This window comes from Dasypus novemcinctus, chromosome 3 (genome assembly GCF_030445035.2).
Source record: "Dasypus novemcinctus isolate mDasNov1 chromosome 3, mDasNov1.1.hap2, whole genome shotgun sequence".
NCBI classification, from domain to species: Eukaryota; Metazoa; Chordata; class Mammalia; order Cingulata; family Dasypodidae; genus Dasypus; species Dasypus novemcinctus.
In genome coordinates, this window is record NC_080675.1 from 15,462,285 (window position 1) to 15,606,463 (window position 144,179).

General features: G+C 43.3%; 2 protein-coding genes and 2 pseudogenes across 4 annotated transcripts in view; 2 read left to right on the forward strand and 2 right to left on the reverse strand.

The window, feature by feature from the left end:
- Positions 1–300: 300 nt before the first annotated feature.
- On the forward strand, positions 301–73,573 carry FBLN5 (fibulin 5). Of its 2 annotated transcripts, none has more exons than XM_004475401.5 (11): positions 301–781; positions 4,366–4,420; positions 6,578–6,629; positions 9,250–9,504; positions 49,329–49,451; positions 52,318–52,434; positions 56,044–56,163; positions 61,372–61,494; positions 62,344–62,470; positions 65,215–65,410; positions 72,601–73,573. In XM_004475401.5, exons 1-11 carry the CDS (start codon positions 756–758, stop codon positions 72,760–72,762), a joined length of 1,356 nt encoding a protein of 451 aa, XP_004475458.1. In that variant the 5' UTR covers positions 301–755; the 3' UTR covers positions 72,763–73,573. The 2 variants fall into 2 exon arrangements, with proteins under 2 accessions (XP_004475458.1, XP_058148392.1); XM_058292409.2 differs by having other exon boundaries at positions 776–1,311.
- On the reverse strand, positions 58,571–59,644 carry LOC139438079 (abasic site processing protein HMCES pseudogene; annotated as a pseudogene).
- Positions 73,574–101,160: 27,587 nt separating the features above from the next.
- TC2N (tandem C2 domains, nuclear) overlaps positions 101,161–144,179 on the forward strand; it is a 58,534-nt gene continuing 15,515 nt past the window's right edge. Inside the window, exons 1-10 of one of the 2 annotated variants that reach the window (XM_004475399.3) lie at positions 101,161–101,401; positions 124,345–124,466; positions 125,867–126,100; positions 130,546–130,713; positions 131,811–131,902; positions 133,109–133,184; positions 133,650–133,750; positions 134,101–134,217; positions 136,094–136,285; positions 141,571–141,685. In XM_004475399.3, coding sequence (XP_004475456.1) covers positions 124,400–124,466; positions 125,867–126,100; positions 130,546–130,713; positions 131,811–131,902; positions 133,109–133,184; positions 133,650–133,750; positions 134,101–134,217; positions 136,094–136,285; positions 141,571–141,685 — 1,162 coding nt within the window. In that variant the 5' untranslated portion in view covers positions 101,161–101,401; positions 124,345–124,399. The remainder of the gene's footprint in view (positions 101,402–124,344; positions 124,467–125,866; positions 126,101–130,545; positions 130,714–131,810; positions 131,903–133,108; positions 133,185–133,649; positions 133,751–134,100; positions 134,218–136,093; positions 136,286–141,570; positions 141,686–144,179) is intronic. The other variant, XM_004475400.5, reaches the window with a different exon arrangement.
- LOC101414495 (galectin-related protein pseudogene) lies at positions 110,427–110,936 on the reverse strand (annotated as a pseudogene).

Sequence of the window (144,179 nt, forward strand, 5' to 3'; positions counted from 1 at the left end):
AGCTGGGCCAGCCCCTCTCCCTCGGCCTCCCCACCCTTTCTTCTGGAAAAGCCCGAGTCCTCTTCCCGCGGGTCCCCAACCTCGGCTTAACCGGTTCTGGTTTCCCAATAAATCCCTCGTCCCTCGTCCCCGCGGCCGCGTTCGTCACGACCCGCAGCTCGTCCTCTCCCCGCGGCGAACGAGCGGGCGTCTCGGGGCGGGCGGGCCGGCTTGCCCCCTCCCCGCCCGCGCCGCGGCCGGGCCCGCAGCGGGGGCGGCCGCAGGGGCCGCAGGCCCGCCCGCCGCCCGCACTTGCCGGCCAATCGCCGCCAGCAGCGCCGCGCGGCGCCCGAGTGCGGCTGCTCCGCGCGGCGCGGCCCGGGCTCTCCTCCCCGCGCTGCGCCCTCGGCGCTGGCAGGCGCCCCAAGATTGTTGTGAGGCGTCTAGCCAGTGGGTGAGCGCTGTAATCTGAACCAGCTGTGTCCAGACTGAGGCCCCATTTGCATTGTTTAACATACTTAGAAAATGAAGTGTTCATTTTTAGCATTCCTCCTCCAATTGGTTTAATGCTGAATGACTGAAGAGGGCTAAGCAAAACCAGGTGCTTTCGCTGCAGGCGCTCCAGTGGCTCGGAGGACCCAGCCTCTCCCCGTGTCCTCGGCGCGACTCGCGCGTCCCCTCCGGAATCGAATCTCGGCGCGCCCCGAGGGCCCGGAGAGGTGAAGTTCAGGAAGTCCTCCCGCGTTCCGCTTCCCCGTCGCGTCTGCGCCTCGCACATGTTGGACATGTCAGGACTAAAAAGGTGGGTTCTCCGCTCCGGACTTCTTTCCCCTTCAGGGTCTGGAAACCTTACTTGAAACCGGGTGGGTGGAAAATGGCTATGGCTGGGATTCAGGCTGGGTCAGGATGTTGGAAAAGGCATTAGCTAGTGATGCAATGATACTGCTAATTATAAAAAGCTGGGCCTCTGTAATTTCCATCTTGAAGCCTTCTTTTGGGAGTGGGTATTTTGTGAAATAGTTTCAGGAGTCAGCATCTGAGCGCGATCTGCAGATATCCCAGTGCTTTATTCCTCTTTCTTTTGGGAAAGGGCAGCAACTCTGTGGGCTGTTTTCAAAGAAAATTATAGGTATTTTTAAATTTGGGAGACCAATTACTAGCTCACGAGCGATTACTAGCAATTGTTTTGAAGCATCGGCTGTTGGACGAGCTACCGGGCCAGCTGCACATCCCGGTGCTGGATTTGCCCTCTGCTTGTGTGGGATTCACGAAGGGCATTGGACTCAGAACTTTCAAGCCAATGACAAGTGGGGACTGCAGACAGAAATCCATGTAAGCAAACGTTTTGCTGTTCTCTAGGGAAATTACAAGTCCAGTCAAATAATCCTTAAGACCTGAAGAACTTTATCTAGATGACATCTTTATCCATGAACTCTCAAAAACGTAACGGCTTGAAACAAATAAACTGTCTGGGTGTGTTGAGTGTGTTTGTATGCATGCTGAAAGCTAAGCTGTTGTAATATTGTTCCCCTGGATTTTTGGGGGACAGACAGCACTGAGGTTCTGTTGGTCTCTCCCAGCTTTCCTCATTTTTAGGATGGTGTGTGAAAGAGATGGACCTATTTGCTTTTGAAAGTTCCTGAGACCAGTTATGAGCATCCCAAAACTCCCCATGTCCATAAAGTCGGTCCACTTTTTGGGGCTTTCTAGGCTTTTTCCTGACAAGGTGCAGCTCTTTGTGACCCTGTGACAGCAGCATTGCTTGGGTATTATTTCACTTTAGGCAAACCCTCTCTGTTTCCCTGGAACTCTTCTGGCCCCATCTGCCTCAGCCATCCCTGTACTTAGCAGAGTCTACTAGAAGGCTGGCCTTGAGGCGGCACCTCTCAGAGGAGACCCAGCCAGGGCTGCCCGCTGGGCTGGGGGGCTGGGGGCGCAGGGGGAAAATGGGGTTAGCATGACTTTTCCACTAGCTCTCGAAGTCCACTGCATTCAGTTAGCCTGTTCTGCCTCCAACATAAACGAGACAGGGTTTTATAACCAACTGAAAGGAAACTTCATGTGAAGAAACAGGAAAACATTGAAATTCATAATATACAGGCTGGAAAATAAATTTGTTATTGTTCTTTCATTCCTTCCAGATATAAATCTGGCCGTGGCAAATATCAAAAAGCCCTGGGATTTGGCTCTGCACTTTATAAGGTCAGAGCTGTCTCCAGTGTTCTAGAACCTGGCTCATGCCGGCACTTAGATTAAATGAAAGCTTGTGGGTGTTCAGGGTCTTTATTCTTCTTACCGGGGGCGAGGAGAAGGAAGTGGGCTTTGCATCTCCTTGCATCACATCATGGCTTCGTTCCCTCTGGATGTTGAGTGAATTACCTTAATTCTCGGGCTTGCCAAGTACCCAGGGTTGCTGACTCAGACGAGCCATGTGTCACAGATGTGAATGTGCTCTGGAATCTCTCGAACACTCTTTCAAGGGCAGGATTATAAAGTGGAGCTGCTTGTTGGCAGTGATAGGCCACTGAATCCAGTCACAGGCTTAGCTGACCTGAAAGGTTTATTCCCAGGTCCACTGCCCTGTTGAGGAATCTTTGAAGTCCACCGCCTCCAGGAAGCCTTCCCTGACTTTCTCATCTCTACCCCCAACCCCGCTGTCATGGTACCCACTGGGTATTTCTATCAGTGCCCTTAGGAAAGTGTGGGGGCATTATTGATTTATGTGGCTCCCAGTCAGCTCTTGGGGCAGTGATTGGGTCTTCCTTTTGTAGCTCTTATGCCTAGCCTCCAAGCCAGCAAGTTGTAGTTGCTCAGATAAGCAGCAATTGTACTGAATAATAGCACTAAATAATGCTCTGCGTATGTATAGCTTTTGCCTTTTGAAAGCCTTTCTGTGACCGTACTTCATTGGCTAAAAGCTTGAGAGAGATGAAGGGAAGAAATTGCAGGCTCAGAAGGCAGAGACGGCCTGACTAGAGATTTCTTGATTCCGTTCCCTGAGTTTTCCCGTGGGGTTTCTTCTAATCTGCACTGCCTGGGCTCCCAGCGTCCTTGCTGCCATCAGTGTCTGCTGGGCGCCAGCTCCCACGGGCCAGCCTGGCAGAGCCTGTGTGGGAGGACTGAGTGGTCCAAACCCATCCACTGAAGGGATTGTTACGTCTACAGGCCCTGGGTTTAATGTATGTGCTGATTAAATAATTTTGCTGCAACACCTTTCTTCAGTGAAACTCCAAGTGCCTCACATTTGGACTTTGATTTCTTTTCATCGTTTGAGGCCATGTGGGCTTGTTCACTCTGTAATCATTTCAAATGAGGACTTGCAAAACTCAGCATAAGCAATGAAGACCTGGCAGAAGGCAGCTGAGCCCTGAGCCTCAGTGGAGTTGCAGCAGCTACTCTCCAGGACAACCAACAAGGAGGTGAGGATGGATAACCACCACACCAAGGAACCGAGAGAGTCTACAACTACAAGCAAGAGAGTCCCATCCATCAGCCGTATGGGATCAAGGCCCCCCCTCAGTTAGAGGTGGAGTGGGCATCACCAACCCAGAATCCTCAGGATTGGGAAATAAAATATGAACTAGAGTGGACTTACTGGTAATTCTACTGTAGACTTACTATGATTCTAGTAATGAAAGAAATTGTATCATTGATGTGGAGACAGTGGCCCTGAAAGGTGCTGGGAGAGGGAAAAAGATGTAATATGGGGGCATTTTTAGTACTTGGAACTGACCTGAATGACATTGCAGTGACAGATACAGGCCATCATATATCCTGCCATGACCTACAGAACTGAGTGGGAGAGAATGTAAACTATAATCCATGCTTACTGGCAGTGCTCCAGAATGTGTTCATCAATTGCAATGAGTGTACCGCACTAATGTAGGAAGTTATTAATGTAGGGAAAAGTGGGAGGTGTGGGGCGTGGGGCATATGGGAATCCCTTATATTTTTTTACGTAACATTTTATGTAACCTAAGTATCTTTTAAAAATAAATAAAAAATATATTAAAAAAAAGAAAAGACCTGGCATAAGGAATAAAGACCAAGCAACTGGTAAATATATTGTTAATACCGTAGTGATAGGATATATATATATATATATATATATATATATATATATATATATATATATATTTAAGCAGCAAACCCTTGGTTAAAAAATGTCATCTAACACATTATCCCAATGTGGGAAACGAGCAGAGGAGTGGTTGGGGCAGATGGGGTATCTGGAGCCTTCCCCCACCCCGTGGCCTCCCCTGAGCCTCCCCTCCCACACATACCAGTTTGTGATGAACTTACACACTCATGGGTGACGTGGGGCCCACATTCCCCCAGACCTTGCTGGATCTTGGGCATTTATATGTGACTTCTCACCCCCCACAGGCTGCTCACCGTGACCATTCTGGCTCTCTGTCTTCCAAATCCTGGGAATGCACAGGTGAGATACCGGATTTTTTTTTTTAACGTCACCTAGAAATATGCTAAAAACCAGGGTGAGGGAGCCCAGCCATACATTTTAGAGTGCTGGGGCTGAGGAGGTGGGAGGAGCCTTTCAGCTCTTTGGGAGAGCTTGAGGGACTTGCCCCAGGGGAGGCACTTCGTAAGTGGCAGACCTAGGACCCAACTCCTGACTCCTGAGCGGGGCTCATTTCCAGAGATCATGCTGTCTCCCTGGCATCCCTGGCCTTGATTTGTAGTCTTTTTTTTTTTTTTTTAGGTTACAGTTTATTTTAAAAATTCTGGAAGACACTGCAAGGTCTAAACTTTTAGACCTTGCCAAGAACACAGCGAAAGAGCCACCTGTCAAGGAAGCTCTTTCAGTGTAGAGTAGTGCAGTATGGATGTTTCTTTACCTGGAATTTTATAAGTAAAACGTGCTCTCTGTTTCTGAGTTGCCTGCATGTTGCCCCCTTGGCGTGGGCCTGTCTCCACATCAGCAAGTCCTCGTCTAGAGGAGGTGGGACGTGCTTGAACCTGCCACCTGTGTGGGATCACCCCTGGGCTGGGACGCCTGGACGGAGTGTGAAGAGGGGCAGCTGAGGGGAGGCTCAGAGCAAGGGTCTGGGCAAAGCCTGCGGTGCCTGGACTTTGTAAAGAGACAGGAGAGAGACTCATGGTGTCAGCCCCTGAGAAATGGGGCAGGTCCTTCCAGGAGGCTCAGAGCAGCCTCTCTGTGTCTCTGGCCTAGGAAAGAAATAAGAGAAGCCCCTTGTCTGACATGGGCTGGGGGTACAGGAAGCTAGGGGAATGTGCTTTTCTTCACATTAAGCATTTGGAAACATAGGCCATTGGGGAGGGAAGGGATCCGTGGAGCCTTCTAATCCGGCCGTTCTGTTGTATAGATGGAAAAAATCTAGGCCCAGGGAGGGCAGTGGCTAGACAGACTGTGTTACTACATTTTAGGCACTTTACATTCATTAGCACATTTAATCCTTACAATCACCTAAGAAGTCAATACAGTTATACCCGTTTTACAGATGAGGAAACTGAGGTATAGAAAGGTGATGCCGCCAGTAGGTTCCAGAATGAGAATTGGAAGCCAGCCAGTCCAGCAGATTTGAACCCATGACAGCATGTAACTGAGAGCCAGCGCTGGAGTCCGGGTCTCTTGGCCTCCCCAGTTCTAGGCGCTGCCTCCAGGCTTATCTGTTCTTTGCCGCGAGGCCCTAGATGCCTGAGCCGGCTCCCAGTTAGTGCAGGCTGAATCCACCATCTCCAGGTCCACCCCAAACCCAAACTGAAACCAGCCCCACAGCCCAGGGGAGCAAGCCCTCTGCTGCTCTGGGGAGGGCAGGGGTCAGAATACGCCAAGTGACAAGACAGTCAGAAACACCTTCTGGCTTGTTCCTATAAAATGAGAGGGTTCAGGGTTTTCCCCAAAGGTTTCACTTATTGTCTACCCCTAAGACCTTTTTTTTAAAAGTGCAGAAAATTGTCAGTCAAGTTATATTAGAAACCTACAACCCTCTGGGGTTGTTGAGATCCTGTTTCTGGAAGCACCTTTGTGTAATTGCTGTGTTTGAAAATGAGGAATTTCTACTTTTTTGGTGAAAACTGACCACATGTGCCGTGCAGCTTTTATTCTGTGCACAAACTTCAGAGTCAGAGGATTTCACAGGGATCAAGAGCTCATGTTGGACTCAGAGAGGGTGAAATGAAATAGCATCCGAACAATGAGAGTCATTTCCCTTGAAAACAGTCTGGGATCCTTAGGTGGAAAAGAACCAGGGCATCCTGTACCAGGCAGGTCAGACATTAACTGTCTTTCCTTACTAGAGCGTGAGAAACCCTGCTAGCCTTCTGCTAAAAATGGGGGCCGGGGCAGGATGGGTGCTGTGTGGCAATGGCGGAGGGTGAGGGTGGGGGATATGGGATTTAGGAAGTAAAGCTAAGTGTCAAAAGATTGTCAGAAAATGCAGAAGAAAAAAAAAAGAGAACAAATTAGGTTATCAATAAGATGTTGGTATTATACATGCCTTTATTCTTTACTCCATTCCCCTACATTTTCTGTGATGCAGTTATACTTGTACCGTAAAAAATAAGCCGGCAAATAAATCACATGACCTTACCTCTTGCTTTTCCCCCTTTCCCACAGCAACAGTGCACTAACGGTTTTGACCTGGATCGCCCGTCAGGACAGTGCTTAGGTACGAGACCCCGGCAAACCCTTCCCTTTCTCAGCTGCTCTCCAGTACCGTCAGTCTTTGTTAGCCTTGTCATGTCTGCGTTTACACCACGCTGATTTACTGTCTCATGGTTCTGTGGGTCACAAGTCACTCACAGGTGTCGGCAGGGTGGTGTTCCTCCCTGGGCATCTAGGAAAATCTGTGTCCTTGCTCTTGTGAGGTGCCGGCAGAATTCACTTTCTCGCGATTGAAGGGCTGGCTGCTTGCGTTCCCTGGCTGGCTGCTCGCGTTCCCTGGCTGGCTGCTGGCGGAGGGCCCTTCCCAGATTCCGGAGACTGCCCTCTTTCCTCGGCTTGTGGCCCCTTCCTCCATCCTCACGGCCAGCAATGGCAGGCCAGGCCCCTCTCAGGCTTTCAATCTCCTCCTCCTCCTCCTGTTGTCACACGTCTTTGACTAACTCTTCGGTCCTCGTCTTCTACTTTCAAGGCTCATGTGACTGCATAGAGCCCACCCAGATAACCCAAGGTAGCTCCCTATCTCTCAAGGTCGTCTGGTTACCAACCTTAATTCCTATTTTCCATGTGATTTAACATAGTCACAGGTTCTAGGCATTAAAACATGGGCTTTTTTTGGGGAAGGGGTATGCATTCTTCTGCCTGTCACTCATGTAGTGGGAGAGCTCGATCTAGAAATAGAACTTTGTGACAGGGTTGGGATAAAGTAATCGCTAAGTGGAGGTGAAAGCAACGGACCTTGTCAAATAAGGAGAGAGAGTGATTCCTTATGTCTGGGATCAGTAAAGCCTTCATGCAGGTCACCTTTGAATTGGGTATCGAGGTGAGTGGGATCCTGAGAAATGGCGTTGCAGGTGGAAAGAACACGTAAGACCAGAGGTGGAAGGTAGGGAAGAGAGTAGTACGGTGTGGGTGGAGCATAGGGTGTATGGAGAGAACAAGGCAGCCCCACTTCCCTTCTCTCCACCCTGGCACTTGTTTGGCCTTTTAATTATATTTGATGTAGGCCAAATCATTTGTCTTCCTTGAGCTCACCTCACCTAAGAACCAGAGGGGAGAAAGATGGTTCTAAAGAATGAGGAATGGTAAGGACTAAAACCCTGCCCGGGAAAATGTGGGCTTGCACTTTGATTTAAAATAAAATGTGTGTGTGGGGGAGTTGTGAGGGATGCTGAGTAGGGCCACAGCATTCTCTCCTGGTCCACCGGCCTTAATGATGATTTCAGGCTACATGCCATAGAATGGAGCTGTTGCCTGTTGCCTTCTGAAAGTCGACAATTCCCACCGCCAAGGCGGGAGTTGGTGCAAGTTTCTCAGGCGAGATGGCTGGAGTGAGCTGTCAGGATTCAGGGATCCCCTGCTCACCTGCAGTCCCACAAGTTGCAGACCCCAAGGCTGGTGGAGATCCCAGTGTACAGGATCAGAGTTCAGTCTTCTGTCCGACTCCTAGCAAGGCTGATGTTCTAGAGAATTCCCCTTCTTCCCTCCAGGCATAACAAGTAAAGTACCTGTCTGGCTGGAAATGAATGGGCTTGTTTGCTGGCATGGTGTGAGCTGACTTTAAAGTAAGGCTCTGCTTTCTCCATAAGTAACTAGCTCTCAGCCAAGCCTTGTCTTTCTTTTTTCTTTTTTTTTAAAAAAGATTTATTTTATTTATTTCTTCCCCCCCCCACCCCGGTTGTCTGATCTCTGTGTCCATTCGCTGTGTGTTCTTCTGTGTCTGCTTGCATTCTTGGTGGCACTGGGAATCTGTGTCTCTCTTTGTTACGTCATCTTACTGCGTTGTCAACTCTCCATGTGTGTGGCGCCACTCCTGGATAGGCTGCACTTTTTTGCGCTGGGTGGCTCAGTGTGGGGTGCACCTCTTGCATGTGGGCCTCCCTTACGCGGGGGACACCCCTGCGTGGCATGGCATTCCTTGCATGAGGCAGTGCTGCCTGTGGGCCAGCTCACCACATGGGCCAGGAGGCCCTGGGTTTGAACCCTGAACCTCTTATATGGTAGGCGGATGCTCTTTCAGTTGAGCCATATCTACTTTCCAAGCCTTGTCTTTCTTGATGCAAGGAACTCTCTCTCCCTTGTCCAGCCATTATTTCAAGTAGAAGGGGGACCAATTCTTAGTTCCATCCCAGTGTTTCCAGAGTGTAGTACGTGCACACAAGGGCACCTGAGGTGTTTTTAGATGGTGCATCTACAGAGAAACACTCTTTATTTTAATATATTTGAATATATTTGCTTTTACTGTTACCTTTATGCTAATTGAAAGTGCTTTTCATTTGATGTAGTCGTATAAGATTAAAAAAATATGTTTACTTAGGTTTTGAGTTGATTTAAAGAAAAGTGCTAGAGTAAATAATAGGGCAGGTTCTTATGGATATGGCCAAAATCGTGATGGTGGCATTTGCTGATGTTTGGGTAACACTGGCCGATTTGATTCAGTTCAGCCAATGTCTGGGAGTATCTGCCTGCTGTGAGCCATGGGCTGCCCTGGGCGGCTGGGAGCAGTGCTGGTGAAGAGTGTTCCGGGCCCTTCCTGCCCCTCTTGGTATGGAGCTCTGCTTCAGTACACACCATGCACGCCGTGGCCGCCAGGACATTCACGCTTGCTCTTCCCGTGGCCCTTCCAGATATAGACGAATGCCGGACCATCCCCGAGGCCTGCCGAGGAGACATGATGTGTGTGAACCAAAACGGCGGGTACCTGTGCATCCCCCGAACAAACCCCGTGTATCGAGGGCCCTACTCGAACACCTATTCCACCGCCTACTCAGGTCCGTACCCTGCAGCTGCCCCACCGCTTGCAGCTGCAAACTACCCCACGATTTCGAGACCTCTCATTTGCCGCTTTGGATACCAGATGGATGAAGGCAACCAGTGTGTGGGTAAGTGGCCCAGCGTCTTCGGCTGCCTCTCCTTTGTGCTTTCTGAAGGCATTGCCTGAATCCAGCATGTCCACGCCAAATGGATGGTTAGCCGCCATTCGGTGCACCGGTGACATGATGCCTTACTTTCCACATGGTCTTTCACTTTCAGGAGCCTGGATCTCTGGGTCCCTTCCCACCTGGGGAGTTTAATTTGCTGCCTTATCATACTTCTCTAGAGAGCCAGCTTTTAAACAAATTTTATTTTCGTCTATCTGTGTATGTTTACATGCCCAGCTCATATTTTCTCAATTAAATAATACATGTACCTGATCAAACTTAGTAAGTGAACCTAGAGGGAGATCTAGAAAGGGCCAGAGCTCTCTCTTCTGCACTCTTTTCCCTTGAATGGAATAGATTCTCCTGCAATAGACGAGCTTGAAGAAGTCTTGCTGGCCTAGGCCAGCCGTTCTGGAAGGAACGTGGGTTCCTTGGGTTGGAACCAGATCTTCGTCTGGCCACAAGGAGCCTTGCTGATGGGGACTCACAGCAAGTGTAAGCCCCTGGGAGGAAGGAAACGCCGGATGCCATGAGGCCCCAAGGGAGCCAGCAAGTGGTGCTGGCCGCTGCCCAGTAAAGTTTGGTGTCCTGTTGGTCAGTGTGGCCTTGAAGGAGGGTTATCCGGGACTCTCCCTGGTCCTTTTGGCCATGTTCAAGCCAAAACCTGTAACTGTGTCTAGCTTTGGGAGGTGGTCTAGTGTAGGGGCCTTCAAACAGTTTTGGCCATGCACCCTATCTGCAAAATCTTTTTGAGCCTGGGCCCCATTATATATCTATATATTTATAAATTATATTCATGTACTATGATACTAGTATAGCTTGAGGTGTAGGCGTACACATAAGACATAGAAATTTTAAAAGGATGTGATCAAAATAAATATGAATTGAAGTTCTAATATTTCCTTCCTCTACCCCAAAGGTTTGGGAGACCATGGGCCTACCAAGATTCTTGTTGGTCTCATGTTAGGGCTCTGGTATGTTGTGTTGCAACCAGTTGTTAGAGAGGCTGTGCTGATTACTTTATAATGTCTTCTATATGTTCACGCAAATGAATGGGCATTTCCATTTGAATATATGCCATTAATATGTAAACAAGTGTCCTTCAGACCTGTAAGGGAAAACTGTACACAGCTGAACCCAAACATCCCCATTCCTACCAGTCTCAAGGGGTGGTATATGTGCATGGGAAAGAGACAGAGACAGAGAGATGGAGAGAGATACAGGGAGATGGAGAGATGCAGGGAGGGCGATGGGCACCCTGAATGCGGGGAAGAGTGTGGAGCCCAATCAGGCGTTGCACTGAAGCCTTGCTGGAGAAGATGGCAACAAGCTTCCTTCCAGCGAGCAGCAGAGCAATAGACCGTCAGAGCTGGAAGGGACTCTACAGTCTTTAACCCCAGCCTCTTTACTTTTGGGCTGGGTAATGCTGGAGGTAGGATGGAAGTCCAGCTCTCCTGACGGCCAGTCTGCACTTGCCTGACTTTACCCCATGACCTCTCCTGTGTGGGAGAAAAGAAAACGCAGAGAAAGAGCTGGGGTGGAGAGGCTGCTCCTCCAGGGACGCCAGCAGGGGCTGGCCAAGCCTGTGACCGGGCCGTACTTGTGCACATCTGGAAGCAAGGAGGGGCGTGTGGTGACACTTGAGAGGTGCTCCAGGTCTTTGGGAGGGAGGCTCGGGGGTCCCGGGCTAGGCTGCTCCACCTGATCAGTGGGCTGTCCTCCAGCTCCCTTTTGCAGTACAGCAGGAACTTGCGCGGGGCTCTCTGAAGTGTTGCCCTCCCTCCCGCATACCTCTTTCCAGGATCCCAGTGCCCTTGAGAATGAGGACGTGGCTGGGAAACCTATTCGTCCCCTGGTGCCAGTGACATCAGTTTATGGCTCTGAACCTGTTACATGGAGATGCAGGACCTTCATAATGGCCCCTTTGTAAGAAGAACACAATCTAGGAACCCTAGCGAGGACTGGCACGAGGCCCGTCCATTTCCAAAAAATGCAGCATTATGCATTCATAAACCTCGAGTTCCTTCTCACTTCCTTCACCCCACCCCACTGTTTCCTGATTTGTAGAGGCCTTTCAAACGGACCCTCACAGATCCTTCTGGGCATTGTGAGAAGTGGCGTCAAGGGGGTGGGAGCAGGAGAAGGCGTGAGGGAGGGAGACTCTGTCTACCCACTGTGCCTTCCAAGAGCAGGGAACGGAGAGAGGCAGCCTGGGTGCAAGGCCCAGAGCGGGCAGAAGAGGGAGCAGGAAATGGAAGGGGGAAGAGTTGAGCAAAGACGAGGAGGTGAGCCGGGCGTGTCTCTGCCTGGAGAAGAATGTCGATGCTTCCAAGGATGAGAAGGGCCGTGATCCATGGAAACATCGACCCGGCAGTGTGGAAGTCAGGGGCAGGTGGGAAACTTTTCTGCAACTTCGGTGTTGAAGGAGAGGAAGGCAACATCTCCAAGGAGTCTTCTCTTCCTCCACCAAATGAAAAAATAGTCAACAGTAACAAAGTGGCAGCACTAGCTTCCCAGCACTTCCCAACAACCCTGGGTGGCAGGACTGCTGCTATTCCTAGTGTACTGATGAGGCAACTGCGGCCCAGAGAGGTTAAGAAACCTAACAAGGGGCCCAGCCAGGGTTTGGACCCATTCAGGCTCTGGATGAGGAAACTGAGGCTCAGTGAAGTCAAGATTTGCTCATGTTCCCACAGGAAGTCAGAACTTGGAGCCAGAATTTAAAGCTAGGTCTTCCTCTTGCTCTTTTTGGAATTTCAGTGACAATTTTTGTTACGTGAAATTTTGAACAGTCTAAAGCAGGGGAACATAATGACGGCTCAGTACGCATCACCCGGCTTCCCTGGTGGATTCTTTCCCCTCCTTCCAGTGGATTAATTGAAAGCAAATCCCAGACATAATACCTTTTCATCCACAAATACTTCCAACTGTAACTCTGAGAAAGGACTCTTTTCTTTAAAGCCATAACCACAATACCATTATTAAACTTACGAAAATGAGCAATAACTCCTTTTCATCATAAAATATCCAGGCCATGTTAAATTTCCCCGATTGTCTCATACAGGTCTTTTTTGCAGTTGGTTTATTTGAATCAGACCCAAATTAGGTCTATAAATTCTATTTGGATGACAAGTCTCTTAAATATCTTTTGATCTTTTTTGTTTTCCTTGCCATTTGTTTGTTGAAGAAGCTGAGTTTGTTTTGTAGAATTTCCTACATTCCAGATTTTGCTCTTGTGTTCTTGTGGTGGTATTTAACATACTCCTTCACCCCCTTTATTTTTCCATAAATGGGTAGTAGTTAGATCTAGAAACTTGATCGACTCAGATTAATTTTTTTGTCAAATTACTTTTTAGGTAGTGTCCTTGATCTTTTGCCCTCTTAATGCCCTGGATTTTACACCTAATGAAGTATAAGAAAGTCTGAAGCCTTGAAGATGCAAATGGAAATCCCCTTTCATAGCGGTTTATTTTTCTTGGGTTTTTGACCCACTTTCAAGGAAGTGGTCTCCTTCCTCAGCGTCCCGGTCCCAGGGCCTCTGAGCTTCCTTCTTGCCTTCTCTGTCTTTGGTTCACTTGGGAAGTGATTAGACCCTGTCCTCCTGGAACAAAGTTTGGCCACAGGTTTGCATCCACAAGCCTCCAGATGTAAATTTGGGTCACTCAGGATGCTTTTGCAAATATAGTCAACAGTGACCCTGAATTACAGGCACAAAAGTTAGTGCCAGCTAAGTTTTGTGTCTTTAAAGAAAACTTGCACCTTGACTTGGGGGTGTTCCCCACCAGGGCAGCCTCCACAGGGGGGTGGAACCCATGGTTTGACTGTGTCACCTAGATCCTGGACCCTGGGGAGATCTGGTTACCTACCCGCTCTTGGGGGATGGAGAGCCAGACAGACATGGTCAACTGGCAAGGAGAATGGGGACACTGGAAGGGGAGTCTCGCCTATCTAGAACGCAACAAGACACAGAAAAAAGGCAGCATCAAACCCGTATTAGGGTTTCCAAGCTGGCCAAATAGACATCTGAGAAGTAGGAGGGTATGGAGGTAGCAGTGTTGGTGCTGGAGACTCAGAGTGGGGTGAGCTCCAGCTGAGGGGCTCAGCCCAGGAGCCTTCCCCTCAAGGCATGCTACCTCTGAGAACAGGGCCTTTGGCCATGGCAGGAGAGGTCCCTGAATGTGGCTGCCACTTGTTTCTGTGTGTCCCTCCCCCTGGGAATATTCTAACTTCTGGCTCTGCTACCCAGGCTGACTCAGTGGAGACTTTAGGGATTCCACCAGTAACTGATGTTCATGAAATGTTTTGTGGCTGAGAAAGCAGCCTTTTACTAGTGCTGTGCTACATCAAGGAAGGCGGGGGTTCTTCTGGTCATTTGTGGAATTATAAGCAATGCCTTTTTTCTCTCCTTCTGGCCCGAGATATTTTTATTGACCTGGGCACCTGAATAGGCAGAGAGCAGCACGTATGGATCTTTTGGGAAGATGGATGGTGTTGGCTTGAGGCTTTCTCTTGAGTTATTTTTCCTGAAAGCCAGCCAATATTTACCCAGCCAATGTTTATAGAGGGTCTCCTCAGTGCCAGGCTCTGGTGTAGGCACCAGGGGACTCTCTCCAGAGCTTGTGGTCAAGAAAGGGAGGTTAAAAATGAATACAAGCAGCTGGAACACAAGGTGGTGCCTTGACGTTCCTGAGACAGGCTGCCAAGAGAACGTAGAGATGGAAGGCTGTGTCCTGGAGAGGAGAGGGCTGGGGCTTGGGCATCAGACAGGCCCCGATTGTCACCTTGGTTTAGCCACTTCCTATTTTGAGACCTGAGACTCGGTTTCCTGCTGTGTAAAAATGGGCATAACAGTGCCTCCCTCACATGCAACCTGTGAAAAGACCTTTTCCAGTATCTGCTTGGAGAAGCACTCAAATGTTAGTTGGGAAGGAGTCGTGAAGGAGGCTGCTCAAGTTCGAGATGGTAACTTGTGGAAAGGTTAGAAAGTCTGAAAATGTGGAAGACCTAATCCTTTAAAACTGTTCACATGACCTTGCGCCCGGCTCAGAAGACCCCCGGCTTTGCCCAGCCTGGCCCTGGATGCGACTCCAGGCAGGAGCTGCCTTGTGCTGCCCGCGAAGGCTGGGCTCGTTTCAGGAGTGGAATGAAGCAGGGGGAGTCGTGTGTTCCCAGCGGACAGGACAAGGCCGAGCGCACACTGGACCCGCGGCCCCCAGGCCCTGGAGGAGCAGCGGCCTGTGCTCCCGCCGGCCCTCCTCCCAGCCCGGGCTGGCCCTTGAACCAAGTCCCCAGGAGGACACCAAGTGCGGAAAGCCCAGGCCTTGAGTCGGCTGCCACGGACCTGGACAGAGCAGGCCTGGGGGGAACGGGGCTCCGTGGCTGGGTGTGCTCCCAAGGCCTCGTGAACTGGTCCATAGTGCAAGCTTGTTGCACGCAGCCTTCAACCAGGGCTTCCCCTTCTTGGCGAGTCTTCGCCTGCAAGTGGCTTGACCTCTCTGAGCCTCCTTTTTTCCACCTGTAAAAAAGGGCTAACAGTACTTACCTCCATGGGACTTTCATGCGAGTTAAAGAACACATCTCCGTTATCTAGCGTGGGGCCTGGCTCATGCCAAGGGCTTGAGGACCGCTAGTTTCTGTAATTATTGCTTCCACGATTTCGAATCTCATCATTCCATTAGGAGTTCTCCTACGCCAGACCCTTAATTCTGTTATTCTGCCATTATTTTTTCTTTCCCTTGGGAGTCAGATTATGAGCACTTGCCCTTCAGAGCGGTGAAGGTTGAATTCCGGCCACTTTTCAGCAGTGGGGGCAGCGGCACCCAGGGCTGGGCTTCCAGAGAGATCTCAGCGGAGAAGGGATTCTAGAATCATCCAGAAGTAGCTCTTCTCAAACGTTAACGTGCGCACCAGTCACTCTGGAGGTCCGGGGCAGGGCCTGAGGTTTCTCTTGTTCACAAACTACCAGCTGAGGCGGCTGCCTCTGGCCCAGGGAACACGCTTCCACTGGCAAGGCTCTGGTCCTTCTGTCTGCTCTTAGATGGGACTTCGGTTTTTTTCATTATAATTCCCATATTGTCTGATTTGTTAGAAAAACATATTACTTTTGTTTAAAAACAAAAACAAGAACAATCCCCACTCCCTCCCACCCACACACAATTTTTTTAAGCCCAGATTGAGGCAACATGCTGGTGTGGTAAAGGCACCAGGGAGGATATCAGTACAACTGGACTTTGATCCCAGATTCCCTACTTATTAGCTGTGTGACATTAACAGAGTCCCTTGGCCTCTCTGGTCTAAGTTTTATTATTTGCAAAAGGAGGGGACTGCACTATATTAACGATCTTAATCTGGAGTTCATGGATAGAATTCTGGACACCCGTGAACTGAAATGGAGAAAGGTTCATGTTTTCGTCTTACCTGTTATTGAATTTTAGCATTATCTTCCATTAGGTAGGCCACAAGCCATAAGATTTACTAGGAATGCCTGTGACTGTACCAACAGTAGAAACACAACCATTTACATACTACATTACAGCTGTGGCAGTAATTTTGAAATATCAGTCAAGTTCTTCACTACCTCAGAATCAAAGAAGAAACTAGGTCTGCTGCCCTATCTCGTTATTGAATGCATTTGACAATGAAACACATACATTACTATGTCACAAATATTAAAAAATATTTTGATACCTGAATTTCAGTATAACTTGATTTCCTTCATCATCCCATGAATTTTATTTTGTGCAATTAAAAGCATTATTCTGAGAAAGGGTACAAGGCACACACATGAAAGGTTTAAATCCCCTGGACCTGATGATTTCTCAGGTCCCCAGCAACTCAAGAATGCTCCACTCTTCTAAACCCCCTGATCTTTAGAGCACAGGCTTATTTATTTATTTATTTATTTTTTTTTAAGATTTATTTTTATTTATTTAATTCCCCTCCCCTCCCCCGGTTGTCTGTTTTCTGTGTCTTTTTGCTGCGTCTTGTTTCTTTGTCCGCTTCTGTTGTCGTGAGCGGCACGGAAAGTGTGGGCGGCGCCATTCCTCGGCAGGCTGCTCCCTCCTTCACGCTGGGCGGCTCTCCTTATGGGTGCACTCCTTGCGCGAGGGGCTCCCCTACGCGGGGGACACCCCTGTGTGGCACAGCACTCCTTGCGCGCATCAGCACTGCGCATGGGCCAGCTCCACACGGGTCAAGGAGGCCCGGGGCTTGAACCGCGGACCTCCCATGTGGTAGACGGACGCCCTAACCACTGGGCCAAAGTCCGTTTCCCTATTTATTTATTTTTAATGTCTGTTAACTCTTTGTCACCTGGGTGCTCAGGCGATGTGGCCTTTCCAGCTCCTTGACACTTCCAGCCCGCTCACGTGCTCAGTAACGTCTTCTGTCTGGCCCTGGCCGATTCTCCGTTGATGAGAGGGTCCCTCCACCCACAGCCGCAGCTGGCGCTGGGCGCGGGCCCTGGCCTGTGTTGAGGCCCAGTGCACTAACCGCCCTCCAGTGCTGGGTGGGGCCACCTCCCCCAGTGCCTAGGATGGCGGTTTCCTCAATGACCTGCACGTTTTTCTTGGCTCTCACCATATATTCCTTGGTCTGGCTGTGCTTCTCTTAATTACGTTCTACTCTGAAATGAGCCAGTTGTGTGTGAAAAGTGAGTGGTCTTGCCAGAGGGTGGATGAAATATGGACTTTCTAACAGCAGGATCGTTCAGCCCTGCTGCTGATGGTCCTGGCAAAGGTGGATGCATTACCAGGTCTCCGGGGAGTCCCTGCTGGAGGGCAGGAGGTTGCAGTTACCTGCCAGCTTGCTGACCGCCTGAGGGCCAGGGCTGAGCAGACGTGCTCGCCATATGTTTTTTAAATTAGTGGGAGGTGCGTGCTGTGGAACTCCCTAAATAGGTGCCATGGTTGAAATGGAAGGAGGTGATTGCAGCTTCTCTTTTATTGTCCAGGACAACGGTAGATTCCTTTCAAACATCCTTTTGCTGTGCATGGATTAAATGCACCACTGGCTAGCTCTAGAATGGAATCACCCATGTAGTTTCCGCACATAAATTGGCCAACCTTTATACGTGTTCTCCATGCCCCTAGGTATGATGGTTTCAGCAGGGCATCTGTGGCTCCTGCCCCGACCCCGGCCATAATGCAAGAAACAGAGTGATATGGGAGCTGTTTGCGCTGTCAGGAATGGATTAAATGAGATAAAGAAGTAAAACTACAATATACCGTATGAAAGCAGGGCAGTAGGTTTCTGAGCATGTGCATGAGTATGATAACACTTTGATTAAAACAATAAGTTAGGAATCATATTCGATGTTGCCCCTAAGAACCTCATCTAAACTTCATCTGATAGGCCCAAGTTATAAAATCTGGCATTAGGGAAAGAAAAGAGGGGAGGGGTCTTTATTTTCTCAAGGACCTGAAGTGAGCAGGTCCTCATGCCGGGGGCAGTGTGTTGCCGTGGAATGAGCGGGGGCTTTCAGTTCAGATGTTGGGTTGTCACCCCATCCCTCAACCCTTGAGTGACTCAGAGCTGTAAATAAACCCTTTGGGGTGCCTGTCTGTAAGATGGAATAATAATTCTTGCCTGGAAGGATTGTTTTGAGGCTAAGTAAAGGATATGTTGAGTGGTCGTCCATCTGCACTCTCTAAAAAACTGCTATCACTCCTACTCCCCCTGCCCCAGTACCTGTAATCTCTTTTTTTTCCTCTTTATTTTATTTTTTAATGTTATATTAAAAAAATATAAGAGGTCCCCATATACCTCTCACCCCCCTCACCCCACTCCTCCCACATCAACAACCTCTTTCATTATCACGGGACATTCATTGCATTTGGTGAATACATTGTGGAACCCTGCTGCACCACATGGATAATGGTTTACATTGTAGTTTACACTCTCCCCCAGTCCACCCAGTGGGCCTTGGCAGACGTACAATGTCCAGCATCTGTCCCTGCAGTACCACCAGGGCAAACTCCAAGTCCTGAAAATGCCCCCACATCACATCTCTTCTTCCCTCTCCCTACCTGTAAACTCTTTATACTGTTGGGGCAGTAATTTTACTTGTTTCTTGTCTTACCAGTTCCTGCCCAGTCACAAGCTCAGACGTGAGACAGGGCCACTGTGGGCCGCTCGGGCCCCACTCAACAGCCAGGCTGCTGCGGAGCCTCTCCCTGGGGGCCCGCTTAGCCTGGGTGTGCGGAGGAAGCCCTTGGGCTCGTTTGTTCCCCTCTCCCTGTGGTTGCCAGTCTCACAGACAGAAAGGTTGACAATAGACACGTTTCAGACCTGCTCCCTGGCCCTGGAGGCTGTGGCTGCAGAAGCTGCTGGACTGGGCCAAGTCCTCATCAGAGAATTTGCCAGCCAGAGTCCCCACCCCCCCAACCCCCCCACTGCACCCCCGCTCCAGACCAGCCCTGGGTCTCGTCCTTGGAGGCAGAAAGGCCCCGCTTCCCTGCAGCCAGGCGCATGCACAGAGGGCGGCCAGGGGGCCACTTGCCTTTATAAGAAGACCGTGGGGGTTGGGGGTGGGTGGGGTGCCTGGGGGTGGCAGACGCTGCACTGCGTCCACCGTTTATCCACGGGGTTGGCAGAGTGAGCGCTCAATAAGTGATGGTGGGAAGCATGAAGAGTGAATGAACAAATGAGTGAAGAAGTGAATAGAGTGAGGAGAGTGCCGGCCGGTGAGAGGGGAGCTTCCTGGCTTGCTCTCACAAAGTGCACCCCCGGTGCCCAGGTATTGTGCTGGGTGCCCAGAGGGGACCCAGATGCCCGAGTATCTCCATGGACCTCGAGAGCCTTGGAGGCCGACTCTGGTTACTGCACGTGCGCTGCATCTAGCATGGTGCCTGCTGCCACTGGCGCTCGGTGAGCGTTGAACTGAATTGAATTTACCGCCTTCCAGAAGGGCTGATGGGAAGAGATGGCTGTATAGGAACATTCTGGATGGATTAACTTGCAAAGGGCACTACCTCCATGCCCTTGCCCCTGTAGGATGCACCGAAGGGGGAACTCAGTGGTAGACTGCCCCTCACGCCTTGAAGCCAGGGCTTCGTTTCCCTGCTGTGGGAGGGGCTGGCCCCAGGATCCGTTGTCAGCCAGGGCCAGCTCTTCGCACAACTCCGGGGGCACCTTTCACTTGAATTCCATGTCCCTGGAGTCCAACAACCATCCTGAGGCTCCTGGATGTCTTGGAGACAGAGGCTCGGGCTCGGGGAAGGGTCCCCAGGCCATCTCCTTGGGGACTGGCAGGGCAAGGACGCTCAGAGGGCCTTCCCTCCAGAGCGCCTCAGACATCGGGCTGGATGTCAGGGGCTGACCTCCCAGTCCCCTCTGGCTTGTGGAGCCGGGCCAGAGGGGAGATGGGGACAGCCAGGGCTGGGCCCCACACTGCGCAGCCAGCTTCCACAGACCCCAGGGGACGCCGCAGCGAGGAGGCTGGTGGGCCGGGGCTCGGGAAGCGAGCAGTAAAACTCTGGGTAATACTCAGTGCCGTCTGACTGTCCTTCAAAATACAGCATTTGCAGAAACTCAGCCAGAGTTGATTTATGAGCTGTGCATATTTCACGGGTCTTAACATTTCCCCCAGGAACCAACGAGGTTGGAGAGAATGGGCTTTACATCCGGAATCAGTATGAAATTGGCATCTTCGCAGTTCCCATGTGGGGGGGGGGGGAAGTAATTTGAGGGAGATTATATTAAACCAGCCCTGAGACACAAAAAATCCTGATTCTGCTTCATTCCTGTTGGAAAAAGAAGCAAATCATCTGTTGTCTGCGTCTGAGCTGAGCGAGGGGTGACTGCCTCGTGGGGGCCGTGGTGATCACAATGAAGCACGATGGGACAGGGCTGTCAGGGCACCCGATGAACTCCGAGAGTGACCACAGCATCCTGTACTTATCCTCTGGCGCACCCTTGAAAACCATGATGAACAGTCATTGGTGATTATTTATTTAACATCTCTCTACCCAGCAGGAACTTTCTGTTTTGCTCAACATTGTATTTCTGGGGCCCAATTAAATATTTGTCGAATGAGTGGGAAAGCTACACAAGGTGAATTGTCCAGGATTCAAATGAGCCAGAGAAACCGATCATGTCTCACGTACAATTGTCCAAATAGATTGATTTATTATCAATTAATGGATTTATTTATTTTATTAGTTGAACTTTTTAACCCCTCTGTCATTTATGTGCTGGATTCTCTGCTGGGCACACACAGATTAATCAGGCATCATCACCGCTACCCTGGGGAGTTCAGTGTCTTGTTGGATTGGGGATGATGGAAAATATGGAACCCAACACACAAATAATTATAACTCTGTGTAATGGGACTGTCACAGATGCGGGTAAGAGGCGCTTGAGCGGGGAGGGTGGATGTTCCACATCTCTGCACCCATAGGATTTGATTGATATTCAAGGAACATTTTTCTGAGTGTCGAGAGGGGATCTAAAGATGAGGAAGACTCGGTCCCTGCCACGAACCTCGCAGCCGAGTGGGTGGGAGTGGGGCTTGGGGGAGGGTGGGTGTGCCCAGGGGACTAGTATCTATCCATGTACGGAGTGTGCGATTGATAGCGCAGTCTCTGCTAGTGCTGTAGTCATGCCCATGAGGGATTTTAATTTGGCTCCAGGGAGTGGATATAATTGCCTCTCTGTGACTCTTTGGAGGATGCAGCAGATTGTTCACGTCCAAGATGGGGAAAGGGCATTCTGGGGTTTTAGAGCAGCATGGGCAATGACATGGAGGCCAGCAAGTCCCTGGCATGTTTGGGGAGTCATGGAGGGGGCCGGCCTTGGCCATGAGCACCCGCCTGCTCATCGTGACATGCAGCATGTGACTGTAGCTTGGGCCCAGGCATCACGTGAGATGTGAGGCCAAGAAGGTGGCAGGAGCTAGACCTGGGGGCCTCGAATGCCGTGACGTGGGCTTTATTCTGTGAATACTGGCTTTTGAGTAGGGCCATGTATGCAGACATCTCTTTGGAGAAGAGTCTTGGTTCTGGGGTCCAGTGGGCCAGGGTCTTAGTCTGATCTTAGCACTGCAGTATGCTCCTGGGTGTTACTGCTCCAGCCCCTTCTCCTGGGGCTCCACGTTCCCTTCTCTTGAGGAGAACTGGATCACGGTCTCTAAGACTTCCTCCAGCCCCGATCTCTATGGATGCAAAGATGCTTGTGATAACCAGGCGAAGGGTAGCTGCATGTATGGGAAACTGGAGAGGGAATCTTTTCACTTGAGGCGGTGATTTTACATTTAGTATAAGCGCTAACGACGGAACCATCCCCTGCTGATACCACTCCCATGTTCCCAGCATCCTGAGCTCTCCTGTAAACGCGAGGCAGAGACGAGACCTTTGCGAGTCCCTCCAGGAAGGGGATGACCAGTGGATGGCCATGAAATTGGCTCTAACTGTAATCATAGCATATGACCTAGTTCCGTGAGAAATCTGACACTGCCTTTGTGACACCTGGGGCTGAGTTTGCGAGCAGCGGGAGTAAAACACAAGCTCTTTATGAAGCTGAGAACCTATAAGATTGGCCAGCAGGGTAGAAACTTAAGGATTCCATCATCAGATTTTCTGGGAAATCCTCCAACTCAGACCTCTTAAACAGATCCTTTTCCCATGATCACCTTAACCTCATAGAGCTCCAAATCGTAGGTGGTGGCCAGGGACAGGCGGCGCTAGCCTGAAGTCTGTTGGCTTCTCACTTTGGGAGGCTGGAGGGTGGTTACATCCTTAATTGATTGTCTCACTTGTAATAATTACCACTTACCCACTGCCTCTCACTTTCCCAAATTCTTTCACATCCATTAACTCACTGACTGCTCCCAACAGCCCCGCGAGGAATGCAGGCTCATTATTGCTTCCCCCATTTCAGAGAATCCATGGAGGGTTTCTGTGACAATGGCAACATGCCACCGTTTGTCCATGATAAAGGTCAACCAGAACGAAGGCTTGCTGACTTTCAGCCCCTGCTCGTCCTGTAAATTGCCGAGATGCTCTCTCTGGACTCCCTTTTCCTCCTCAAATACCCCGTGCTCCTCCCCCACCTCAGGGCCTTTGCGCTTGCTGTCCCTTCTACGTGGACCTCCCTTCTGGCTCAGCACATGGCTGGCTTATTCTCATCTTCCAGGCTTTTGTTCAGTTCAGATGGCACCTCCTTACCACCCTTACGACTCCAGCTAAAATAATCCCTTCCCCATGAATTATTCTCAACCGCAGCCCTTATCCATTATCTACAACCATGGTTCTCCTTGAGCATGCCTCAGAGTCCAGACTCCTGGGCCCCTGCACCCAAAGCTTCTGATCCCATAGGTCCGGGGTGGTGATGTTGATCTCCTGCTCTGGGGACCACGTCTTGAGAACTGCTAATTGATAATTCTCTTCTCATGAATGTATTTGCTCATTACCTGTCTTGTCTCTTAGCTGTGTACTAAGGTGGGGGAGAGATGATGTTTTGTCCCCTGCTAGTGTCCACGTTCCTGGCACACCTGGTACTGGGTGAGTCCTTGCTAAATGACTGTTGACTGAAGACTCAGTTGGGACCCCTCACTTTATAATCACCTTATACCTTAGAAGAAAGAAGGTTAAGCCTTTGCAGAAACTCTGGGAGCTACTACTTGATCTTTCTCCTCTATTCTTTTTCCTTTCCCTTTTTCACACTCAAGGCTTTTCTAAGGGTCATAAAATTGTGTGTATACATTGCATGGCTGATTTTCATAAACTCCCAGGTGAAATGAATTGGACTTTCTGGTTTTAAGGGAGGTTGTCACAAATTCAACCCAGCAAGTGTGTACCTGGCCAAGTGTGTTATCTCTGAGTCTGTCACCTCCTAGTGCTGTGTCTAAACTCCCAAGCTCATCCCACCTGTCAGCAGGTGGGGACAAACCCACACATCCTTCCGTCTTCTCCTTGGGGCAAATGGCAGATGGCGACAGGAGAGCTAGCTAGTAGGGTCGTTGGGGAAGTATAGTCTGTGACTGTGGTCAAGGGTTTCCTCTGGGACCAGCCGATTGGCGCAAACACTAGAAACCTTGGTCTTAAGCTTGTTAGCACCATGTTCTAACAAACAAACGGTGCGACCCAGCCCGGGCGCCAATGCTGTAAACCTCATGGGAACTTTCTGGGTAAGTGAATTAAAATTTTATGACTGGCTTGCGCAAAACACTTCTCATAATTCCCAAAGTCGTACTTTCAGATCCCTCAAGTGTCTGAGGCCTCCTAGCCTTTGGTTTCAGAAGAGCCAAGTTGAGATTTTGCCAGACTGGAATTGGGTTTTAACTGTAAAATTTCCTCAGGGGAGTGAAAGAAGTGGTCCAAGGTAATTAAGGATGCCCTAAAGCAATCGCCATGGCCAGGGGGAGTCTGGGGGGGGGAAGGACACTCATCACCCTTGAGTTGGGGGCAGGCTCAAAGAGCCTCAGGAAATGGGAGTGGGGCAGAGTGGACCTCTGACATGGTGAGCGGGCAGCCGAGACCAAGACCAGGCCTCCGGCCACTCAGCATCGTGGCAGTCGCACATTCTGCCCAAGGGAGTCGGGGAAATCTTCACAGAGAAGGCACATGTGTAGTTTAGTTGAGGAATCTGGAGATCAGGGAGGGAGGTGATGTCATCCAGCCAAAGGTTGCCCAGCTGGTCATTTGCTGAGCTGAGACAAAGCCCAGAATCCCTGGATTCCTCGTACCAAAAACACAGTGTTGTGTGGTGGCAAGAGACTGGCTTAGAAACTGAATGACCTTGGGCAAGTCACTTCTCCGTGGGCTTCACTTTCCTCCTATTTAAAAGGAAGCTGAACTTTGACTGTAAGTCATTCATTGTCTGGTACTGGGGGTAATGAACAATTCAGGATCTCACGTGGACGATTTTAAGATAGCTAATTCTGTTGCCTGGTATTGACTTTTATCTTTGGCACAGTTTTGTCAGGGTAGTGTTTGTTAGGATAAGATGAGTCAGGGCATAAAACAATTATTATTATTATTTTTAAAGTGACCTTATGGCACGGGCATCAGTTCTTTTAACTAGAATCTGGTCCCACAGATTTAGAATACCTCACAAAAATTCTTCTCCAACCTGACTGCATGGACACGCTGAGCCCAGTACTCCCTATATGTCACCAAGCTCTGTTCTTTCCAAATTTGAGCTCAATAAATAGTTGTAAATTGAATACATTCAGCTGCTAGCATTATCTGCTTCCAGAGATGTGAAATACAAGTCAGGAGACTCCGGTACTTCTGCAGGTAGACAAGCCACAAATGGGTTAATAACATAGAAAGTCATTAACAGTGGGAGATAACGCAACTTGGCTTTTGGCTTTTTGGAGGAGGGAAGACTTGCCAGAATCATATTCCAGTCCAGCCTACTGACTGGGAACAAGGGTGTGGGGCTTCCAAAATCAAGCATGGCAAGCCACACGCACACTAATAGGGTCTCGTCAACAGGAACCCTGAAAGCAGACAGACGGCTCCTCCAGGGAGGGCGGAGGGTGAGGCAGGCCGCTTCCCTCTAGAAGGCTGCAAGCAGCCTCCAGTGTGGGAAAGACACAGACCTTTTCCTTCCGTGGTCACCCATCTGAGGTCAGAGACCCTGGGAATGCCATTCCTTTTCCTGATCCTTAATGCCCAGCCCATCTGCACTTTCTTCTAAGAAGCCTTCCTAGATTTTCGCCATCCCCATTCCAAGCCCATTGGAATTTTCTCCCCCTTCTCTCCCTTCAGGTCCTATAACACTTTGCTTGCTCTACTCTTGGGACATTTTTATCGCCATCTGCCTTCACGTTAATTAGAAATGTGTCTGGGCTCCTTACTCATTTTAAGTTTTGTGTCTCAGTTCTCTTTGTAGCCCTTTCAGATCCCTTACTTCCTGTCTTGTGTATAGAGTGGGTTTATAATGTTTGTTGGATTGTGATGGGCCAGCCATCCAAGAAAGTTGGGTAATACGTGCTAGAAAAACAGGAAGATAAGGCTGTTAGAAAACAACAGCAGCAACATGCCTTTCCTTAGATTCTTTGCACTCATTGACAAAGTCAAGCTACTGGATTTATAAAGAAAAGAAGCTCTTTCCGCCCTTCCAGCCTTGTTTGACGGGTCATCCGAAGAATCTGCACACTGGGTGCTCAGCATTCTTAAACCCCCAGAGTTCAAAGACGATGACTTCTTTGGCCCGTGTTGAAGGAACTCTTCAATAATTTCTCAAATAACGGCATTCTTTTGGCCCAGCTCTGTGGATACTCCTCTCTCCACCCCCAATCCAATGACCTTCTGCCTCCTTGTTTCTTGGCTGAAAGTCTGGGTCTGCTGTAAGAGAGCAAAAACAGTTTCAGCAGAGCTGGGGGTCCTTCCCACGAATGCTGAGCCACACACCCCAGGAAGCCTGACTATGCAGAAGCAGCTGGTTCTTGGCAGGCTGTGTTTGAAAAACAATGCTAATAATTTAAAAGCAGTTTGTTCCAGAATGGTGCATGGGGGATGAGGAATGCACTGTCAGATAAGGCAAGTCACCCATCGTGTCAAGAAGAGCCTTGTTTGAGGATTTACTCTGAACCGTGTTCCCTCACCTCCCACACTTAAACACATGTGCTGTAGCCCTGACCTCCCCAGCTGGGGTGAGTGGGACATGGTGACAGGGGTGCCTGAGATCACGGTGAGTGGGACATGGTGATAGGTTGGTAGGAACTTGGGATGCCTGAGTCCTTAGTTCACCCCATTGGGCTTTATGCACGTCTGCAATTTTCTCTGTGTGCCTTGACATGGAAAGATTGGGAAGCATTATTTTAGACTTATGTGTTCCGCAGAGTTTTCTAGGAATGCAGAGCAGGTTTCTCAATATTTCCATTATAAAATGAAGCACATTCAGTTATTTCTCTTGGTGCTCTGGCTTTTGACGAGGCAAATGCCATCATTAGGACCTGTGGTTTTAGTAAACTGTGGGGCAATTTGATTAAGCTTACTGTATTGGTCAGGACTTTTTGGTTACAAGTAAGAGAAACCTATCTCAAAGTGGCTTAAGCAGTTAACAAAATAAAACAACAAAAAAACATATAAAAAAAACTATACACACCTGCTTCATTTTTATAGTAATTGAAAAGCCCACGAGTAAACTAGCCTGAGATGTGGCTGGATCCGGGAGCTCAGGTGGTGTCATATGGCCCTGTTTTTTTCTTGCTCCATTTCCTGTCTCCAGTAAGTAGGCTTCTGCTTTCGCAGGGTAGGCTCCGTTAAGTGGTGGACCTGGCAGCACCAGGCATATATCCTCCCAGTTTAGTAACCTAGCAGAGAGGGCCTCAATCCCAAGAGCTCTGGTAAAGCTACCTGGAATCAGAATAAGGGAGATTGGATGCTGGGCAAGCAAAAGTTAAAGTGGCTTACTGTACCTGAGATCCTGGCTTCCTTCCCGAGACAAAAGAAACGGGGGGACCATAAATTTGTCCTGAGCCAACAGTTACAAATAACAGAATATACACTCATCAGCTGATTCATCCATACACACACCCTCCCATGACATTGGAGGATGATCACAATAAAGAAGGAAGGGGCCCAGAGCCGTCATCTGGCCCACCCACCTGCCCCCAGGTAGGAGGTACTCACAATGCTCCCCCAAAGCAACTACCTCTCCCTTTCATTAAAAATCACCAGGGAGATAATACTACCAATCCTGTTTGTAGCTCTGTCAGTGTGTTGCAATGCTTTGAATCAAGAAGAAATTCCTAGAGCCGAGCTTGAATCTTTTATACTGCTGTCTTTCTCACCCTGCCCTTAGGAAAAACAGAAAGCAAAGAATGGGTAGGTTATCACCATGGATGATGATGATGATGATCCTCATCATATTAATCCCACATCAAAGCACCCATGTGTGCCTGGTCTCATTTTATTCTAATGCAGTAATGCTCCTGGCCCTGCACTCTGATTGCCTCTACTTCCGTGTGTAAAGTTGTTGGCCCTTCTTTATCACCTGCTACCCTATTGTAGTCAATCTTGGAAAGGGCTTGTCTTGTCTGTAAAATGGGGATATCTAGTGTATCAGTCAGCCAAAGGGATGCTGATGCAAAGTACCAGAAATCTGTTGGCTTTATAAAGGGTATTCATTTGGGGGAAAAGCTTACAGTTACAAAGCCCTAAAGAGTCCAACTCAAGGTACCGTAAGAGGCACTTTCTCACCAGTCAGCTGCCACGTGTTAAAGCAAGATGGTGGGCGATCTCTGTCTGGTCTCTCCTTCCTCCTTCTTAAGGCTCCGTGGGCCCAGCTTCTTCTGATCTCAGCTGTAGGCTGGCATAGCGCGTATCTCTCAGGGTTCCTTTATCAGTCTGGCATAGGGCTCATTTCTTTCCAGGCTTTCTCAGCTGTTCAGTTACAAACTATCAGGTGAATGGCATACCTCTCCCTGGGGTTCCAGGATCAAAACTGACAAAGTTCTCTCTTCTTCTTGTGTCTCCTTGAGTGAGTGCCCCTCATATCAGTCCAAAAAGGAGGCGGGGACTTAACCTAAGGCCCTAAATTGATTTAATCCAGTACACTTAAAACCTTTGAATTTAATAAAATCAAAGGGTATCACACCCAGAGAAATAGACCCATTTACAAACATAATCCTTCCCTTTTTTGGGGGTTCATAAATAATCTGAAACAGCCACACCTTTCTCAAAAGTTTTTCTAAGGGGGTTAAAAGAGAATGTATATGAAACATGCAGAATTAGAGTGTTCGGTAAGGAAGAGTATAGCTTTATCTAGCTATATGTAGATAGCTAGATTCCTTAAGGCATGTTTCATGGGAGTAATTAACTTTGTCATTAAAAAATAGTTCCACTACTCACTTACAAAGGACAGGATAGCTTCTAAGAGCTTTTGAACTGGAACAGTGGCCCAGGGGTGCACCGTTGCTGCATGACTGAGAAGGAAAATCTTAAGCAATAGAATAATGCTTTTCTGAAAATGGACCAGAATTGTGCTAGCACCTGGGTGCTGAGGTATCAGAAGTAGACCTGCAAGTATTTAATGGAAAAGTAGTCACAGAGGACCTCAGAAGGAATGACCCTAGCACTGCTCCTCACTAACCCTGTGTCCTCGGACAAGTGCCTTGCCTTCTCTGAATCTCAGTTTTCTCCTCTATGACCTGTGGAAAGGACCATGTTTTATTTTATTTAAATGCCTTAGACAACATTTGATACATACACAAAATTATATATAACTTTGATGTAAACCATAAAGTGTATTAATTATATGAACAGGTGAGAATCCATCACTCAACCAAAGAACCTCTGCTGTTAGAGAAGCTACCTCTGTGCTTCTCCACCATCTTACCCTCTACCTACTCCCAAAGTTTTATGAGACTTGGTTATCTCATTCAACACTGTTTCTAAGATTCCCATTATGTTGTGTGTAGCTTATTTATTTTTTGCTTTTGTGTAATTTTCCATTGTGAGACTAGACTATACCACAATTTATTATTCTTTTGTCAAAGGACATTTGGAAAATAGTTTTTATACTATTACAGAGAATGATGCTAGGAACATTCTTTTGGGTACCCTGCAGCTAGGCAGTAAGGTATGAAAACTATCAACTTTACAAAATAATACTTAACTGTTTCCCAAAATGATTATACCAATTTATACAATAACCAACAATACATAAGAGTTTCTGTTGATACACAAACTCACCAACCCTTGATACTGAGAAATTTCTTAATATTCGCCAATCTAGTGTGGTTGTGAAATAGTATGTTCTCCTAGTTTTGATTGCATTCCTTGATTACTAGTGGGGTTAGTCATCTTTTAATATATATTTTGCCCATTTGTGTTTCTTTTTTTTGTGAAGTTTTCTGATCATCTCACTTGTCTGTTTTTCTTTTTTTTTTAAGATTTATTTTTTACTTATCCCGCCCCCCCCAGTTGTCTGCTCTCTGTGTCCATTCTCTGTGTGCTACTCTGTGACTGCTTCTATCCTTATCAGTGGCACTGGGAATCTGTGTTTCTTTTTGTTGTGTCATCTTGTTGTATCAGCTCCCTGTGTGTGTGGTGCCATTCCTGGGCAGGCTGCACTTTCTTTCGCGCTGGGCGGTTCTCCTTACGGGGAGCACTCCTTGCGCGTGGGGCTCCCCTGCGCGGGGGACACCCCTGCGTGGCACGACACTCCTTGCGTGCATCAGCACTGCTCATGGGCCAGCTCCACACGGGTCAAGGAGGCCCGGGGTTTGAACCGCGGACCTCCCATGTGGTAGGTGTACGCCCTATCCATTGGGCCAAGTCCATTTCCCTGTCCATTTTTCTATTGGGTATACTTTTTTTTTTAAAACTTGTATCTTGTATGAGTTCTTTATATATATGAATATTAATCTTTTTACAGTTATACGGGTTGCAAATATCTTCTTCCAGTTTTTTGTCTTCTTTTTGGTATCTTTGTAGTATTTTTTGAGCAACAGACAATCCCAATTTTAATATAATTGAATTAATTAGTCTTTTCTTTTGCAGTTAGTATTTTTGTGGGGGCTTGTTTGAGAAACACTGCCCTACCGTAAAATCATATATATGCTTTCTTATATTGTCTTTTAAAAGTTTTAAAGCTTTGCTTTTCACATACAAATCTTGAATCCATTTGGACTTACTCGTACAAATGGGGAGAGGCACAGATCCAGTTTCACTTTTCTCCTTATGGATAATATCCATTTACCCCCGTACCTTTTATTGAGTGACCCCTCCTTTCCTCCTCTGCTCTGTAATGTGCCCTCTGACACCTATCAAGTGTCCATGACTGTATTGTATCTCTCTGTTCTCTTCCAAGATCGATTCTTGCACCAATACCACCAGTGTTAATGACTATAGCTTTATGATAAGTCTTGATATCTGATAGGACAGGTTCCTCTACTTTCTTCTTTGGGAGTGTCTTGGCTACTTTAGGCCAACATCCTTTAAAAGGACTCTTTTGAGATTTTGGTTGTGATTACATTGAATCATTAGATATATTTGAGGAAAATGACATTTTATTGAATCTTTATGTCTTTGAACATTAAATCTTTTCACTTTTTTTTAGGTCTTCTTTCATGTCTCTCAATATGGTTTTATAATTTATCCTCAAACTATTCTTGCACATCTTTGTCTAGATTTATTCTTAGAAACCTTATTCCAATAGTAAATGTATCTTTTAAAAAATTCAGTGTTCTTTTGTTGCTAGTATATAGAAAGGCAATTCAATTTTGAATACTGATCTTATATCCAGCTGACTTATTAAATTATCTTATTATTTTCAATACTTTACCTGTAGAATATTTTGGATTTTCTGACTGTTGGGTAATCAATGTGCCCCACAAAAGATATGTTCATGTTTTAATAACTTGACAGAAGATATGTATGTTCATGTCTTAATGCACATTCCTGTGGGTGTGAACCCATTTGTAAATAGGACCTTTGCAGGACCTACTATTAGTTTAGGTGGGGCCTCAAGGGTCTCCTAAGATCCTGTTTAGATGAAACTAAATCGAATCAGTGTGTGGGCCTTAATCTGTACGACTAGAGGCCTCATAAAGAGAAGAATTTTGGACACAGTCATCGGAAGAAACCAAAAGTCAGAAGAACCTAGAGAGGAGAGAGAGATCTCCACGTGATGGAGGACGTCATCTCCGGAACACAGCAGGCCCTGAGAGAAACATGGCTTTCCAACAGCTCGGTCTTGGATTTGCAGGTTTCAAAACCAGGAGCCAATAAATCCTTACTGTTTAAGCCAGCCCATTTTGTTGTATTTGTTACAGAAGCTCTGGCAGTCACGTTATCTGTGAATAATGATGGCTTTGTTTCTTCTTTTCTAATCCTTATACTTTAAAATTTTGTTGTATCATACTGCACTGGCTGGGACCTTTCAAATAATGTTGAAATAGGTGGTGACAGTGGGCATCCTTATCTGTTTCCTGATGGTAGAAGGGACTGTGCCTAATGTTTCATCATTAAGAAAGAGGTTTGTGGTGTTTTTTTAATCATTAAAGGGTATTGAATTTTATCAAATCTTTTCCTACAACTATTGAGATAATTATATGCTTTAAAAATCTGTTTGTGTGGGAAATGGCAAAAATAGATTTTCTCATTAAAACAACTGTGTATTCATTCCTAGGATAACCTGCTTGGTCATGATATAGTATAATTTGTTTAAACTATTCTGCTGGATTTGGTTAGCTAATATTTTTGTTTAGGAATTTTTCATCAATGTCTATAAATTAAAATATCCTATCACATTCATTTTTAAATTACTCTTGCTGGTTTTGGTATCAAGAGATGAGCTTGAAAGAATGACATAGTCCTTCCTTTTCTATTCTTTGAAAGACTAGAATGCTTTATGGACATTTTATTAGAATTTGCTTATAAGATCAAGGTCTGTTTTGTTTTGTTTTTTTCCTTATGGGGAAATACTTAGCTACTGCTATAATTTCTTTAACAGTTATGGGACTATTCAGACTTTCTACTTCTTTTTTAAGTTATTTTTGCAAACTTACACTTTACTAAGATTGTCCATTTAATCTAAGTTTTCAGATCTATTTGCATGAATTTTTTCATACTATTCTTAGTAGCATCTTTTTGATCTCTGTTGAATCTGTACCTCTGTTGATATTTTCATTCCTAACGTTGTTCTCTTTTTAAAAAAATATTGTCATGGTCACATCAATTTTATTAGTCATTTCCAAAGACCCCATTTTTGGCTTTGTTGACCTCTGTTTTTTCTTTCTATTTCATTAATTTTTGCTCTTATCTTCATTTTATTTCTTCTGATTTCTTTGGATTTCTTTATTCCTTTCCTAATTAAGAAATTAGGAACAAAGAAATTAATGATACTTAGTTCATTAATTTTAAACCTTCCCTCTTTCCTAGTATCAGCATTTAAGACTATATATTTCTCTGTATGACCTACAAGTTCGGATATGTAGTCTTTTCATTGCCATTGAGGTCTAAGGATTTTCTCATTTCCGTTGTGATTTCTTCTTTTGGTTCATAATTTATTTAGTGGTGACTTTAAAAATTTGAATATTTATGGGAATTTTTAATTTATCTTTTTGTTACTAATTTCTAACTTAATTGCATTGTCATCAGGGAGTATGGTCTGTGTGATACTGATTCTGTGAAATTAGTTTGAAACATGAATTTTTCACTTTGGTATCCACAGCGTCTAGCACGGTACCAGAAATATAGCTGTTTGGTAAATGTTTGCCGATGTAATGAATGACAGATGAATGAATGCTGAGTGACCAGGCATTAGAGGAAGTATCTCTTCCTGCTCAGTCATATTGTCCAGTCCTACTAGCTACAGCATATTCCAAAATAACCTTGCAAGTGAGCACTGGAAATGCAAAAGTCGTCTTCTATCCTGCTTTCCCCTTTCCTCCTCTTGCCTGGGAAGCAGATTCTGATTGGGTGGGTGAGAGGCTGCTTGAAAATTGGTCCTGTAAGACCGTCGGATAAGTGTGGTAAGCATAGATGAATGCTTTCCCTCCTATTTCTTCTGTGACCCAGAGAAAATCATTTCTTCTTTAATGGTAATAGGTTTTAAAAATACGCGTCAGGTGGCATTTCCTCTAAAATTCCTCCGCATCTCTTACATCATTGAGTCCCCAGCTATTCAGGCATGATATCCCCGTGAGCAAATGGGAACGTGGACATAAATCTGGTTAATGGTGGGGCTGCCTGTGTTCCTGATCTCTGGCCTTTGCTCTGTGTACTTATTGCCTCTGCCTCATTTTCATTACTTAGTAGGGTGGGAATACCTTAGACCTGCCTAAGAGAATATAGGTAGGTTAAAAACTCTTGATTGACTTTTGCTTGTAAAGGACTTTAGAAGACAGAGTGGAAAATACAGATCCGTTTTACACTGCTCAATACAAATTGGTTAAGTGAATGACTGCCTGAATGGGCCTTAAAGGGATAACGTACATTCTCTCCTTTTCAAATCAGCAACTTGGGTGTATAGAAAGAAGAGTGAACCATTATTTTCTAAGCCCCTGAGAAGGAGATTTTGGAAGTCTCTAGTGGTCTTAAATGAGGTACGGAAGAAAATATTAGAACGGGCTTATTTCAGAGCAAATCTCAGGAAAGAGGGCAGTGTGTATATATTGTAATAGCACTTGGTGTGGGGCAGACCAGAAATTAGAAGATAACTTAGATACTTTAAAAAGCAGTCCTACCCACTCACCTGAAGTGTTCTCCCCACTTGGAAATAGTCACCTCAACAAGGTCGAGCCCTCAATTCTGTCCAGGTGGATTGGAGCATCTCCCAGCCGTGCTCGTCTTTTCCTCTCGCGTCCTCCAGGGGGCCTCCTCAGCCCTGAGTAGGTAAGAGGTGTAGGCAGGGAGTGGTGAGGGAAGGGAGCTCCCCTGGAGCACAGGCTCCGCTTTACCGGTTTTCAGAGGAGGGGACGGGCTGAGAAAGACTTGTCTAAAGGCCGCCTTTTGAGCCAGTGATAGCTTGTGGTTTCCTAGAAGCCTAATCCCTTCTTTCTTCTTCTTTTAGTAGGTGGTCACCTTCCAAAAGCTCCCCTCCCTCTACTTGCCCGCCTTTTCCTCCTTTTCCCACTTCTTCATATGAAGATACAGCAATCAACCCCGAGGGCCAGTTCTGTGCCAGGCACTCTGCTAAAGGCTGTTTTTACACCCGATCTACACAAAACCCTTTGCGTTATGTACTGTTGGTAACTCCTTATGCAAATGAGGAAACCACAGCTCTTAGGGGCTAAAGAAACTCATTTTAAATTACACAGTTTAAAAAACAGGGGCATCAGGATGTGACATCATAGCCCAAACTCCCACCTGCCACGCTGCATTGCTCTTTGGATAATGTTACTACAGGTGCCTGTACCCTGGGTCATTGTCCAGCCCTCGTTGTTCCCGCTTCTGCCTTCCCTCCCTGTTGCATCTCCCCCTCCATCCCCTTTCTTCCTGTTTCTCTTCTGTCATCCAGGATTACTGATTCTCAATTCCTTTTAGAGAAAAGGGCTAAAGAGGAGACATGGGCTTTTGGGTGGAGCTTTAAGCATCTAGGTAGCACTGGATGCCTGTTAAACTGTACTTCCCTGGGGTTTTATGATTAGATTACAGGTTGATTATTTCTTTGGGTAGGAATAGTTCACAAAATTTAGAATGGAATTCAATGAAGAAATATGATTTGATTTACAGATACTAACTTTTCAGCCAGCCTCTCCAGCATGCCTTAAGACAAGGGAGTTTATGTTCATTTATGTTCCACAGAGGTTTACTGTGTTGGAAGTATGTGAGTGCAGGCTTCAGAGACAAGTTCCTGCCTCCACCACTTATTAGCTATGCTATCTTGGGTATGTTATTTAATTTACCCAGGCCTCAGTTTCCTTATCTGTAAAATGGGGATGTAGTACAAACCTTCTAGAGTGGTTGGTGGATTCAGTTAGATAATGTCTGTAAAGCATTCAGCAGAGTGGTTGGCGTGTGGTAATCTCTTAATAAATGCAGCTACTCGCTGTTGCTGTTACTGTTATTAGCTGCATGGTATAGTCTCAAGAAGTGTTGCGATTATTCGCTATATGTGTCAGGCACTGTACTAGGGATAGAGGCGATTTCAGACCTGGTCCCTGCCCCTGTGGAGCGTACATGCTATGGGGGAGAAGAACTCACTGTGTGTGATCACAGGTGTGGAGAGGGCTTTCAAAGCCTGGCCCACGTGCTGCCCAGAGCCCCTACTCTCAGGGGCACTTTGTAATCTCTCCTTCTTCCTGCTTCCTCCAGCCTCATGGGTGAAAGTATGGAGCCGTGTCTTCCTTCTCCTAATGTCTAAGGCATCTTCACAAAGAATGATAGGCCAAGAGTAGCTTAGTTTTCATGCCTGGACTCAACCCCCTCTGAGATGAAATACAGATGTTCTTAGAGGAAAAAGAGCAAACCATTGGGTGCTCCCCAGATTAGTAATGACCCAGTACTCGTGACCCTGGCCAGGCACTGGGCCAGCTGTGCCTGCCACCGCTGGCAACCCGAGGGCTGTGGTGGACGATGCCCAGGGCACTTAAGGCAGGATGTGACTGGGCTGCGGTGACAGATTTGAATTTAATAGACATGGATTTCCAAGGGGGCTGATTGTGTTTGTAGAGAAAGCCTTTGTCTTCTTCTTTTTCATATGAAGTAGGGTGGAAAGACCTTTGGGGTCAGGAGTCTTCCGTTCAAACCCCAGATTTACCACTTGCGAACTAGGTGATCATAGTTAAGACACACGTTCTCAGAGTCTCAGTTACCCCACCAGTAAAAAGGGAAGTTGTTTTGAAGGTTAATTGAGGTCACATGTGGAAACAGCTGGCATGATGTTTTGCATATGATCAGTGCTCAATAATTGTATGTAGAATCCAGATCTGGGTGTTGGCTCAGTGGCCAGTTTTTAAATGAATACTCTGTGCCAGGCACTGGGCTTGGAGTGGAGGGCTACAAAGATAAATAAAATGTGAAACACTCAGAGTCTTGTGTTTGGACTGGACCAATGTTTCCACAAGTATAAATACTTTCACCAGAATCGTCTAGGATGCCTGTTAAAAGTGCTGAATTCTGGGACTGTCTCTAGACTGCCTTAACCAAGAGCTGCATTTCTTTTTTTTTTTTTAAAGAAGCCTCCCAGAAGATCTTATGCACACCAGTGGACTTGGTCAGTGGTTCTCACTTTGGTTGCATGTTAAAAATCTAAGTTTGGGCCCCACCCCAGGGATGTTGATTTGACTGGTCTGGTTGGGTGCCTATAATATATTTTAGGGTTTCCAGGTGTTCCAAATGTGCAGTCAAGGCAGAGAAACATTGGACTAGATGATTTATAAATCTTTCCAGCTGTAAAATTCTGTCATCAGCAGCTCTATCTAGTTCAGCAAATATTTATTGACTTGCCTTCCTGTGTAAGACTCTGGGTCAACCAGGGTGGGAGAGTCAAGAGCTGACTGGGCTCATTAAGGCTTGAGTTTTGTGTCCTTACCCATATGCACTGACTATCAGAATAACCTTAGTGAAGCCCCCCAAACCAAGAGAGGAGGGGATCATCAATGCCTAATGAAAAAAGCCCATAAAGAAGAAGGGGGAGGTTGCCAAGTGCTGCTGAGAAGTTGGAAGGGATGAAGCTTGAGAATGAGCCATTGGATTTGGCATTGTGGAGGTCATCGATCACCTTGAAGAGAGAGGCTTTAGTGCAGTCAAAGAGATTGACTGTAAAAGAGAAGGGGTGGTTCAGAGGTGGAGCAGTGACTGGAGACTAGGACTTCTAAGAGGTCCATCGCAGAGGGGTGCAGGGGAGTGTGGTGGTCGCTGGAGGAGTATATTGGATCAGTTTTTTAAAAATTTTTTACTGTTTTTATTGAAATTCCATTCACCATTGCTATCAACTCTGCTATCAAACAGAGAAGAAAAAAGAATTTATTAAGAGCCCTATTTAGTATGCTCTTAGGAGTAAACTCTTAACCCAGCCATTTACATCAGGGACTAAATTTACAGGGATTTGCCTTACCTTGTTTTTTTTTTTTAAATATGAAAGTCATATTTCTCTGATTAAAGTTGACCCTGAGAACTCATCAAAACACAAAACTTAATGCCAGTTTGGGGTCTCACTAGAGAAAGCAATTCCTAAAACTGACAAAACAGAGTCCTTCATGCAGGAGACAACAGCTACATTTTTATTCCTTTTTCTCTCTCCTCTTTTCCTTCCTCATTCTTCTCTTCTTTTATTTTCCCCTTTCAGTTCTTTTTCCCCCTATTTTCCTCCTGCCTCTCCTCCAGGCTCAGCCTGGCACATGACACTTTTACAAATGGGCTCCCATTTTCTCCCCCAGCGCACACTGCCCTCACTGACAGGTGTATGCTTGTTCATAGCAAAATACGCTCGGGTCTCTGGATGTTCTGTGCCTCTCATGCTTCTTTGTCTTTGCACATGCCCTTCCCTACCTTCTTCATTTAGCTAACTCCTACTCATCCATAGTAGGGTACAAGCTAGGCCACTCGAACAGAGACCATCAATACTCTGGTTTCAGTAAGAGAGAATTTTATTTCTCTCTCATGGTTCAGTCCACAGTTAGGAAGTTCAGGGCTGGGAGGGTGAGCTCAGTCAACCTCAAAGTGTGGTTTCTACCTCTGGATCCAAGGTGGCTGCTCCAGCTATCACCATCACATCTGCATCCCAGGCAGAAGGAAGAAGGAAATAACACATCCTTTTTTTAAAAAATGACATGACCCAGAAGTTGTACACATCACTTTTACTTACATCCCTCTGGCCTGAATGTAGTCACTTAGCCACATCTCATTGTAAGAGATGTTGAAAATTTAGTCTTTATTTGGAAAAAATAGAATTGGGGATAATTTCACAGCCCTGCCTCTTCATTTTTCCATATTCACACAGATGTCTTCTCTTCCGGGAAGCCTATACATCTTGGGAATGCCTCCATTATTCTCTCTAATATGGCACTTACCATTACTGAGTTGGGATTATCTTATCCCCTGTCTATTCTCTAATATACCATGAACCTATGGCCAATGTGACATTCATCTTTGAATTCCTAGTACCTATAACAGTGTTGGCTCATGGAAAATGTCTGTGGCATAAGTGAATCCTGAGCAGATGTGTTGTTGGCATTGGGACTCAGGTGCTTTACCCTTTATGGTAGAAAGGAAAGCTAGAGGGGTCAAGCAGGTCGACCAGAAGATTGGCCTCACATGTAGCTCTCATTACCTCCCTGCTTTCTCCACTAGGGAAATATAGAGTCTGCTAGTGACCACAGAGGGATGGGTGGGAAAGGGCAGCCAGGTAAACACACAATCCTGGAAAGTGTTTAATCAGTTCAAATATTTATCTTAGGTTCAAGTTACATAATCCAGTTCTTACTGAGTCCAAAGTGTGGTGGGAAGCAGGGTGTGGTCTGTGTTCTCAGCCCTGTGCGTCTAGAGAATTACTTCTAGACTCTCAGGACGTGTGACTACCCCTTAATCAAGAAACAGTATTCCCAGGATCCTCTCTCTGGCATCCTCTCCCCAGCCCCATAGCCCCTCCATACGTTTCATCTCTTCCCTCACCCCAGAAATTGCATTTCCTCTTGAGTCATAGCCTCAGCAGTTATTCTGTGTCCTGCTGCGTCCATCTGCTAGAGATGGGGAGCAGGGAGCTTTGGGGGAGGTGGAAGAAGAGATAGGTAGAGCAAATATATATATATATATATATTTAATTACCTTCTGGCCCATTTCTTGTACATGTTATTTTGAAAGAGCTGTCATTTCTCCCTCCTTATCCTAGGAGACTTTGGCATGGGGGTATGTGAGGGAAACGTCCTCCTACATCATCATCCAGTGTCATGACCTGCCCTCACCTCCCCTGATTTGGGGTATTGCCCTGTTTTATGCTCCTCTAGCCTCCTGCCTGTGTTCTTCTTAGCCTTTGACACACTTTTTTGTGTTCATCGTTGGTCTTCCCCATTAGCCTGGAAACTCTAGGAGGTCAGGTGATGGTAGCCCCATTTTATAGATGAGGAGAAGGTCAGTGGCATGGTCAAGGGCTCCCTGCTTAGTTAGTGATAGAGTCAGCAGCAGTCCTACCCGATTCCTAGTGCTGGGCTCCTCCCCCAGGCGTGGGGAAGAGAGCATGTGCACGTTTCACCATCCTGCCCTGAGAGGGACGCAGCAGGGAATGTTTGTTGTTGATTATGGGCTGATTGGACTCCTTGGGGTGAGTTTGCACACCTGGTTATTCTCAAAAATGGCACAAGACTGAGAGAAAAATGGATTGAATTTCCGGGTTGTGCCCCACAGCTCATGTTGGTACTGATTTCTAGGCCAGGAAGATGATGTATCTTTTCCCTTCTCTGATGTCCCTTCCTCCTGTGATTATTGAGAATAAATATCTTCCTCATTCGGGATGTCAGGGCTCTCTGGGAAGGAAAGAAGATGCGTAACTTCACCCGTCAGTAGAGCACATGGAGTCTCCAAGTCTCTGGAGTTTGAAGACACTCAAATCAACCCTGGGCTAGGATGGGAATAGGCCTACTGGTGCTGACTCTCCTGGGAGCTGGGACTGTTAGTAAATGTCCACCAGATACCTTTTATCCCTAGGGAATGAGCCACAGGGCCACAAAAAGGTGGGTGGTTGAACTGGTCTCTCCCGATGTTCCCAGTGGCTTAACTGGGTTTCCCCAGCTCACCTTCAGAAGAGTCTTAGAGAGTGAAGTATCTTCATTTCCATTTATAATTCACTTCAGTACTCTCCAGTAGGCCAGGCATGGTGTTAGGTGCTTAGAATTCAAATGTGAAAGAAGACAGAGCTATACACAGATAACTACATAATACAATGTGAAGTGCAGTGAAACTAGCACATGTTTGAGTATAAAACTCGGCTTGACCTGCTGTGCTGTTGAAGTGCATGAAGAGTGCTCTGAGGTTGCTAAGGCCAGGAATATGCATTTTTGAGTGGGAGAGCCTTGTGATCATTCTTGTGTTTTGGATGGTTTTAGAGGTTGTGTTTAGTGTGCTTTGTGGGAGAAGAGACTGGAGGCCCACAGACGAGTTTCAAAGTTATTAAAATAATTTAGAGAAAAGCTGGTGAGAACCTGGAGCCTTCGGGGGTGGAGGATATAAAGAAAGAGGGAAGTTGGAAGATTTTCAGAAGTAGAATTTATGTGGCCTTGGCAATTGTGGAAGAGCTGTAAGGGAGGGGATGGATTTAAAAAGGAAGTCTCTACCCCTGGATACTGGAAAACGACGGCGCCATTAACTGAGACAGAGCATCAGAGGGGGGAGCTGATGTGGGAACTGGGCAGCAGGGCGGGGGAGAAGGGGAAAAGGAGATCACGGACTGTGATAGTCTCAGGGCAGGGGAATATGCAGCCAGGATGTGGGTGACGAATAGGCTCGGGGCCCATGGGAGGGACTACAGAATTCAAAATCTGTGTCATTTGTAGACTGCTCACGAGTGCAGAGTTAAAAAGGGATGCCTCTTACTGGTGGGAAGACCTTTCAGCAATTTTGGAGCAGTCTTTCCATGAACTTAGTGAAGATGTATGGAATTGAGTTGCTCGTGGGAAATCAAAACACCACGAGTGAACTAAAGGGAGGGAGAGTCTTTTGCATTGGCACACAATGCCCTAGTCCAAGGTAGTGCAACAGGAGGCACTCAGCCACTGCAGAGCTGAATTGAATAATGACTGTACACCAGAAAAGCTTTCTGTTCAGGTTAGACTGTGCAGAGAACTTCTTTACTACTCCAAAATTCATGAAACAATTTTAACTAATGGCCTTGATCTTAGAGAAGGAAGAATCCGGTTAGGAATCACCTGCTTGATTTTTTTTTTTAAGCTTGCTTTATTTATTTATTTATTTATTTATTTTCCACTCTTTTCCCTTCTCCCATTCTGCTGTTTTTGCTGTCTGTGTTGTCTTCTCTTCTCATTTTCTCTCCTCTAGGATTCACCGGGATTCTATCCTGGAGACCTCTGATGAGAAGAGAGGTTTCCTGTCATTTGCACCACCTCAGTTCCTGGTTCTGGTGCACTTCACCTTGACTCTCCCCTTGTCTCTCTTCTGATGTGTCATCACCTTGCTGTGTGACTCACTTGCATGGGGCACTGGCTCACCACATGGGCATTTGCGCAGGCACTGGCTTGCTGCATGGGTATGCTTTCTCTTCTTCTTTTTTACCAGGAGGCCCCAGGGATTGAACCCAGGTCCTCCCATATGGTAGGCAGAAGCTCTATCACTTGAGCCACATCTGCTTTGCCTGCTTGATTTTTTTTTTAAGATTTATTTATTTTATTTATTTCTCTCCCCTTCTCCCCCCGCAGTTGTCTGTTCTCTGTGTCTGCTGCGTGTTCTTCTTTGTCCGCTTCTGTTGTTGTCAGCGGCACGGGAATCTGTGTTTCTTTTTGTTGCGTCATCTTGCTTTGTCAGCTCTCCATGTGTGCAGCGCCATCCTGGGCAGGCTGCACTTTCTTTCCCGCTGGGCGGCTCTCCTTACTGGGCGCACTCCTTGTGCGTGGGGCTCCCCTATGTGGGGGACACCCCTGCATGGCACAGCACTCCTTGCGCGCATCAGCACTGCACATGGGCCAGCCCGGAGTTTGAACCGCGGACCTCCCATGTGGCCCTAACCACTGGGCCAAGTCCACTTCCTGCTGCTTGATTTTTGAACCCTTAAATTCCCTCCCAATCTCTCTTGAATAGCTTTTTAAACTCTGCACAGGTCTATGGCTACAGAACCATATATCAGAATGATCCAGAATGACCTACCACCTTGCGATGCAAAGTGTGGTCCCTGGGCCTCATCATTGGCATCATCTGGGAGCAGGTTATCAATGCAGAATATACTGAATTAGAATCTGCCTTTTGATCAGATCATTCTGATTCATATGTACATTACATATGTAATGTATATTTATATGCACACTACAGTTTGAAAAGCAGTGTCAAGGGTTTCAAATCTGGTTTTGCATTGGATTCATTTAGGTAACTGTAAAAATTACAGCTCTCTCCAAGCCTCAACCCTACAGATTCTGATTTAGTCAGGTGATTCTCTTGGGTAGCCAGGTTTGGGAAACTCTAGCTTGTGTAACTTCAAAATCTTTCCCTGCTGATGGGCAAATGGCAAGAATTTTAGAAAACAGAAATCTTGTTTGAGCAACACATATGATTATTTTATAGTCATGATATTGGACAAGGGCTCATGCCCCTTTTGAGAAAATACTCTGCCTAGCTTGACAATACGCAGCCCTGTCCCTGTAGTCTCAGGATATTTTGATGCATGTTGCTCAAGAAATGTGCTACCTCACCCACTTCCCACTGTAGTGACCGTTCGTACATTGGCAGAAGTTGAATGGGCTTGGTCAATTCACTGCCCAGTTTGAAAGCAACTAAAGTCAGCTGATGTTTACCAAGCATTCTGTGGATGAAAATAATTATCCAAGAACCAAGCAATGTGATCCCCATTAGCTGCATAGTTTGTTTCTGTAGAAGTTCATAGCTAGAAGGGGCCTCTCAGAACTCTTCTCCAAGCTCTCACTTTGTGGATAGATAAAAAGAATCCATAGAGAGATTGGGAGCTGAAATCCAGTGGTTTCATCCAAGAGAAGAGGATTATTTGTTCCTGGAAAATGGACTACATTTTTGTTGCCTAATTAGTGGTGCAAAATGAGCAAGCTCTGTATTCCATGCTTAATATCAAGCATTGGGAAAAGTACTGTAAACACGAAGAGATCTGGTTCCTAATGATTGTCCAGGACTCATAAGACACATGGAGTACAGATGTCCTGGGAATTCAACAAGCAAGTTCTCAAACGTTGAGATCTTTAATTAAGCAGGTGTTTGGGAAGTAGATCTGGTGTGGCTTCCAGCCTTGGCTGGGCTTGTCTTGCTGAAAAATGGCACTGACCCAGTCCAGCAGCAGGCCTGAAACTGGCTTCAATTGGAGGCGTTGGAATGTGCTATTGTTATTTTCTTCTTTCTTATCAAGCACCATTAGCTTGAACAGGGAAGGGAAAAAACGGTTTGGGAAAACATGTTGTTTCACTGGGTAAAAATTTACTACCAAGGAAATGATTTTTGCTGTATCCAAAAAAGGAATAATGGAGGCCTTTGGAAAGGTGTAGTCTTCCAAATACTTTTGGACCGTTTCTCCCACTGTCACCCAGTGAGAATGTTTCCCTTTGGCTGATGGCCGTTCTCACACAAGAACAGAGACATTCAGCCGAGGTTATGTACACAGGCTCACAAAGTCAGCTCTTATTCACAATACTGGAGCAGAGAAGACATGGGAAGAATGCAGAATCATGGATGTCATATTTGGCTGTGAAATTCGGTAAACCGCACATACCATTAGGCTTTCGATGCCTGTAATTACAGAATCAGAGGTGGGCCCACAGGTGCCAAATTGCAGAGGTGGAAACTGCGACCCTGTGAAGAAAGTATCTGCCCCTTTTCATCTCTTGCCCCATTCTCCCGCCACGTGGCTGGGGCTCGAGGGGTGGAAGTCCCTAGCTTTGACTGTGGTTGAACCACGGAACTAACCACACCTTACAGCCCACTGAGCAGCAGCTCTGCCATCTCAGCGACTCTGGTGATCCCTGCGACACAGCCTGCAGGATGCAGAAGCCAAGACTTCCAGGACCTTCACACCTGGTAGAAACGGTACCTCACCAAGGGAGGGAACTACAAGTTCCTCGGCACCTGCTATTTGCCAGGCAGTGATGCAGTGGCCTGTGCACACGTTACTTTCTGAACTTCCCCAGTAACCTCCGAGGCAGGTTGCATTAGTCCGAATTTGCAGAACTCGGAGAGACTAATGAACTTGCTCCACGTTGCTCAGTTCTGAAGTGGAAGAGCCTGGATTCACACCCAACTCCGTCTGCCCCGAAGCTCTTTCCCTTTTACCCACTAGCCCTTTCTAGGGAGGTCTTGGCACTTAGGTCTTTTATTGTGTTAAACTTTGGTGCTGTGAGTGTGACCTAAGAAATGCTTTCCCTATGGCCAGGGGGAGGAAACCATTAATTTTATATGGGCGAGAAAAGTGGATGACTTGCTGTTTTCTGAGAACCAGGCCACTCCCAGGGGAAGAATATATAATAGACACAAACCAACAGCACACCGCCCATAAGTCCTATGAGAATGACAGCCAGCAAAAGAGAGGGGTTGCTTGCCACCCCTTGCTTCATCAGACTATTTCCCCAAGGGCTAAAACTTTGTGGTCTGCAGCCCCTCCCTATCCCCTCCCATGAGTCAGACTGAAAGATTAGGTTAGAGATTTTGTTGTTGTTGTTAATTTTTTTTTATTAGAGCTGTCGTAAGTTTACAGAAACATCATGCAGAAAGCACAGAGTTCCCATATACTGCCCCCCACACACACAGTTTTCCCTGTGCTTAGCACTTTGCATTAGTGTGGTACTTTGTTACAGTTTTCAAAGCAATATTGTTATAATTAGGCTATTCACTTTAGAACACTGCTTGCATTAGGGTTCATTAATTGCTTCGTATAGTTCCATGGTTTTGTTTGTCTGTGTGTGTAATTTAAGTACAACCTAAAATTTCCCTTTTTGAATCTACAAGCCAGTGCTGTTAATTGCATATGCAGAGTTTTGCTTCCATCCCCATCACCCATTGCCAAAACCCTTTCATCACCCCTAACAGGAACTCCATGCCAATTAAACATTAACTCCTCATTCCCCTCCTCTGGCCAGCTCCTGGTAACCTGTATTCTAGTTTCTAACTCTTTGAATATGCATATTCTGGCTATTGATATAATTGAGCTCATACAGTGTTTGTCCTTTTGTGTCTGCCTCATTTCACTCAACACGATGTCTTCAAGGTTCATCTATGTTGTCCCATGCATCTGAACTTTAGTGCTTTGCATGGCCAAATATTCCACTTTCTGTGTACATACCACATTTTGTTTATCCATTGATTTGTTGATAGGCACTGGGGTTGTTTCCACCTTTTGACAATGGCAAGTAATGCTACTCTGAACACAATGGTGTGTAAATATCTGTTCAAGTCCCTGCTTTCAGTTCTTTTGGGTATATACCGAGAAGTGGCATTGCTGGGTCATATGGTAATTCTATACCTAACTTTCTGAGGATCACTATACTGTTTCACAGCAGCTGCACCATCTTACATTCCCACCAACTAATGTATGAGTGTTCCTATTTCTCCACATTCTCTCCAATACTTGTTATTTTCCTTTTTTAAAAAAAAACAGTAGCCATGATTTGGTTAGTTTCATTGTGGGGTTGTTGAACTTCTGATTGTCTCCTGATGTCTTGAGGCCAGTTCCTCCAGGGAAGAGCTCTGGATTGGGTTGGAAACATTCGTTTATTCACACAGCCTTAGTTCATCTGCCCACATGAAACTTACTGTCTGGCTGGGGACGTGAGGCATAGATAAGGTGTGACCTCCTAAACGCGAGTCCCCCATGTGTGGTTCACTGTCCTAAGGCCCGAGAGCCACTTCAGCCCAAGGCCTCCTGGGGCAGCAGCAAGGAGATGATGGCGAATGGTTTTGACAGCTTTCCTAAGTAAGCAGTAGTTTCTGATCAAGAACGTTTTAATTAAAGGCCATTCTGGGGATGTCCGAAGGGAGGGGTGAGCAGCGCGGACGAAGCCTCATGGGTCAGCAGAACTGTGCCATTCGATGTGGATGACGGTTTCTCCCTGGGCAGGTCCAGCGCTGGGCTTTGGTCTGCTGCCAGGTTCTGCAAAAGTTAGTGAGTAATTTCCTCCAACTGCCAAGGTGCCGGTTGCCTGGACAACGGCTGGACATTGCCTCACCTGGGGAGAGACCAGCCACGGTGGCTGTGGCCAAGTCCTTCAGGGGCCCAGGAGGACTGCTGCTCCCTCAGGAGGGAGGGGGAGGCCGGCAGAGGGACCCTCAGTCAAGTCTGCCTCTGGGAGCTGGAAGATGGATGTACCCGATGCCAGCTGGCGGCTCGGGAGGACACACGCCCCCAGCCACTGCAGAGCGCAAAGAACAAATGAATGAATGAGTGAGTGCATAAATGATTGAATGAGCCCAGCATTCTTTTCTCTTAGGAGAATATTCCAAAATAGTGTACAGAAAGGGAAAGGAAATACCAGGCACGGTTTGCACGTGAGTCTCACGACACTTGCTCAGGTTGCTGTAACTTGTACTTTTCCACTGATGCAGAAAAGGCGTCTCTGCCAAAGAATGTCCTTGGAGTGGCTTGATGTATTTTTCCTTCTGTTATTTAAGTCCAGTGTATTTAATGTAAGCAATTCAGCTCTGAGCTGGAACGTGCGATGAATCTTTTCACCCTTTGTGGAAATCCACAGCGTGAATTTTAGCTCCGTCAGGTGTATAATCCGACAGTGGTTTTGGTGTTTGGTGCCATTTCTAAAACCCACACACCAAAATGATCTTGCCAGCGAGTTGGCAGAAAAATCTTGTCTGAGGGCTTGAATGCGTTTGTTGGTTGCTTGGTCCTGTGTTCATTCATTTATCCACCAAATACTAATTGAACCTTTCCCCTGGATATAGCATTGGAACAGGTGTGCTTTGAGGATACAAAGAGCCAGGGTCCCCCAAAGCCCCAGGGACTAATTGAAATCTGAAAATATACTTTCTATTGACAATCAATGAGATGATTTAGCTTAAGTTAATTCTGTTTTTAACGGGAACTTCAACAGATGTGGGGGATATAACTGAGTCAATTCATTAGCTCAGGAAAAGTGGTAGAGTTTTTTAAAAATGAACTTCAAAGATTTTGTTTTTAGGCCTGCATATTTCACACACACACGCGCGCGCGCGCGGCCTCATATGCCCTTCTGAGTACAGTCTGTTCCACCTGCAAATGTTTGGTTTCCCTCTGTAGAGCTTTCTGGGCACAAACACAGGGACTTGGGACTTAGGACCCAGGCTCGCTGGACCGTTCATCCCTTTCAGTGTTCCTCACCCTTCATTCTCCTCAGGGTGGGAGAAGTGCACAAATTAAGGCGTAGCATTCCCAGGATACAATCACCATCCCTCCCTCCCTGCCAGAAAATGTAAATACACTCTGAGCGATAGTGGCATTATTTATGATCATGGGCTCAACGTGGATTTGAGTGGGAATGGCCGCTGGCCAAGCGTTCTCCTCCTCCTCCCCGGGCGGCTTTGCTTAGTGGGCAGAGCTGGGGCGGCGGGGAGGCAAAGGGCAGAGGCAGGAGAGGCTCTTGCGGCTGAGAACAGGGCTGGTCTCCGCGAGCGTGGGCAGCTCATGGGGTAGGCGGAGGCCGCTGCTGCCTTGGGACCTGGCTCTTGGAGGCTGTCCACGTTTAGAGAGAGGAGGGGGCTTCCAGGCGGTGCCAGATCTCTGGTCACTTGGAGTGGGAGGGGCGTCGGTCAGCGCTGTTGGTGCTGGCTTGTTGCAGGTGGGGAGACTGGTGGTGGTACGTGACCGAGGAGAGCCGTGTTGACCTGGCTGAGTGCTTCATTCAATCAGTTGTGCCCGCAGTGTGCAAGGTCACGTGCCACCAAAAGCCCCTGTCCTCGAGGAACTTAATTTGGGACCCTGGATACCCACCCCCCACCCCACAAAGCCAAAATCCCTGAACAATGAGAAAGTCTGCAGTGTCCAGGGGCAGACCTTTTCAGGGTGGGTTAGGTAAAAGGCAGCAAAAGGCAGCCCTCCCTCCTCTGCCCGGCCCCCTGCTCCCCGACCCCTGCGTGGACCCCGGCGCTGTGGCCTTTCATTCCTGCACAGGGTGGGCGTCGAGGCAGACGGCTGGGAGGCCTCTTCTCCGCTCTCCGCCGGCTTCCGATCAGCTCTTTCTGCTTGGTTGTGCCCACTATGAAATGGGGGTCATGAGTCCCCGCTTATGGGGTGATTATAAGAATAATATGGTAGCATATGTGGGTGTCAGACACACTGCTCTGCCCGGCTTTTCATATTATTCCAACAGCTCAGGGGTGCCTTCAGCGGAGGCGGGGAGAAGCTCAGGTGAGGAAACCCTGACTCCAGGCATGAAGGGGCAAAAGGAAGACGCCCAGGCGAAGACAGGACGAAAGGCCTGGCGAGTCGGGCTCCTCAGGCTTGGAGAAAAGCCTCCTCCTTTAGGTCAAGGCAAGAGTGTGGTGTCAGGAGGTCATGGTGACAGGACCTGGGGTATCCTCCCCTAAAGGGAAGAGGGGGGGTGTATTTGTTTCGGTTTCAACAGATGGGAGTGCTCTCCACGTTCAGGGCCTGTGCAAGACCCCTTGGGGAATGCGACCGTGACTGCAGCTTGGTCTCTGTGCTCTGAACTCCCAGTTAAGCAGAAGGGGCCAGCTTGGATGCAGGGACCCTCAGGTACTGCTAGACAGATGGGGATGAGGTCTGTGGCCGGGGTAAGAGACCCGATGTGAGCAGAGGGCAGCAAGAGGGGAGCCCCAGAGGCTCTGGAAGGCAGGAGGGCTCTGTGAAGCCGCAGGAAGGGGCAGGGGCATCAGGCCAAAAGACTAGCGTGGCTGCTACACACACGTGACCAGGCGACGAGCTTGCTGGGAGCGTTTCTTTTACTCAGTGGTGTTTTTCGTAGTCCTGAGCACACAGTAGGTGCACCGTAGGCCCTTGTTCAACACAGGAATGAGTGAGCCAAGGCAAAATGCCTTTCGCAGTCAAGTAATGATTTATTTTAAAGGTTTATTTATTTCCTCCCTCCCCAGCCTACTGTTTTTGCTGTCTGTGTCCATTTGCTATGTGATCTTCTGTATCTGTTTCTCATTTTGTCTTCTCTTCTCATTTTTCTCCCTCTAGGATTCCCTGGGATTTGATCCTGGGGACCTGTGATGGGGAGGGAAGTTCCCTGTCACCTGCACCACCTCAGTTCCTGGTCTCTACTGCGCTTCACCTTGACTCTCCCCTTCGTCTCTCTTTTGTTGCGTCATCATCTAGCTGTGTGACTCGCTTGCGTGGGCACTGGTTCGCCACACAGGCATACTTTGTCTTTTTTTTTTTTTTACCAGGAGACCCCAGGGATCGAACCTAGGTCCTCCCGTATGGTAGGTGGAAGCCCTATCACTTGAGCCACATCCGCTTCCCAAGTAATGATTATTCTCATGGTGATATACTTTCAGAGGATGATGGTGTAGGAAGGCAGAAGGGTGCCTTAAGGGGATGTGTTCCCTCTTGGCCATTTCCCTCTGTGGATTTCTGTTGTGGAAACTAGCTCTGCCCTAGTCCCCTGGTGGCACCTGTCAGGGAGATGCTTCTTCCTCCTTGGGGGTAACCCAGAGACATTATCAACTGCCATCAAGACAAGCAAACAACTGCCGCCTCTGGTGGCCGCAGGATTCTAGGTAGAGGTATGTGATGTTCTTTGGAATATATCTCTGTTACAGATGTGGATGAGTGTGCAACGGATTCCCACCAGTGCAACCCTACCCAGATCTGCATCAACACTGAAGGAGGGTATACCTGTTCCTGCACCGATGGCTACTGGCTCCTGGAAGGCCAGTGCTTAGGTAACTGCTTCCTGGCATTCACAGGGACTCTTGGAGATTCATGGCTACTAGGGATATTTATTGTGGGAGATGCTGGGCATAGCAGGGTGGTCTAAGGATTGTAGGTTTTTCTTTGGTGGGGGGAGTGTAGAAGGCTATTGAGCTCACATGTGTCTCTATCCTTTCAAATCAGTTGTCACCATCACCATGAGGTCATCTTCATATTTTTTACAAGTACTTTTTAGGAGCTTATATATTATTTTACCTAAACTTTCTTCCTGCATTCAGGAAGTTTCCTCTGAGACAGGACCTGGTAGAGGATGAGGGTGATTCTGATGTGGTTAGAGACAATACTAAGAGAAGGGACCACTGTTTTCTAGTCACAAATGTGTTCCAAGCCTCAAAGGCAGATCAGTAGATTCTGATCTAAGATCATCTCCTCCAAACACCCACCATAGCCCTCCTCTCACCCACCCCAAGCCCTAGCTGTAGTCTTGCTTTTTTCCTCCTATGGAGTCAGTCGTTGCCAACTGAGAACTGGTCCCTTGCACTTGACGTCTACTATATGATCTTTCGGTTTATTTTTACTGGAGGGCTGTTTTCCTTTCTTCCACTCTAGTTTTTGGGTTAGCCAAGTGAATGAATTCATAGCAATCTCTAGCTGTCACTTCAATTTCTATTTCTAGGGTATGATTTTTGTGCCGTGTTTTCTTGGAAAAGTCCTGCCAGTTAAAATTCTCTGAGACACTATTCTCTTGTCTGAAAGTCAGTCTGGGAGGAGCCGAGAAACAAATCCCAACAACATCATGGAAACAAACAAAAAAGGTTCTTCTTTCCAAATCTCTCGTTACTGAGGCTGAGGTGGGGCCCACCCTCAGAGCCCTGTCCGAAGCATCCTGGGGCGTGATAAGCTAACTAGACTTGGCTGGATTTTCCTTTCCAAGGTCTGAGTGCACACGGGCGTTTGTGAATATGACAATCTTTGTGCATTTTAATCAGCTTCGGCTATCATGGAAAATTTGATGCCACTGATTTGAGCCTAAACAGATCAGTACAAGTGAGTTATTTGTATGGGAACTTAATATGTAAAATTTCAGAGCTGGAAGGGATGTTAGGTGTTATTCATCCAACTTTTATAGCGGTAAAAACAGACTCATGGAACGTTTTGGACAAAGAATGAGTTGGGTCTAGAATCTGTCTCCTGTCTCAGTCCAGGTTTTTTCCCACCACTAGAGGCGCTAGAGAGAATAGGCAACAGAGATACACAGGCAGGATTATATTGTATTAGGGCCAGAAAACTCCTCCCAATCTGAGGGGTGCCAGTAACATTTCTCAGCTTGGGAGGGTTTTCTCATCCACAGAGCATGAAGCTTTGAGAGGGACACTCATGGTGCCCTAATGTCATTCCACATGGCACAGCCAGCTCCTCCTTCACGTCTCAAGTGAAGACCTTTCCTAATTGTGGTTGAACCCACTCCCTTCCTTGGCCAAACTCTTCTTTCTTTTTCAAAGTCCAGGTTCCACAGCAATTTACCACCCACTCTGTGCACCTTTGGAGGTATTGCTTTTGCTGAGAAAGAAGGGGCCAGGGGCTGCCTTTCCTTTAGGGCACCCTAGAAAAAGGGTGTCTTCTCCTCTTGCAGCTGTCTCCTGGGCCTTGGTGATGTGCCCACCTTTGCCTTGGGGAGAGGTCAGGACCAGGACCAGCAGCTGGACAAGCCAGCGAGCTTCCCAGGCAGGAGCTACACAGCATTCAGTGGGCAGTTGGGGGTAGGCCACGTCAGAAGTAGCTGTGACTCAGAAATATACCAGAGTCACAAGGGCAGGGCACAGATGCCGAGGAAAGCTCAACAGTGGGTCAGGTGAGGGTGGGGTCCTTTATGGAAGATGGTAGTAGAAACTAGGTCCAGGGACTGGCCTCCAGAGCCCTAGACAGAGCCTGATTCCAGAGGAACTGAGGTAGCAGGGAAGGAATGTGATTAGTCCAGGAAGATATGGGGATAAGGCAGGAACTAGTTATGGCTACAGTTGGATCAACTGGTCCTAGCAGATGCTGATGTAGAGGAAGACTCTGTCTCCACCCATACATAGGCTGATGAGTTCATTCAGGACACCCTATCCTAGAGGAGTGAATTCTCCAGTCCTTCATCTTGACAACTTGAGGTATTGGGAATTGCTTTCCCAATGACATCTGGCTCCCCATTGATTGATATATGTTAAGGGAGAAGTTTTATGTTGCCCAGCTCTGCTAAAAGGATCCATTCATCCACAGTGCTGCCACTTCCCATGGAAAGGCCAGCAGGAGCCTGGAAGAGTTCTGCGTATCCTGAGTTTTATGTCTGCTCTCATGCAAAGAAAGGATTCCAGGCGAACTCCAGCATCCTTGTGTTACTGGATTCATATGTGTCCAGACAGTAATGCTACCCAGCTCCTCTTGGACATTGTTCCTGACAGCTGGACATTGTCATTGTTAATGGAGCTGGCAAGGAGCCTATTGGAATGATGCTATAGATTCCTCTTAAACATAAAGCTAATGTGGCCCTTCCTAGGCAGTGAAAAGTTTATATAGAATCTTAGAGTTGGATAAATCTTAGAGGTCATCTTACCCAACATTCCACTTTAAGTGGAACTTTCTTCTACATCTTTCAAGATAGGTTCAGGTGTTCATGAGGCTGAGATGGGTAGAGGAGATGGGTAGGGAGATAGAGCCTACGAGAATCCAGAGCATTACCATACCTGACACTTGGTAGTTACTGTCTTAGCTTTAGTTCCCCTTTGCTTCCCTTCATGATCCTGCTTCAGAAGAGGGGGGCAGGAACGACACTGGTGGTGGCAACAGTGATTGAGAAGGGGACCTAGCCTACCTGGCTTGCATTTCTGTTTCCAGACATAGATGAATGTCGCTATGGCTACTGCCAGCAGCTGTGTGCGAATGTTCCTGGATCCTATTCCTGTACGTGCAACCCTGGTTTTACCCTCAACGAGGATGGAAGGTCTTGCCAAGGTATGTGACGTGAAGGATAACTTGAACACAGTGTGAAACATAAGCGCAGTCTTCTTCGGAGCCTGACAGTTTATGCTTGCGGGAAACTCCGTTGTTAACGGGTGTTCCTGTTCCGTGCCACTGCCTGCTCATCCCCACTGCTTCCAGAAACCTGAGCCCTGATCTAAGATTATGTGAACCATCTTGGAAAGTGCTCTGAGTGTTGCTGTGTTTGGAACCAGTCTTCCATCAGCTGGAAGCTTACAGTCGCATGGATTTGCTTCTTTGTCTGTGTCTGCTGGCTTGCTTGCTTAAGTGCAAGTTTCCTCCCATGCCCTATAGCCTAAGCTCAAATCCTCCAGAGAGGGTGGTCGGTAAAGAGCCCCTGATCCTTAATTTATTGCAAAGTAAACACATACACTCTTTGTAGGGGGTTCTTGGCAATTCTGATGCCTTTTTATTAGCTTTGCCTTTAACCTGTGCCAGGAGAGCCCGATACTTAGCAAAGCGTCTGGTGGTGGTGGTGGTAATTTCCCCAACACTCAGCATCTCGCATTAAATCAGAGTGAAACAAAGGCATTTTCTGGTTTTCACATGATCACTCCAAATGCTGATAAGTAAGAAAAACAAACTATCCATGCCTATTGCGGTTTCCATCTGAAGGGTTCTTTTCCTCAGGAAGTGAATGGGGACTTAAAGCGTGAGGAATTGGTACAAGTCCTGCCCTGCCCGCCAGCCCCCCCCGCCCACCCCCCAGCCTCCAGGCCCTGGCAGCTGCTAGGTCCAGAGTGAAGGCAGTGCCAGGGACGCAGAATGAGATCTTTGTCTGGAGCCTGCCACCAGGTTTTGCAGGGCCCATTTCCTTGTCACACCATTCGAAGTCTGGGCAGCAGGCTCCTGGCCAGCCAGTTGGAGGATATTATGTCTCCATCAGTTTAATCGTATCTTAATCGTTGGGTAAACAGGAAGGCATCAGCGTCAAAGAGTTTGATCTGGGATTTTTTTGGTACGCCTCTCCTCCAAAGCTGGTTCTGCTCATTGTTCCAAGAAGTCTCAACTGTGTGCCTCCCACCAGGAGAGGTCATTTTCTTCTGAGAGCAGAGGCTGGGTTGGGAGGTGGACAGGGGCTCCTCCTTCCCGCTGGAGCAGGGAGCAGACCCCTGGCATCCTTGCTGCTGTGATCAGTGGCTCGGGGCAGATGCAGGCTTCTCTGGGTCACGCCGGGGGCTGGAGGGGCTGGACCGGGTGTTCGCTCAGAGGCTGGCTCGGTGCACCCAGCAACCCAAAGCAGCAGCCATGCCCAGCAGAGCCAAGTTGGCACAACAGCACCAGGTCAGCAGGCACAGCACCCAGGCCTGGGCCTGGGCACTTGGCCCCCAGGGCATTGCGTTAGCAAAGCCCCCGTGGGCCCAGCACAGGATCTTAGCTACTCACGCGCTTCTGTAATCCTGACACCGCAGGCGTGTTAGATTCGCCGAAGCGTGGTCACACGTTAATCTCGATGAACCCCAACAATAGCCTTGTGAGGGAGGCAGGGCAGGTGCTTGTGATCCTGCTTCACAGATGAAGAAATCATGACTTTGAAAGCTAAGCATCTTGGTCAAGGTCACACAGGCCAGTCGGGGCAGAACTGAGAGTGGAACCCCGTGCCCAGCCTTCCTGCCCAGCGAGTGAGGGCGGATGCTGCCTCCTCTTCTGGGATTGGAAAGGACGGTGGGGTATGTGTGGATTCTGGGGCTGGCAAGAAAGGACAGTGAGGGTCCCAGGGGACAGAAGCCTTTGGGTTCTCCTGCTTTCCAGGAGCAGCCGGGACCTGGGAGAGGGTGGGACTTCAGCTCTGGTGTGGCCAGAAGCCGAGGGAGCCCTCCAGTCCTCCTCCTCACAGAAGGCCTCGCTTCCACCCGGTGGCTTGCCACGAGGCACTCTGTCCTTCTTCTGGGTGGGCGGCCTCCAAACTCCAGCGGGTGTCAGAGGAGACTGCTGTCTCGCTGGACACTCCCTGCATGGCTCTTTTTTCCCTCTGAAAGCTCTAACGAGGTCAGGAAGTGGGAGCTTTGAGGGCGCGGTGTTGACATCCCCGTTAAGGGAAGCCTCTCGAGCACTCACCGTGCAGGCTTCTAACTGAGAAAACACTCAAATCTCTATGCAGTCTCAAGAGGTTTACCTGGACTTTTTAAGAGCACTGAAGACCTCGCCGCAGCTGGAACCTTGGTCACTGGCTTATGGAGCTAGGGAGAGGGATTGCTTAAAGTGGGTTAGCCAGTGCCAGTGTAAAGCCCTCCCCACTGCCCAGCCCCCCAGATGAGCTGTGCTGAATTAATCTTTGGTGTCGAGGAGAAATCCCTGACTCATTCTAGGTCCAGCTGTAGACTTGGGCACATCTCTCAGTCTGTAAAGTCTGAACACATCTTTATTGGTGTGTAATTGATGTACAAGAAACACTCTTAAAAGCACACAATTTCTTGAGTTTGGACATGTATAAACACCCATGAAACCATCACCACACTCAAGATAATATGACATCCCTCACTCCTAAAAATTTTCCTTTCCCTCTTTGTGTTCCTTTCCTCAACCTACTTTTTTTTTTTAAGATTTATCTTTTATTTATTTCTCTCCCCCTTCCCCCCCATTGTCTGCTCTCTGTGTCCATTCATTGTGTGTTCTTCTGTGTCTTCTTTCATTCTTGTCAGCAGCACTGGGAATCTGTGTCTCTTTCTGTTGTGTCATCTTGCTACTTCAGCTCTCCCTGTGTGTGGCACCACTCCTGGGCAGGCTGCACTTTTTTTTGCACAGGGAAGCTCTTTTATGGGGCTCACTCTTTGCACATGGGGCTCCCCTGCGTGGCATGGCACTCCTTGCATGCGTCAGCATTGAGCGTGGGCCAGCTCACCACAGGGGTCAGGAGGCCCTGGGTGTGAACCCTGGACCTCCCATATGGTAGGCGGACGCTCTATCACTTGAGCCAAATCTGCTTCCCTTTCCTCAACCTACTTGAGCCCATTTCCTTGTCTGTAAAATGGGGCAATGATCCTGAAGCGGAGATGTGGTAAGGATTAAATGAGTGAAGTGAGTGAAGTCATTTTTGCATAATAAATAGAGTTATTGTCAGAATTGTCTTGATAATTTTTCTGTTCTTTATCTGAAACTTCAAAGTCAACAGGGAAGGGGAAGAGCTAGTCGGTGATGGAATGCAGCAGGTGATGGGAAAAAAGCAGGTGCTGCCTGTAAATTCCTGGTGATGACCCATGGCAAGTGGATGCACTAGCATGTGCATATGTGTACATGTATATACATGTATATGGCATGTCTACATTTCCCACCTTCCTTACTGGTGGTGACCCATGGCAAGTGGCTGCACTAGCATGTGCATACGTGTACATATATATCATGTATATGGCATGTCTAAATTTCCTGCCTTCCCAACTTGCCACCCCAGAAGGAACATGTGGATAGAGACCCTTGTCCTTCAGCAAACACTTTGGCGTCTGAGATATCAGTATGCTAGGTCCTGGGTGAAGATCCTCTGGTGTCCTGCTGTTAATAGACTTTGTTGCTGGTGCATTTTTCTGCCTAGTCAGTGTGGATGTTTTGTAGTGGGAATGATCAGTGATGTGCTTTGGCATTCCACAGATGTGAACGAGTGTGCAACTGAGAACCCTTGCGTGCAAACCTGCGTCAACACCTACGGCTCTTTCATCTGTCGCTGTGACCCTGGCTATGAACTTGAGGAAGATGGTGTTCACTGCAGTGGTAATGGGCTTTGGCATTGGTGACTCCCACCTGCGGCGGGTGGAGGGCAAGGGCTTCCTTCACAGGTGTTTCCTCTTTTTTCCCAGGCACATCTGTAGTTTGGGATATTTCCCAGTACACTGGGATCACAACCACACAGAACAGAGATGAGTGACTCCCAGAAAAGTGCGATGGAGCCTCACCTCCCATCCGCAGTCTGGTCTTTGTCATTTGACCCCTAATACAGAGGCTGTCTTCCTGGGCCTGAGATGGGGCTGAGGAGGGGAAGGTGCCACCCAATTTTGCATGGTGGCTTGAGAGTTACCTATCATCCCCAATACTGACTCAGGTCCTAAGGGTAGCACAGATAGAATTTCTAGAAGGCATTGGTCCAGGAATCATAGCATATCTTATAGAAAGGGTTTGGGGGATGTTGGGGGATGGGGGTTGAATGAGATCATGTATGTAATTGCACAGGCTTTGTGAATTTCTAAAAGCTCTACAAATAAGCAGTGCCTAGCTCTGTGCCTGGAACACAGTGAACATGCACTCGATAGTTCTTGAATGAATGAAGGTTGAATGAATGAAATCTTAATAATTTGTATGAGAACGTAGATGTGGTGACTTAGCTGACCTTTTCTCAATCCCTGTGGTTTTCTGCTCATACTAGCTTGTTGACTCTTTTATAATTTTCTTATTAACACTCCTCTTTTTTTCCCCCAGAAGTTAAAATAGATTTTCCCAGATAGTTATAAAACTATTACTGGATTATATATCCCTTGAGAATAGGGGACACAGCTTACTCATACTTATTCCTGGGAATCTTCTACACAGTCATGTACAATTTGTTTCATGTTTTATACATGTTGTTTTACATTTTGTTCTTTCTTTCTTGTTTTTTGTAAATATTGAACTAAAGTCCATTCCATTCCACCCAATTTTAGCATCATCAGCAATTATCAATTAACAAAGTCCTATGATACTTCACTGTGTTTTTTCAAAATAATGGGGTCATATACTAGGGTGTGAAACTCTTTTGCTCTGTGGAATGCAAAGTTTCCCAATCTTGGGTTTCACTGTAATCAGAACTGACCCAGGCCATGAATGAAACTTGTGAATGAACTTGGGACTGGAGTGTTTTCCAGATCTGGGGACAGAGCTCCTTGAAACAAATGAACACTCTCTCCCTGGGGCCAGGAAAGCCAACCCAGCAAGTAGGCAGTTACACAGAGCCTTGGATGGATTAAATGTCAGTCCCAGAAACAGAAAGAAAATGCTCTCAGGCCTGAAAAGCTTCTTTCTTCCTAGATTTCAGTTCCCCACATGGCACTCCTTGGGAAATCTGGGCCAAGGAACTAGGAGGCGTGGGAGGTTTAGCATTATGAGATGGGATTATCCGTCTCTCCAGACTTCCCTGCAAATCCACAGACGTTGATTACTCATCTGCAGAGGCAGTAGGGTAGGGTGTTTCTGGAGCCAGGCAGAGCTGAATTCAAATTCTGTTTTTGGGGTTTGCTACTTTCTCGACCAAGTCATTTCCTGAGCCTTAGTTTCTTCATTTGTTCAAAAGATCCCCCCTCGTCGGGTGGTCATTAAGATGAAACCAGTTAATATACCTCTGTGTCACAGCATGTTAATTCCCCCTCCTGACTCCATTCCTAGTACTTACAGGCATTTTGTGGGGCACAGGAGAAGTGTAAGACAGTTTTGGCTTTTCAGGGAACTTACATCTTTGGTGGTTTGCAAGGATTTTCAGTTGACTCTCTCGCCCCTAATGGCCAGCTCCTCCTCCGTGCTGTCCCCTTCCCTTAGGACTAATTGCGGCTCCTGGCTACTGCAGGCTTTGTAGATGGGGCCACTCAGCATCACGGTGTGAGGCAGGGAAAGTTCTGGGCTTTCCTACTCACCCCCTTTCTGTGCTTCTCCATTTTTCCCCAGTGCCCTCTGTTCTTGACGGAGCCTGTTCCTTCGGGTACAATCCAGAACTCCCCCATTAGCAACATTTTCTTAAACTGTAGATAGAAGTTTATCAAGTGAAATTCGTATGAATATTAAAAACACACACACACCCACCCCAGAACTTTTAAGAACTTAACTCTGAAAGCATGGACGAGCCCAAAGGATGAGCAGCAACCGTCCTTCAGCTCAGAGCACCGGGTCAGGGCTGGGAGCGCACCAGCAGGGCAGGGGCCTCCGGGAGAGCCTCCAGTAGCTCTGAGGGGAAGGGTCTGGCCCAGGTACAGTGCCCTGCAGCCCCCCATCCCCAGTTTCCTGGTCAGGCCTAGCCACACCCCCACGAGTACAGCTGTCAGCGAAGGCTGCACCGCCCCCTCCCTTGTGTCCAAAAGAACCCAAAGCAAACACCGCCGCCCATTCCCAACACCACCCACACACATGAAAAAACACAAGAAACTGTTAGCAGCAGCGTTTAGTGCAGCAAACTGTGGCCTTGGTCTCTGAAGCCCTGGGTTATTGGTTGTGAGGCTACTTGGCCAGGGGCTCCTCCTTTTGCTTCAGCCGTCATTCCATGAGTCCTGCCCTGCCTCTCTTGGGCAACCCTGCAGGAACTGGCTGGACCCCAGGGGCACATGTGACTCTTTCTTGGGGATGACTTTGTGGCAAGCCATTGCACCATCTTCTGGCTGCTGGCACTTGCCTTCGGCTCCTTTTTGACCCCAGAAGTCAACAGGAACCAGACACTTGGAAGTGTTGTTCTGGGAGTTGTTCACCACAGGGGAGAATGGATGGAAGATGGTGTTCTCTGTGGGGTGGATTAACTTCAGGGCTTCCTGAGTGAGATCTCACCAAAAGTCCAGCCGTTTCGGGACCGCCTCCTCTCCATCTAACACTGCAGGCAACCTGGGGCAGATTCCTTCACATCTTGGCAAGAAGCCACTTGATTATAGGAACAGAGGAGGGCTTTTCCTAATGGAGGCGTCCAGCAGTCGGAGATCCCAGCCACTGTCAGCAGCCTCCAGTTGGCACAAACTTTCTCCCTCTTCTCAAGTCTGCCTGACTTTTGCTGTCTGACTTTTCTGTTTGGGTTTGGGGGAAGCAGATGAAGAATGGCTGCCTCTGGCTTATTTCCTGACATCGGCTAGAACAACACAGTGTCTTCCCTTTCCTGGGACACTTTGAAAGACAGCTTCCCAATCCTGGTATCACTACAGCAGTTGATAGTGTTGAACCATAACTTGGACACATCACCTTCTTTGAACCAGGATGGGATCAAGCCCCATTGCACGGGAGCAGTGACACGCTCAGATGAGTCTGTGACCTTCTCAACGTGCAGTCGAGGCAGAAGTTCCAGTGTGTCACTGCAGCTGGTGTGGCTCCTCCATGCAATACCAGAACCCCCTAGGCTTGTTCCCTTGTCCCTAATGGATTTGCTGAGCTTAGCTGACCCTGAAGATGTTGGTTCTCACGTGGATGAGTGAAAATGGCCTAATGTGTCCTCCTGGCCAGGCTTGTATTTCAGCTCTGCAGTAGAGGGTGGAGCCATAGCCCTTAGTGAGTTTTGGGAACTTCAGACCCAAACATAAACAGAGTGGGGTCTGTCAGAGACCCTTCCATCCCATCCGGCTGGGAGGAGTGGGTGCTACTCTCTTGGTCTGTGTTGGAGCTGGCTCTGCTCATGGGAGCTCCCAAGCTCAGGACTCTGAAAACCTGTTGATTTTTAAGTCCTGAATGTGATTACTCAGGGAGGCATTAGAGCATTGTGCTGGATCTGGGTTCAAATCCTAGTTTTACTGCTTTCCTAGTGATATGTGAAGTTAGGCCACCTAAACCTCTTTAAACATCCATTTTTCCTCCAAAAAATGTGGGTAATAAGAGCACCTTCCTCTTGGGTGAAAGTGGGGGTGAAATAAGATGAGGCCTGTGCAGCGTTTACCCCAGTGCTCAACACGTAGCAAGCTCTCAGGAATTGCCAGGTGCCACCACTGCTTCTATATAAGGTCTGAACAGAATCCACCAATGTAACAGAAATAACCCAGGATTCTCTTTGTCATGATGGGTTGGAGCCAGAGTCTTAGGACTCTGCAGGGCTCCCGGGGGCCGGTGGTGAGGCATGGCAGAGGCAGATGTTACTTAACCGAGCGGGTTTGAACGTTTTAACTTTTCAAATTCAGTGTTCCCATTCTGCCACTGGGAGAGACAGGAAGGAGCATTTCCTTCTTAGATGTGAGAGGCATGAGGTGGGTGACATCTGGAATTATCTGATGGTGGAAAAGCAGCCTCATTTGCGCCGACACTGTCTCTGGGTGACTGCGAGTTGGAGAGTAATTTGAGGACATGTCACATGGGGAAACTAGTGAAAGCAAGTTTTTGGGAAAGAACAAACGAAAGAAAAACATGTTTTCTTTGGCCTGCTTATCGAATGAGGCTCAAGTGAGTCTCCATTGCCAAGCTCTGTGTGTGATGGAGTTGGCTTTTCTGGAAAGCCTGCTCCTGCATCCATGGCCAGACCTACAAATTGTAAAATCGCATGTACAGGGCGCCCCTCCCCATCTCCACCTCTCCAACCAGAGTGCTGGCCAACTTCTGGCTCGTTCCAAGGTGGCCGGAGGTCTGCCCCTAGAGCCTGGGGTGGCTGCCTTGCCTGTCTGAGGGGCTGTCTGAGGCTGACAGCAGAGAGACGATTGTTCCTACCCACCCCATGCCACTCCACTGTTTTCTCTTTCTAGGAGGTTTTGATGCAATGAAGTTTTAATATAATGGTCTTCTGAATATGTCCCTTTTAATTGTGATTTGGGGAACAAAATCATTTTTCAACTTGGCACGGGGAGAGAAGAGCAGTCGGAGGATCATTGGCAAAGCTAAATGTATCCCTTTGGAGGACTTGGTCCTGGGAGCCAGTGAATGCAGTTTTGGGCCGCGGAGAAAACCTCAAATCTCAGCCCCTTGGGAAGGTCACAGCTGGAGGGTGGATTCACCTCCCGGACAAAATGCATCAGTAAGGAGGAGATGATGTTGAGCTAGAGGTAGGGGGTGTTGGAAGTTTGATGGAGATGAATTTTAGCTCCATGCAGGTAGGAATGTTCTAACTATTAGTCCCAGAGATCAATGGACTTCCTCATAGGAATGAGAGCGTCCAAAAAAGTAAATTGACAGCTTCTTGGCAGGAAAGCCGTCATCTCAGGTGGGTGTGAGAGCTGGAGGAGGTGCCTCTAGGCCCCACCCCCAGGTATTCTGCGATCATCACCTGCAGGTGTATCTTGTCGCCCCCAGACATGGACGAGTGCAGCTTTTCCGAGTTCCTCTGCCAGCACGAGTGTGTGAACCAGCCGGGCACCTACTTCTGCTCCTGCCCTCCTGGGTACATCCTGCTGGATGACAACCGGAGCTGCCAGGGTAAGGCTGTCCAGAGGGGCTTGGCAGGGAAGGTGTGAGATGGGGCTGGCTCCGCACGTCACCTGGACGTCCTCATCTGGGGAATCCTGTGTGGCTTGAGGAAGGGGTGAGGGTGCAGCTGGGTGCTGGTGGCTCAGAGTGGCAGGCTCTGGGTAGGATGCCTGGGCTTGTGCCTTCCTGCCCTGGGACCCATCCTTTGGCCCAGAAAGCACACGGGCTGCTCACACTTCAGTAGTGAGATCTCCAGCTGCAGGTGGCACCCTCCAAGAGTGCTCTAAGGTACCTCTGAGGGCTGAGCCAAACTCACCCAGCACTCCTCATGGCCTGGCCCTGCTCACTCAGACCAGGGCCCTGCCTTTTTTATGGTCCCTGGAGGGAGGCCTGGTCACCTGTTTTCTGCTGACTTCCTAGAGGTGCTCTCAGGGGAGGCCTTGCACGTCTGACTGCTGTGTCCCTCTGTACCCCAATATCAAGCAAGAATTCTCCATAGCAGTGTTGTGCAATAGAAGTATAGTGAGCCACATATGCAACTTTAAATTCTCTAGCAGCCACATTAAAAAGTAAAAAGCAGGTAAAATTAATTTCAGTAATATTAAATGCAATATAACTTCAACATGTGGTCAACATAAAAATTCATGATGAGATATTTTACATTATTTTTTCCCTACTAAGGCATCAGAATCCACTGTGTATTTTGTACTCACTTCACACTAGCCACAGTGTGGACCGCAAGCACAGCTCTGTAGTAAGAGCCAGGCACCACCCACCGCTCCACGCTCACACGCACGTACACACTTGACCCAGGGCTGACGTCTTGCAAGTGCTGCTTCTCTCTGCCCTGTGTTTCAGATATCAACGAATGTGAGCACCGCAACCACACGTGCAACCTACAGCAGACTTGCTACAATTTGCAGGGGGGCTTCAAATGCATTGACCCCATCCGCTGTGAGGAGCCTTATCTGCGGATCAGTGATAAGTACGTCAAGGCTTTCCCTTGGGAAATGGAAAGAGGGGCCGGGTTCGGGAGGCTGGCCGTGTGTAAAGGGGAGCGCACCGGCCAGGGAATGAGGCCTGGCTTTCTTCCCTCTGGGCCTCCGCACTCCTCGGAGCATGGCTTTGCAACAGAACGAATTTCTGTGGCCCCTTCATCTTTCCTTCACATGAACAAAGGTGACTCCCTCCCCTCCTTTGCTTCTTTCTCCTCCTCCAACCACACTCACACTCACACACGCACTCACATGTGTATGTTTTCACCCATACATACTCACATATACACACATTCTCGCACATACACTCACTTGCATGCACACAACACATGCATCGCATACACAGAGGCATTTTCTGCCTTTTGAACAGTCACACGTTCACTGCCCCTGAGCAAGGCCTGGCTCTGGGTGCTGGAGCTACTGGGGCTGGGTGGGGCACTCACCCGCGCCCTCCCCTCTAGGAATGCATCACCTAAGGGCGGAATTCATGGCGTACCAGTGTGGCCATCGCTCTGGTCAAAACTTGGCAACGGAGAGGGCACAAAGCAGGGACCAGAGGTCCTTCAAAGAGGCCTGCGCTTGTTCCTGAGAGCTAGGCTGCGTTAGAACACGATCCCTGATTTCTGCCTTCTGGCCGGGCAGGGCTCCGGGCCATTCTCGCCAGCTTCCACGCCTGCTTCTCTCAAGTTCCACCCTGTCTGTGGTCGGGGCAGTGACCCAGTTCAAGTCAGAGCACATACGAGTAAAGTCCCTGAGCTGGAGCTTGGTACAGCCTGCTGCCCTGCGTTCCAGTCTGATCCGTCTCTCTATGCCACCTGGGTGTCCTGTCCACCCATCAGCCTGCCCAGGCCTTGCCCTCATCTCTACCACGCCCCTACGAGCCAGCCTTCCTGCCTTTGTGCATGCACTTCCTGCCATATGGAAGGCATTCAGTCCATCTCCCAGAGCTAGATCCGCCCCATCTTTCAGATCTCCACTCAGATGCCACCTCGCCAAGCTGTTTGTGACCGTCTTCAGCTGGAAGTGATCACTCCCTCCTCCAGACTTCTTTTAGGAAACAATCATTTTCTATGTGACACGTGACATTTTAATGCGGCCATTTTGGCACCGGGAATATTTTGACCTGGTTATTGTGGTAAAGGGACATTTTATAGGGCCTTAAAAAAAAAAAACGAAACTTTAAAATTCCTTTTATTCATTCATTTATTACGTATTAGCTGAGCTCCTGTTACATGCCAGCCACCTTTGGATTTTTACTCTTCTGGGGCTTGGAGTCTAGTAGAGGAGAAAGACATAAAACAAATTGTCACCTAAATGAATAAATACAGATTGTGGTAGGTGCTCTGAGCAGTAAGTATGGAAACTGCTAAGAAGAAAGGGTAGGTGGGGCCTGATGTAGCCTGGAGAGTCAAAAGGCCCCAGTGAGGAATGATGTTTGGGCTGTAATGGGAAGGTGACCTGGTATCATCTAACCAGTGAGTGGAAGAGCAGAGGGAACAGTATGTGGAAAAACCACAAGGCAGGTGTGATCATGATGCCTTTGGGGAGTGGAAGAAGCCCAAGTTGCTGCAGCCTGGAGCTTAGAGAAACTGACAGAGGTCAGGCTCCACGGAGGCCAATGTGGGTGTTTGGTTTTTATCTGAGTTGCAGTGGGTAGTGCCTGAAGAGTCTTAAGCAGGGGACAGACATGGTCTGGTTTCCACTTGGCAGAGGGCATTCTGGCTGCCCTGTAGAGAGACCCATTAGGAGGCAATGCCAGAGGTCCAGGCGAGAGAGGATGATGGCCCGGATGACAGTGGCCTGACAAATGGAGGGGTGAACAGTTGGATTTGGAATATATTTTGAAAGTAGAGCCAACAGGCCACGTGGATAGATTGGGTGTCAGGGGAGGGGGACCGAGACGTGTCAGGGCTCACGCTCTGCTCTGGCTGCCCAGGCACTTACCCTATTGTGACCTCCGACCCCTGGGGGGAGTCTGGGCATGAGGTGAGGGATGGGGTGGGAGGTTAGGAGTGAATCAAAGGGTGTCTATACCGGCCTTCCTTTTTAATAAAAACCAGCGATTTTATATTATGACAATTCCGTTATGAGAGTTTCACGTTACCTCCTTTATTTTAGAGATATTTGTGCCGATGATTCTTTTTCTGCTAGAAGGTGAACTATTTGAGGTTGGGCTTCTATTTATTGTTGCAGTTTCAATGTTTCTAATGTCCTGTCTTCACAGGAGGAGTTCTGAGCTCTTATTTGTCAAATGAAAAGATCAGTCTCTGGTCTACATGGCCTGGGCTAAGTGCGATAGAAAACGTGAAGGGACCCCCAAGACGTGTCAACCCAGTGTAACTTCTCATTTAAAATGTATTAATGAGTAGTAAAAAATGACAGCTGGGGAAGAGATGGGATATGCAGCCAGTGGCACGTTTAATTAAATACATGACAAACTCAAAGTGCATTAGTGAATGGTCCAGTGTCGTGAAAACCAGAGATCTACAGTTTTTTACTTTAACAGCCAGAATGCCCGATTAAACCAGAATAGACCATTGCCTAGGGAACAGAGAGCTCCCCTCCGTGCTGGAGAGGTTTAGACGAGTGCCGAGAGCTGAGAGGTTCCACAGTTAAAACACTTGGGTGGTAAAAATGGGGTGGCCTTACCTTCAGTTTTTAAAGCAAGGAGGTAGGTACAACCAGCACCTGGAAAGGATTTTCTGAATTGTCACATGATTTCCCTTCCCAACAGCCGCTGTATGTGTCCCGCCGAGAATCCTGGCTGCAGAGACCAGCCCTTCACCATCTTGTACCGGGACATGGACGTGGTGTCAGGACGCTCTGTTCCTGCTGACATCTTCCAAATGCAAGCAACGACCCGCTACCCTGGGGCCTATTACATTTTCCAGATCAAGTCTGGGAACGAGGGCAGAGAATTCTATATGCGGGTAAGAGTGAGCAGTGAGCAACGGTCACATCTTGAGCCATGGCCTTGTGTCATCTAGTTCAGGAACGGGCTGCGTAGCAGGCAAAGCTGCAGCTAGGAGAGACCAGTGTGGAGGCAGAAGAGCAGAGCGCGTGGGAGTCTGGGTTCAAGGTTCCCGTCCCCATCACTTTTCGTATGGCCTCGTGAAGGATGCTTCTCCTCTGTGAGCCTCAGGATCCTCGCCTGTAAAATGGAAAGTTCAACCAAGATGCAATCGTAGTTCTCTTCCCTCCTAAAATTCAGTGGAGAGTCACTCACATATCCATTTATCCACCCACCCATTTGACAAATAATTATTAAGTATCTACTGTGCTCTTTGAGAAACTGAGGCTGAGCAGGGCACAGCCCCCCTAATCCCACACAGAAGTGGTCTCTACCTATGCTGTCCAAGTGATAACCATTAGCCATGTGCAGCTATGTACATTTAAATTTAAACTAATTAAAATGAAATTAAACTGAAAATTCAGTTCCTCAGTCACACTAGCCACATTTCAATTGTTCAGAGGCTACCTGTGGCTATTGCGTAGGATAACTCAGGTATAAAATATTTCCATCATTGCAGAAAGTTCTGTTGTATAGCACCAACTTATCCATATCAGTAAAAAAATTTTAGAACACACATCCTAAAATATGTTTGCTTATTTTAAAATTGCATACATGTCATGCTGTGTAATTTATATTATTGAACTTCATCTCCTTACCTCCTGGGATGATTACACCTCTTTAGAGACCCCTGGCTTAGAGCAGTATTTCCAGGTTTCAGTGATGGCCAGGAGGGATACACATCTGTGAAGCTTATGTGGCCTTCTGCCCTCAAGAGCGTCAGCCCAGGTCCCTGGCATTCTCCAGTCTGGCCTCTCTCTTATCTCGCAGACATGGTGGTCTCCAGTGTATCGGGTCCATCTCTGTTTCCATCAAGTGTCCCAATCACAGAGTACAAAGATGTCCTTCTCAGAGAGTTGAAATGCCATCACTAATACCACATCTCAGGCCCCATCCCCATCCTTCCCAGAAGACCTGCAAAAGCCAAGCTTTCACTCACCAGAACACCAGACATTCAGACCCACGTAGACCCAAACTTTCCCCGTGGTGGCTGACCTGCGAGAGGTACCTAGTGATGGTGGAGGAAGAGGATGGTCCTTCAGGCGGAGCAGCAGCAGAGGGAGCCCCGTACTGGAAGCATCCTCTAGTGCACTGAGAACTCTGAGACAGGCTCTGGTGCTTTGGTATTTACTCAGAGGAGGGTGTTGGGATGCTTAGCAGCCTTGGCATGCTATGAGAATGGCTGAGGGAACTTAGGTGAGATGGGAAGACCCAGGGCAGGGCAGGGATGGGGGAGGGGAGGTGGCTTCTGGCCTGAAGCATCTCGGGGGCTGCACTTGGGAAGCGCCAATAGCCCGGGTGTGTGGGACCCTGTGAAGCCACAGGGCACAGTGGTGGGAAGATGGAGCCGTGTCTGCTGGACAAGATCCAAGCCGTCCAGAGCTGTAGCACACTCCCTGCTCGCCAGGTGTTCAGGAGGTGGGCTCTGGAGCCAGGCTGACCTGTTCAACATCGTACCCACTGTGTGCTCTCAGCCATGTTACCTAACTCCTCTGCACCCCAATTTCCTCATCTGGAAAGAGGGCACAATAATAGTATTTACTTTAGGATTAAACCAGATCATCTACTTAATGCAGCGCCTGGAACTGAGAAGGACTGTTTTTATCACATGAGCTGGATTGGGTGCGGGTGAAACCACTCACTCACTTCCTTTTTCTTACCCCACTGCCTTCAACCCTGCTCTTCCACTCACCGAGCTGTCATCTCAGCTCCGTCCCATGGGGTTCCCAGGCACTTTAAGTGATGACTGAATTCTCTCATTCTCTCCTGTCAAATCTGCACTAGTACAAATGGTAATTCAACCTCTCACCTTCTCCCTCAGTGTTTCCTCTTTGCTACCTTCTCTTCTGCTCCTTTCATGCCCTCAGGGCTGCCTCTGCTCCTCCAGGGATGGGCCAGGGTGCTGGTGGTAGGAGGGGTGGGCTCAGGGTGTCCGGGTCTTCCTTGATTGCTGCCATTGCCCCCTCTTAGGGCAGATGCTCCTGCTTCCTCGGGCAGCTCTTGTGCCCTCTTTGGAGAGTGCTCTGGGGACTTCCTGCTGACCATTCCCTGGAGTGAGCGACATGACCTCTGGCTGACCAGTTGCCGCTCCAAACTTCTCGCCCCTCTTTCTGCGGCTGTCTCCCATGCTGACTTTTGTTGTGGGAGCCTTCTCACCTTGGCTGCCAGACCTTGCACAAGGCCTTTCAGGACATCAACACCCAGTTGTGGCATTCACAGAAAACCCTCAGAAGTTTTGCCCTGCTAAACTTGGGTGGCGCTGACAGCACCCCAGCAGCCCCCTTTTTCACCGTGGTGTGGGGGCAGCTCCGAGGCGCTCACCTCTAGATTTCTCCAGGAGAGAACCCTGAAACTTCAGGGGACACATGCTCTTGAAATCCTCTTTGCTTCAGGTGGGGAATGGCAAGTGTGTTTACTAAAATGGATACATGGATATATGGTGGAGGTGGTGCTGGAGTGAGGGACACAGAGCTGATTGAGGCTTGGCAAGCCCTGTCTAAGGGCAGCTCACCAAAACAATAGCAGAGCCAGCCTTATGCAGTGCTCAGCTCTGTTCTGAGTGCTAGCCACGTATCCGTTAATATTCACAACAATCCTGTGATGTGGAACCTGTTTTATTGTCCCCATTTTACAGATGAGAACATTAGGCACAGAGAGCTTAATAATTTGTCCTGGGTTTCACAACTCTTAAACACTAGACTAGGATTCGTACCGGGTAGTCTGGCACCAAAATCTGTACTCCTACACTCCTCTTTAGAACGTGCTTAGGAGTAATTTCACCTACTCTCCTAGCTTCGGGATTGCAGCAGAAATGGAGACAACGGGAAAAGTCTACTTTAACATCGGTAGCATAGCACATAGGACACACTTAATGAACCTGAGTTTTCATTATGTAGATACCATTGCTGCTGCCTGCTGCTCTTGCTAGGAGATGTGAGCTCCTGGACCCGGGTGGAGGTGGGCACGCCTTCCAGGGAACGGGGGCGTCATGTGGGAGCTTGGGCAGGATGGCCTTCAGACTGTTTCCCCCTGAGATTCGGTGATTTTATTGCTCAGCGAGTAAGTGAAATGCACACAAACACACACATACACGCACACTTAATGTACGTGAATGCACGTATTGGCGTGCACGCACACACGGCTCCTTCCCAAACCCCTGGTAGACAATGTTGAGTGCTGAGGCAGAGGACTTGTACTGGCTTTTGCCAAGTGGCTTGGGGACACAATTAGGGCAAGAAGGAGGAGTTTGGTCATGGGGTTCAGATTGTGCCAAATTACGTTTGCTCATGACACATGTGGATCAGGTGGCAGGGCCAAGGGAAGCTGACTTGCTACGACTGGCTGTTTGCTGCTGTCAGACAACGCCACCCACCCCGTGAGTTGAGTCAGCAAACCCGAGTGTGCTTGGAAGCCATATGTCTGGTGGGCTATTAACAACTTCCTCCCGCTGCGGTCTGCCCCCACCGGCCTTCAGTCTTTCACTCGTTCACTCCCTCCCTCCCTCTGTCACTAACATTTATTCACATCCTCCATACATGTGGCTTTGAGTTAGGCACTGAGTAGTCAGAAACAAAACAGGATGTGGCTCTGCCCTTGAGGAACTCACACTGTAGTGGCAAGGGGACTGACAACTTAAAGCAGACCCTATAACAAAGAGTGATGGATCCAAGGCAGATAAAGTGCTATGGGATGGAAAGGAAATCGAAGGTACCAAGAACTTAACCTGCAGCATACTGGTTAGATTTTGGAATGGGATGCTCTGGTAACGCGTACTAGTTTTGTGACCTTACGCAGTATGCTTAATCTATTTACACTCTAGGATTACAAAGATTAAGCAAGATAATATTTAAAACGTCGTAGTTAAATGCCTCATCATCATCATTTTGCAGAAGAGCTATCCAAGGTCACCAGTGACCAGGGTTCTGGGGATCTATTTCACTAATGCCCTTCTGCCTAAAAGCCAAGTGGGAAGTGGGGAGGTGGCTGCTCTCAGCTCTCCTGGCGGGCACTTGAGCCCCACCGATGTGCTTATGGGCAGGCCTTTCTGTGGGTGCTGCAGACCCATCTGACCCTGGTGGACATTGGACTTGCTGATATCCAAGGTTACTTCCCAGTGGGAGAATCTGGGACTCACCTACACGCTGGAGACATTTCCCTAGGAAAGCCCAAAGGAACAATTTGGGAATTTCCAGGCGCTCCATTCCTCCTCCCAAACCTTGGGCTGGGTGGATCTCCCTCCTGAGGGCGCTGCACAGCTCAGAGCCTTCAACCTTTGGCCTTTGTACCTGCAAACAGTGAAAACTGGAGAGAGCTTTGTTTATGTAAATGCCTTGGGCATTTCCCTGTGGAGATGGATGCTCTGTTGTTCTGGCCCAGGGCACTGCAGGTTTCGTGGAGCTGACAAGGAAGTCTAAGCCATCCTTAGCTGGAGGAGGTGTCAGTTACGCGGATGCTGACGGGAACAGGGAGTCAACGCCAAGAGGAAATTGCGTGGCTATCAGATTGCTGGCAGACAGGGGAGGCCCAAGCCACCTGGCTGGCACCTGGCTGCCGGCCCCGCCCTCGTTATACCTGGGGCAGGTTTTAGGGATGTTCAGAACTTTATGGGGAACCCTCCCTTTATGGAGACAGAGAAAACATGTGTTGTGGCCTTAAGCCAACTCCTTGATTTCACAGAGCTTCTGGTCACAGTGCTGGGCTCTGCAGCTTACTGCCCAGCCCGTTCCTATTCTTTCTCGCTATTTCCTCTCCCGGTGCCCAGTGTCTTACAATTGCACTGACCTTGGAGCACTATCACTTAGGACAGTGCTAGAGCATAGTAAAACTCACAGCAATCTCTTCCAATAATTGTGCAGGACAGAAGGGTGGGATTTGGGGTCAGCCGGGTGACCCTAAGCAATGGTTGTGCTTCACTAGGGCTCAGTTTGCTTGTTTATAAAAAGGGAGAAATATGAGACATATCTTCAGGACGCCCTTAGGCAAGGGTCCTGTGCTTTAGGGCAGCTCTACTCAACCTTTAATGTGCAGGCCAGTCACCTAGGGGTTGTGTTAAGGTGGGGCCTGAGATTCTGCCTTTCCAGCAAGTTCCCCCATGACGCTGGTGCATGGACCACTCTTGGAGTAGCCAGGCTTTAAGTTTTTGTGTTTTTTATTTTTTGGCAGATGCGGGGGTAGATTTAAAGGTTTACTTGCAAAGGGCAAATCACTTAGACATTTTGAATAGAAATCCAGCAAAATACTCCAACACTCATCAGTATCATCTGAGTCATCTCTCAGTGAAGAAAGATGGACTGATATTTTATTCATATACATCCTTTTTTAGCTGCAGTGTCATCTGTAAATTCTTGTGGACAGGTTAACTTTATAATTTTTTAAATTTTTTCTGCTATCAGGAATTTCAGACTCCAATTCATCCTCCACAGCCACGATATTCTCCACTGGGCCAAGTCATCCCAGCCCAGGTCTTTCGTAAAATGTGAATTTACTGAGAGCTTTTTTGGGTCACCATAGAGTTTCAAGACATAAAGAACACAGGCCTTGATTCTCTTGATTCTCTCTAATGTCAGAGGGGGCAGGTCACTATCCTGATGGCACAACCAGGAAACTCCACCTGGACCCGAGTGAGCCCCAGGACCAGCTGGAGCTACTGGCCTCACCTGCATCATTAGGGGGCCAGGGCCATTGTAGCCTTCTTGAAGTGTGCACTTCAGTGGCGTTAATTACATTTACTATTTTGTGCTACCACCACTGCTGTCCACTACCAAAACGTTTCATCGTTCAAGACAGCAACTCTGGACACATTAAGCAGCTCCTAGTAGCCTCTACCCTACATTCTGTCCCTTGAAGGATTTTAATGAGGGTTAAATAGATATACTTAAAAGTGGCTAGAAGTTGGGGAGCAGGTGTAGCTCAGTGGTTGAACACCTGCTTCACAGGTACAAGGTCCCGGATTCAATCTCTGGTACCTCCTTAAAAAAAAGTGACTAGAAGAGTGCCCCGTGCATAGTGGATGCTCAGTAGATGCCAGTCCTTTCTCCACATCTCCCCAGAAGCTTTAGATAAAGGCTCAGTTGAGGAGAAAAATTCACGTGAAACTAGTAGGACCACAGTGAAAAAGTCACAGAATGGTGAAGCTGCAATGACCAAGAAGTGTCAAGACGGTTCTAAACAGGGGCTCCACCACCAACCCCCCTGGTAGCACTTAAACAAATATACCTTCCCCAGGCATCACCTGGAAACATTCTAAACGAGAAAGTCTTGGCATGGACCCCTGGGATTGTTAGTTTTTGTTGTTGTTGTTGTTGTTTAAACATCCTAAGTACTTTTGATGCCATTTATTTGGGAATTACCAATCTAGTCCCAATGCTCATTTTAGAAATGAGGAAACTAAGGCCCAAAGAGGTCCAGTGACAGTCCTAAGTCACACCATGTGTTTGTTCAGTTGTTCATTCAGGTTATCTACTGAATACCACTGTGTGCCAGGCACCATGCTGGGTTCTGGGGGATTCACTGGTGAGAAATCTGGCCCAGATCCCTGCTCTAAGAGAGCTCGTGATCTATGGGGACCAAGGCATGCGACAGGGACCAAGTATCTAGTGTGGACAATTACACATGATGACATATGCTTCCCATCCTATGCCAAGTAGAGGGTGTGATGGCAGAGGGTCCCAGAGCACCTGACTTAGACTGGAGAATCTGGGAAGGCTCCTCCTCCAAGGTGGCCTTGCAGGTGAGAACTGTAGGGTGAGCAGGAAAGAGTCAGGTGGCACGTGGGCAAAGCCAGGGGAGGAGCTTGGCACGATTGAGACCCAGAACAGTGCCAGACGTACCGACGTGGGCGAGGGTGAGGGCCCCAGTGGAGGCTGCAGAGGTGGGCCGCGGCCAGACCACGCAGGGCTGCGGCTCTGGTGGCCGCCAGGGGCCGCGCGCCCCAACATCACCAGTCTCCTCAGCCCTCTCTGCTGTTGCTCCGCAGCTTCGGGGGTCGAGCCCGTCGCCCCGCCTTCAGGCTGGCCTCGTCTAACTAGCTGTCCCCGGCTCTGTCCACAGCAAACAGGCCCCATCAGCGCCACCCTGGTGATGACACGCCCCATCAAAGGGCCCCGGGAGCTCCAGCTGGACTTGGAAATGATCACTGTGAACACCGTCATCAACTTCAGAGGCAGCTCCGTGATCCGACTGCGGATATACGTGTCGCAGTTCCCGTTCTGAGCCCAAGCAGGAGCCGCTGCCCCCTCTCGCAGCACCAAGGGACAGGAGAAGGAGAGAAAGGAGAGAGGGACTGAGAGCCAGACAGACATGATGCCTTTCCTGCTGAGCACTCCCTGAGGGTCAGCCCCCACGTCCTGACCCCCTCCGCGATATCGCAGACCTGCCATGCTGAAGGACACGCTGTCCCGGTTCCCGCGAGGCAGTCACGGCAAAGGCGTGTCGTTGGCCCTCTGCTGCGCCGTCGTTGGTGGTTTTTCAAGGCCTTCAGTTTCTTTTCAGATCTTTCAGAGAAGATGGTGTGGCTTTGCTGGGGTCTGAGTCTATGTTCAGAGACTGTGAACAGCTTCTTCTCCCCTCTTCCACTCTTCCTCCTTTCCATCTCCAGCTGTGTGGCTGCTGTGTAAAGGCCCAAATTGCTTGTGGGGGAATGCGGGGTGTAGCTAGTTTGCTTCTTGCATGTCCTGAAAAGCCTATGGAAACAAACCACAGCAGGATCTAAGGGTTTTTAAAGAGTCTATTGCAAAACCATGTCTGGTATTTTCAGCCATAAAAGAAGTTTTAGTTGCCTTTAAATGAGTATTACTGTTTAATCCTTTCTTGTTCGTTTTGAGTTTTGTTTTTTTTTTAATAAGTGGTAGAATTCCTTCAAAAGGCCTTCAGACACATGTTAGGTTCTGTCTTTCTAAAACCAGTTCCTTCTCCATTTTAGCCCAATGTTTTCTTTGAGGACCCCATTCTCATGCTTTCTTTGGAATTTTTACCCAATTGGGTTGGAAGGCAGAGCTCCAAACTGATTAAATATTTGAAGAGATCTCGTGTTTGGTTCATTTTGACGTTGTAGATGATTCAGGACTTGGGGTTGACTCTGGATCTACTTAAACCTGGTTATCGTGTGGTGGTTGGAAAGCTCTCCGGAGAGCTGAATCACTCGGGCAAACTGATGAGGAAGGGGAGATACAGGGGGCAGAGCAGGAAGGGAGGGAGTGGTGGAGAAGTTTGGGGGAAGCATCTACCCCGAATTCTGTTTCATTCCATTACAAAACAACTAGCAATCCCTCTATTGCATGGATTATCTCTAGGGAGTCTTCCAGAACAGGAAAATACTCATGTTACTTTAAACCAGTGGTCCCCAATCCTCTCTGAAAACTGGAGCTTTTCAGAAAGAAACTGATTCCCAGAGACTCAGCTTGCAGAGATTCTGGTTTAGTTGGTTTGAAGTAGAACCTGGGACTTGGCAGTTTTTAAATCTCTGATGAACAGCTAGAGTTGAGAACCCATTGTTATAGACCCTATAAAGAGAGGGGCACATATGTGGCCCAAGCTCTGGCCACCTTGGCCTTGACATCTTCTCAGTTAATTCTTGGGCTAATCATTCTTTTTCTGGTCAAGCACTTTAGATTTCCTTCAAGTCTTGGAACCCCGGGCAGGGGCCAAGAGACCCAACAGTGTAAGTCAAAGATTGGGGAACAGGTGAAGGTAGCTGCCCAATGGCCCATCCCAGGAATTACCCATGACTTTCAGAAGGAGAGAGTGCACTGGTGGGCGCCACTTGAAGGCCGAGGTTGAGTCTCCAAAATAGATCTGTAGAAGCTCTTATTCTCCTTGGAGATAGATTTATTAAAGACCCACTATGTGCCAGGCCCTGTGCCTTGGACTCCTAGGGTTAGTAGGGGTTTCATAGAAACTTAAGACCAGGTTTCTCCGTGTCGGAGAATAGCATGTTCAGCTCTCTGCATCATACAAGCAGCTGGAGCCTGCCTGCCTCAGCCGGAGAACATTTCTCACATCCACACCACACACCTAGCCTTGTTGTTGTCTGTGGTAATTTTTCCAGACCATTTCTCATTGTGCTTCTTCATTCAGGTTCAAGTGATGCTAACAATAGCATCAACAACAAATGCATCAGAACTCCCCAGTTGCAGAGCCTGGAAGAGAAACGATGCTTTCCCACAGACTCGCCAGCATGTGGGCCCAGTTCAGCTGTTCTCAGAGCCAAGATGGGAAGGTCACCCTTGAGCCTGGGGCTCCCCTCGTGTGGAGTCAGGGATGCTGAAGGCTTCTGTGAGCCCTGCACCAAGTCCACTGCCAATCACCGACTCCCTGGCTCAACACAATGCAAGAATAAAGTTTCAGGGAAGCTTTGTCTTAGTGTTTTGAGGGCCCATTGGTTTCAGAGGTGCCACATTTGGAACCAGACTCGGTTCTCTAGGGCTTGCGTTTTATTTGTTCATGTCAAAATGTGGCTTCCTGCTTCTAAGAAAAAAGGCATGGAGAGATTCATAAAATCAGGCTCAAAGGGCTTTTTGGACCTCAGACTGCTCTTTCCAAACATGCTCTGATGAGTTCAGTGTAAATGAATCAGAAGCATGTGGGATCAATTTCCTTGAAAATATGCTTGAGTCTAAAAATTAAGGGGAAAACAGCTTGGGGCAAAGTGTGTACTATAAGGCATACCTAAAACATTTGGGGAACAGTTCTGGAGACTTCCAGAACCCAAAGTGCTGTTTGCTTTACCCACCCCTTGGGAATAGTCAGATGTTATTTTCACAAGATTGAGGATAAGCCTTCTCTTTGAATATCAGCATTGTGCTCCACCATGGAGTCTTGACCGTGAGATGCCAGGGCTTTCCATAACTGTCCCTTGTCCTATCCAGAGGCTGGTCAAATGAGCCCTTCCCTGTACAGCTCCGTCTGGTCCTAAAGAATGAAGGGTCGTGGTGGTGCTGGATTAAGAACTCAGTTACCTGCAAAAGTCTTTCTGTGACCACCTAATCTTCTGGGTTCAATATAGATGAAAACGTCCATTCAGTTCCTTCTAATTATAAACTCTTGTGATTCCTTGAAATGTACTTTGGGGATGACAGCCAGCATTTCCATTAAACTGCAGTTTTAGAGTTTCACAGTGGTTTGCCAATCACAACACTTTCTAACTGGCACAAAATCCACCTACCTGCCTCAGGCTTGGGTAACATAGAAATTTTCTTAAGTAACAGTCTTGGCCGTTGGGTGTTATTTTCCCAGATGGTAAAAACATTTAAGAAGGTTTGATTACTTCATTTTCAGTGGTTTAAATGTATTTTTGTGGCCTGGGTGTTTACTGTAAAGTGCACAAATTGTTCATCTTGAGCCAAGAGGGTCACCCAAGAGAGAAATGACAAAGAAGCAATTATTCTTTACTCCCCTCTCACCAGATGAAATACTGTTTGTGCAAAGTCTTTGTCTTGTATGTGTGTGTTGAACACCCACCCACTAAACTTTGGTTGAGCCAGTTGCTGAATTCAGGGAGATGAACAAAACAGACACAGTCCACAGATAGAGCGTGTTTTCCAGGGCTTATGCAGCCTAGGAGACACAACTGGAATACAACACAAAGGGAGCATTTCAGATTTTAATAATTATTAAGACATCTATTTTATACAGCAAAAATTTCTGTGCACATCCATGGACATGTTTAAAATTTCGAATAGGATGCCTCGGTTTAGAATTATTAAATGCATTTAAAGTTAGCACAAAATCAGTGTTAGGTGAAAATTTTCTTTCCTTTTGATACAGTCTGTATGTGAAATGCAGTATATTGTCTGAGATAAAAAAGTGAACATTTAGAAAGGCTGTTCATTATTTTGGAATTGGTCAGTGCTCTCCAACTACAAACAAATAGATTGTTCCTTGTGCTAATATTTTTTGTTCTCAAATTACTAAGTCCCTTTACTTAACAGATGGCTATCATCATCAGAGTCCTGGAGTGTAACCCAAAGTGTGTTGGTTTTTTTTAAATAACAAAGAGACTTCAGGACAAAGGAGTACATAGAGGCTAGATTTATCACTTTAGCAGTTTTTATTGTGATGGCAACCTTCGGTTAGAATCTTTGACTTACATAATGCTTCCTAATAATGAACTTAGCAGCCATCAGTGAAATAAATCATTGGGGTGAGAAAACAGGTGTCAACACAGGAATGAGCTATTTTTAAAAAATTTTTATTATTTTATTGTCTTAAAATTGTTTTAAAATCTAGGAATGAGTTATTAAATTGCCATTGTTGGTATCCTTTCACAGAGGAGAATTATATGTTGAGACAGACAGTGACTGCTTTTTTCAGCTTGGGGAATATTCTTGGGCAATAATGTAAAAGGAAGGCAGGAGTAAATTATGTGATAGATGCAGATGTCAAGGTCATTAATGATACTTATTTATCAAGATTTGGGCCAGAGAGCCATTGAATAGCTTGGTTCCACTCAAAGATGGACTTTGGGAAAGACTATTTTGGTTTCAACCTCCTCCGTTGTTTAATTCTTAACCTTTTTTCACTTACCACTCAGAATGCATTTCAGTGTTGCAAAATGGGTTTGGGCCACAAGATAACTAGTATAGTTTAAAATAGGTGCCTTAAGTTCTTCTGAGTTTTAATGTACGATCCATTCATAATTTATTCCTAAGGAAGAGCACTGCTGTTACATTTAAGAACAATTTCCATTCCCTGCTCTTAAAACTTTGACCAAAAGAGCCATCATGGAAACCCAGCTGTGGTCTTTGCAAACACCTTTACAGTGGTCCTGTGGTCTTACTTTTTGTTTTGGTCTAGCACCATATTTGAAATGATCCCATGGATATTTATGTAGCATTTATGTAATCTAAAGCGTCTTTAAAAATAAATAAATAAATGAAAATAAAAAGGTCCCATGGAGATTTTCCTCCCAAACCTGGCACTTCCACAGGGCACTGTGCCAGTCTCTCTGAGAAGAAGCCCTATGGCCCAACAACACTGCTGCCTTCTCATGTTTAAGTGTATTATTGAAATCACAATTGACTTTCTGTCAAACTATAGTTAGTAAACGGGATGCGGGAGAGCAAGAAGACTCCCTTGTCTCCTGCTTTTTTTTTTTCCTTTTTTGCTGTTGGAACTCTGGAATTTATTAACATCTGAGGGCCTCTGTACCATTTAAAGAGAACACTGGTGGCATCATTTTTCATCATAAAAGCCAGGACTTTTCACAAATAGGTGTGAAGCGCTCCCACATGTACTGCAAGAGTTCTGGAACTGTCAGGCACCCCAAAAAGGAGTGGTTGCCTCATCTGGGGTAACCGCAAGAGTGGGGTCTTTGGAGTGAACTGAGGGGCTGGCCTGGCAGGAGAGGAAGTAGCTCCTTCCAGCTAACCCTGAAGCAAAGCCGTCCCTGCTCCTCCTTGTTCAAGTTCTCAGGCTGCATGCCTCCATCTCACAAAGTTGCCTCGAGGCTGCTCTCCTGCTTCATGTTCACCACGTCTCCCTCGGTGTTGCCCCACGGCAGTACTGGTTCTTCCATGACCTGTGGTGGGAAAGGAGAGGAGGAAGGAGGTCGAATCCTTGGTATCACCTGCGTCACTTCTGAGTAAGGACATTAGCTTGGGAGCCTCCTTCATTCCCCTCCGCTTCCTCCTCTCACTTCTTGCCTTTCCCCTCCTCTCCCTCTCTTCTTTCCTTCTCTGCACTGCCTCCTGCACCTGGTCTCATCCCAAAGTTGGAAGGAGGTGGTCAGGGATAGGTCCTGTCCAATGAGAGCAAAGCTGGGTCCCGGGCACAAAGTGCAAATTTCTGCCTTTTTTACCTCTTCTCCTTCCAACTCCCCTCTTCCCTCTCCCAATCATATAGAACCTCTTCCCCAACTCCAGAATAGCCCTTCCTGAGCTGAGCCACGCTTTCCTTTTCCTTGTCTTTCCCCTGTTGGCGCTGTTCAAAAATGAAAGTATCTTTATCTAGTTACATGAGTAGGGAGGGTCTTGCTTGTGGCTGTTCTTCACGAGGATTCATCCTCAGGGATTTTTCTCATCTTCTTGCTCCATTTTAGGATTGGCTTCCTTCCTCCCAGCACTCTTTGTCCAGGAACTGGGCTACCCCCACTCATTCCCAGAAATGCATTTGCTCTGCCCAGCACTCCCCCGGTCCTAGTCCATCCATGGCGCCTGGCGGATTGACACGGAGCCCGTGTTCTTCATGTCATCTGGAGCAGAGAGGCTGGAAAACCTGGGAACTCTTGAAATACAGCACACTGTCCAGTCTCCAACGGCCAATAAACAAACAACCCTTCACTCTTTGTATAAAACTTATTCTAGTACTCTTCACCAGTTCACAGATGACAGAATTCTTCACCGCAAATACTCCTGAACAGTACTGATACGATCCTAGAGTGGTTTTTATGAACAGTAGCCTTTATTCAAATCAACCTGTATCTCAGCAACCTCTACCCACATACCATTTTCCCAGTGGATCTGGTGGTTGGCTGTGACCTAAAGGGTGGCCAAGACTTTCTCAAGCACACAAGGAGGAAAAGCCTCTGAGAAGACCAAGGTGGTTGGAGCAGAAGATGCTGGGGCGTGCATATGGCAGGGAGGGATGGAAGTGGAGGCTAGATTATTTATGGCTCTGTCCACCTAGTCGAGCTGGGCCTTCGCTGTGGAGGCCAGCATTTTTACAGGGCACAACTAGTCCAAGGAGATGTTAATCAGTGTTTACCTCAAAAGCTCAAAGGAAACTTGTACCTTAAGGTGGTAATAGGTATGCTGAGGGAAAAAATATACATTTCCCTTATAAATAAGTTTGATTAAACTTAATACAAAGTTGAACAGGTTTCCTTTCCATTGCAGGACTTCTCAGAGCCTGTAATTTTCTAAAGTCAATTATGAATTTCCCAAAAGGGGATTCAGCATTCATTATCACCAATTTACAGAACAAATAAACTCTTTGTTCTTGGAGCACTGATTAACATCTCCATGAACTAGTCTCTGCCTTCTTAATTGGGAACATTTGGGGAGGATCTATTCTTTGATCTAAATGGCCAAATATGCTCATCATGAAGGCAGTGTTTCCTCATGCATCAGCCACATTGGTCAATTGCTTTCTGATTGAGGGAAGGAGCTTCTGTCCCCAGTGATTATTGTCACCACATACAATACATGAGGAAAGAATTCTAAATTAAACAAAAATGACTCATAGCCTAATATGAAAACTGAAAATCCCATTAACCACTGATGGAATGCACTTTCAGTTTCCTGAAGCAGCAGAGTCGTTTTCTAATTATGCAATTAGGTAAATAAATGTTCTTGGTTAAAGGTTAGCATTCATTTCCCACCGAAGTTTAATGCACTTAACTAAAGGAACAAGAAACATTTTATTGGCCAGAGGATTTATGGTGTGATGAGAAGATCCCTGGCTTGGAAGTCAACATACCTTTGGCTCTTTTTCCAGCTCTCTGCTGTGTGACCTAGGCCAAGTCACTTGGCTTCTCTGAGCCTCAGGTCTTTAGTAATTGTAGGAAAATTTAACACTGAATTCTGTATTCATTCAACTCCTCAACAAATTTCTTTCAAGCTTTCACTCCATTCTAGGCATTGACCTAAGAATCTTCCTCTAAAGGTATTATTTGCAGTACAAAAGCATGGCTGTGATCTGTATGACAAAAGATGGAAAAGTGGTCTGTGCTCCACTCAAGGTTTTCATAGAATTTTGTTTCGGCTCCTGTGACTCAGGGGAGCAGCGCCATGCCTGGCGAGGTGGAAGAAACGTTGGGATTGCAGTTGAATAGACCTGGATTTGGCTGTCAACTTTGCCACTTACGAGGTTGTGATTGGGAGTAAGCTGCTGAGGTTCTCTGAGTCTCTTTCTCCGTCTGTTAAATGGGGATAACAATACCTCAGCCAGTTGTTCTGAGTAATAAGATGATGTGTGCGGAAGTGTTTGGTACCTTTCCTGCCAGCAGCACCTGCCTGTCTTCACCTGAAACATCCAAAGGTCCAAGCCCTTCGCCTGAGCCACTACTCGATTGATGAACATTTCCTGGACCCCGGAGGACCAGCGTGACCCCTCTCCTGTTAGGACACCTCCAGCACTTTTCTTCTCCCCATGTCATCTCATTTCATTTCGTTTCGTTTCGTTTCACTTCATTTCATTTCATTATTTCATTTCATTTCATTTCAATCATGAATTGAAATCCGCCCCATTTCACCTCCATTTTCTACGAAATGGGAATGTGGTTTCTAACAACATTTTTACTCTTCCTGTACATTATGGATGTGCCAGGGAGTGGTTTTAATTGAATTTTATTGGTAACACCGCCAAAGAATTCAAGAATCATAGAACATGACAACTGGACGGACCTAGAAATTATGACCTGAGAGTCAATCGCCTCACTTACAATGAGGAATGTAAGTTTGAGGCTGTGTGTGTGTTGGGGGGAGGGGGTTGACTAGCTCCAGGTATCGGGCTGAAATAGTAGAAAATTGGCTTTTAGGTCTCTTGATTCCTGGTCTAGTTCTCTTTTCCTCAAGCTTCAGGATCTTCCCAGGTCTAAGCTATTTTAACTGCTTGTATCTCAAATGATCTAAAAGCTATTTGCTTAATCCAAAGAGCTTCCCTTTTGTGGTAAAGGCTTTCACTAATTTAGACTGCTTTCGTGGCCTTCCACAGGAATCCAGGAGGTCAACTGGCACCATGAAGGACAGCGGAAACCACAATGAGGCCAAAGCATGCAGCAACTCAGATGAGAGTTTAGACAGATATGCATCACTGGAAAAGGACAAAAAGACTTCAGAGGCCCTGGTGGCAAACGGACCACTGCCTCTTCAGTCTAAAGAACTGTGATGCAGAGAAGCAGAGAAAGTTCCCACAGAGGCTCTGGTCTTTGGTTGAACTTGATTAGGGTCATGAGCAGACAGCACTGGGAGACAGTGGAGGCAATTGTTGCAGACCCCACGTGAGGTTTACCATGCGTTTCTATTCCTCTCTCCCTTCTTGTCTGTCTGCTTTCCTTTCTTTCCTCCCCAAACATCTTGAGCCCTTTTTATATTCCAGACCCTGTGCTAGATTCTTTTTCCTGGCCCCCAAAAGTTCTTTGTTTTTTCCCTCTCTGATTTGTCTTTTATTTGTAAATCAGAAGTCAACTGTGCTCTCCTGACCTATCAGATCCAGATAATATGACCTTGAATTCCCCGTTCTATGCCTTGTGGTCTTCCAAAGCCCTTCCAAATCTCTGAAAATTCTTATTGGGGTAAAGGGGGCTTTTATTTTCTTGGTTTCCTTTGACTCCAAACTCTGAACTTCTCTTGAATTTGTTTGAGTCATAGGACGTTTCAAACCCCCGCTCCATACGTGATGCACTTGGCAGCTGACTCTGATGAGAAACCCCTCTCTCACTTGGTTCCCACAAAAATAAAAAGAAACAACACCATTCCCATTAGGGTACATAGCCAACTGTCCTGAGGATTTGACAGTGGAGGGTGGGACAGAGAGGATTTCACATTTCAGTTCTCCACCCCTGTCATTTTGCTGGCTACTTCTTCTGCCATTTGTTTTCCCTTTTCTAGACTCTACTTGTTGCCTCATCCCTCCTTCCTATGTAGTCCCAAATTCCAAATTTATCCTATTCTCTTTTGTAGAACTCTTGCTTCCAAATTCAGTTCCCGGCCCTCCATGCAGAGCAAAACACTTCCAGATGCTCAGCAGCACAAAAATACTCTGCAAGGAACAGCAGTCCCCTCTCATAAAGGAAATGTGGATATAAAAAGCTATTCCTGGGAAGCGGATGTGGCTCAAGCAGTTGGGCACCTGCCTACCACATGAGAATTCCTGGGTTCAGTTCCCATGCCTCCTAAAGAAGACAAGCAAGACTGCAACCTGACATGATGGGTGAGATGACGCAAAGAGGAAACTCAATGAGAGACACAATAAGCAGGGAGTGGAGGTGCTCAAGCAATTAGATGCCTCCTTCTCACATGAGAGATCCTGGGTTCAGTTCCTGGTGCCTCCTAAAAAAAAAAAGGTGAGCAGACAATGAGCACAAACAACTAGGGAGGGGAAGAAGTAAATAAATCTAAAAAAACAACTATTTGTTGTTCCTATGTTGTTTGAGTAGGTTCATTCTTTTTTTTTTATAAACTTTTTTTTTTAAGGTTTATTTTTTATTTATTTAATTTCCCTCCCCTCCCCCGGTTGTCTGTTTTCTGTGTCTTTTTGATGCGTCTTGTTTCTTTGTCCGCTTCCGTTGTCGTCATTGGCACGGGAAGTGTGGGCGGCGCCATTCCTCAGCAGGCTGCTCCCTCCTTCGCACTGGGCTGCTCTTCTTATGGGGCGCACTCCTTGCGCGTGGGGCTCCCCTACACGGGGGACACCCCTGCGTGGCACGGCACTCCTTGCGCGCATCAGCACTGCGCATGGGCCAGCTCCACACGGGTCAAGGAGGCCCGGGGTTTGAACCGCGGACCTCCCATGTGGTAGACGGACGCCCTAACCACTGGGCCAAGTCCGTTTCCCTAGGTTCATTCTTTACTTCCCACGCTTCAGTCTGTCAGAGTCAATAGGGTGAGCTCCATCAGGCTTTACCCTCACATACTCCTTAGAAGGCTCAGGGGGATGGACTGTGGACACCAGGAGGGGTCTGTCATTTTGTCATTCAGTCATGACTGTGCCTAAACAGTGTCCTGGGAACTCTGGGGAGATACTAAAGGAATGCAAGTTGTTCTCCCGCCCTCAAGAAGACCATCCTTCACTCTTCTTCTTAAAGGCTTTGTCCGCTTTGTTTGATCCTTTCCATCTTCTAACACAAATCTCTGCAAATTTCAGGGCCTCTCTTTTACCGTGCTGTGAGCTGCCGTCTTTAACCTGGAAATATCCTTTAAGTTAGAATAGCCATCTTCCTGTTAAAGATGAAGCTTTGGATACTTAAATGTGATTCCATTTAGACATCACACTGGGTTTTAATACTAGATTTCTAGCTTAATTTTAAATTAAGTTTGCTAATTGCTTTGACGAGTCCTGCATTTTGATTCTGGCTGAAGATAACTATTCTTACTAGCTTAAAAGAATATTTTGAAACTTAGTCCTTACTTTTTTTTTATTCAATAAAAATTTGCACAAGCAACGCATCCCACAGGAGAAACGTATGCCAGATCCCAGATGTTTAACACGTTTGCTTCAGATATTAGGGTTCATGGCCTCTTGTGCTTATTAAAATTTAAGACCATAGAAATAACTTTTGATAACCAGAAGTTCTGCAAGATCAGGCTGAATTTGGGCAATTACAGCATTTCAATAAGTTAAAAATCCAGGCAGAGAATTGGGGGGCAGCGGGTGGGGGGCGCAGGGAGCAGCAATGGAGAGAATGAATTCTTTAATTTTGACTCAATTCCAGTCCAGGTCCATTGACCTATGCAGAAATGTTCAGAAAGTTCCCTTTTTCTAATCCTGACATTGACTTTCTAGTTTGTGATCCATCAAGCAACCATTTATTGAGGAGTCCTGTGGTTGGTGATAGCAAGCATCTACTGAGGACTGACTCTGAGCGGTCATTAGGCGGTTTTCTTTACAGATCTTCTATCGTTTAACCCTCAAACCCATCACCTCCACTGCTAATACGCCGGTCTCGGTCACCCTCCTCTCTCCCCTCGATTATAGTCAGAATCTGCTAGCTGGTCTCAGCTTCCACCTTCACCCTCTCTCCACACACTCCCCACCCCCATCCCTCAACCCTACAGTCTAGCCTCAGCTCAAGAGCCAGAGTCAACAGTGTGACTGGTAAATCAGGTATGTCATTCCTCTTCCCCGAACCCTCCCAGAGCTTTCAGCGTAGTCAGAGTAAAAGCCGAGGCTTTACAAGGGCCCCGCCGTCTCCTCTACCCAACTCCCACCCAAGTCTTCTGCCCCCAATTTCTACCCTTCTCCCTCCTTCCCTCTCACTCCAGTCGCTCTGGCCCTCTTGCTGCTCCCCCCCACACACCAAGCAGTTTCTTTTGCGTGGTTCACTGGTAAACAAAGGTTAAAGCACACGTCATATCACATCTCTTAAGGCAGGGGAGAGTGGGAGATAATTTGTTTTGAACAATTAACAGTAAGCTAGTTATCTCTTTGTGGGAGTGAAAAAAAAAACCCAAAAGCCCATGACAATTCATTTTTTTACAATAGTCTTTGCTGTAGGAAATTGCCAAAGATAGGTTTCCCTTACAAATTAAAAACTCAAGGTTAGTGAGACAAAGCATTTTAATTCCAGCAAAATTCATACTTAGTGTACAGTGAATGTTCATTTTCATCTACTATACAGTGTTGAGCGTTGTGATCTTCATATTATGGGCATCCAGTATCTGTAATTAACTTACTGAACCATTGAATGAGCAAGGATACCAGAAAACTAAGGCTAACTTGAGCATTTGGAAAATAAATCATTTTGGAAAATGGATTCCAGATAATTAAGAGTATACTCTTTGAAATACTGACCTTTATAAATAGTCTGCCATTTAGATGGATACTAAAAATAAAGCACTGCCCACTTTCCTGCCTTCTTAGATAGACCCTGCCAGGGGTCAAGTTTTACTTGCTGATGATTCAGCGTTACCATTATAAAAATAAATGGTTAAGGGAAGTGGCTGTGGCTCAATCAGTTGGGCTCCTGTCCACCATATGGGAGGCCCTGGGGTCATGTCCTGGGGCCTGCTTGTGAAGGCAGGCTCGCCCATATGCCGCAGAGAGCTGCCGGGCTGCAAGCGCTGCAGAGAGCCGACTCAGCAAGGTGATGCAACAAAAAGGGAGACAAGTGAAAACACAGAAGAGCATGCAGAGAGTGGACACAGAGAGCAGGCAGCAAGCAAGCCACAAAGGGGGGTGGGGGTGGGTGGGGGCGGGGATAAAAAATAAAATAAAATAAATGGCTGAAGTCTGCCTTGTTATAATACTGTGTGGAGTATTATATGGCCCTACACAGAATGGCTCCAGGCCAGCTACTGTGCTTCTTGACTCCTCATGTTTTCAAATAATTTTTATGCAGATATTTGGGGAGGGAAAAAGGAGTCACAAATGGACAATTTGCCTTCTGAGAGTTATGTGGGGGCCTTAGCTATGATGATGTTCCAAGGCAGAGAGAGGTTTATATACTAATTATCAGTGCAAATGCCTTCAAAATTTATATATATATTTTTTATTATGGTAATATATATATAATATAAAATTTGCCATTCTAACCATTTTTAAGGGTACAATTCAGTGGTATTAATTAGTTTTACAATGTTGTGTTACTGTTACTATCTTCCATTACCAAAACTTTTTCATCACCCAGAATAGGAACCCTGCCCACAAAGCAGTAGCTCCCCGTTGCCCCCTTCTCCCCAGTCCTTGGTAACCTCTAATCTATTTTCTGTCTTTATGAAGTTTCTTATTGTAGATATTTCATTTAAGTGGAATCATACACTATCCTTTTGTGTCTGGATTATTTAACTTAGCATAATGTTTTCAAGGTTCATCCGTGTTGTGGCATTTGTGAGGACATGGTTCCTTCTTATGGCTAAAGAGTATTCAGCTTAGATCTTTTTTAAAAAAGACTTATTTCATGATGATGGGAACGAGTGTTGTTGGGGGGGGGAGAGGGGGCGTGGGGGGATGGGGTTGAATGGGACCTCACATATATATTTTTAATGTAATATTATTACAAAGTCAATAAAAAATAAAAAAATTAAAAAAAAATAAAATAAAGGAATGTTATATTGTATTCCATAACAACAAAAAAAAAAAAGACTTATTTTTTATTTCTTTCTTTTTCTCTCCTTCCCTTGCCCATTGTCTGCTTTCTGTGTCCATTCACTGTGTGTTCTGTGTCCGCTTGTATTCTTGTCAGTGGCATCGGGAATCTGTGTCTCTTTTTGTTGTCATCTTGCTGCGTCAGCTCTCCATGTGTGCGGCACCATTCCTGGGCAGGCTGTGCTTTTTTCGCGTGGGGCAGCTCTCCTTACGGGGTGCACTCCTTGTGCGTGGGGTTCCCCTACATGGGGTACACCCCTGCATGGCATGGCACTCCTTCGCGCATCAGCACTGTGCATGGGCCAGCTCATCACATGGGTCAGGAGGCCCTGGGTTTGAACCCTGGACCTCCCATTTGGTAGGCAGACACTCTATCAGTTGAGCCAAATCTGCTTCCCAACTTCGGTCATTTTTAAACCTCCTTTTCTATCCTCTCCATCCTGGTGTTACTATAACAGTTTCTAGCAGCTCTAGAGCATTGGCCACTTTCAGAATTTGGAACCAGGGACACTTAGACACCCTTTTTAGACCAGATAGAAGGAGGAACAACCCAAGAGAGCATGGAGGGGTACTGGACACAAATTCCATTCACTTCACAGTTTGTTGATAGGAAGCTTTGTTCAAAGACACTAAAATTGTCATTAAACCCAATACCAACTTAATACACCATTGGAACTCTTGATACATACAGTCCTCTTCTGTGAAGTGGTCATAATCATATTTATTCACAATGAAATAGTGTTTTAAAGTATAGAAACTGCTTTTCTGTTTGTTTGATTTCTCTCTCATTCATCATTTGTTCAGTGCCTACACCACTGTCCAGCGTCTTTTGGTGGACACGAGGAATGCAAAGTTGATTATGGCTACATCCCTCTGCATTTTTGTATTCTGATCATCACAATAACCTTGAGAAATTGCTAGGTCAAAGATTACTATTGTCTCCATTTTATAGGAAAGATATTCAGGCTCAGGGAGGCTCTGGCACAGTCACAAAAAAGTAAGTATTGAAACCAGAACTTGAAGTCATATTTTCTGCCTCTAAATCCCATGCTTTTTCCAGTGTTATAAACTATAAACGAATATTAAGAGGCAAGAACTTAAAGCAAATGAAAATATATGCAAATAACAATTAAATGAAAATACCAAGGACCCAGTTCCACAGAATCTTGTGGGCACCCAGTTCTTTCAGTACTTTTATCAATTCTCTTGTTCTTAATGAACAGAAATGAAATGTGTATTCGCTTAAACAGAAGATGTAATATATGGGTTTATTACTGGTGTAGTTTATGTTCTGGCACCACAGGAAAAGCAGGGGTGCAGCTGACCTCAGGACTGAATGGAACCAAGAAATGTAATGCCTTTGCAACCTCCCTCACTATTTCTTACATTTGATTCTCTCAGGATATCAACGCCATTCTCTCTTATTATAGAAAGACTTCTGCCTAGGAGTCATGGCCACCAAAGTGTCTTTCATCACTAAAAAAGAGGAGTGATGATCTTTTCCTAGTTACCATTTGAAGAATATCCTAGGGAAGGAAGATGATTGATCCATCTTGAGCCAGGTGCCCTTCCATGATCCAATCAACTCTATCTAGGGAAGTGAAATCACTGAAAAATATGGGCAATCACCACTGGAAATGCAAATTTGGAGTCAAATAAAGAGTGGTTCTCATGATAAGACTATAAATAGATACCTACTCTGAGAATACTAAACTATCCACAAAAATATTTTTTTCAAGAAACATCCTATTCAGTGTTTGGTGATGAAGTATTTACTGAATTCCATCACAATGTTGTGCTGTGTTTAAAGGAGTCGGTGCAATGTGGAAAGGTGTTAACAGTAAAAAGCCATATAGAAAACCACGGAATCCCCCTGACTTTTAGGGTGAACATCCTGGGAAATAAAGAAGGAAGAGAGAATTTCCAGAGCAGTGAAAGCAAACTAGTGAAGGATGATGTGGCAGTTTGAGATTACTTATGAATTCCAAAAAGAGAGATTATGTTTGTAAACTGGTCTGTTCCTCTGGGTGTGAAAAACATTTGCGTGTATTAGATTCAGCTGAGATGACTGATTAAATTATGTTAAAATTAGGGCTTTGGGGAAGTGGATGTGGCTCAAGCAACTGGGCGCTTGTCTACCATATGGGAGGCCCAGGTTCGATTCCTGAGGATTTTTAGTGAAGGCAAGGTGACCCAAGCCTCAGAGAGCTAGTGGCCCATGCCATGGAGAGCTGGCACAGCAAGATGATGCAACGAAGGGAAATACAGAGGAGAGACAGTGAGAGACTCAGCAGACCAGGGAGATGAGTTGGTTCAAGCAATGGAATGCCTCTCTTCCACACCAGAGGCCCTGGTATTGGTTCCTGGTGCCTCCTAAAGAGAAAGATGAGAAGAAAAGCATGCAGTCATGCAAAAAACACACAGCAAATGGACACAGAGAGCAGACAGCAAGTGCAAAACAACAAGGGGGTGAGACATCTAAAAAAAGAAAGATTAGGGCTTTGATTCAACCACATCATTAGAGCAGGTCTTTGTGTCAAGTTCCAGCCCCCTTGGGCTGATAAAAAAGACTCTCATGAGGAAGTAGACAGAGAAGAAGAACCCAGAGAAAAAGAGACAGTCCCATAGACTTGGCAAAGGCCCTGGGAAGAGAGCTGAGCCTGATAGTCTACAGCTGACCTTGTGAAAAGAGCAGAGCAGCTGAACCTAGAAAGAAATGGGCCCTGGGGAGAGAGATGAGCCCTATGCCAGCCTACAACTGAGATCAGAAGAAGCTGGGATCATGGAGCCTTAAGAGGAAGGAGAAAGGCTGAACCCTCTCAGACATTGTCCACCATTCTTGCTTCAACAAGTGACAAATGACTGGGTGAGTGAGAAAGTACTTTTTATGGTACCTTGAGTTGGACTCTTTAGGGCCTTGTGACTGTAAGTTTCTACCCCAAATAAATACCCTTTATAAAAGCCAACAGTTCTGGTATTTTGCATCAGCACCCCTTTGGCTGACTAATATAGAAGACGAGATGGTGATTATAAAGAAAGGCAAAGAGTTAGGTGAAAAGGGCTACTACAGAAAACCACATTGATTTTCAGGCATGTTGTTGTCATCTTAGAGAAGATCAGAGGAGAATACAGAAACTCCTGCCTTGAAAAAGGCCATTAAATGTCTTGTATACCCCTTCAGTTTGCATCTGAGTAGACAGATCCAGGGAGGAAAAGTAATTTGTCCAAGATAATAAAGTCCTAGCTATTTCATAGGTGAAAATGGGAAAAATAAAGATACCAATCCTTGCCTATCTCAGGTGGTGATTTTTTAGAGGGAAACTGGAGTAAAGTCATCAGATGTTGAATAGTGGATTTTTTTTCACTAGGCTGATCTTTGCCAGAGAGCAAGTATAAATATGAAGATGGCTGATCAAAGTAGGATAGATGATTAAAATGGAAGATGCTAGAAAAGGGGGGAAAAAGATCCAGAGTCCATGGATTTTGAAAGCTGATTTTGCCTCCTGCACAATCTATACAAAACCAGACCCTGTACTTACTAACTTACTCAGGTCAGCCCCAGTCCTGTGGGCCTTCTTCTCATCATACTCCTGTTTCCATTTACTTGACCTAGCATCCATTCTATCGCCTAGCTATTAGCAATACTGTTTGGGGAATTGATCTCAGCTAAAGGTATAAGCCTGATTAGTCTAATGTTATCTCATTCTTAGAGTGATGGGTTCAAAAACGATTGCATGACCCAATTCTGACACACACAAAAAAAGATATGAGAAGAAGTTTTCTGGCTTCAGGGAAAGTTTATCTTGGAATGATCCAGGGGAATTCATCCTATCTCCCTCAGGTGACTTGAAGGAAGAAAGTCTGATTGTCTCTGATGGCCATTCTACAACCATAAGGGGAACAAAAATTCAGATGAAATTTAGATGACATAGAACAGAGTAAAGGGAAGGAAAAATTCAACAATATCTTGTTAGAATTGCTGAATCAATGACTTTGAAGTTGGAAAAAAATTCAAGTTTCTTTTCAGTTAGCCATATCAATTATGTGTTGACCCATAACAAATTGGCCCAAAACATAGGGGCATAAAACATCAATTATTATTTAGTTTACAAGTCTGCAATATGAGCAAGGTTCTGTGGGGAAGGCTTTGCTCTGCTCCACAGGGTATCAGCTGGGGCAACCCAACTCAGGACTGGAAGATTCAGTTCCAAGCTGGCTCACTCACATAAATGGAAATTTGGTGCTGACTCAGTCAGATTCAAGGATTATGGGCCTTGGTTTCTTTCCACATGGGCCTTTCCATGTGGGTCTCCCCACCAACTGTTTGAACTTCATCACAGCATGGCAGCTGGATTCCAAGAGCAGGAGTCCAAAGAGAATAAAGCAGAAATGGTATTGCTTTTTATGACCTAGGCTTGGAAGTCACATATCATTTCCACTGAGCTCTATTGCTTGATCCGTCACTATGGGTAGTCTAATAGATAAAATGGGAGAGGAATAGACCCCAACCTTTGATGAAAGGAGTTTCAGAGAATTAGAGACGTAAGTCACCACACCTGCTGAGGTAGATTAAATTTCCACCCCAGTAAAGACATGTTCTTATTCTTAATCCACATTCCTGTGGGTGTGCACTCATTTGTAAAAGGATGTTTTGAATATGTTATTTTTAGTTTGGGTGTGACCCAACTGAATGAGTGTGGGCCTCAATCCACACTACTGGAGTCCTCATAAGCAGAAGAAGTTTGGACTCAGTCAATCAGAGAAGGTCACAGAGGGAGAAGCTGGAAGTCAGTGGAAACCAGAGGAGCAGACACAATGCCTGAGGGATTGTCATGTGACTGGAGGCAGAGATACAAACAAGGAACCGCAAGGAATGTCGCAAGCCAGCACCAAAGTCTATAGATGTCAGGGAGAAAGCATGGTCTTGACAAAATCTTCCTTTTGGACTTCTAACCTCCAACATGGGAAGACAATAATTCACATTGTTGAGCCAATCAGTGTGTGGTATTTGTCATGGCAGCCCTCACAGACTAAAACATCAGCTAATATGTGTCCTTACTTTTATGGCCATTAGGGTTGAATTTTCTTTTATTGTGGCTGCAAGCATTCTTATTGATTCAGTTAGTGTCATCTCAGCTATAGGCTGCAGGATATCCTAAATTAACAGCTCTCAATCACAATGTCAGTTGTGACATGGTTACCAGCAATTTGTTACTAGTAATATAATATCAAATTATTTACTTATTTTCTGTGGCAAATCAGAGCAAAGTCAGGTTTACTACTATAATAGCACGAGAGTAATTCATTTTAATTCTAGTAGACTTTTCAGAACATATGATAAAGGGATGGAATAAGAGCAAGGATGCCAGTTATGGTACATGGGACTATTAGTCTAGGCTGAGAGCTATTGGTCAGGATGCCTCTTTTGGTAAGAGAGTTGGGAGGGACTTCAGACTTCATGTACCCAGAGACAAATTCTCTTCCTTTATATATGCTGCAGGTAAGTCAATGAGAATAAAAACTTGTCACTAGGCATTCAATATTCTATTTCTAGTTCTGATGATCTTTCTGTGAATAAGGGAAAGGAAAGAAATTCTTCTTGATCTTGCCTTGTCTCACAACAAAATCTATCTAATAAACCAAATCTTTAAGAGCCTAGCCCTCTGCTAGGCTTTGCAGATATAAGGACAGTAAGATGTGGTTTTCTAGGAGCCTAGGAAACAAACAGAAGGCAGTTAAAGAGCAATGGAAGTCCACTTAAAATTAAATGCTAAGCTAGGCATTACAGACTTTGGAGACAAAAAGGCGGGGGAGTGAATAAAAGCTGACGCATTTACTGGATTTCTGGGGTGCTTCTCCACAAGAAGGTCTGGCAGCAGATCGCTCATCCTCTCTCCCCTGCCCTCTGACAGGACCAGGGTGAACATCTTTCCCAGGGGTGCCCAGCCAAAGACCTGCCAGCAACCTGTGCCCTATGTGGACTGGCTAGAAAACATGAGCTGAGCCAATCAGATTCCTCTTCAAGGAATCTGGAAAAGAAGCAGTCACTTCTTAGATGGTGGGCCCCAAGCAAAAAGCCTGGTAGATTTAGTTTCAATGAATCATTATGGAGTCGGGTACAGGCTGACGCTTTGAGGGACTGGAGACTTAGAGAAGGTGGTTGGGATATCAGATGTGCGGAAAGCAGCAGAATTTTCTGTGAGATGAGAAGCAGAAGGGAGTTGGGGCTCCCTCGGATCCTGCCCGTTCTGACTTCCACATAATCAGATTCCCCTCAATTCCCAAAGGCCCCCTTGTTTCCTCACCCCAAGGAGGGGCTAGGACTAACCCTACCACAACAACCACTGCCTTTTATGTGCGCTAATTTGAGTTAGTATCCGGGACTTGTAAGCAGCAGAACTCTGAAGGGAACCAGTCAAGAAGTCATAGGAGAGATGGCACTTTCAGTGGGCCTTGAGCAATCATTCGGTAACCGCTATGCCTGGGGCTTTACAGTTTCTCCATCAAGCTCGTGCTTAATGACAGGAGCTTGAGCTTTAAAGTCACACACAGCCTTGGGTTCCAATCCTGGCTCCTTGATTGCTTCTTTGCGATCTTGGCAAATTTACTTCTCTGTAAAGTTTAGATAATACTACTTACTCTGAAGGCTGTTGAAAGAATGAAAATAAATAAATAAAAACCATTAGCACAGTGCTTGGCACATGGTAGGTCAATGGAGAATGGCAGCTAGTATCATTCCAAAGTATGTTTAGGAGCATATTTGCATGGAGAAGGGAAATTACTTTCAATCTTGTTTCCAGTTATGTAAGGTAGTTTGAATTGAAGTATTTCATATTTCCCAGCCGTTGAAAATGGCTCTTTATAACACTTGCACGTGTGCATGTTTGCATGTGTGCGTGTGTGTGTGTCATGTATGCTTGTTTGGCCGGGTTTTTTAGCTCCCCTTTCCCCATTTCCTATCGAAGCAGCACACAGCAAAGTCTCAGACAAGTTACCATTATTAATCAGGCGTGTGGCATGGGATGAACAGGGGTGATGAGTTGGTCAGGCTGCCAAGCAAGGTCATGTTTTGCAGGAAACGCCAAATTGTTTTCTGAGGGGATGTTTTTCAGGAGTAGAGGGATGTGCTTCACTGGACCTCACTAACCCTGTCTGACCCCTCGAGTCCTGTCACTTCGCAGGGTGATATGATAACTCTTTAAAAGCCAGCTGTGTTGGAAGGGTGTTTGCATTGTTTTTTTCTTCTGGTCAATCGAAGCCACGTCGAGTGGGAAATGAATTGCAGACCTCCCACGATTCCTCAAAAAAGATCCCAATGTCATCAGTTCCCTCATAAACTACAAGGGTGGGGGAAGCCAGGGAAAGGAAGGGAGTGGTAGGGAAAGAAAGGATGCTTGAAAAAATAGAATTATAAAGCATTTTAAGCATTTTCCACTGGTGCTTCTAACTCAACTAAAGTCCAATGCATACTTTAACAAACTAAGATTTAATTGTCATAAAAATATATGTCTTTGGATATTTGGTTCATCTGCCAACCACATCTATTTATGCATTCTCCTTATGCAGATTTAAAGAGAGGAGGAAAAAAGTTCTGACATCCTAAACTGCCTGGGGATTGTGTGAATACTCCAAAAATTTTGATGAGAGCAAAAATCACATGATAGGTTTCAAATTTAATTTCAGATAGTGATTTTGAGAGGCATTTACAACCATTAATATTCAGAAGTAGCTGTGTAACACTTTTGAAGAGTTTTAACACTCCTCTGCTGTGTCATAAATTTAGATTTACTCAAACCCAAAGGAAAGAAAATGTCAAATAGAATTTTACTGAGGGTCATGGGCTGAATCCCTTAACTTACTGGCTTCTTTGATGCTCTTTAGGCAAGATAATCCTGCATACACTGCTCTGGATCTCTGGGACCACAATGGAGTAAGAGCATCAGAAAATCACAGTTATAGGATATATCAGGAAACTATTGCTGCGTAACAAATAGTCCTAAAAGATGCCAGCACATAAAATAACAGTCATTGTTATTTCTCACATGTCTTTTGGTTAGCTGAGGGCCAGCAAATAACATGGCTAAACCGAAAATCAAGAAGTAGGGATGTCTACGCCATCCCTTTACTGGAAAAAACTTCAAAGTCATGGCAAAGGGAATGGATACTATGAAAGATGAGGAATTGGGGCCAAAAATGCAATCTCCTACAGAGGGGAAGTATTATGACTGTGACTATGCCTCCTGTATGTGGAACTATACAGCTTGTCTGCAACTGTGACAGGTTGTTCTCTTCTGTGGTACTGATGATGGCCATGATAACGTGATATAAAACATTCCTCCTAATTCCCCTAACTCTGGTTCCATGTTCTTTCTAAGCAACCTTCTGATTATCATTTAGTTTCCTGTATGTCTTCCAGAAGACACACATGTCTGGGCCCTAGAGTAATTCTATTTCCCACTCTCTGTTAATAAAAAGGCACCCTATTATCTACTTCAGTCTCTTGGGAGCCTGGCTGAGATTTACTTAGTATGCTAAAGGGGGAAAGAAGCAAGTTTCTAAGCTTGAGAAGCTGAAAGTCAGTTCTTATACCATGCTACATTCATACAAGCTTCCAACCCCTTCTCCTGGAGTGACCTCTACCATGCTATAATTTTTGCCCCGATTTCTGTATTTCCTGTATGTAACCCCAGCACTTTGTCTTTAATAGTGGAAGGAGAGTGATACAGTCTTACTGTTGGGCAGCCAAGCACAGGTATGGTGTATCAGAGGGGTTAAATTAGGGAAAGTGGAACCACTATGAGTATTACTGAATGAAGGACTGACTAGGGGAACAAGATCTTACAGAATTATGGGCTGAGTTGGGGAAATAAAAGTCTGGAGGAAGGAAAGAAGGATCAGAGAAAAGTCACTAACCAGGGTTGCTGACACGCAGGTGGAGGTGGATTTGTGGGGTCTGAATTTGTGAGGAATGTAGGAAGCTGAGCACAGCCAGTTGCTGGAGTGGAACACTAGGGGGGAGCTGTGGAAAAGCCTATAGGTAAATGTCACTTTGTGTAGCTGCCACATTGGAGATCTTCAGCCAAACTCTGGTGCTGGGTCTAGGGCCTCTGGTGGTCAGCAAGGACAGCAGGTGGGAAGAAGAGCTGGACAAGGGGAGCACGGGCAAGCTGGAGCCTGCCAGCACCTCCAAGTCTGTCATTGCATGTAATTACGATCTTCAGAGAGTAATAGTTGCTCCTTCGCTTCTACTGTCCAAATCTTGCCCAGATTCCTCTTTTGACCAAATCTAACTCAGAACCCTGTAGGGCAGGAAATTTGGGAAAAAGTATTTTCAGCGTAAGCAAGTTGGTACAGGTCAAACCATTGCACATGATGTCCATAATAATTCGGAGTCATTTCTTCCAGTCATTACAGAGTTCACAGGAAGTGGGGATTTAGGAGATGTTTCTTGGCTCTATTCATTGAGTCTGGGGCCTTTTATTCTGAAATCCTGGGGCTGTTTTGCCTGATCTGCTTCTATGTGTCTCATCCTCTTTGGACACACTGTCCAGCCTTGGTGAGCTGATCTTGCAGTTGGTAGAAAACCCTTTTTTCCTGAATCTTTTCTTTCCGTTTCTGCCTTCAGATCCTTCCATTAATTTCAGTGGTGCTGTTGTCTCCTATAGTAGGTTTTGATTATTTTCCTTTTAGGTTTCCAGTGAAACTGTCAGCATTTTGGCGCTATGAAGTTCCATTGCTTGGAGGAAGGGGATGGGGATGTGGCAAGGAAGGGCTTTATGTGGACAGCACTGAAAAAAGAGGCCTTCATCATAATTTTGGCTCTTGGTGAAGCATCTGTGACCAGCCATTTCCCATTGTTATCTTGGCTTTAGTGGTTTCCAGGTACCCAGGAAAGAAGATGGAGGAAGTAAAACAAAAAGAAAACTCATTGTGGTAGATTCAACCGTTTCCTGCCCCCCTGCCCCCCCCCCCCCCCCCCCGCTGTCATGTTCAAGTCTTAACCTCTGGTTCTTTGGGTATGGACTCACTTGTAAATAGGACCTTTAAAGGTCCTATTCGGATGAGGCCAAATTGAATCAGGATGGAACTGAATACACTATGGCTGAAGTCCTTATAGGTAGAGGGAATTCGGATGCAGTCAGTTAGTAGAATCCAGATGGAGAAACCAGAGGAGGCAGGAAGAGACAGATCACCAAGTGATGGGGCATTGCAGGAAGGCAGCACAGAACCCTACAGATTGAGGAAGAAAATATGGCCTGCCGATACTTTGATGTTGGACTTATAACTTCCAAAATCATGAGACAACAAATTCTTGCAGTTTAAGCCAACCCATTCTGCAGTATTTGTCATAGGAGCGCTGGCAAACTAAGATGCTCAGCCCACCACAAATAGTTCCTGGTTTATTTAACTTTGTATCCTGTAGGTTGTGAACACCCCTTAGAAGGATATTTAAGGTCCTTCAGGCCTACCTTCCCACTTCTATCTTCTATCACAACCAGTATATACCCTCCTTTGAGTAACATTAGATCTTCTGAAACCCACTCAAGGAAATCCCTAGAAGTGTATGAAAGAGACTGAGAAGGATTGATAAAGGTAATGAAGATGATGTGATACTGACTGTATGCTTATTTTCAGGTCAAGATGTTAGCATTCTACTAGGGTAGCCATCTGAGAAAGAACAAAGGGCTGTGTATCCATAATGATTTTTCCTGATGCATGTGGAGCAAACTTCAAGTTTCTATGATCTTAGTACCTTCTTTGATAAATTTTCATGTTGCATGTTTTCCTTTTTCCCACACAATGCCTAGACCAGGCAACACATTTTTTTAGTATTTTATGTAATCATTCATGCTAATCAGGATAAGCTAATTGCTGGGGGAAAAAATCCCCACATATCAGTGGTTTAACACAATAAAGTTTATTTTTTTCATCCATATACAATCCAGTCAAGATTGAGAGGTGGGAGGAGCTTTGTTCCATGAAGTCAATCAAGGACCCAGACTTCTTCCATCTTGTCACCTTGTCAACTTTTAACAATGACCTTCAAGATTGTCAAGGAATGGGAATAGGGACAGAATGGGAGAGAAAGCTCACCTGTTCTTTTTTTTTTTAAAGATTTATTTTTTATTTATTCCCTGCCCCCCCCCCACTCCTCCTGTTGTCTGCTCTCTGTGCCCATTTGCTGTGTGTACTTCTGTGTCTGCTTGTATTCTCATTAGGCGGCTCAGGGAACCAAGCCTGCGACCTTCCGGAGTGGGAGAGAGGCTATTATTCTCTTGCAGCACCTCAACTCCCTGTTCTGCTATGTCTTCTTATTTTCTCTCCTCTGTGTCTCTTGTTGCATCTTCTTGTTCCAGCTTTCTGTGTTGGCTGGCCCTCCTGCGCCCAGCATCTTTCCCTTGCTGGGTGGTACTCCCATGCAGGGCGACACTCTTGCACAGGGTGGTATTCCCGTGTGGGCCTGAACTTCGTGTGGGCTAGCTTGCCACATGGTTCAGCTTGCCCTCACCAGAAGGCTCTGGGCTGCTAACCCTGGACCTCCTCTATGGTAGATGGGAGCCCAGTTGGTTGAGCCACATCCATTTCCCATCACCTGTTCTCAATTGCTTAGATCCAGGAGTGAAACTCTACTTTGTTCACATTCCATTATTGAGAACTGTTCACATGGCTTTACCCAGGCACAAGGGGAATGGACAAAGTAGCTCAGCTTTGTACCCAGGGAGAGGAATCAAGTTTTGGTGAGCATCCATGACTGCTGAAATGTCACTTTCTTTCTGTAGTGAGTGCCTGTGACTCTACCTAGTACACTCTAGGGGCTCAAAAATGTTTGTTGAACAAATAAATGAATGAATGAATAACTATAACTATGCCTTCTGCCTTTTCCCCTAAGGCAGAAAAGGAGAAGAAAATAATATTGGGGAAGCAGAAACCTAACTGCCACCCATAATTGTATTCATATGACCATTTTTATTTGTTAAATAATTTCAAAAAACTTTAGGAATTCAATTTCATTTGAAGATTTGTTTTTCATTCATTCAACAAATATTTGAATGCCTCCTATGCATCAGATATTATGCTACATGCACAGAAAACAGGTGGAAGTCATAATTCCTACCCATAAGAAATGTGGGTACATTTCTCACAAGAAATGTAGTTAGTGGGAAGAGGGAAGAGAAGCCAATGGTCATGGTTATCGTGTAGGTGCTATGACAGAGATGTGGATGGACTGTCATGGGAATGCTGAGCAAGGGCCCTTAATTCAGTCTGGGATGGGTGTGTGTGGTTTCATCTTCCAGAATAGGTGATACTTCAAATGATTAAATGTAAGTTTGCCAGTTGATAGCCATAAGGGAGAGAAGTAAAGGGAACATTATGTGCAAAATGGGCAATTTAGGGAAATACAACTAGTTCAGAATGTCAAAAATGTGTGGTGGGTAGTGGGAAATGAGGCTGGAGAAGTAGGCAGGGACTTAGTCACAAAGCATTTATAAACAGCATTAAATGAGGGAGTAATGAATAGAGATTAGAAATAGAGATTAAGACATTTGTCTTTATTGAATGGAAGAATTGATACACTCAGTAAAACCCAAAAAGCAGTATTAGCCACATCAACCAAAATCTACCCCTTCCCCCCTCTATCTGCCTCAAATAATTTAAGACAAGGTTATTGGTAACATTAAATAAACAAACAAAAAGCTCCACTCAGAATGTTGGAATACCTATCATTTATGGGGAAAGGTTAAACTTCAGAATACAGAGAAAGGTATACAATATACTCCATTACTCTCAATGTAGCCTTGCCTCTGAAAGTAGAACAGGAAAGTGGCCCATTTCAAGGAAAATAAAGGGAGTGGTTTCATTGTTTTCAATGAAATGTATCTGTTAACAGGATGTATTCTTCTAAGCAAGCTTTTTTAGGTGGAAGATGGAAGAAAATAAAAAACAGTTTGGGAACCTCCTGCTCTTGGAACTTCTGCACTAGTGCAGAGGTTTTTAAAGTTGTTCAAGCACCCAGCTCAGTTCAGTCAGTAGTAACTGAGCAGTCATTCATTTATTCCTAGTTCATTCAGCATATCTTTGGGCGACATTATTGTGTCCTGCACTGATGTCAGGTGCTGCTGGGGAGTAAAATGACGTGGTCCTTGTCCTTGAGAAGATTTAACCATGCCTGAACCTAAAGGTTTCTAAACAAGGATGTGCTCTACTTGATTACTGGTCAAATAAGAGGAAAGTTAAAATTTCTGTTTATAAAAATAAAATAAAGAAATATATAGTGTAGTTTAAAAACCTTTTGGAGTCAGAAGTCTAGGGTCAATTGTTGGCTCTATACTTGGGCAAAAATTAACTGGTTTTGTGACTGACTCTCAAGTTTTTCAATAGTAAAAAGTGGATAATAATAGCTATATCACATTAGCAAGGGTTAAATGAGATGACTCATGTGAAAGTTTTATGTAAACAGGAGAGAATTTTGCAAACATTCATAATGGAGTAAAAAAAATGATTGGAAGACTTTAAAGCATTGTTTATCAAATTGTGTTTGTTGAAACACTAATGCCCCAGGATGGCAATAGCGGTTTCTCAAGAAAAGAGTTCTCTGGTCAGATAAATTTGGGAAATGTGGCTCTTTATTGTAGGACTTCTTAGGCCTGTAAATTGCTGAGATGCATTGTGAATATCAAGGAGAACAATCAAATTGCCTTTTTCCCCCATATTAATTTGATTTTATAATCTAGCCCTCACCGCACTCCATTGTTTCTGGAGATTGATAGAAATTACTCTGGGAAAGACTGCTCTCCAGGAAGAAAATCATTACCTTTGCTTCAATTTACAACCCATCAAGTGTCTACAAGCTGAGCCATTCTTCATCAGAGAATCCAGAAATTCATTCAAATTTCCAAATACGGTATTGAGATTCCCACCACAGGAGGTGTATATATATATATATATATGGGCCAGAAAATTCCTTGGCAGGATTCAGAGGGGATTCCAGCACAGAAGGTTGTGGTAGTAGGAGGGCGTTCAATTGGATACATTTATTGTGCCTTCCAACACACCCACTGCGGGCGAGGCGGTAGCAGTCACAAAGCAACAAAAGTGAGAGATGCGGGCTCATTCTCAAACACTTTATAATTAGGATATAAACATGAAAAAGTGAACTAACAGTAAAAGACAACTAAGAGAAGTTCTCTGTTTATAAGAACAGGTAAAGATGGAAGCGGACTTGGCCCAGTGGTTAGGGCGTCCGACTACCACATGGGAGGTCCGCCGTTCAAACCCTGGGCCTCCTTGACCCGTGTGCAGCTGGCCCATGTGCAGTGCTGATGCGCGCAAGGAGTGCCCTGCCATGCAGGGGTGTCCTCGCGTAGGGGAACCCCACACACGAGGAGTGCTGTGCCACGCAAGGAGTGCACCCTGTAAGGAGAGCCGCCCAGCGCGAAAGTGCAGCCTGCCCAAGAATTGCCCCCCACACCTGGAGAGCTGACACAATAAGATGACGCAACAAAAAGAAAACACAGATTCTTGGTGCCCCTGATAAGGATAGAAGCGGTCACAGAAAGAACACTCAGCGAATGGACAGAGAACAGACAACTGGGGGGTGGGGGTGGGTGGGAGAAATAAAATAAAAAAGGTAAAGAATGATGTGTGGCAAAAAAGAGTGCTCCCTCGTCCCTTATTCAGAGAGGATCATGGTACAAAAGCTCTCGCCCTGCACCTTTCCTGCTGCTCATCTCCCCTCGGATCCCTCACATGCCAACCTGGGCCTGGTTTTAGCGCTTTTTGAGAACAGGCGGCTGAGTCCAGCCTGGAGGAGCAGGGAGCCAGCACGCAGGCGCAGCGGGCTCAGGTGAGGGCCAGCGTTCCGCCCCCGGGCCCCCTCCCCCCGCCTTCCGCGGGTACCTCCCGAGGCGCGGGGGCGGCCCTGGCGGGGGCGGGGCCTCCGGGCGCGGCCGTGGGAGGTGACCCGAGTGGAGGTTCCCGGCCTTGGCAAGTGCGGAGCGCCCACTCCCCGAGCAGGTACCGGCGCCGCCTCAACGCTGTGCGGGACTGGGCGCCCCAGCGAGCTGCGCCGGGAGACCCCGCGGAGGTGTGCGGACCCGGCCGGGGACAGGTGCGCTGCTCCCAGGCGCGGGGCGCGGGGCGCGGGGCGGGGGCGCGGACCTCGCCCTCGCGTGTCGGGGCTCCCTGGTGGTGGAGGGGGCGGGCGAGCGGAGTGTGTGCGGCGCTCCGGGCCGCTCGCCGCCTGCCTCAGAGCGGCCCCCTCAGCGCAGCCTCGCGGGGCTGGGCGGGAGCGGCTGCTCGGCTGAGTCTGTGTGTGTGTTTGCCCGGGTGTTCGCTCTCCTTGTTCTTAACTTCTTTTCATGTCGCCGCCGCTGCGGGTGCGGGGCTGTTCCCGAGTCTCCTCAGCAACGCCTGCCTCGCGGGAGGCCTGAGGGGGTGCAGGTCCCCGCCGCCGTCCCCGAGGTCCCCTCCGCCGCCGCCGCGCCCTGTGGAGCCGAAGCGGACGGTGGGCGAGGCCGGGGACCCCTCCCCGCCCGGGACCCCTCCCTCCCCGGGACCCCCGGCGGGAGAGAGGGGCGACCCCAGTCCGGGCCGAAGCGGCCGCGAGGCGCGCCCCCCGCCCCGGGCTTGCGTGTCCGTGGACGGGGACCGGGTGGGCTCTGGGCGTTGGGGAACGAGAGAAGTCGCCTGTCGCAGGCGAGGTCGGCTGAGAACGGGTTAACGGAGGGCTTTTCTCAGTGACGTTTCTGAAACTTTTTGAAAGGGCGCAGAGGTGTGAAAATATCATTTTTCTGTGGGTTTTGCAGACACGAATTATCAGCCAACTAGGTTTTAGATTTGGCATCTACCTCTTCCAGTGTTGTTTTTTTTCCCCTTCTTTTCTTTGCTGGGAAAACACTATGGATGGCGTGTGGGGTATATTGAAGACTGAGAGACGTGCAGGTAGAGACAAGATAGATGCCAAGTCAAAAACATGATGCCGTTAGAATATGCAAAATACCACATGTAAAAGGCATGCGTTTACATTTAAAAATAGCTTCTGAGTCTCACTTCAGACCAACAGAGTTGTGTCTCCATGAATAATGTGAAAAATAGCCTGGAAAATATTAAGAATTAACAAAAACACCCCTGTTTGCCAATTTAATATTTTGATATGTAATTTTATTATGGTTAAAAATAGCTTTTTCTGGAAGGAAATGCTAATATTGCTTGCCTTTGAGAGCTGGGATTTGAGGAGATTTAAAAAAAAACATCTCTTTTGTATTCTGTAGTTTTTACTAACGAATATGAGTTACCATCATAACTGGGGGAAAAGATGCGATGAAAATTTACTTTTTTTTAACGCTTCAAGAAAAAAATATATCTTTTGTATTTTATTGGCTTCATTTGAATTTTAATAGTGTGTTCACAAATAAATGAGCAAATTAAGAGATTTATTCAGGCTGAGAGAAGGTGTGTTTGAGATTACTGTAGGACACCTTGGCACAGCTGTCTAGTTGGCAGATATTTTTGGTGTGAAGTTTTTCTGAAGTCAGGATCAGATTTCTGTACCATCAGTAGACTTGGTAGTAGTTAATTCTGTAAGAGCTGAAGACCAAGGATGAGGAAGGCCAGATGCCAACATTTAAATGATGGTGGGAGACAGCCAAGAAGTCTGAGGAGCATTCAGGAAAAAGGGAGGAAAACCAGGAGGAGATAGTGGTGCCACAGAAGCCAGGAGAGGAAAGGGTTTCAGTGAGGAGAGAAGTCTATCTCAGAGTCTGATGAGTCAGAGGGATCATGCAGGTAGGAACTGATAAGTGTCTGTTGGCTTTGGTAATTAGGAGTGGGTCATTGACGTCAGCAAAAATAATTTAAGTAAAGTGGTAAGGACAGAAGCCAAATTTGAGTGAATTTGAGCCATGAATAGAAGAAGATGAAATAGAGATAGTGAGTATAGACTACTTTTTCTGAGAAGCAAGTATAAAAAGAAGAGGTGAGAGGGAGTGAGTAGGGGAAGTTTATAGTCAGATGAGAAAAATGTAAGGACCCTAGAATACCATTACATTAACGTGCATCTCATGGCATTATTCCTCTCTCCTGGCTATGTACCAGAAACTGAGAGCAAGTAGCTGTGTCTATTGAATAGAACTCTTCCTAATAAAGTATTTCATGCCCCCCCTCCAAATTATCAATTTTAGCGGTATTTTGTTCTGTTGGGTTCCTGTGTTACCAGTGTTAAAGTCACATTAACTGTGCTAGCCTATATTTCACTATCTTCCAGCAACTTGATATTCCCAACTTACTTTTGTCATGTGATTTTTTTTTCATGAATATCTCAGTGACTTTTCTAAAGATCTTATGTAGAAATCAGACATTTTGACTAAACCAGAATCTAGGCGGCATACAACAGTTAGAGGGCCTTTGCTTCAGTTATTATGCATTCTAGGGAAAATACTCTTTAGATGAAAATTTCTTACTGATGAGTTTTACTTCAAATCTTCATTGAAAGTTTACTATTTTCATTGTTCTGTTCTATGGTTCAGACAAGTTGTATTTTGCATGTTTACCTTGGGAATATGAAGAAGAAAGACTAAAGTGGAAAAGGCTAACAACCAAGCGTTGACAAGAATGTGCACCTCTGCTGGTAGAAGTGTAAATTGGCGCGATCGCTGAAAAACTTTCTGGCATTATCTACTAAAATGCGTCATATGCATGAACTATGCCTTGAAATGTACCCAACAGAATTCTAGAAAAAGCAAACTAGTCTAAAGTGACAGAAGCAGATCAGTGGTTGCCTAGAGATAGGGTGAGGAAAGGTAAGGAAGAATGGATTAAAAAGGGGCATGAGGAAACGTTTGGGAATGAAGGGTATATTCATTTTCTTGATTGTGTTGATGCTTTCACCAAAGTATACTTATGTCTGACTCATCTAATTGTACGTTTAAACATGTGCAATTTATTGTATGTCAATTATACCTCAATAAAGCTGTAAAAATATTAAATAAAAACAGAGAGTGAAAGAAAACACACCACAAAGTATATTTATCTCCTTTAAATACTGTCGTTATCTCAGGGTGATGGGATTATGGATAATTTTCATTTTCTTCATATAGCTTTCTATATCATATTTTCTATCACAACCGTGTACGAACTTTATTTTTAAATGAGAAATTTTCTTATACATGCAGTAGTACTTTTGATATATCTACAATTATAAGACTACAAATAAAATAAATACTCATGTACCAATATCATGCTTAAGAAATAATACATTATTGATATTTTTGAAGTTCTCCTATATATTCTCCCTGATTGTGTCATTCTCTTTCTACTCTCCTTGGTTTTTCTATATTAGTTTACCACCTATGTAAGTATTCCTAGGCAATGGATTGTTTAGTTTTGCCTATTTTGGAATACTTATAAATGGAACTATGCTATATGATTTCACTTACTTGCATCTTTTGTAAAACATTATGCTTGTAAGAATCATCCATGTGGATATGTTTGTTTACTTTTTATTGCTATATATAATTCCATGTATGAGTTTACCAATGCTTATCCATCCTCCTGTTGATAGATATTTGGGGCGATTCCAGTTTTTTAAATTTAATTTTTACTTTTTGCCATTAAAAACAATGCTATGACCTTTCTAATACACCTTTCTTTGTATTCATGTGCAAGAATTTCTTTAGGCTATTTATCTAGGAGTAGAGTTGTGGATCTTCAGTTTTGCTAGATAATACTGAATTGTTTTATAAAGTGGTTATACCAGTTTATACTTGCACAAATAGTGTGTAAATGTTCCCTTTGTTTCCTTTCTCAACCACATTTGTAATTACCTGAATTTTTTCTTTTTGACAATCTGGTAGGTGAGAAATGGTACCTACCCTATTGGGGATTTAATTTAAATTTCCTTAATTATTTGAAATTGGACCTTTCATAATTCTTTTTCTTTGGGGTATCCACTTATGTCTTTTGCCTATTTTTAAAAATTTTCTTTTTGTCTCTTAAAAATTGATTTCTAGAAGTTCTTTATGTTAGTCTGAATACTAATCTTTTGTCAGTTATGTGTGTGGCAAGTGCCTTTTCTCAGTGCATAGCTTGTCTTTTTTTTTTTTTTTAAGATACATAGATCACACAAAACCTTTTACTTTTTCTAGTGTCTTTTGATAGACGCATTTTATATTTAAAACTAGTTAAATATGTTAGCCTCTTTATGTTTTGTGCTTTTGGCATCTTGTTTAATAGAGCTTCCCCTTCCCTGAGGTCATAAAGATATAGTTTGATATTTAAAATTTTAAAATGCTGCCTTTTGTAGTTATGTCAATCCATGTGAAATGATTTTTCATGTGAAGTGAGTGATCCAGTTTCATTTTTTTCCATATAGGAAATCAGTTTTTCCCGGTATCATTTAATGAATTTTCTGTTTTTCCTTCTAGTGATATATGTCTATTGTGTACCAAATTTCTTTGTGTTGTGGATATATTCTGGGCCATTCTTTCTTTGGCCTGTTTGTATGTACTTGCAGCAATCTTATTTACTTCAGTTGTATAAAGAACTAATACATGATAGAACAATTTATCCAACTATGTTTCTTTTGAAACTAGGCTGCTTCTCAAATTAATGTTTGTTTTCTTTTTTTAAGGATAATTTTTAAAAAATTACTGCAGAAGTTGTGAACTTACAAAACAATCATGCACATATGGAATTCCCATACAACACCCCTTTACCAACAAAACACACCATTGTGGAACATTGGTTACAGGTTATCAGATACCATCATCAGATATTACCACTGGCTGTGGTCCATAGTGTACATTTGGTATGTTTTTTCTATAACCCCTGTTGAAGTTTGACATGGTTATGAATTCCAAAAATAGGTATTGGATTATGTTTGTAATCTGTTCTATACCAGGGCATGATTAAGTTATGATTAAGGCTTTTGATTGGGCCATGTCATTAGGGCTTGGGGACTCACAGATAAAAGACATGGCAAAGGACAGAGTTGAGGGTTTTTGATGTTGGAGTTTGATGCTGAAGCCTTAAGCTGGAGCCCCAGAAAGTAAGCTCACAGAGGAAACAGAAGCAAGACCCTGGATGGGAGGAACCCAGGAAACCTGAACCCTCGCAGACGTTGGCAGCCATCTTGCTACAACATGTGAAAATAGACTTTGGTGAGGGAAGTAACTTATGCTTTATGGCCTGGTATCTGTAAATTCCTACCTTAAATAAATACCCTTTATAAAAACCAACCAATTTCTGGTATTTTGCATCAGCTCTCCTTTGGGTGACTAATACACCCCCTTATTATTAATATTGACACAGTACATCTTTGGCATTGATGGAAGAATATTACAATGATTTTGTTAAGTATAGTTCATAGGTTACATTAAGTGTATTTTCCCGATGCTTCTTCACATTCCCACCACCCTGCAATAGTGATGTATATCTGTTCTAGTTCACAGAAGAACATTCTTGCATTTGTACCATTAACTACAGTTCTCATCTGCCTCTGGGTTCATTGTATTATTCAGTCCCTAGATTATTTTCTAGCTTTCTTTCAATTGACATTTACATTTTTAGACTACACTTTTCAGCCACAATCCCATTTATAAACCAGCTGCTACTCACTGTAATATGTTACCCTTAGCTCCATCCATTTCCACACTTTTACGGTCAATTAAAACTTCTATATAACATTAAGCATTAGTACTCCTTTGCAGACCTCCTCTCATCTCCTAATAACCTATGTTCTAGGTTTTAACTCCATGCATTTATTCTTCGTATTTAACTAATATTAGTGAGACCATGCAGTACTTGTCGTTTTATGTCCGGCTTATTTTACTTAGCATAATGTCTTCAATATTCATCCCAATTTTATTTCTTATGGCAGCATAGTATTTCATTGTATGTATAGACCATATTTTGTTTATCCATTCTTTGGTTGATGGACGCTTGGGTTGTTCCCATCTTTTGACAATTGTGAATAATGCCGCTATGAATATTGGTGTGCAAATATCTGTTCACAACACAGTTTTCAATTTTCAGAGGAATTGCGAGAGATATCTGTTCACATCACAGTTTTCAGTTTTCAGTTTTCAGAGGAATTGCTGGATCATATGCCAGTTCTATATTTAGCTTCCTGAGGAACTGCCAAACTGTCTTCCACAGAGGTTGCACTGTTTTACAATCCCACCAAGGGACCGTTCCACCAAGGAATGCCCCTATTTCTCCACATCCTCTCTAGCACCGTGTTTTCTGTTTTTTTTTTTTAATTAAAAAAATTGTTCTATGTGATGTGAGATAATATCTCATTGTCGTTTTGCTTGCATTTCCCTTATAGCTAGTGATATTGAACATTTTTTTCATCTGCTTTTTGGCCATTTGTATTTCCTCTTTGGAAACATGTCTTTTTAAGTCATTTGACCATTTTAAAATTGGATTGCTTGCTCTTTTATTGTTGAGTTGTATGACCTCTTTATATAGAATAGAAATCAAACCCTTATCAGATATGTGGTTTCTGAATACTTTCTCCCATCGAGTGGGCTGCCTTTTCACCTTCTGGACAAAGTCCTTTGAATCACAAAAGTGTTTAAGCTTGAGGAGGTCCCAATTATCTCTATTTTCTTTCGTTGCTTGGGCTTTCATTGTAAGGTTTAAGGATCTACCACCTACCCACCAGGTCTTAAAGATGTTTTCCTACATTTTCTTTATAGAAGTTTTATGGTTCTTGCTTTTATAGGTAGGTCTTTGATTCATTTTGAGTTAATTTTTGTATAGGTGTGAGATGGGGGTCTTCTTCCTTTCTTTTGAATATGGATATCCAGTTTTCCCAGCAGTTTGTTGAATAGATTGTTCTGCTCCAGCTGGGTATGTTTGACAGCCTTATAAAAAATCACTCGACCATAGATTGAGGGTCTGTTTCTGAACCATCAGTTCAGTTCGATTGGTCTTTGTTTCTATCTTTATGCCGGTACCATGCTGTTTTTACCACTGTAGCTAGGTAATATGATTTAAAGTCTTGAAATGAGAGTCCTCTAATTTTGCTTTTCCTTTTTAAGATGTTTCTGATTACTTGGGGCCCCTTACCATTTCAGATAAGTTTGATAATTGTGTTTTCCATTTGTTTAAAAGTTGCTGGTGGAATTTTTATCGTGATTGCATTGAATCTGTATATTAATGTGAGTAGAATGGCATCTTAATGATATTTAGTCTCCCGATCCATGAGTATGGAATGTTCTTCCATTTATTTAGTTTTTTTAAAAATAAATTTCTTTTAGCAATGCATTGTAGTTTTCTGAATACAAGTGCTTTACATCCTTGGTTAAGTTTATTCCTAATTATTTGATTCTTTTTGTTGCTATTGTAAATGGAATTTTTTTTCTGACTTCCTCCTCAGATTGCGCATTACTAGTATATAGAAATACCAGTGATTTTTGCATATTGATCTTGTATCCTGACACTCATCTGAAATCTTTTGTTAGCTCTAGTAGCTTTGTTGTAGTTTTTTCAGAACTCTCTAGGTATATGATCATATCGTATGTGAATAGCGAAAGTTTTTTTCTTCCTTTGTGATTTGTATGACTTTTTTTTTTTTTAAAGATTTATTTATTTATTTAATTTCCCCCCCTCCCCTGGTTGTCTGTTCTTGGTGTCTATTTGCTGCGTCTTGTTTCTTTGTCCACTTCTGTTGTCATCAGCGGCACGGGAAGTGTGGGCGGCGCCATTCCTGGGCAGGCTGCTCTTTCTTTTTCACGCTGGGCGGCTTTCCTCACGGGCGTACTCCTTGCGCGTGGGGCTCCCCCACGCGGGGGACACCCTTGCGTGGCACGGCACTCCTTGTGCGCATCAGGGCTGCGCATGGCCAGCTCCACACGGGTCAAGGAGGCCCGGGGTTTGAACCGCGGACCTCCCATATGGTAGACGGACGCCCTAACCACTGGGCCAAAGTCCATTTCCCTGTATGACTTTTATTTACTTTTTTTGCCTGATTGTTGTACCAGAACCTCTAGCACTATATTGAACAACAGTGGTGACAGTGGGCATCCTTGTCTTGTTCAATGGGAAACCTTTGGTCTTTCACCACTGAGTACAATGTTAGCTGTATGTTTTTCATATATGGCCTTTATCGTGTTGAGAAAATTTTCTTCAATTCCTATCTTTTGTAATATTTTTATCATGAAAGGATGCTGTATTTTGTCAAATGCCTTTTCGGTGTCAATTGATGTTATTTTTCTTCTTTGATTTATTAATGTGGTGTATTACGCTGATTGATTTTCTTGTGTTGAACCATCCTTGCTTGCCTGATATAAAACTCACTTGATCATGATGAATAATTCTTCTAATGTGTAGTTGGATTCGATAAGTAAGTATTTTATTGAGGATTTTTGCATCCATATTCATTAGGGAAATGGGTCTATTGTTTTCTTTTTTTCTAAAATCTTTATCTGGAATTGGTATTAGGGTTATATTTGCTTCATAGAATGAGTTTGGTAGCATTCCTTCTTGTTCAGTTTTTTTTGGAAGAGCTTGAGTAAGATTCATATTAAATCTAATTCGAATGCTTGGTAGAACTCACCTGTGAAACCATCTGGTCCTGGGCTTTTCATTTTGGGGAGCTGTTTGATGACTGTTTCAATCTCATTACTTGTGATTGGTTTATTGAGGTCAGTGTAGTTTGTTTATATGTCCCTAGGAATTTCTCCATTTCATCTACATTGTCTAGTTTATTGGTGTCCCGTTATTTATAGTATCCTCTTAGTTGGCTTCAGTGTACCATTTTTTGTTTGTTTTTTTAAGTCTTTAGCACTTTTCTTTCTCAACATCACCTTGCTTTGAAATGATGAATAAATTTCAACCAATCACAAATCATCAGAAGTCCATTTTCGTGTAGTCTGAATAAAATCCAGCATAAATGTATTATTTTGTTTTGGGAATAATGCCTTGGTGTCTTTGTTCCAACAGCTTTCTTCCAAAGGGGAAATCACAGTTGATGTTGTCATTTTGGGTTTAAACTGCGCAGAAAAGAGTGAAGCTTGCCTTTTGTTTTTATTTTCTTTTTAAGTCTCCAGATCTTGGTAGACACTTATTCCAGACCAACATGCAGATAGTTGTGTCACCTGAACCTATTTGCAATAGAGATGATTTAAACATCAGCTGAGCTTAGTGATCTGGAGGTCCCCATTTATTTTTTTGATGTTGATTGCAGGTAACATTTGAAAGTGGTGGCAAAAAATTAAAAAGTTGGTATCCATCCACAAACACTCCCAATCATGGCTGCTCACAAAGAATTTCCAGTCGGAATGGTTGGTCTGGGATGAATGGAAAGTTAAGGATTGCTGACTGTTCTTCACACTATCCCCCAGATATGCAGGAATTCCTGAGTACCTGCAGGTCTATGAACACAGCTTTGAGTTCAGTCATCACATCCGCTGGAGGATCTTCTGAGTTACCACAGGTCAAGCTATCTGGGTTAAGGTCTATGATGCCCCCACTAATAATACCTTTTTGCCTGGTTTCATGCCACCTTTAATGTGCCCACAAAATGGAACTGTCAGTCATGGGAAGTACAAGTCTACTTGAACTGTAGACCCCAAGGAGTTGTTTAAATGCCCTTCCTCTTGTTTCACTATGGCATCGCTGTCAGCCACCAATCCTGCCATATTCTTGCACAGTGCGGCAGGGTGCATGGATGGTGGCTGGGTGTTAGGGGATGTGTGACAAGGCGAGCACAATGGGATCGTGGGACAGTCCTGTGCCGAGCAGGGGCTGCGGGTTTGAGAGTGTACACCAAAAAACTGTTTGCTGCTTCGCTCGTTTTTTCTTTGTCAATCTAGCTAAGGGTTCTTTTGGTTTTGTTGATTCTCTCTATTGTTTCTTTGTTCTCAATTTCATTTATTTCTGCTCTGATTTTTACTGTTGCTTTCCTTTGGCTTGATTTGGGATTAGTTTGCTGTTCTTATTCTAGTTCCTCCCACTGTGTAGTTATATCACTGATTTTAGCTCTTTCTTCTTCTTTAGTGTAAGCATTGAGGGCTATAAATTCCCTCTCAGCACTTCTTTCAATGCATCCGATAGGTTCTGAAATGTTGTGTTCTTGTTTTCATTCATCTAAAGATATTTATTGATTTCTCTCACAATTTCTTCTTTGATCCACTTATTATTTAAGAGTGTTGTTTAATTTCCATGTATTTGTGAATTTTCCCATTTTCTGCCTTTTATTGATTTCCACCTTTTTTTCCATTATGATCAGAGAGAGTGCATTGTATAGTTTCAATCCTGTTGAATTTATTGAGATCTGCTTTGTGATGCAACATATGGTCTATCCTGGGGAAAGATCCATGAACACTTGAGAATATATATCTTGCTGTTTTGGGGTGGAGTGTTCTGTATGTGTCTATTAGGCTTAATCCATTTATCATATTATTCAAGCTCTCTGTTTTTTTTTTTAATCGATCCTCTGCCCAGATGTTCTATCAAATGCTGAGAGTGCTGTGTTAAAGTCTGTGACTATTATTATAGAGACATCTATTTTACCTTTCAGTTTTGCCAGTGTTTGCCTCATATACTTCAGGGAATCCTGGTTAGGTGCATATACATTTATGATTGTTATTTCTTGCTGGTGAATTTCCCCTTTTATTAATACATAATGCCTTTCCTTATCTCTAAGAACTTTTACTTTTAAAGTTTATTTTATCCAGTTTAAATTTTGCTACTCTAGCTTTTTTTTTTTTTGGTTATGCATGCATGGAATATCTTTTTTCCAGCCTTTCACTTTCAATCTATTGGTATCCTTGGGTCTGAGGTGAGTCTCTTGTAGACAGCATATAGATGACTCATATCTTCTTATCCATTCTGCCAGTCTTTGTCTTTTGATTGGGGAGTTTAATCCATTAACATTCAATGTTATTACTGTATTCAATGTTATTACAATATTATTCCACCCATTTTGAGATTTGTGTATTATCTGTCATATTTTATTTTCATCAGTGCTTTTATACTTTTAGTTACTTTTACTGATATAATCTTCATTTCTAGACTCTCTTCCAAGCCTCTTTCTCCTGTCTTCTTTTTTCAGGCTGTAGTACTCCTTTAAGTATTTCCTGCAAAGCCAGTCTCTTGGTTACAGACTCTCAGTTTCTGTTTATTTGTGAATATTCTAAACGTGCCCTCATTTTTGAAAGACAATCTTGCTAATATAATATTCTTGGTTGGCAGTTTTTCTCTTGTAGTATTTTAAATATGCCTTCTTGCCTCCTTGGATTCTGATGAGAAATCAGCACTTACTCTTACTGGTTGTCACAGTTTGATATTGTTGGTTAATTCCAAAAATAGATATTGGATTATGTTTGTAAACTGGTGTGTCCCACTAGCCATATAAGATTATATTGGATTCAGAGGTTTCACTTTTACTTGATTAAATAATGATTGAGGCTTTAATTGGGTTATATCAGTAAGACTTTGCATCCCTGTCCCCTTGGTGGGTGGGGACTCACAGAGAAAACAACATGGCAGAAGAGTTAGTTGGAGTTTTGATGCTTCAGTTTTGATTGGTACCTGGGGAAGTAAAGACAGGGAGAAGGAGGACAACAAGGGATTTTTAAGCAGAAACCCAGCAACTAAACACACAGTAGAAGAACACAGAAGAATTAGAGACAGCTCCACAGACATGGCAGAGGCCCTGGGAAGAGAGACGAACAATTCACCTGATACTCTACAGCTGACCTTGTGGAGAGAAGCAAGTCTGAGCCTGGAGAGAATCATGCCCCAGGGAGAAACACAAAACCTAGAGAGCCTGATGGCCTACAGCTTTTATTGGAAGAAGCTGGGACCACAGAGCCTTAAGAGGAAGAAGGCAGAACATCAGCAGCCATCTTGCTCCAACAGGTGGTAACAGACTTTGGTGAGGGAAGTACTTATGCTTTATGGCCTGGTAACTGTAAACTTCTATCCCAAATTAGTACACTTTATAAAAGCCAAAAGATTTCTGGTATTTTACATTAGCACCCCTTTGGCTGACTAGTATAGTGGGTATCCATTTTATGTTATGAATCACTTTTCTCTTGCTGCTCACAGAAGTTTCTCTTTGTCTTTCACATTTGACATTCTGATTAGTATGTGCCTCAGAGTTGGTCTATTTGAAGTTATTTGAATGGGAGTACATTGTGCTTCTTGGATACAGATATCTTTGTCCTTCCATAGGGTTGGAAAATTTTCTACCATTATTTCTTCAGATAATTGTTCTGCCCCTTTCCCCTTCTCTTATATTTGCATGTCTCTTGCTGTCATTTAGTTCCCTGTGACCCTGTTTAATTTTTTCCATTTTTTTCTTCATCTGTTCTTTTGTATCTTTGCTTTTGGAGGCCATGTCTTCAACCTCACCGATCCTTTCTTTTGCCTCCTCAGATCCGCTGTTATATGCCTCCAGTGTATTTTTAAAATTTCATTTATTGTGCCTCTCATTCCCGTAAGATCTGCTATTTTTCTCTCTATGCTTTCAGATTTTTCTTTGTGCCCTCCCAGTGTCTTCTTAATGTCCTTAATCTCTTTAGCCATCTCATTGAATTTATTAAGGAGGTTTGTTTGAACTCTGTGATTATTATCTCAACTCCTTTATGTCACCTGGAGGCTTATCTTGTACCTATGACTAAGCCATATCTCCCTATTTCTTGCTGTGGATTGTCATTTTTTGTTGGTGTCTTGGCATCTGGCTTGCTGGATATATTTATTCTGGGTGCAGAATTCTGCACCCAGAATAAATATATCCAGTTTAGGGCTTTCTTGCCCTTTCTCCCTTGTTGGTTGTATATTAGGAGCTGAGGATGTAGTTGGTACTGTAAGCTGTGAAGCCTGAAGGTGCCCATGTTACCCCAGGAACTGATGAAGCTTCTCTCATCTTTCTCCTCTGCCAGGGAAAGGGGCAGAGCCGCAGCTGTGTGTAATAATTCTCCTCTGCCAGGGGTAGGGACAGAGCCATAGCTGTGTATAATAATTCTCCTCTGTCAGGGGTAGGGACAGAGCCACAGCTGTGTGTAATAATCCAAGTCAGCAAGCCAAGACCATCTGTAGTTGCCTGGAGAGACTGATGAAGTTTCATGCCCCTTCCTCCCCTGTCTGGGATGGGGATGAAACTGTAGGTGTGGGTTTAAAATGATGCAGTTGCCCAGGGAGATTGATGTAGCACACTGGTCCCCATCTTCCCCTGTGAGGGGTGAGGATGAACCCTCTGGAGTGCCCAACAATTTAATCCATGTGGATTGAATGTGCCTGCAGTTGCCCTGAGAGGCTGAGTGAGAACTGTCCCTTCTGCCCTTTAGGAGGTGGGAATGGAGCCACAGGCACCCAACAGTTCAGTCTCTGAAGACCAAAAGTGCCTGGAAAGGCTGAGGAAACACCAGCTCCTTCCTATCCTATTGGAGGTTGGGGGTAGAGCCACAGATACCCAACAGTCCATCGTGTGCAGGTTGAAAGTGCCTGGAAAGGCTGAAGAAATGCAGCTCCCTGCCTATCCTACTTGGGGACAGGGATGAAGCTACAGGTGTCCGACTATTCAGTCTGTGTGGGCCAAAAACATCTGCAGTTACCTAGAGAGGTTGGTGAAACACTGCCCCCTTCTTGTCCTATCAAGGTTGGGGGTGGAGCCACAGGCACTCAACTGTTGAGTTTGTGCAGGCCCACAGTGCCTGCATTTGCCATGCAAAGCTAAGGAAACACCAGCCTCCTCCTATCCTGTAGGCAGGGGGTGGGGGTTGAGATGGAATCGAAGGTGCTCAACAAACCACTTCATGCAGGCTGAAAGCTCTTTCTGTCCATAATTTTGGGATCCAGAAGTCTGATGTCATAGTAGTGATGAAAATTCATTTTACCTCCTTCAAGGGACTGGAAAGGAAAGTTACCATGATGTCAGGTAAAACAGGGAAAAAGGCTGTCCTTGTGAAGTAATCACCAGACAAACCATGGAGGGAATTATCACCTTGGGGGGTTTCAAAAAATTTCAAGATGTGAACTAAATTTTTTCACCCTTTAAAAATAGACAATTCAGTGTTTTTTATTGTATTCAAAAAGTTCTCTGGCCATCACCACTAACTCTGTATTTTCAAAACTCCTAAAAGAAACCTCATATCTTTTAGTAGTCATCCCTATTTTTCCTTCCCTTCAACCCAAGAATATGATTCTGGATATTTCATATAAATGGAATTTTACAATATGTGATGTTTTGTGCCTAACTTAATTCACTTAGCATAATGTTTTCAGGATTCATCCATATCGTAGCATGAATGAGTACATCATTCTTTTTATGAAGGAATAATCATCATATGGATATGCCACATTTTGTTTTCCATTCATCAATTGATGGACATTGGTTTGTTTCTATTTTTTGGCTATTATGAATAATGCTGTTATGAATATTGATGTAGTAATTACAGAAAATCATAATACAGCATGACACCTTCTGATAAAAAGGTAATTACAAAGAGCTTGGGGAATACATAGTATTGGAGCAGGGTCCTGTAGGACCACTGTTTTGCCAGACATTACCCAAGGTATCTCTGGGGAGGGCTGGCATGGCTCGCAGCTTTTGTTAACTGATTTAGATCAGTTACTAACTGATCTTTTAATAAATCAGTCCACACATTGGAATGTTCTATCTAAATGTCATGGTCTCACACCATTCCTGGGATTGAATAGAGTACCTGGAATGAATCAGATAGACAGTAAGTAAGATTTAATGGTAACAATTATAATGATTATGATAATGACAGCAAACATTTAGTAATCTCTTACGATATACCTGGCATCTATTCAGTGCTTTATGTGGATTACTGTGGTTTGATCTTCACAATAATCCTTAGAGGTGCTTTTTTTTTTTTTAATTGATAAAGAAATTAAGTCGTAGGCTAAGTAACATGCCCAAGGTCATAAAGCTAGTAGGTGAAAGTTACAGAATTGAAACCTAGGCAGTGTACTTGTAACTACTTGTATGTGCTGCCCCCTTGTTGCTTGCAAACTGGTGGTGTCCAATATAGATAGCCAGCATATGGCCTGTTAACCTGATTGGTGTTGCCCCTTTGCACACACTCTTCCTGAAGCAGTGTGATAAATAAGAAAGACATAAATTGGGAAATTTAGGTTTTAGTTCTGAATCTAGCATTTTTTAGTTTTCTGACTGATTGTATTCTGTATATAAAATGAAGGACTTGGACAAAATGATTTCTATGAATCATTGAATCTTTTTTTTCTGTTAATGTTCTATGATTCTATTCATGTGTTATTTTTTCAACAGCTTTATTGAGGTGTAATTGACATACAATAAATCACACATACTGAAAGTGTATAATTTGATTAGTTTTTAATGTATGTATATACTAGTGAAACCATCAGCACAATCAAGATAATATCGATTACCCCCAAAAGTTTCTTCTTCTCCTCTGTAATCCCTTCTTCTCACCCCTACTGTCCCCAGGTAATTTCTGGTGTATTTTCTGTTACTATAGATTAGTTTGCATTTTCTGTAATTTTATATAATTGGAGTCATAGAGTATGTACTCTCTTCATTGGCTTTTTTTCACTCAGCCTAATTATTTGAGGATTTACCCATATTGTTGTCTATAAATAGTTCATTTCTTTATTGCTGAGTAATATTCCATTGGGTGGATGCATCATACTTTGTTTATTCACTTATTGATAGACATTTGATAGTTTCTAGTTTTGGACTATTTTAAATAAAGCTGGTATGACTTAGTGAACAAGTCTTTGTATGTACATATGATTTCTTTTTTCTTGGGTAAATACTTAGGAATGGAATGGCTAGATGATATGGTAGATGTATACTTGATATTTTAAGAAACTGCCAGAATGTTTTCTACAGTGATTATATCATTTTATATTCCCTCTAGCAGGATGTGAGTGTTCCACTTGTTTCACATCCTTATCAACATTTGGAATGATCAATATTTGTAATTTTATCCTTTCTGATAGGTGTGAAGTGGTTTCTTATAATTTGAATTTGAATTTCCCTAGTGGCTAATGATATTGGACATGGTTTTATGTGCTTATTTACCATTTTTATATTTTCTCTGTAGAAGCGTCTCTTCAAATCCTTCGCCCCATTTTAATAAATTGTGTTACTTATCTTTTGATTATTAAGTTATAATACTCCTTTCAATATCTGGATTAAGTCTCTTACTGGATTTATGATTTGCAAATATTTTCTTCCAGTCTCTGGACTGTCCTTTCACTTTCTTGATGACATCTTTTGAACCACAAATGTTTTAAATTTCGACAAGTCAAATTTATCAACATTTTCTTTTATTGCTTGCAGTTTGATGTCATATTAAATTATTGCTAAATCCATGGTCACAAAGTTTTACTCATATATTTTCTTCTAGAAGTTTTGTAGTTTTAGCTCTTACATGTAGGTCTGTGATCAATTTTTTGTTTACAGTGTAAAGTAGAGATAAATACTTCTATTTTTTAAATGTTTGTAGCCAGTTGTCCTAGCACCATTTATTGAAAGGAGTATGCCTAATTCTCATTACATTTTCTTGGCACCTTTATCAAAAACAACTGACCACAAAGGTAAAAGTTTATTTCTGGACTCTCAATTTTATCCCATTGATTTATATGTCTGTCCTTTTACCATTAATACGCTGTCATGATTATTGTAGCATTGTTGTAGGTTTTGAAATTGGAAGTGTAAGACTTCCAACTTTGTTCTTTGTCAATATCGTTTTGTCTGTTTTAGGTCCTTTGCGTTTCCATATGAATTTTAGGATTAGCTTGTCAATTTATAGAAAGAAGCTGGGAGTTTGGAGTGATTGTGTTGAATCTATAGCCTAGTTTGGGGATTATTGCCAACATTATTTTCTTCCGATCCATGATCTTGGGATGCCTTTATTTATTGAAATCTTTTAATATTTCTTTCAGTAATGTTTTGTAGTTTTCTGTGTACAATTCTCGCACTTTTTTTCTTAAAGTATTCCTAAGTGTTTTAGTGTAGTGTTTTGTTTTTTTTTTTTGGCAGTTTTTGTGGATGGAATTGTTTTCTTAATTTCATTTTTGGACTGTTTATTGCTAGTGTATAGAAATACAATTGATTTTTATATATTGATCTTGTATCTTGTGACCTTACTGAAGTTGTTTATTACTTTTAGTAGTTTCTTAGTGGACTCCTTAGGATATTTCTATTCACAAGATCATGTCATGTCTAAATAAAGAGAGTTTTACTTCATTTCCAATGTGGGTGCCCTTTATTTCTTTTTCTAGTCTGATTACCCTAGCTAGAATCTCTAATACAATGTTAGGTAGAAGTGGTGAGAGTGTAGGCCTTGTCTTTTTCCTGATCTTAGGGGAAAGCATTCAGTTTTTAGCATTTAGTTTAATATTCATTGTTCATAATAAAAAAAAGCAACAACTGGAAGAATAGTTTTTATCATGAACTATTCTTGTTGGATTTTTTTTCAAGTGCTTTTTCTGCATCTATTGAGATGATGCATTTTTGTCCTTTATTTTATTAATATAATGTATTACATTAATTGATTTTCATATGCTAAACCCTCTTTGCATTCCTGGGATAAAGCCAGCTTCGTTTAGAAATATAATCCCTATTCTGTGTTGCTGGATTTGGCTTGCTTGTATTTTATTTAGGATTTTTGTGTCTATATTCATGAGAGATATCCATTTTTTACTTTTAACCTATTTGTATTTAAAGTGCATTTCTTATTGGTAGCATATAGTTAGGTCATGCGTTTTTTAATCCATCCTGACACGCTGGCTTTTATTTAGAGTATTTAGAGCATTTATATTGAAAATGATTTTCATTAAGTTTAAATCTATTATCTTGCTATTTATTTTCTATTCATTCCATTTGTTCTCTGTCCTTTTCTTCTTTTTATTTCTTTCATAATAAATTGAGTATTTTTTATTATTCTATTTTGTCTCCTTTGTTGGCTTATTTGCTATAACTCTTCTGATTTAGTAGTAACTTTAGGATTTATAGTATACATGTTTAACTTATCACAGTCTAACATCAAATGATATTATACAGCATCACATATAGTGTGATACAGTAAAAGAAACTTACAATAATGTATTTTCATTTCTCCCCTCTGGGCTTTGTATAATTGATGTCATACATTTTACTTTTACACAGGCTATAAAGCTCACATTACAATGTTATTTTTTAAGTATCAATAACCTTTTGAAAAGATTTGAGTAATAATACATCTTATATATTTACCTCTAGTGCTCTTAATTCCTTTGTGTAGATCTGTATTCCATCTGATACCATTCTTCTTCTACCTGAAAGATGTGGTTTAGTATTTCTTATGAATTTGCTGGTGATGCATTGTCAACTTTTGTTTTCTGATAAAGCCTTCATATCACCTCTGTTTTGTCTAAGATATTTTCACTGGGTATCAAATTCTAGGTTTTTTTTTTCTTTCAGTACTTTAAAGAGTTTTGCTCCACTCTCTTCTTACTTATATTGTTTCCAATGAGAATAACGCTGCCATCTTTATCTTTGTTTCTGTGTATTTAACATATCTTCTTTTTTCCTTTGGCTGCTTTTACAGTTTTCTGCTTATCACTGGTTTGGAGCAATGTTATTATGATGTGCTTTGGTGTGGTTTTCTTCATATTTCCTGTGCTTAGTGTTTATTGGAGTCCTTGGATATGTGGTTTGTAGTTATCACATTTGGAAAATTTCAGCCATTTTTTTGGCAAATTTTTTTTCTTCCCTCCACATCTCTTTTATGGACTAATTACATGTACATTATCTGCTTGAAATTGTCCCTTGCATTACTGATGTTTTTTTCATTTTGTCTTTATTCTTTTTTTCTCTCTGTGTTCTGTTTTAGCTAGTTTTTCTGCTATGCCTGAGAGTTTGCTAATCTTTTCTTCTGGAATAGCTAATTTATTAACTCCATCCAGTATATTTTCCATCTTTGACATTATGTTTTTTATCTCTAGAAGGTAGATTGGATCTTCTTTATATCTTCCATATCTCTACTTTTTTGAATGTGTGAAATCCAATTAAATAACTGTTTTAATGTCCTTAACTGTCCTGTCCTGTTCTGGATTGTTTCAGTTGTATTTAATGTAGTATTTAATGTAGGACTATTTATTCATCACCACTAAGGCAAGACCCATCTAGGTATTCTACCAGTACCTTGTGAATGATGCAATTTTACTAGTCTGGTTGGCAGAGAGAGGCATTCTTCCTGACCCTGCTGAGTGTTAGTTATGGTTTTTCTAATTTTTTTCTGGTGATTTCCCCCCAGTCTTCTGTAGTTTCCTTGCATGTATGTTCTGATTCATACTCAAGTGGAATCCTCTCCTGAGTTCTGGAGTCCTCTCTATTCTCTAGTATTTTGTTATGTGAACTCTAGTCTCTAGGCTCCTTATTCTCCCCATACTCTCAGCTTTGTCTCTTCAACTCAGAGAATCTGCTGGGCTGTGCCCGGGTCACTCTTCCTGTCTGCAGCCTGGAAACTCTCTAAAGGCTGTAAGATGGGGCATTTGTTGGGCTTACATTATTTTGTTTCTTCTCTTTCAGGAATCACTGTTCTTTGTTGCTATATAGCAAGTGTCTTAAAAATTGGTGTTTCAGGTATTCATATTTTTCAGGTAGTAGCGTCCCTGTTATTTTATCTTGGCCGAAAAAAGAAGTGTTATATTTTTTGACAATATTTTTCCTTCAGGATATTCCTGGGTGTTCATTTCAATCAGCTTTCACATTTAATTCATAGAAACTTGCCTCCCTTTCTACATATCTCCCCTGTGCACCTCCCCAACTCACTTTACCATGACACCAAGGCCATTTACTTTGAGTGCTCTTTCCCAGAAGTAATTATTTTTAACCAGTCTTCCCACAATCCCCTCATGATTAATATTAAGTGTTTGCAAGCTAAATGGGGTCAGAGATGGGGTTTGATGAATATGCTGCAATATAAGTTGTTATATGTGTTACTCCATTATCTACCAATTTGGTATTCGCTGAGTCCCAGCTAAGTTTCCAGCACAATACAGGGTGCTAAATGTTAAATAGAAAGTTAGTACAATATCATTTTCTGATCAGTATATATATCCTGCCAGGGAGACTGAGCAAGGTTTCATGAAATGCCCAAAAAATGCTAGACTCTTTTTTAATTTTTTAAATTTTTTTAGGCTACTAGATGTTTAGAGATGAGAGAAATTAGTATGAGTTAGAGTGGTCAAGGAATATTTCCTTTAATATACTGGGGCTAAACAAGGCCTTTGAAAATGTATACATTTTAGAAGCAAATATAAGATTCTATTTATGATAGCCAAAAAAATATATAGGCATATACCTAAGAAATATTCAGAATCTATATGAAGAAAACTGTAAAAACTCTCAAAGACACAATATTGGTTTGAACAGATAGAAAGACACTTATACTAGGGAAGAAGACTCAACATCATAATGATACCAGATTTTTCTAAAATAATTTATAAACTTAATACAGTCTCAATGAAAGTATCATCAGATTTCTCCCCTAAAACTAAATGGATTATAAGGTTTATCTGTAGGAACAGACAAGCAAAAATAGCTAGGAAAATCCTGAAAATGAAGAGCAATAAGGGTAGGATGCTATCTCAGCTAGCTGTTAAAACATATTATAAGCCTTTATAATGAAAATAATGTTGTATTGGTACAAGAACAGACAGACCCAGTGAAGAGAATAGAAAATACAGAAATACATCTAGTTGTTTATGGAAATTTAGTCTGTGGAGAAAATATGGAATTTTAAAAAAGAGGTGTGTGTATTATCTGGATAGACTATTGAGAAGAAATAAGATTAGATTAATTTCCGATACTGTCAGAATAGAGTATAAAACTATACTAAGTACTGGAAGAAAACATGGGTGATTCCTTTATGACCTATGTGTGGAGATAACATTACTATAACTCAAAATCCAGAAGCAAAAGTGAAAACATAAATATAATTACATAGGTATGTAAGTAATATGTATGTATGTATAATGTGTATACTTTTGCATAGCAGAAAACACCATATTCAAAGTAAAAAGACAAATGACAAACTTGAGAAATGCTTGCCACTTATATCATGGACGGTGGGTTAATATCCCAAATATGTAAGAAGCTTCTTAATTTAGAGAAAAGAGCTTTATGGAAAGATGGGCAAGAGATAATAAACAGAATTCACTGAAATATGTATACATCAGCCTTATATGAAAAGATGTCCAACCTCACTCATAAGAGAAATGTAAATTAAAATACACAAGTTACCAAGATCCTATCAGACTGGCAAAACTCCATCATTTTGACAATATTTGTTATTCTTGTCAGAAACACACTCTCATACATTGCTACTGGAAATGCAAAATGGTACATTGGGAGAGATTTAGTAATATCAAGGAAAATTACACATATTTGACTCAGATGTCCTATCAGAATCTGTCTTGATCTCAGATATATGCTGAGAAATAATCTGGAAATATGTGTGCTCAAAGCTTCTGTAGCACTGTTTATTATCCAGATTTTTATCTTAATTTAAACCACCCAACTCTAAAAAAAATTTGAGAACATAGGGGAAATTTTAATACTGATTAGGTTGTTGATATTAGATTTTTAGATGTGATAATGCTATGCAAGTTATGCTGATAAAAAAGTCATTAATTTTTAGATTTATTTACTATGTTAACAATCCATTACAGATACTGTTTATTTTGATGCTCTATTGGATCTATCTGTACCCAGTGAAAGCCTGTTGGTGTTAACTCCTGAGTCCTTCTGCTACAACCTTTGAAAGATGATTACCTAAGTATTTATAGATGAAATTATATAATTGGAATTTTCTTCAAAATATCTAAAGAGCAGGGAAAGTGAGGAGGTAAAGATGAAGTAAGATTTGTCGTGAATTGATAATTGTTGAGTTTGATAGGGATTTCATTTACTATTAAATCTTCTTTTGTATATATTTGAAATTTCCCACAAAAAATGTACAGGGTTTAAGTAGGCTAAAATGAAGGGAGTGTGTTTGGAGCAGTCATTGAGACCAAGGTGGAAAATTGTATTATGTATTAATTGCACTTGAAGTTCTTACACAGTTTTATGGTCTTGGTAAATTTAAAACAGGTTCTTTTTATTTGCACTATATATTATTTTGGTTTAGTTAGCTGGTATCTTTTTTTGTTTGTGATACAGTGTTAAAAATACATCTTTCTGTTAGCTAATTCTATGAATTAATTAATTTAGCTCATAAAGTATGAATTTAAAAGTATAGGACTTGTGAAGTAAGTGTAACTCAGTGGTTGAGCACATGCTTCCCATGTACGAGGTTCTGGGTTCAATCCCCAGTACCTTCTAAAAAAAGTATAGGACTTTGGATTCCCAAAAGAATTGCTATAGGTAAGTGAAAATTATATCACACTTTTAAATATTTCTTTCACATATATATAATGTATACACTTTTGCATCTACTTGAACATAGATTTAAGTACACTAGGCTAAAAAGAAAATTGAAAGTGAGATTTTTTTTCCCCCAGATTTAACACTGAGGTTGTTCATTTAGTGATTTTTAAGCAGGTCATTTCAATAACTTTTTTTTTTTTTTAAGATTTACTTATTTATCCGCCCCCGCCCCCAACCTTGCAGCTTGCTTGCTGTCTGCGCTCTGTGTCCATTCACTGCATGTTCTTCTGTGTCTGTTTGTCTCCCTTTGTTGGGTCATCTTGATGCACCAGCTCTCTGCAGGCGGCACACACGCTGTCAGCTCTCTGCGAGAGCGTGCCAGCTTGCCTTTACAAGGAGGCCCTGGGATGTGAACCCGGGGCCTCCCATATGGTAGACAGGAACCCAATGGATTGAGCCACGGCCACTTCCCCATTTCAATAACTTTTAAGGAATCTAGACTATATTGAATTACATGTGATAAAAAATGGAATGATTATTAGTCTTATCTTGCTGTGAACATTTTTGCTCCCAAGCCTCGATTATGTCTTACAAGGATAGATAATATGACTTATTTAGTGATAACTAATGACATGAGCATGATCACTTTAACTTGTTTTCTGTTCTTCCAACAGATTAATATAAAACTGGAAGTTTGTATCTTGATAAAGATTTTGGCAATTGAATGTAATGGCAACAGAATTTATAAAGAGTTGCTGTAGAGGATGTTTCCATGGTGAGACAGAAAAGCGTGATTGTGAGTTTTGTTTTTGTTTGTTTTTACATCAGTAAATATTTATTTAGTGCCTCAATTGTAGCATTTTGTAATATAAAGAAAAATTAGACATTTCCAACTGTAAGGGATTTATGAAATTCTGGGGGAGGCAGACATATAAATTTAATAGCATGGTAGATATGTATTCCAGTAACTCTAAGTACCCAGGAGCTTAGGGAAGAGAAAGAGATGAATTCAGCCCAGAAGACACCTGGGGACATTGCCACAAAGAAGATGGCATTTGGCATGGAAGTCTGAACAGGATTTTAGCAAGCTGTCTGGGAAAAAGATAGTAAGAGTGGGTGAGAATTGGACATGAGCATGCCAGGTAGAGGAAATAGTACAAGCAGAGTACACATAGTACAGGCACAGAGAGGCATTGGATGTGTTTGAAGGACAACATACTCTGGCAAAAATTAATATTTAAATATAGACGTTTTCCAATTTATGAACAGTGCATTTAAAAATGCCCTTCATGAATGAATGACCAGTGAAGAAGAGACCCATAGGTTTCTCAAAATCCTACATTTATTGAAGACCCCTGGAGATTTCCCTTTCTTGGTCAAGGTTTTCTCATCTCTTCAGGATTGTGAAGACTGGGACTATTTTTCTCTCTTTCTCATACTTCTTAGTCTAGAGCAGTACTTTCTAGTGTATTTGAGTTTGAAGACTTCCTTTTTACATGAAAAGATTTCATAAATTCCTATACACCTTAGTAGTTGTATTTTTATTTAGTCTACAGACAGTACTAAGTATACATAAAAATTAACCCTGGATGTCTTTTACCTTCCATCCTAAATCCTGCAGCTCAGTAATCACATATGATGAGAAGATGGTAAAATAGGTTATAGAGGCTAGGACAGGGAGAATTGTTATTAGGTATATCTAGAGTCAATACACATTATATGATTCAGTGAAGATTTTTGTAGACTTGGAGACCTTTAGTTTCTTTTCACAATTGCTTTATTAAAGTATTTGACTGATGTTAAACAGTAGTATTGACAATAAATTACTTTGTTGACAACAATTTTAAAGGACTAGATTTTACTTAAAAGCATTTTGGAATTAACTACAAAATAAACTTGTTTTCTATCTATGAACTCTTTTCTGGGAATAAGATTCCTTAAAAACTGCTTTTACCATTAAGATAAGCTAATGTACCTTGGCAGTACCCTATTATTTGCTCAAATATTGGCTGGACAGAACTAATGTAGAGTCCAGAAGTAATTGATGGGAACCAAGAATAGTTTATTTTCAGGAATTTCTTCTAAAATGATCAAATAAATATCAAAGCATGATAGGTTTAGATTATTGTATATAAATCCACGTGCATATTTGTCAAGTTTTTTCTTTTTCCTTTCTTTTTTTCCCTTTCTTTGCAGTTTCCGTGGAAAGTGACTTTAAAGCAGCAGTCTCAAATAGTCAAAATACTGCTATCTGTATACCTCCATTGACTTCTGTTTCAGTAAAGCCTCAGGTTGGCTGTTCTGAGGATTATTTACTTTCTAAATTACCATCTGATGGCAAAGAAGTACCATTTGTGGTGCCCAAGTTTAAGTTATCTTATATTCAGCCCAGGACCCAAGGAACTCCTTCACATCTGGAGGAACTTGAAGGTAAATAACAAAATGGCAAGGATGAAAATCAACATGCAGCATTTAAATTATATTATTGATGTTATTTTGCTTTTATATATATTTAATATATTTTAATATAAAACTTGTATATAAAATTTTATATTTTCCTTTTTATATATTTTGTTTTTTTCTGACTAGGAACTTAATATGCAGTATTTCTTACAGGTTCCATTATGAAATCTGATCACAATAAAATTACACATTTATGAGTAGATTTGACTCTTTTTTAAAAAAGGAATAATCTAATTTTAATAGTCAAGTTATTCTTTATATATCCAGGAAGAAATAATAGAGGTATTATTCAGTAATTGATCCATAAATATAGAAAACATGTAGTTTATTATCTGCTATTTTCTAAAATTTGATGCAGTGAGAAATAAGTAACGAAGTAGTCCTTCTCTTCTTCCCTTTTCTCCTCACTACTACATTTTCTAATCACTTGAACTAAGCAGATTCATTGACTGAATTTTTATTGATCTTGCCAAGCCCAATAGACTAATGAGGATCAGAGCAAATAACATCTATTCTTGTATTTTTAATTTAAAATAATTTGTTTCAGTCTGTTGAAACACTGTGTCACAATGAAACTCAAAATTATGAAAAATTTTAAACATACAGAAGATTAAAGCAAGCTTAATGGTGAATACCTTTGTATCCACCACATCGATTCTTCCATTAACATTTTACTATACTTGCTTTTACACATATCTATAAATGTATCCATTCTTCTTTACATTAAGCATTTTCTGGGAGAATGAATTTCAGAGTAAATTGTAGACATCAGCACATTTACAGTTTTATTCTTTTGACATAAACTCTACATGTGATATAGTTTCCACATTTTCAGTGTATAATTGCTGAGTTTTGACAGATGCTTACATCAGTATGATCCAAACTCCTATCAATCTCTAGAGTATTTCTCCAAATATATTTTTTTCTGCCCCATCCTCCTCCTTTTTTCCTTCTGGAATACCAACTACACATACGTTAGATCTTTTCATATTGCCCTTGTAGGTTTCTAACACTGTTCATTTATTTTTCCAAAATTTCCCCATGTCTTTTCTTCATAGTAGACAATATTGATCTATTTTCAAATTCATGGTCTCTTTCTTTTCTCATCTCCATTCACAGTTAAGCTCATCTAGTGAAATTTTTGAGACATTTTCCCTTTATTGTGATTTCCTATGTTTTCATCAGTGTGAGCATATTTTCTTTTATGTCCTTGAGTATAATTAGAATAGATATCTTAACATTTTTATCTACTAATTCCAACATCTAGCTCATTTAGAATTAGATTCTGTGGATTGATTTTCTTTTCTCTTGAGATTTGATCATATTTTCCTGTTTCTTTGAATATGGAGTGATTTTGAATTGTATTCTGGAAATTGTGAATATTATGGTGTGGAGACTTTCGTTCTGCTACATTCCTTTGAGAAGGTCATTTTTGCTTGTTTTACCAAGTAATTAACTTGGTTGGATGCAGACTGCAAACTCTCTACCTTCAGTGTCAGCTTTTATCTCAATTTAGTGCTATTCTTGTTACCATAAACAAAAGCCTTTATAGCACTGTTTGTGTGTTAAGTTAGCACAATGATTTAAGTGTTAGTTTGTGAGTGGTATAGGTTATGGCTCTCTGGTATCATAACTCCTCTGTGATACCCATATTCCTGTTCAGTACGTTCAGATTGAACTCATTGTTATTTGAACCGGAGTAGGGATAAAACCGTGTCACCTCTCAGTTTTTGTTTATCTAAGAATTTAAACTCACCCTCATTTTTGAAGGAAAATTTTTGTCAGATAACAAGTTCTTGACTGGCAGTTCTTCTCTTTCAATACTTTAAATACGTCATAACAGTTTCTTTTCTCCTCCATAATTTCTGATGGGAGACAGGCACTTAGACTTTTTTTTTTTTTAAGATTTATTTATTTTATTTATTTCTCTCCCCTTCCTCCCTGTCCCGGTTGTCTGTTCTCTGTGTCTATTTGCTGCGTCTTCTTTGTCTGCTTCTGTTGTTGTCAGTGGCGCAAGAATCTGTGTTTCTTTTTGTTGTGTCATCTTGTGTCAGCTCTCTGTGTGGGCGGCACCATTCTTAGGCAGGCTGCACTTTCTTTCACGCTGGGCAGCTCTCCTTATGGGGTGCACTCCTTGTGCGTGGGGCTCCCCTACGCTGGGGACATCCCAGCATGGCACGGTACTCCTTGTGCGCATGAGCATTGTGCATGGGCCAGCTCCACACGGGTCAAGGAGGCCCGGGGACCTCCCGTGTGGTGGACGGATGCCCTAACCACTGGGCCAAGTCCGCTTCCCAGGCACTTAGACTTATTGAGGTTTCTTTGTATGTGATGCATTGCTTTTCTCTTGTTGCTTTCAGGATTATCCCTTTATCTCTGGTATTTTTCTTTCTGAATAGTAGGTGTCTCAGAGGAAGTCTATTCAGATTTATTCTGTTTGGGGTGCATTGTCCCTCTTGGATTTGTCATTCATAAGGATTGGTAAGTTCTTGGTTGTTATTTCCTCAAATATTCTCTCTGCACCTTCTCATTCTCTTTTTCTTCTGGGACACCAATAATGTGTATGTTTGTATGTTTCTCATTGTTGTTCAATTTCCTGCGACCTTGTTCCAGTTTCCCCATTCTTTTTTTTCCTGTTCTCCTGTCTTTTCAAGTTTAAATGCTTGGTCATCAAATTCACTAATTCTGTCTTCCATTAATTCAAATCTGCTGTTATATGCCTCTAATGTATATTTAATTTCATCCATTATTTATTTCTTTCCCATAAGCTCTGTTACTTTTCTTTGCAGGTTTTCAAATTGTTCTTCATGCTTACCCATTGCCTTCTTAATAGCCTTTATCTCTTTAGTCATATTTTCTTTCAACTTTTTGAATTGGAGATTTGTGTGATTCTCATTGATTAGCTGGCTTAAATCCTTTGACTCTTCAGGATATTTGGTTTGTGTCTTTGGCTATGCCATCTCTTACTATTTCTTAGTATGGCTTATAATTTTTTACTGATGTCTAGGTATCTGAATATGTTGATGAATTTACTCTGATGATCTGTTTCTCTCTCTTGCCTAGTGGTTTTGTTTCATGACTTTCTTTGATTTTGGTTCCACTTATTCTAAGTCTTTAAAATTGCTCAACTTAAGTTGTCAAAATAGGGCTGGGTACTCACTAATGTATCTCAGTTTTATTCCAAGGGTCTGAAACAGTAGGCATATAAAAGCATTTTTTTCTCCGTTCAGTTTCCCTTCCAGTCAGCAATGGTGATTGTTGGCAAGTCTTTCTACAGATGTGTTTCTTCAACCTCCACTCCTGTAATTCTGGTCTGGCCAAAGCTGAAATTCAAAGAGAGCTCTCCTGGCCAAATTTACTAAAGAAAATCACTGCCCTCTGCTGCACACTCTTCTTTCCAGGGAGGAAGACATCATTCCCCTCAGTTGGCTGCAGTGAGCCACAGGTTTTATCCAGACTCTTTACCTTTGAGTGTTGGAATTGGTTGCCTTTCTCCACTGCAGGGGTTAGTAACTAAGGTCTTCATTTCTGCTTCTTCGTTTCTCTGTCCCTTGTCCTCCTGGAGGATGTACAGCACTCTCCTGATTTGCAGATCCCCAAAGCAGCTCCCTCGGACAGATTTTTCCATTCCTTTGTTGTTTTTGTGAGAGAATTGAACCCTGCCATCCTACGTAAATGTCTACTACCTTTTATTGTTAAAAAAACCCATCTTTTTCCCACTGCTCTGCAGTGCCACCTTTGTTGTAATTCAAGTGTCTGTGATTGTCTGATTCTTTTTCAGGATTTTCTATTGTGTTTCACTTGTGTATTTTTCTATCATTGTGCCAGTATCCTATGGCTCTATAGTAAGTCTTAATACCTAGTAGAGCAACATTTTTAAAGATTACGTTTTTGGTTGTTTTTTGTCTTCTTTATTTTCATATAAATATTTTCTATGCATCTTTTTATTTGATTTCTAACTTAATTGTATTATTGTCATAGAGCATAGTTTGTATGATTTCAGTAATTTTGAATTTATTATGACTGGCACTGTGTAGTTCAGCATGCAGTTTTTATAAATGTATTTTTTTTAAAGAATGATCTTCAAGGAAAATAAGATCTTTTTATTTAGAAGATGTTCTTTATGTAAGTAGGAAAACAAAAAGAAACTTAGATCAGAAGATATAGAGCATATTCCTTTGCCAAAAATTTACCAGACTGTCTTGAGAGTAGCTTTCGTGGTTAATCCCTGCTATGATACTTGGCACAGTTAGAGCTCAGTAAATACATGTTGATTTTTTAGATATCATTGTCATGTGATTTAGTATTATTTGAGATCAATTTTTTTTTTCATTTGATCTGGGAATAGCAGCTATTGATTAATATGCCCAAGAAAAGGATGTTGTTAAACTTTAGAAACATTTACTTTTCAGGATCTGCTAGAGCATCTTTTGGGGATCGAAAAATTGAACTTTCCTGTTCATCTCAGCATGGACCCAGCTATGACGTATATAACCCATTCTATATGTATCAGCACATTTCACCTGATTTGAATCGGCGCTTTCCTCCTCATTCAGAAGCGATGAGACTGTATGGATCAGGTATGAAATTTTTTTGTGTGCTTTTCCTCCTTGTGTTTCTCTTTAGCAAACATGGAAATAAAAAATATAGAGTCTGGAAGAAGTGATCCTTATTGTTAGGAACAGCTTAAGATAAGAGAAAAGCAAACTTTGAGAAATGAAGTGATTAATATGACTTCTCTGTGATATTATATCTAATATAAAACTTGAAAGATTAATAATATTTGTGGTGGAAGGTGCTGATTCCATTTTATTTTTCCTTTTTGGAAGATTTTTTTTCTGATAATTTTATATATCTTGTCATGCTATCTATCCATTTATAAATTCAACAGCAGATATTTACTAGCTTTTTTTTTGTATTCAATTCAATGAAAATAAATAATTTAGAAATCTATGATGTGATAGGAATGTAAGCAAAGAAAATAGAAATGGTTATAGTTTTTAAAAAATTTTCAGTTTTTGAGTTTCATAGTTGAGACTTTATCAGTTGTGATTTATGTTGTATGTAACTGATTTGTTTGTGATATGTATAGCTGTCTCAACCACCAAATTCAGGGTGTGCTATATTTATGATTATATTTATATCTATATTTATAATTTATGTTCATATTTATATTGATATTTACTTTCTCATTTACATATATATTTATTTATGAGTGTCGAGTTCAGCTCTTGCTAGGATGGATAACTATTAATATATAGAACTTAAAATTTAAAAGAGAAACTAGAAATATAGGAATACATGGATTTCAGTATTGATTTATGTAATAAGTGCTCATTAAATAGTAACTGAATTGCATTTAGCACAGAATAGTTGCATCCTTTTAGATTATTAATTCTGGGGTAAAGAACTGGGGAAGCAAAAAAATAAACTTACGCTGCTTGATATTTAATGCATTTGTGAAAATATGTTGTTTGTGTTGGTTTCTGTTTTAAACAAAAGTAAAATAATTGAAAAATATTAAGGAACTTCATCAGAATACTATCTCCTAAGTAGATTTGTATTTAATAGTCATTGTATATATCTATAGAGATTTAGCTCATGGTAATTAAGTAGAATTCCAGTGTTTCTTCTTCTTTACTGTAAAAATTAGTAATTTTCTCATGTCCCTTTATAGTTTGTGACTTAAGGACCAACAAACTTCCAAGTTCCCCTGGGCTAAGCAAATCAATGTTTGATCTTACAAGTTCATCTCAGCGATTCATCCAGGTAAATTGTTTACTTAAACTTAATTGTATATAATAATTTATTGTTAAGCTAAGAATTTATAGATGTGTGAATTACATTAGAAACCACATATTGACTGTATTTTGTGTATATATATATATATATGTCTTCTAATATCTAAAGAATAAACACTTGCCATTCTCCATGAACTTTATTTAGAAATCTTTCAGTACTTTTTATTAATATTCTAATAAATTTTACATCTCTCATTTGGTGTGTACTCAGGGAAGGCTAAGGCATTTGGAATTTGAAATGATATAAATAAAAGTGCTGTCGTTTTAAGTTTCCTTATTAAACATAACTATCTAGTTATTTAAAATTTTGTATTTACATTGAGATATAAGGACTTTAGTTACTAATATTAACACAGTATCTCTCTCTTTTTGAAATAGAGTTGAATTTTTTGATAATTAAAATTTTTTTTTTCAAGTAATCTGTGATAATTATTGAAAAATTAGAAAATGGAGATAATGGAAAAAAAAATACCCAACAAATCACTTATATTCCTGTAACTAAGAGAGAAAGCATTTTAATGTAGTTACTTGTGGATTTTTTCAGTGTGAATACATATGTTTTATAAAAATGGAGATATATTCAAAATAAGGAAATTATTCTTAATTTTTTGACAGGACTTAAGTCTTTAGAGCACCATTTCTTTTAGATGTATCAAAATCATTTAGAGAGCTTTTTGAAATACAGAATTGTCAGGCTTCACCCTCTGAGTTTCTTGTTTAGTAGCTCTGTGGTGGCTTATAGTGTTTGCATTTCTCACAAGATCCCACGTAATCCTGAAGCCACTGACCCAGTGATACTACATTTTGAGAACTTCTACTTTTCAGGTTTTTAGGTAATGGAACAATTCCAAATTATTCTGCTTTTCATTAATATTTCTAAGTATGAAATTAAATAGTAACCTTTTCCCCCTTATTACAAAACAAAACCAAACTTAGCAAAGGTTTTCTCATATACTATCTAGTAAAATATTTCAGAGTCCCCTCATAACACACAAAAACACAGTGCTTCCCCCCCCCCCTTTTTTTTTCCCCATTACTATTTAAAAATGGGAAATTCTGACTGGTGTACTGTCAAAGTTGTTAGCATGCAGTTTTATATTAGAGTGGTTATTGGGCATAGGAATCCTTAAAGTCTGATATGTAATCTCTGACTAAAGGAGAATTTTATTTGTAGAGACATGATTCATTGTCCAGTGTGCCCAGTAGTTCTTCTTCGAGGAAGAATTCTCAGGGGAGTAACAGAAGTTTGGGTAAGAAGTAAAGTATTCTATTTTCATGATCTTCTGGGAATTATTTCTACCCAATAGTAATTTAAAAGTTTATATGATAAGGTAAAAAAATCTCTAGAGGATTGTTTATATATTGGGAACATTATCAGCGTTTGAATATTCATATTATAAGATGTCCATTTTTCAGTGTTCAGACATGACTGCATCTTTAAAAAAAAGTGAAGCAGTTAAATACTTTTTGTTTGTTTTAAAGTATATTCTTGAAGGAACTTTCAAAAGCTTACAATGTTTGGCCTTATTCATGTTATTTGGAAAGGCTTTTTTTAGTTTAACTTAAATTGTTCATACTGCAATTAAAGCCAAAAGAGTTAAAATTTTAAGCTTTATGCTTTTTTATCTTCCCCTGGCACTTCAATAAAAACATGGTAACTTAAAATTGGGTTAGAAGAATTACATTTCAGACATATTTGTCCTTTTGTGATTCAGATACAATTACTCTATCAGGAGATGAAAGAGATTTTGGGAAATTGGATGTGAAATTGTTCTATAATTCTTCAGTAGAGCAGATCTGGATCACAGTTTTACAGGTAAATTCATATAGTTACTACCAATTAAAAAAAATTTGTGTAAGATTGAATATTTAGACATTATGAGTTATCTACCGTTGCCCTACTCTGAAATTTAGAGTTCTATTGCATTTTACAGAAAATAGTATTTAATAAAGCATCTAAAGAAAATAAATCTGTAGGTATGATAGAAATATGTGTTTTACTTCAAGAAGAAAATTGATATTTTATATCAAATTATTTTGGTGTGGATGAGACAAGAGGTCTCGGTAGACTTAAGTTTACTGTTTTATCTACGTGAACTCAAGAAATATATGAAGTATTTGTCAGAGGTCATTCTAAAATTTTAACTGTGTTTTTAATTTTTTTAGTGCAGAGATTTAAGTTGGCCCTCAAGTTATGGAGATGCTCCTACTATTTCTATAAAAGGAATATTAACTTTGCCTAAACCAGTGCATTTCAAGTCTTCAGTCAAAAAAGGCTACAATGTAAGTGGCTGATGTTATATGGATTTCTTTTTCTGTTTTCTTCATACTTTTTAAATCTTTATATATGGAAAATAACTGGAATAAGAAGGTGTTTTATTTTTGGGAAACTTTAAATTATGTAACCAATGCTTTTTAAAGATAATTTTGAGTCTCACGTGTATTTGATATTGCAGTGTCCAATATTAAGATGCATTTAAAAGAAAATCTTAATCACTGAAAAATATAAAAGACAAAAAAAAATATAGAAGATAATGTCTAAAAAAACTATTTTTTTGTTTGCAAAGAAAATAAATGTCTGTATTTTCAATCCTCCCTGCCCCACCCTTGTTTTGACTTTGCAGAGTAACCTCATGATGGCAATTAATTTCTTTTAAATACTTCCATTTGTTGTAACTGGAATATTTATGATCCTGAGTTTGGTTTTATAGATTCCAGCTTTTGTATTAATTTAAATATGTGTTCATGTTTTCCTTCTGATAAGGGTTTGAAACGTTAGTGTTTTTCTATGCAAATGCATGTCTTTTCTATGCATGTCTTCTACATGAACATATTGTTTAAAATAGTGTGATTCAAATGACTAATAAACATGAAACAAATTCTCACTAGTAATCATAGAAACGCAATTTAAAAAATTTTTATTTTTATTTTTTAAGAAGCTTTAGATTACATAAATGTTACATCAGAAATATAGAGATTCCCATAAACCCCCCACACACATACACTTATTACAATTGATGAACACATACTGAAAGCATTGCTACCAAGCATGTCTATTTTATGTTATTATTTTATACTGTGTGCTGCACAATTTTCTAGGATTTGACAAAATGTATAATGGCTTGCATCCGTCATATCAATATCATGCAGAACGATTCCAGTGTTCCCAAAATGCCCCATGTTAACACCTACTGTTCCCTTTCCCTCCCCTCAGAATCTCTGGTGGCCACTGCCTTTATATCAATGTTACAAATTCTTCCATTGCTTGAATAATAATAAATCTACTTTAGTTCATAGTTGCATTCCTCCCTTATGTGTGTTCATTCCTCAGTGTTGAGGATTTTGGGATGGTGATGCCTACTGTTTCTGATTGAGAGGGGGCTTAGATCCCATGGGGCAGATGGATGGAACTTGTTGCTTGCTGTTGTAGATACTTTATTTTTGTGATGATGTTGTCCATCATCATCCTTTTGTTAGTTGTCCTGGGCAAGTCCAATGAACTGGAGTGTAGGTGTTGCAACTGTGCTGCAAGTCAGGATTCAACCGTCATATGAAAGGCAGTGTCCAGGATGAATTCTGGAAAAATAAGTCATGGTCATTCTCATTTTCATTTATATTTAAAAATACTTTTTGTTGTAAAAGATTAAATCTACCCTTCCTAGATTATAAAATAATTTATATTTTTTTGTTTTTTAATTGATATATATTAATAAAGCATAAAATTCATCCAAAGTATACAATTAGTGGTATTTGATATAATCACATAGTTGTACATTCATCACTTCAATCATCATTAGAGTGTTTTCTTTATTTCAATAATGATATAATACTGAAGAAAAACAGACAAACAAGAAAATTCTTTACCTCTCAATCTCTCTTATGTTTCCCCTGCTGTACATATCTGCTATTTCTGGCTATTCTTGCACAATTATTTATTTATTAGCAGTTTTATTGAGATATATTCACATACCATATGATCCATCCAAAGTGTATAATCAGTGGCTTTTAGTGTAATAACAATGTTGTGCATTTGTCACCACGAAAAATTTTAGAACAATTTCTTTACTCCAAAAAATATTTATTTTACATTAGCATATCAGCTTTTTCCCCAATCTTTTTGTTTATGTATTTTTTGTTTTCTTGTCTTTTTTTTTTTCAGACTATTGAGTTTATGGAGACTTTTGTATTTGCTATTAAACTCCAAAGTCTACAAACTGTGAGGCTTGTATTTAAGATTCAAACCCAGACTCCCAAAAAGAAAACCATAGGAGAATGCTCGCTATCACTCAGAACTCTTAGTACACAGGAAATGGATTACTCTTTGGATATAATACCACCTTCAAAAATTTCTGTAAGTGATAGTAGCATATAATGTAAAAGTATTTCAAACTTTTGAATTACAAAATGGAGGAGTAAGTATTCTACCGTTGTACATTTAGTGGATGTACTTCATCTGTCTGTTGGAGGATAACTTGTACACCATAAAATATTAGAGGATCATTAAGGCTGTTAAGAAGCCTTTTTTATTATTTTTATTTTTATAGTGATATTAATAGTCGTTTAATAAAAATGAGTAAAATGTTAACAATACTTTCTCTTTGTTCATGGGAAAATAACCTGAAGTATATCCTCCTAGCACATTTCCTTATTATGTTTTTGTTTTTTTTTTTAAAGATTTATTTAACCCCCCCCCCCCCCCCCCCCCCCGTTGTCTGTTCTCTGTGTTTATTTGCTGCGTCTTGTTTCTTTCTCTGCTTTTGTTGTCGTCAGCAGCATGGGAAGTGTGGGCGGCGCCATTCTTGGGCAGGCTGCACTTTCTTTCGTGCTGCGTGGCTCTCCTTACTGGGCGCACTCCTTGCGCGCATCAGCACTGCACATGGGCCAGCTCCACACGGGTCAAGGAGGCCTGGGGTTTGAACCACGGACCTCCCATGTGGTAGACGGAGGCCCTAACCACTGGGCCAAGTCCGTTTCCCTATTATGTTTCATACTTAAGGAGAAAATAGATCTGAAGTGTGAATAATTTAAATTATTAAATAACTTTTAAAAGTTTTTTAGTAGCTGATAACTTAGGAAAAAAAAAAAAGAATCATAAACATCAAACTTGATCAGAGATTGCTCTGAAAAAGATTAAGAAAATTGTTATAATTATGAGTAAGCTATATATTTTCCCATAAATTGGGTAGAATGGAAGTTCTTATAGGTGATTTTTGTATGTGTGTAAAACCTTTTTTTTTTTAAAGATTTATTTTTTATTTCTTTGCCCTCCCTCCCCCAGTTGTCTGCTCTCTGTGTCCATTCACTGTGTGTTCTTCTGTGACTGCTTCTATCCTTAGCAGCAGCACCAGGACTCCCCTACATGGGGGACACCCCTGCGTGGCACAGCACTCCTTGCGCACATCAGCGCTGTGCATGGGCCAGCTCCACATGGGTCAAGGAGGTCTGAACCACGGACCTCCCATGTGGTAGGCAGATGCCCTGTCCATTGGGCCAAGTTCACTCTCCTGTATGTAAAACCTTGATTGTCTATAATGCTGATTGATTTTTGAGATCTATTAACTACCCAACTGAACACTGTCTTTAAATTATTTAGAAATCCCTAAAAATTTAATTATATTGTCTCCATGCCATGATAACAGTTATAAAAATCAGTCAAAGCAAATTTAAGGCCAAATTTGTAAGAGATTTAAAATTTATATAGGGTTTATATTTTACCTACTTCCAAAAATATTAAGGTAAATTTTAGTGGTTTTTAGCCCTAACTACAAGTCCTTGGAATTATTTTGGGAGCTTTAAAAAATGCCCATATCTAATTAATTAAATCAGAATTTCTTGTGGTGGTATAGAAGCATTTGTAGTTTTCAGTGGCTCCCAGGTGATTCTAATGTGGAGCCTAGGTTGATAAGAGAAATTAAGGATTACAAAAAAATAAGTACAAAAGGATTACTATAATTGATCAAGAAGAGTTGAAATTTCTTTACAGTTACTTTTGTGTTTTATTCTCTATCTTATCCTCCAATGTGTTTTCTCTATAGCGTTTATTACAACTTATAATCATTTTAGGTTACTTGCTTTAAAAAAGCTAGGCTTGACCTGTTCATCTGTTTTCTTCCTATTTTATTGAGCTCTTAGTAAGTATTTGGCATACTCTTGGCACTGAATATTTGTATGTATGTAAGTAGATATGAAAGAATAAAATGTGAATGAGAATATGCCAAACAAGATTTTGTTTTTTTCCATTAAAAGACAGTAGATTTGTTCTATAAATGACTGGAGTTTGCCAGTTGCATCTTTGAAAGCTAGTTTAGTAGACAATAATCTACAGCCGTATATTATATAAAGCACAAATCTACTATTCAAATGTACAATTCATACATTAAAACTTTAAAGATGAGAATACAGAAGATAACTCGGCAAAGGTATTTTCTGGGCAATTGAGACATTATAATTTTATCTGTCTTGGAGAAATCTGAGTGAACAATTATGGCTAGGTTTCTACTAAATTATATGCCATATATTAGAGGTCTTATAAACATCTGTGTATCTCTTTTATGCCAGAAAAAACGGGATATATATGAATGCAGGGATAAAAAGATTGATGTCCTGAAAGAAGAGTATCTGGGTTATATTGGGCCACTGAATTTATATACTGAGTGTAAATGTTTCATCTTATTGGCTAATACAAGAATATTATGCTTTGTTTCATGAGTTTACGAGGAAAATTAATATTCTGATTGTGGCATTAAAGAGTCAGTCCATCCACAATGAAAACTATTTCACCATGAAACAGCATGAGAACTTTTGTCCACAATTAATATTTTTCTCAGTAAAGATTTTTTTAACCTTAACAAATAGTAATGTTAAGTATTTTCTTGACAGCTCTCATTTTTGTGTTGATTAATATGGGAGAGACAAGGTTAGCATGAAGAAATAACTATCATTTATAGAGACTTACCATATGATTGACACTGTGCTAGATGATGTAATATTCATACCAAACTTAGCAGTTTGCTGCTGTTGTGGATATGAAGACATTGAAGCATTTGACTGAGTTCACACAGGTATTAGTTGGGCAGCCAGGATTTCAACATTTGCATTCTGATTCCATGAAGATACTCTCAAATATCACCAGTTCATGGTTTTCCTACTTATGCATGACATTTCACTTTCAGCAACTCTAGGAAGGATAATAAAGCTTTTTTTCTTTTTCTTTTGTTTTAAAAATAATACATTATTCAGGAGCAGAGGTCATGTCTTAAATCTTCCATAGTTTTGTGCTCATTAGATGTGCTTATTGATTAATTGCAATGTTAATTTTTTATTACAAGATTGAAAACTACTTCCAATAGTTACTTATAATCTAAATTAATGTCCTGTTACATTTTCTGATTAAAATTAAAGAAGCAGGTTTATGTATTTATTAGAATTCAGCATGCATCGCTAACATAGGCAAATTTTATCATCATTTTAGATTTTCTCAAGAGGAAGTCTAAACATTGAGTTTATACTCCCCGCCCTTTTTAAAAATATATGTATACTTAAAAATTGTTTTAAAAGATACTTAGATTATATAAATGTTACATAAAAAATATAGGGGATTTCCATATACCCCACCCACATTTTCCTATTAGCAGCATCCTTCATTAGTGTGGTACATTTGTTAAAATTGATGAACACATTTTGGAGCATTGCACTAAGTATAAATAACAGTTTGCATTGTGATTTATGCTCTCTCTTGCACAATTTTGTAAGTTATGACAAGATATATAATGGCCTGTATCTGTCATTGCAGTGTCATTCAGGACAATTCCCAAGTCCTGAAAATGACCCCATATTGTACCTATTTTTCTCTGTCCCTCCTCTCAGAACCTCCAGTGACCACTGCCTCCACATTAGTGATAAAAGTTCTTCCATTGCTAGAAACACAATAAGTCTATAGTAGAATAACAGTAAGTCTACTCTAGTCCATCATTCATTCCCTGATCCTGAGGCTTCTGGAATGGTGATGCCCACTTCACCTCAAATTGAGAAGGGGCTTAGATCCCATGAGGCAGATGGATGGTATTATCTTGCTGGCAGTTGCAGACTCTGTCTGTTCCTTGGGGTGGCTGTTGTCCAGGGTGAGTCCAATGAACTGGAGAGTTGGTGTTGCAACTCTGTTGAGATTCAGGGCCCAACTGGCACATGGAAAGCCCAAAGATTTAAGTCTCTTGGACATACACCTATCAGCTCTAGTACTAAGTGTAGGTTCAAATAGAATGGGAAGAAGAGCCATGTGTAGGGAAATCACAACTGAGTCCAACTCTGTCACCCTGGGGAGCATAAATTCCAAAGTAGGGCCCAACAGCACAGCACCAAACTCCTGAGCTATTGCTCTTGACTATAGTGTCTGGATGCCTTCAGAACCCTCAGGAGCCCTGCTATTTGAGGCAATATTTACGTGGCAGTTAATGAGATCCAGCTGAGATGTGCATAAGTGTATTCTCTGAAATGACCTCCCGACTCACTTTGAGTTTATATTTTAAGTGATTTACTTTTCACTGTTATCTCCTTATTTCTTATGGCATGACCAATTTTAAAACACAGAAGCATGTTTTAAGAATACGTCCAAGCTTCAGTCAGCACCATGTACATAGAAAGGTTTCTTTTTCTAATGAGCCATAACCAGTTATTGGGGAATAATGGATGAGCATAAAATGAAAGAGTATTCAGCCATTCTGTAATTTTATTGGAATCAGTACTATCAACAACTTTTGAAAAGGTCTGTGCTGAGCCTTGGTGAGATCTGTCAACATTATGTACTAGCTTTATTCTCTTTCTTATTCTTTGCAACAAGTGAACAATATATTATGTTCGAACAACTTAATTTTTCTCTTTTATGTTTCCCATCAAGAATCTTGGAATACATAATGTAGGCTCTTTTGTGTTGCATTTTAGAAATAAATTACCAAGTTTGTTCTGCTGTTTGCTAGCAGTACTGAAGGATACATTTTAATTTTCCCTGCATTTCCAAGTCTCCTAAATTTTGCTCTTTCCTCAGCTTTGCTTTGACCTTTTTCCTAATATTATTTACTGCCTCACTACTTTGTCTAGCTTCCTTCTTGTCAACTTTCCTTCTTTGTTTTGCTTCCATTGAACATAGTAATTTAACTCTTAAGGCTCAGATATGTTCATTGTAGTAATCTGTTTTCTGATTTTGTATCACCTACTCTGATTTGTATAATTAGAAAAAAAATTGGTGATCCTCATATATAACATTTTTAATAATTATATTTCACATATTCTTAAAAATAATTCAAATGACTATGCTTAAGTCTTATGAAAGTATGCCCCTTTTGTGTTCATCACAGTAACATTTCTCCAGTAATGCTTCTTTGGAATTTAATTTGTTTTTAATTTGAATTGCCTTTGTTCTCACTGATGTTGAAGGTTCAGAGTGTAGGTGTAAATTGTGTTGACAGAATCCCTGACGGTGCGTACCTTTTATTTGCAGAATTCTTTTAACCTTCTTTTGTAACTGTGGCTATGAGTAGTGCTTTCAAAATTTCTAGCCTTAGTTCTATATCACTGAATTTTTGAAATAGCCCGAAACTTTATTTGTAAATACCAACTGATGTATATTTTTTTGATATTCAGGTTTGCCATGCAGAACTTGAACTGGGGACTTGTTTTCAAGCAGTAAATAGCAGGATTCAGTTACAAATTCTTGAGGCACAATACCTTCCAAGCTCATCAACACCTCTGACTCTGAGTATGTATATTAGTGGTTAAAAATGGAATCTTCAAAAAGTACAAGTAAAAGAGTGTTATTTCCTACAATGGAGACTAAAAGCTTAGTCACTTTTATTATTAAGATTGTCCTTTTAACTTAAAATTACTTTATTGGGGAGTTTAGGGAAGATGGCATTTGAGTAGGCAGGGAGGGCTCAACTCTCTCACAAAAACAATGGAAAGGGGCCAAGAGCTTTCTGAGGGACTTGCTTTGGGGGTCAGCAGATCAGGACAGTGCTACATAACTCCCAAGAGGAGCAGAGAGAATAAGACCCCAAAACCACAAACTTGAGTCACTAAACCCCGTGGCGGCCAGGAAGAGTCCCCCTCCTCCACCCTCAAGACATTAAGTTGGGATAAAAACCTCTGGCTCATTGCAACCGACTGAGAGGGGAAAAGCCATCTTCCTCCCTGTCAGCTATTACAAGAAAAAAGGAGGCGGTTTGGAGGTCTTCTCTTCAGTGAATTTGTCCAGCAGAGCCCACTTTGACTTTTGGCTCTGGCAAGACCAAAAACACAGGAAAGTAGAGAATGAAAGGAACACCCCTGGGAAAGGGTGTGCCAACAAGCACCATCTGCTGACTGGTCTGGAACCTGTACAGAGAAAACCTGCTTTTAGGTCTCTCTTAACCCAAACTCCTGGGAAAAATCTGCACCCCTTAGTCGGGCCCTGGCCCAATTTTGATAACGTAAGCAGGGCAATTTTAAAGACTTAAAATAAGTTGAACCAAAAATCAAGAAAAGCTGAGAAAAAACAACAACAACCCAGTAGGCTAGAGAGAAATTAATCATCAGAGTGAATTCACCACTGTATTCAACACTTGCTAGATATCAGCAAAAAATTACAAACCACACTAGAAAACAGGAAAGAATAACCCAGCCAAAGGAACAAACCAGATATTCTGACAAGGTACAATATTTAAGACAATCAATGATAATCACACAAATCAATTCAACTGAACGAAAATATGACTGAAGAGATGAAGGATATTAAGAAGACCCTAGGTGAGCATGAAGAACAATTTGAAAGTCTGCAAAGAAAAGTAACAGAGCTTATGGGAATGAAAGACACAATGGATGAGATTAAAAATACATTAAATGGAAGAACTTTTATCATTGATGCAGAAGCAGTGGCCACTGGAGGTTCTGAGGGAAGGGAGAGGGAGAAACAGGTGTAATATGGGGCATTTTCCAGACATTTGAATTGTCCTGCATGATGTTGCAATGATGGATACAGGCCATTATATATTTGTCATAACTTACAAAATTGTACAAGACACAGTGTAAACTCTAATGTAAACTATAATCCATGCTTAGTGGCAATGCTCTAATATGTGTTCATCAATTTTAACAAATGTCCCACACTAATGAAGGAGGTTGTTTATGTGGGAAAGTGTGGGAGGGGTAGGGAGTGACATATGGGAATTCCCTATATTTTTAATGTAACAGTCATGTAATCTAAAGTATTTTTAAAATGAAAATAAAAAGTAAAAAAAATAACGTTAGAGACACATAACAGCACATTTGATTTGTTTGAAGACAAAATTAGTGATCTCAAAAACAGAACATCTGAACTGGAAAAGACGGGAACAAAAAGAGAAGAGAATGGAAAAAATGGAACAGGGTCTCAAGGAACTGAAAAGCAACATGAAATGTACAAACATACATATTATCAGTGTACCAAAAGGAGAAGAGAATGGAAAAGGGGAAAAAGAATATTTGAGGAAATAATGACTGAAAACTTCCCAACCCTTATGAAAGACATAAATAACAACATGCAAGAAGGACAGCACACCCCAAATAGAATAAGTCTGAGTAGATCTCCCCCAAGACACCTACTATTCAGAATGACAAATATCATAGATAAAGAGAGGATTCTGAAAGCAGTAAGAGAAAAGTAAAGCATCACATACAAGGGAACCTCAATAAGATTAAGTGCCGATTTCTCATCAGAAACCATGGAGAAAGTGGTATGATATACTTAAGGTACTGAAAGAGAAAAACTACCAACCAAGAATCTATATCTAGCAAGGCTGTCCTTTAAATATGAGCGTGATGGGGAGTGGATGTGCTTCAAGTGGTTGAGCGCCTGCTTCCTATATATAGGGTCCCATGTTCTATTCCCAGCGTCTCCTCAAACAACAACAACAAGAAAAACTCAGACTCATTGGGGAGCAGATGTGGCTCAGTGGTTGAGTGTCTGCTTCCCATATACAAGGTCCTGGGTTCATTTCCCTTTATCTCTTGAAAAAATTTAAAAATTAAAAAAAATTTCTTAAAAATAATGAGAGCGAGTTGAAAGTCCTTAATGACAAATAAAAACTAAGAGAGTATGTTACCAAAGGACCGGAATTACAAATCATACTAAAGGGAGTTCTGCAGCCTGAAAGGAAAAACGGGTAGGGGACTTGGAGAAGAGTGTGGAAATGAAGATTATTAGAAAGGGTAAATTAAAAGCTAAAAAGACAGACAAC

Coding starts and splice junctions, on each gene's coding strand:
- FBLN5 (XM_058292409.2), top strand. CDS start 1,280: ATGACAAGTGGGGACTGCAGACAGAAATCCAT. Junction 49,452..52,317: donor CCTGGAAGGCCAGTGCTTAG/GTAACTGCTTCC, acceptor TTCTGTTTCCAG/ACATAGATGAATGTCGCTAT. Junction 61,495..62,343: donor TGACAACCGGAGCTGCCAGG/GTAAGGCTGTCC, acceptor CCTGTGTTTCAG/ATATCAACGAATGTGAGCAC.